General features: G+C 46.0%; 2 protein-coding genes, 7 non-coding genes and 6 pseudogenes across 9 annotated transcripts; 7 read left to right on the forward strand and 8 right to left on the reverse strand.

Moving 5' to 3' along the window:
• Window positions 1-29,162: 29,162 nt before the first annotated feature.
• On the reverse strand, window positions 29,163-35,390 carry LOC137325587 (afadin- and alpha-actinin-binding protein-like). The gene is made up of 6 exons (XM_067990852.1): window positions 35,345-35,390; window positions 34,404-34,540; window positions 33,361-33,534; window positions 32,510-32,627; window positions 30,661-30,841; window positions 29,163-29,948 (listed from the first exon to the last, which is right to left on the reverse strand). The coding sequence occupies exons 1-6, from the start codon at window positions 35,388-35,390 to the stop codon at window positions 29,738-29,740; spliced, it is 867 nt and encodes a 288-aa protein (XP_067846953.1). The 3' UTR covers window positions 29,163-29,737.
• Window positions 35,391-53,036: 17,646 nt separating this feature from the next.
• Window positions 53,037-53,200, forward strand: LOC137325663 (U1 spliceosomal RNA). Its single transcript, XR_010963909.1, has one exon. It is a non-coding gene; the product is annotated as a U1 spliceosomal RNA (small nuclear RNA).
• A 2,006-nt stretch (window positions 53,201-55,206) lies between these two features.
• Window positions 55,207-55,377, reverse strand: LOC137325808 (U2 spliceosomal RNA; annotated as a pseudogene).
• Window positions 55,378-64,307: 8,930 nt separating this feature from the next.
• LOC137326018 (U1 spliceosomal RNA) lies at window positions 64,308-64,471 on the forward strand. The gene has a single exon (XR_010964064.1). It is a non-coding gene; the product is annotated as a U1 spliceosomal RNA (small nuclear RNA).
• A 1,992-nt stretch (window positions 64,472-66,463) lies between these two features.
• On the reverse strand, window positions 66,464-66,670 carry LOC137325860 (U2 spliceosomal RNA; annotated as a pseudogene).
• A 3,665-nt stretch (window positions 66,671-70,335) lies between these two features.
• LOC137325821 (U2 spliceosomal RNA) lies at window positions 70,336-70,509 on the forward strand (annotated as a pseudogene).
• Window positions 70,510-72,563: 2,054 nt separating this feature from the next.
• LOC137325672 (U1 spliceosomal RNA) lies at window positions 72,564-72,727 on the reverse strand. The gene has a single exon (XR_010963917.1). It is a non-coding gene; the product is annotated as a U1 spliceosomal RNA (small nuclear RNA).
• A 12,144-nt stretch (window positions 72,728-84,871) lies between these two features.
• On the forward strand, window positions 84,872-93,495 carry LOC137325588 (afadin- and alpha-actinin-binding protein-like). The gene is made up of 7 exons (XM_067990853.1): window positions 84,872-84,956; window positions 87,553-87,758; window positions 90,144-90,294; window positions 91,224-91,360; window positions 92,230-92,403; window positions 93,137-93,254; window positions 93,395-93,495. Exons 1-7 carry the CDS (start codon window positions 84,872-84,874, stop codon window positions 93,493-93,495), a joined length of 972 nt encoding a protein of 323 aa, XP_067846954.1.
• A 14,776-nt stretch (window positions 93,496-108,271) lies between these two features.
• Window positions 108,272-108,435, forward strand: LOC137325665 (U1 spliceosomal RNA). The gene has a single exon (XR_010963911.1). It is a non-coding gene; the product is annotated as a U1 spliceosomal RNA (small nuclear RNA).
• A 2,045-nt stretch (window positions 108,436-110,480) lies between these two features.
• LOC137325830 (U2 spliceosomal RNA) lies at window positions 110,481-110,652 on the reverse strand (annotated as a pseudogene).
• Window positions 110,653-114,315: 3,663 nt separating this feature from the next.
• Window positions 114,316-114,539, forward strand: LOC137325959 (U2 spliceosomal RNA; annotated as a pseudogene).
• A 1,984-nt stretch (window positions 114,540-116,523) lies between these two features.
• LOC137325827 (U1 spliceosomal RNA) lies at window positions 116,524-116,687 on the reverse strand. Its single transcript, XR_010964033.1, has one exon. It is a non-coding gene; the product is annotated as a U1 spliceosomal RNA (small nuclear RNA).
• Window positions 116,688-121,968: 5,281 nt separating this feature from the next.
• LOC137325898 (U2 spliceosomal RNA) lies at window positions 121,969-122,182 on the forward strand (annotated as a pseudogene).
• Window positions 122,183-124,170: 1,988 nt separating this feature from the next.
• Window positions 124,171-124,334, reverse strand: LOC137325768 (U1 spliceosomal RNA). Its single transcript, XR_010964009.1, has one exon. It is a non-coding gene; the product is annotated as a U1 spliceosomal RNA (small nuclear RNA).
• A 5,357-nt stretch (window positions 124,335-129,691) lies between these two features.
• On the reverse strand, window positions 129,692-129,855 carry LOC137326029 (U1 spliceosomal RNA). Its single transcript, XR_010964065.1, has one exon. It is a non-coding gene; the product is annotated as a U1 spliceosomal RNA (small nuclear RNA).
• Window positions 129,856-144,179: the final 14,324 nt, after the last annotated feature.

Here is a 144,179-nt window from a genome sequence, read left to right on the forward strand (position 1 = left end):
GCACAAGGAGCTGTCCTCGACCGAGTGTTGCAGACTGGCACATTCCAAGGTCCAGGACTACGTGCTGAGGGATGCACTGAGGATGGGTGCGGCCGCCGCAAAGGCTCTGTGGGGAAAGGCAACCGTTTAGAGCCTTCCCGCCATTGTAAACCGAGGGGCTACAATCAGGGAAAAACCCCCTCGGGCAGAATGTAAAATTCAAATTGATGTAATGTAACTGTAATGAACCTGTAAAGAATCTGTAACGTACCTGTTATCAAAAATGTGTATTGAGCGTAATGCAATGAGGCACCCTCGAGTGTCATGAACTGTAATTATGTCCAATGTGTTTCATTGAACTGTACTTGATGTAACCTGCAGGTGAAACAGTGATTTCCTTGTACTTCTTTCAATTTACTATACTGTATCCGCTGCACACATGCGGTCTCCTCTGCACTGGGGAGACCAAACGCAGACTGGGTGATCGCTTTGCTGAACACCTCCGCTCTGTCCACAAGTGTGACCCTGACCTGCCGGTCACTTGCCATTTTAATTCCCCGTCCCACACCTACTCTGACCTCTCTGTCCTCGGCCTCTTACACTGTTCCAATGAAGCTCAACTGAAGCTCGAGGAACAGCTCCTCATCTTTCGTTTAGGCACTTTACAACCTTCTGGACTCAACCATGATTTCAATAACTTCAGATCATAACCACTGCTCCCATTGTATCGGACAGCGAGTGCTGGTAATCGTTCCGCTGTTACCATTTACAGCTCCTCTGGACCATCTTTTGTTTCTTTAAATTGTCCCGTTATCACCCTCCTTGCCTTGCACCATCATCTCTTTTGTCATTTAATCACTCCTGCCCACCACCCTATCACAGGCCTTTCCCTCCCTCCCCTTCCTACCGCCCATTCCCTGGCTCTGTACTTGCTTAAAAACTGTTAAATCTTTAGCTTCTTCCAGTTCTGATGAAAGGTCTTTGACCTGAAACATTAACTCTGTTTCTTTCTCCAGAGATGCTGCCTGACTTGATGAATATTTCCAGCATTTTCTCTTTTTATTTCAGATTTCCAGCATCCGCAGTATTTTCATCGAATCTTAGATTGGTTACAACACAGGAGGAGGCCATTCAGCCCATCGAGCCCGTGCTGGCTCTTTGAAAGAGCTATCCAATTAATCCCACTCCCCTGCTCTTTCCACATAGCCCTGTAACTTTTTCCCTTCAAGTATTTATCCAATTCCCTTTTGAAAGTTACTATTGAATCTGCTTCCACCGCCCTTTCAGGCAGTGTATTCCAGATCATCACAACTCACTGCGTAAAAAAAAATGTTTCCTCATGTCGCCTCTGGCTCTTTTGCCGATCAACTTAAATCTGTGTCCTCTGGTTACCGACCCTTCTGCCACTGGAAACAGTTTCTCCTTATTTACTCTATCAAAACAGTTCATGATTTTGAACACCTCTATCAAATCTCGCCTTAACCTTCTCTGCTCTAAGGAGAACAATCCCAGCTGTCCCAGTCTCTCCAAATAATTGAAGTCCCTCATCCCTGGTACCATTCCAGTAAATCTCTTCTGCACCCTCTCTAAGACCGTGACATCCTTCCCAAAGTGTGGTGCCCAGAATTGGACACAATACTCCAGCTGAGGCCTAACCAGTGTTTTATAAAGGTTTAGCATAACTTTCTTGCTTTTGTACTCTATGCCTCTATTTATATAGCTCAGGATCCCATATGCTTAATTAACAGCGTTCTCAACTTGTCCTGCTACCTTCAAAGATTTGTGTATGTGCACCCCCAAGTCTCTCTGTTCCTGTACCCCTTTAAAATTGTACCATTTTGTTTATCACCCCTCCTCATTCTTCCTACCAAAGTACATCACTTCATACTTCTCTGCGGTAAATTCCATCTGCCTTGTGTCTGCCCATTTCAACAGTCTGCCTATGTCCTCCTGAAGGCTGTTATTATCCTCCACATTTTTTACTACATTTCCAAGTTTCGTGTCATCTGCAAACTTTGAAATTATACCCTTGATACCGGAGTCCAGGTCATTAATATTTATCAAAAAGAGCAGTGGTCTTAATACTGACCCTTGGAGACCACCACTGTGTACTTCCCTCCAGTCTGAAAAACAACCGTTCACCACTACTCTCTGCTTTCTATCCCATAGCCAATTTTGTATCCACGCTACCACTGTCCCTTTAATTCCATGGGCTTCAATTTTGTTAACAAGCCTATTATGTGGTACTTTATCAAATGCCTTTTGAAAGTTCATATACACAACATCAACCGCACTACCCTCATCAACCCTCTCCGTTACTTCATCAAAGAACTCAATCAAGTTCGTCAAACTCGATTTTCCTTTAACAAATCCATGCTGACTTTCATTTATTAGCCCATACTCTTCCAAGTGCCAATTTATTTTGTCTGGATTTTTGCCTCAAAGTTTCCTCACCACCGATGTTGGGCTGACTGCCTGGAATTGCCGGGTTTATACCTCGCCCCTTTTTTGAACAGGGGTGTAACATTTGCAATCCTCCAGCACCATCCCCGTATCGAAGGAGGATTAGAAGATTGTGGCCAGAGCCTCTGTAATTTCTACCCTTACTTCCCTCAGTAACCTGGATTGCATCCCATCTGGACCAGGTGACTTTTCTACTTTGAGCCCTGCCAATCTTTTAAGTATCTCCTCTTTATCTATTTTTATCCTGTCCAACATCACTACCACCTCCTCCTTTACTGGTACAATGGCAGCATCCTCTTCTCTCGTCAAGACCGATGCAAAGTATTCATTTAGTACCTCAGCCATATCCTCTGCCTGCACAAGAAGATCTCCTTTGACTACCCTTTTACTATTCGTGAGTTTATGAAAGACTTTTGGGTTCCCTTTTATATTAGCCTCTAATCTATTCTCATCCTCTCTCTTTGCCCCTATTATTCCCTTTATTTTAAACAAGGTCTCCACTGTACTTCCATTATTCAGCCTGGTTCTCTACTGTATTATGAACCTTACATTCATCATAAGCCTCCTTTTTATGTTTCATTTTAATCTCGATATCTTTAGTCATTCAGGGAGCTCTAGCTTTGTAACGCCCTTTTCCCCTCATTGGGATGTGTCTACTCTGTACTCGAACAGACTTCTCCTTACTGGCCTCCCATCGTTCAATTACCGTTTTGCCTGCCGATTTTTGATTCCACTCCACCTGGGCATGATCTCTTTTAACTGACTGAAATTTTCACATTTGATTGTTCCTTGTCCTTTTCCATTACTATTCTAAACCTAATGATATTATGATCACTGTTCCCCAAATGCTCCCCCACTGAAACATGCTCTACCAGCCCCACTTCATTCCCCAGAACGAGGTCCAGCACTGTTTCCTTCCTGGTTGGGCTGGAAACACACTGTTCCAGAAAGCTCTCTGGAACACATTTCAGGAATTCCTCCCCCTCTTTGCCCTTTATACTGTTACTATCCCAATCTATATTAGGATAATTGAAGTCCCCCATTATTACTGCCCTATAGTTCTTGCATCTTTCTGTAATTTGCCTGCAAATGTTCTCCTCTCTCTCCTCCCCACTATTTGGTGGCCTGTAGTATACACCCAGTAACATAATAGTTCCTCGATTGTTCCTTAATTCTAACCAAATAGATTCTGTCTTTGACCCCTCAACAACATCATCCCTTTCCAGTGCTATAACAGTTTCTTTGATCAACACTGCTAGTCCCTCCTCCTTTCTATCCTTCCCTCTTTCTCCTGAATACCTTGTAGCCAGGAATATTAAGTACGTAATCCTCCCCTTCTTTGAGCCAGGTCTCTGTTATTGCCACTATATCATTGTCCCATGTGGCGACTTGAACCTGCAGCTCACCAACCTTATTTACCACACTACGTGAATTTACGCAAATGCACTCCAATCTTTTTTCTGATTCGTTCATGGAATGTGGGTGTTGCTGGTGGTGGTGAGCCGCCTTCTTGAACCGCTGCAGTCCGTGTGATGAAGGTACTCCCACAATCTCATCTTAAACTGCCTCGCATTTTCCCCCTGACTGATCCCTATTTCTGAACTATTCTTTAATCTAGTGCTATGTGTCCCTCCCAGTCCTCTGTGCATCTTGTTTCTCCTCTCAAATATTTCCTCCTGGTGTCCATTCCCCTGCCAAATTAGTTTTCACCAAAAGACCATCGAGATAGGAGCAGGAGTAGGCCATTCGGCCCCTCGTACCTACTCCACCATTTAATGAGACCATGCCTGATCTGATTTTTACCTCAACTCCACTTTCCCGCCCTTTCCCCATATCCTTTGACTCCCTTGCTGATTAAAAATTTGTCTGACTCAGCCTTGAATGTATTCAATGACTCAGCCTCCACAGCTTTTTGGGGTAAAGAATTCCAAAGATTCACGATCCTCTGGGAGAAGAAATTCCACTTCATTTCAGTCTAAACCGGTCACCCCTTATTCTGAGACTATGCCCCCTAGTTTTAGATTCCCCCATGAGGGGTAACATCCTCTCAGCATCTACCCTATCGAGTCCCCTCAGAATCTTGTATGTTTCAAGAAGATCTCCTCTCATTCTTCTGAACTCCAATGAGTATAGACCCAACCTGTTCAATTTTTCCTCATAAGACAACCCTTCCATACCCGGAATCAACCTCGTGAACCTTCTCTGAACTGCCTCCAATGCAAGTATGTCCTTCATTAAATAAGGGCACCAGAACTGTATGCAGCACTCCAGGTGTGGTCTCACCAGCACCCTGTACAGTTGTAGCATGACTTCACTGCTTTTATACTCCATCCCCCTAGAAATAAAGGCCAATAGTCCATTTGCCTTCCAGATTACCTGCTGCACCTGTATGTTGACTTTTTGTGTGTCATGTACGAGGACACCCAGATCCCACTGTACCACAGCATTTTGTAGAATCATAGAAGTTACAACATGGAAACAGGCCCTTTGGCCCAACATGTCCATGTCGCCCAGTTTATACCACTAAGCTAGTCCCAATTTCCTGCACTTGGCCCATATCCCTCTATACCCATCTTACCCATGTAACTGTCCAAATGCTTTTTAAAAGACAAAATTGTACCCGCCTCTACTACTGCCTCTGGCAGCTCGTTCCAGACACTCACCACCCTTTGAGTGAAAAAATTGCCCCTCTGGACCCTTTTGTATCTCTCCCCTCTCACCTTAAATCTACGCCCCCTCGTTATAGACTCCCCTACCTTTGGGAAAAGATTTTGACTATCTACCTTATCTATGCCCCTCATTATTTTATAGACTTCTATAAGATCACCCCTTAACCTCCTACTCTCCAGGGAAAAAAGTCCCAGTCTGTCCAACCTCTCCCTATAAGTCAAACCATCAAGTCCCGGTAGCATCCGAGTAAATCTTTTCTGCACTCTTTCTAGTTTAATAATATCCTTTCTATAATAGGGTGACCAGAACTGTACACAGTATTCCAAGTGTGGCCTTACTAATGTCCTGTACAACTTCAACAAAACATCCCAACTCCTGTATTCAATGTTCTGACCAATGAAACCAAGCATGCCGAATGCCTTCTTCACCACCCTATCCACCTGTGACTCCACTTTCAAGGAGCTATGAACCTGTACTCCTAGATCTCTTTGTTCTATAACTCTCCCCAACGCCCTACCATTAACGGAGTAGGTCCTGGCCCGATTCGATCTCCCAAAATGCATCACCTCACATTTATCTAAATTAAACTCCATCTGCCATTCATCGGCCCACTGACCCAATTTATCAAGATCCCGTTGCAATCCTAGATAACCTTCTTCACTGTCCACAATGCCACCAATCTTGGTGTCATCTGCAAACTTACTAACCATGCCTCCTAAATTCTCATCCAAATCATTAATATAAATAACAAATAACAGCGGACCCAGCACCGATCCCTGAGGCACACCGCTGGACACACGCATCCAGTTTGAAAAACAACCCTCTACAACCACCCTCTGTCTTCTGTTGTCAAGCCAATTTTGTATCCAATTGGCTACCTCACCTTGGATCCCATGAGATTTAACCTTATGCAACAACCTACCATGCGGTACCTTGTCAAAGGCTTTGCTGAAGTCCATGTAGACCACGTCCACTGCACAGCCCTCATCTATCTTCTTGGTTACCCCTTCAAAAAACTCAATCAAATTCGTGAGACATGATTTTCCTCTCACAAAACCATGCTGACTGTTCCTAATTAGTCCCTGCCTCTCCAAATGCCTGTAGATCCTGTCCCTCAGAATACCCTCTAACAACTTGCCCACTACAGATGTCAGGCTCACCGGTCTGCAGTTCCCAGGCTTTTCCCTGCCGCCCTTCTTAAACAAAGGCACAACATTTGCTACCCTCCAATCTTCAGGCACCTCACCTGTAGCGGTGGATGATTCAAATATCTCTGCTAGGGGACCCGCAATTTCCTCCCGAACCTCCCATAACATCCTGGGATACATTTCATCAGGTCCTGGAGATTTATCTACCTTGATGCGCGTTAAGACTTCCAGCACCTCCCTCTCTGTAATATGTACACTCCTCAAGACATCACTATTTCTTTCCCCAAGTTCCCTAACATCCATGCCTTTCTCAACCGTAAATACCGATGTGAAATATTCATTCAGGATCTCACCCATCTCTTGTGGTTCCGCACATAGATGACCTTGTTGATCCTTAAGAGGCCCTACTCTCTCCCTTGTTACTCTTTTGCCCTTTATGTATTTGTAGAAGCTCTTTGGATTCTCCTTTGCCTTATCTGCCAAAGCAATCTCATGTCCCCTTTTTGCCCTCCTGATTTCTCTCTTAACTCTACTCCGGCAATCTCTATACTCTTCAAGGGATCCACTTGATCCCAGCTGCCTATGCATGTCATGTGCCTCCTTCTTCTTTTTGACTCGGGCCTCAATCTCCCGAGTCATCCAAGGTTCCCTACTTCTACCAGCCTTGCCCTTCACTTTATAAGGAATGTGCTTACCCTGAACCCTGGTTAACACATTTTTGAAAGCCTCCCACTTACCAGACGTCCCTTTGCCTGCCAACAGACTCTCCCAATCAACTTCTGAAAGTTCCAGTCTAATACCATCAAAATTGGCCTTTCCCCAATTTAGAATTTTAACTTTTGGGCCAGACCTATCCTTCTCCATAGCTATCTTAAAACTAATGGAATTATGATCACTGGTCCCAAAGTGATCCCTCACTAACACTTCTGTCACCTGCCCTTCCTTATTTCCCAAGAGGAGGTCAAGTTTTGCCCCCTCTCTAGTCGGGCCATCCACATACTGATTGAGAAATTCCTCCTGAATACACTCAACAAATTTCTCTCCATCCAAGCCCCTAATGCTATGGCTGTCCCAGTCAATGTTGGGAAAGTTAAAGTCCCCGACTATTACCACCCTATTTTTCTTGCAGCTGTCTGTAATCTCCTTACATATTTGCTCCTCAATTTCCCGTTGACTATTTGGGGGTCTGTAGTACAATCCTATCAAAGTGATCTCTCCTTTCTTATTTTTCAGTTCTACCCATATAGACTCAGTGGGCGAACCCTTGGATATATCCCCTCTCACTACTGCCGTGATGTTCTCCCTTGAAGAGTATTTCTCCATTCAAATAATATTTTGCTTTTTTATTTTTCCTCCCAAAGTGGATGACTTCACATTTTCCCACATTATATTCCAATTATATTATATTAAACCTCCCCCACAGCACGAGTTAACCTCCCCATGAGGACACTGGTCCCAGTTCTGTTGAGGTGTCACCCGTCCATCTTGAACAGATCCCTCCTACAGAACTGGTCCCAATGCCCCAGGAACCTGAAGCCCTCTCTCCTGCACCATTGCTCCAGCCACGCATTAACTTGTCTTTTCCTACTATTCCTACACTCACCAGCACGAGACACTGGGAGTAATCCAGAGATTACTATCTTTGAGGTCCTGCTTTTTAACTTCCTCCCTAGTTCCTGAAACGCTGCAGAACCTCAACCCCTTTCCTTCCTATGTCATTGGTTCCCACATAGACCACGACTTCTGGCTGTTCCCCTGCCCCCCCTCAAAATGTTCCGCACCCTCTCAGTGATGTCCTTTACCCTGGCACCAGGGAGGCAACACACCATGTGGGACTCACGTCGCCGGTTGCAGAAATGCCTGTCTATCCCCCGGACTTTCGAATCCTCTATAACAGCTGCATTTCTTGTGCCCCCCCTCCCCCCGACCCTGTGCAGCCGAGTCTCCCATGGTGCCGTGGATTTGCTCCAGACTGCACTCCCCCATGGTGTCAACACCCTCACTGGGACTCAACACTGAATACCAATTTGTGAGTGCCACACTCCCAGGGGACTCCTGCACGGCCTGCCTGTTCCTTCTTGTCTGTCCGGTGGACACCCACTCCCTCTCCACCTGAACTCTCTGTAGCTGGGGGGTGACCACCTCCTGAAACGTGCGATCCACAAAACTCTCAGCTTCCCGCATTCACTGTAGTGACGCCAGCCGCCCCTCAAACTCAGAAGCCCTGAGCTTGAACTCCAGCAGATGGCGGCACTTCCTGTACATGTGGTTTTCCAGGACACAAAGTGCGTTCTGGAGTTCCCACATGGCACAGGATGTGCATGGGACGGGCCCCAGCTGTCCTGCCATGGAAACTGTTTCTTTAGCTTTAAGGCACTTTACTGTTTATCAGACAGTAAAACACGAACCAACCACTAAAAAACACTAACCAATGAACTAAATACTGACTGACCTGCCCTCGGCGCGCCTCCTTGCCTTGTTTTGATTCCTCCTGCGTCTCCCTTTATGCTCCGCTCAGTCAACATCTACAGTTCTTGGGTTTAAATCACTTAGCACCTCCTTCCCCCTCTGCACCTAATTCCCACATGCACCAAATTCCCAGTTGAATGTGTTCACTCCGTTCGAGGCTCACTCTCTGTCTTTCCCAAACTCTGTGCTCAATCTCCACACTCACATCATCAGTAAATCTCCACACTCACATCAGTGAAAATCCACATTCATCAGTAAAAATACAGAGCAAGGAGTCTCGCACACACCATCCTACAATATACTTTCATTATCTGTGCAGCGAGACCGAGATCAGAGTTTAAACACACTAATACTCACCAACCCGCCTGCAATAGCACATCCCAGGATTTTTATTGAACTCTCTTATTCTCCATTTGTACCACACAGAACAGTGCAGATCCCTTCTCCTCAGGGCACTGCATCACCTGTTATTTAAATCCTCCTGTCCTATAAGATTCTACGATTCCATCAGTCAAAATCCACACACACAACTCCGGTCAAGATCCACAGAGCAAGGAGTCTCGCACACACTCAATCACTGTTAGAGCAAGGAGTCCCGCACGCACCATCCTACAATACACTTTCATTACCTGTAACAGTGAGACAGGGACCAAGAGTTTAAACATGCTTACACTCACCAGTCCGTCTTCAATAACACATCCCAGGAGAAAGAGTGAGAGAGAGAGGGGTCAGTGCACCTACCTCCCCTGATATAACAGAAGCTTGTCAGTCAAAAGTCCTCTCCTCCCAGTCCAAAGCCCCTATCCTACCAGCTAACTGCTTTCTCTGTCTCAAACAGCCCCCTGCTGTGGAAAGGTCCAAGTTGAGTCTGTCTGTGAGGGGGGAGGGCATTTTGTCTTGGTGCAGTGACCCAGATTGTTCCTTCCCGGGGCTGTGTGAGGTGAGACCTCCTGCTGGGAGCCAGGTCGAAGGTCTGCTACCTGGAGAGGTCAGAGCTCTTTTCACCATTGTGTGCAGACAGGCAGTGAGCAAATGAACTGAACGGAGCCCTCAATCACCTGCAAAGCTCCTTTGCTCACACCTTCCTTTCATTAAACTCACCTCAATTGTCTGATTTCAAAAGTTTCCTTTCTTTTATTTTAACCTGCTACTTCTTTGTCTGTTATCCATCTGCTTTTTGATTGCTTTTTCCCTGTTCCCTATCGGTCATAGAATCAAACAGCACAGAAGGAGGCCATTGGGCTGACTCTTTGAAAGATCTATCCAATTAGTCCCACTCCCTGCTAATTCCCCGTGGCCCTGCAAATTTTTCCTTTCGAAGTCGACATCCACTTTCTGCTTTTCCCTCTGCTCTTTTTCTCCGTCTCCCCCCGTTCCCTTTATAATCACGACGTTTGCTTCCATTTCCCCCTGTGACACTGTGCAGTCCGTGTGTACAGGTCTCTGTGTCTGTGCTTCAAGCAATGTTTGTCTCTCTCACTGTCTCTGTCTGTGGTAGTCACTGTACCTCAGCCTGTTTTTACTACGTTAATTACTTTGCGTCAGTATTTACAGTAGAGGAAGAGGATAGCATGCTGGACATCCCAAGGAAACTAATTTTGAATCAGGGATGGGGACTCACTGTAATCATAAATCATCAGGTGGCACGAATGTTACGTGCTGCCTGCATCGCAAACAACAGGCGAAGGTTAATCACCGACCGCGATCCCAGCACCTGTTTTCAGGAGTTAACAAATTTAACCCAAGAGTTTAAAGATAGAGAGACACTTGCACTGTCCTACAATATACTTTCATTACTTGTACAGGCACCACTTGTCATTTAAATCTTTCTGTGCTGTAAGGTTCTATGATTCCATCAGTAAAAATCCACATTCAAAACATCAGTAAAAATCCACAGAGCAAGAGGTCTCCCACACACCATCCTCCAATACACTTTCATTACCTGTGCAGCAAGACAGAGATCAAGAGTAATACTCACCAACCTGCCTACAGTAGCACATCCCAGGAGTAAGAGAGAGAGGGGCCAGTGCATCTGCCTCCCCTGATGGAGCAGAAACTTGTCAGTCAAAAGTCTTCTCCTCCCAGTCCAAAGCCCCCAACCTACCAGGTAACTGCTTTCTCTGTCTCAAACCCAGCCCCCTTCTGTGGAAGGGTGCAAGGTGATTCTGTCTGTGAGGGGGGAGGGCCTTCTGTCCTGGTGCAGTGACCCAGGTGGTTCGTTCCTGGGCCTGTGTGAGGTGAGACCTCCTGCTGGGAGCCAGGAATAAGGCCTACTACCTGTGGAGGCCAGGGCCCTGTTAACCATTGTGCACAGAGGCAGTGAGCTGAAACTGAGGGGAGCCCTCACTCACCGACAAAGCTCCATTGCTCACTGGAGCATTAATGAAAAGAAGGATCTTCCTTTCATTACAATCACCTCAATTGTCTCATTTCAATGTTCCTTGCTTTATTTTAACCTGCTGCTTCTTTGTCTGTTACCCGTCTGCTTTTTGGTTGCTCTTTCCCTGTTCCCCATCTGTTATAGAATCAGAATCAAACAGCACAGAAGGAGCCCATTGGGCCCATCGAGCCGGTGCCGGCTCTTTGAAAGAGCTGTCCAATTAGTCCCACTCCCCAGCTAATTCACCGTAGCCAAATTTTTCCTTTGAAGTATCCATCCACTTTCTGCTTTTCCCTCTGCTCTTGTCTCTCCATCTCCCCCTGTTCCCTTTGTATTATGGTAGATACAGCACAGGAGGCGGCCATTCGGCCCCTCATGCCTGTGCTGGCTCTTTGAAAGAACTATCCAATTGATCCCACTCCCTCTGCTCTTTCCCCACAGCCCTGTAAGTTATTTCCCTTCAAGTGTTTATCTAATTCTCTGTTGAAAGTTACTGTTGAATCTGCTTCCACCACCCTTTCAGGCAGTGCATTCCAGATCATTACAACTCACTGCATTAAAAAATGTTTCCTCTCGTCACCTCTGGCTCTTCTGCTGATTCATTTTGTCCCGGATTGTTGTCCCTAAAAGTTTCCCCACCACCGACGTTCGGCTGACTGCAATTGCCGGGTTTATCCCTCTCCCCTTTTTTGAACAGGGGTATAACATTTGCAATCCTCCAGTCCTCCGGCACCATCCCCATATCTAAAGGAGGATTGGAAGATTGTGGCCAGACCCAACGCAATTTCCACCCTTACTTCCCTCAATAACCGAGGATGCATCCCATCTGGACCGGGTGACTTTTCTACTTTGAGCATCGCCAATCTTTTAAGCACCTCCTCCTCCTGTAATCCTGACATCCCCAGCCATTTCCCATTGTGACATCAATAGAACCATGGAAAAGATACAGCACAGAAGGGGCCATTCGGCCCATCGTGTCCGCACCGGCTCGAAGAACAACCAGGTGCCCATTCTAATCCCACCTTCCAGCATCCGGTCTGTCGCCCTGCAGCTTACAGCACTTTAGGTGCAGGTCCAGGTACTTTTTAAAAGAGTTGAGGGTCCCTGCCTCTACCACCAATTCGGGCAGTGAATTCCATACACCCACCACCCTCTGGGTAAAAAAGTTTTTCCTCATGTCCCCTCTAATCCTTCCGCCAATCATCTTAAATCAATGTCCTCTAGTTCTTGAACTCTCCGCTAGGGGAAACAGGTACTTCCTGTCTACTCTATCTGGGCCCCACATAATTTTGTACACCTCAATCAAGTCTCCCCTCAGCCTCCTCTGCTCCAAGGAAAACAACCCCAGCCTATCCAATCTCTCCTCATAGCTGCAATTTTCAAGCCCTGACAACATTCTTGTAATACTTCTTTGCACTCTGTCCACAGCAATTACATCCTTCCTGTAATGTGGTGACCAGAACTGCGCTCAATACTCCAGCTGTGGCCTTACCAGCATTTTATACAGTTCCATCATTCCATCCCTGCTTTTTATTCTATACCTCGGCTAATAATGGAGAGCATTCCATATGCCTTCTTCACAACCTTATCTACCTGTACTGCCACCTTCAGGGACCTGTGCACACGCACTCCAAGATCTCTCACTTCCTCGACCCCTCTCAATATATTCCCGTTTACTGCGTGTTCCCGTTTACTGTTTGCCCTCCCTAAGTGCATTACCTCACACTTCTCCGGGTTGAACTCCATTTGCCACTTTTCCGCCCACTCCACCAAACCATTGATATTTTCTTGGAGTCTACAGCTATCCTCTTCACTATCAACTGCACGGCCAATTTTTGTGTCGTCTGCAAATTTGCCAATCATGCCCCTTACATTCAAGTCCAAATCATTAATATATACCACAAACAGCAAGGGACCCAACACTGAGCCCTGTGGCACACCACTGGAAACGGATTTCCATTCACAAAGACATCTGTGTGCAGAAGTCCTCTGCACTTGAAGCATGTGCTTCAAGCATTGTTTGTCTTGCTCTCGCTGTCCGTCTGTGGGAGTCACTGTGCCTCAACCTGTTTTTACTGAACACTTTCATTTTCTACATGTATCACACAGAACAGTGCAGATCCGTTCACTGAACTGCATCACCCCTCATTTAAACAGGTGGAATGGTCAGGACCTTGATCAAACTCTTCCCTTTCTGTGTCTTTATATTTACCAATACACAACTGGATCTATCTCCCTCTGTATCACTCACACCTTTATCTATCTCTCTCTGTTGGTGTCTGTTTCAATTACTGTACTGAGTCACACCTTTATCTATCTCCCTCTATCACCTCCTGTACTCAGTCTCACCTTTATCTGTCGCCCCTCTTGGTGTCTCTGTGTATCACTCACTATACTGAGTCTCACTTTTAACTAACTCCCTCTGTTGGTTTGTCTCTATTACTCACTGTAATCAGTCACACATTATCCCTCTCTGCTGGTGTCTCTCTGTAGTACTGTACTGAGTCTCACCTTTATTTATCTCCCTCTGTCGGTGTCTATCACATGGGGACATGGAAGCTGAACGTGAAACTGTTGACCCCGGGAAACATTGAGGAACTGACGAGGGATTACAAAGGTTGGAGAACCGTAAAGCCCCTCTTTGACTCCCCAGTGCACTGGTGGGAAGCCATCAAGGCGAACATCAAGAGGTTCTTCATCCTCAAAGGTGTTCAGAAGGCGAGAGAGAGGCAGAGGGAAACGTCCCGACTCCAGAAAAGCATGCAGAATCTTCTCCTGCTGCAGTCGATGGGGATCGATGTCGGGGAGGAACTCAGAGAGGTGAAGGACCAGCAAGCCTCGCTCTTTGCCTCCGAGGCCTCCAAGATCATCTTCCGGTCCAGAGTCCGCTCCGTGGAGCAGGACGAGACTTGCTCGCGCTTCTTCTTCCAAAAGGTGCACAGAGAGAGAGCTCTGTGATCAGCAGCCTGAAGGAAGAGAACGGCTCGGTCACGTCCTCGCAGCCCGACATACTGAGGATCTGCAAATCCTTTTATGCCGGACTGTACGACGCGAAGCCCACAGACAGCGCGGCCTCCCACTCCTTCTTGTCGTCTATCACGGAGGCTCTAGACGACAGCAAGCGGGAGAGTCTAAATCACCCGCTAACTCTGGACGAACTGACAAAGGCCGTCCGATCCTTCGAGAAGAGTAAGACTCCCGGAAGCGACGGCTTACCGATGGAGTTGTACTCGGCTCTGTGGGACTGGATAGGCCCAGACCTGCTGGAAGTGTACGGGGGTATGCTTCTGGCAGGCAGCATGTCAGACTCCATGAGGAAAGGCATCATCACCCTCATCTACAAGCAGAAGGGGGAGAGGGAAGAAATCAAAAATTGGCGACCCATCTCACTACTTAACGTGGACTACAAAATTCTGTCCAAGGTCATCGCCAATCGGGTCAAGTCAGCCCTGCAGGTGGTGATCCACCCCGATCAGACCTGCGCCGTACCCGGCAGGAAGATCTCTGATAGCCTGGCGCTACTCAGGGATACGATTGCCTACGTACAGGACAGGGGGGTGAACACCTGCCTGATCAGCCTGGACCAGGAGAAGGCCTTTGACAGAATATCCCACACGTACATGATGGACGTGCTCTCCAAAATGGGGTTTGGGGAGGGAATCCGCAATTGGATCCAACTGCTCCACACAAACATCAGTAGCGCAGTTTCAATCAACGGGTGGGAATCAGAAAGCTTTCCGATCAAATCTGGAGTCAGGCAGGGCTGTCCTCTCTCCTCCGTCTTGTTCGTGTGTTGCATCGAACCCTTTGCCGAGTCCATCAGGAGGGATGCGGGCATAAGAGGGGTGACGATCCCAGGCAGCGGAGGCACTCAGGTCAAGGCCTCCCTGTACATGGATGACGTCGCCGTCTTTTGCTTGGATCAGCTGTCGGTCCGCAGACTGATGAGCATCTGCGACCAGTTCGAACTGGCCTCGGGGGCCAGGGTAAATCGTAGCAAGAGCGAGGCCATGTTCTTTGGGAACTGGACCGACCAATCCTTTGTCCCCTTCACCGTCAGGTCAGATTACCTCAAGGTGCTGGGGATCTGGTTTGGGGGGGCCGGGGCGTGCACCAAAAACTGGGAGGAGCGTATCTCCAAGGTTCAGCAGAAACTGGGACTGTGGGATCAACGATCCCTCTCGATCGTCGGCAAGAACCTGGTCATCAGGTGCGAGGTGCTCTCGGTGTTGCTGTACGTGGCGCAGGTCTGGCCCATACCTCGCTCCTGCGCCGCGACAGTCACCCGAGCCATCTTCCACTTTGTCTGGAGATCAAAAATGGACCGTGTCCGCAGGGTCACGATGTACAAATCTCCAGAGAAAGGGGGGAAAGGCGTGCCCAATGTGGCCCTCATCCTGATAGCCACCTTTGTGTGCGGCTGCATCAAGCTGTGCATAGACCCTCAGTACGCAAACACAAAGTGTCACTACGTGCTGAGGTTCTACCTGTCCCCGGTGTTGAGAAGGATGGGCCTGGCCACGCTGCCACGGAACGCTCCGTCCAGTTGGACCGTTCCGCCCCACTTGTCCTTCGTGGAAAGGTTTGTGCAGGAAAACACCTTTGACCACAAGGCGATCAGCAAGTGGTCCGCACGTAACGTCCTCGAGACCCTGCGGGAAAAGGAGATGGTGGATCCTGTCGGTTGGTTCCCCGAGCAGACTGTCAATGTCATTTGGCAGAACGCCTCATCGCCAGAGCTTTCAAACAAGCACCAAGACCTAGCTTGGCTGGTGGTGAGAAGGGCCCTTCCCGTCAGATCCTTCATGCACTCCCGGACTCAGCGCCACCGCGCGCTGTCCCAGAGGAGGCTGCGGTGGAGACGAGACCGTCACCCATCTCCTTATGGAATGTGCTTTTGCAAAGAAGGTCTGGAGAGAGATGCAGTGGTATCTGTCCAGGTTCGTCCCGAGCAGTTCCGTAACACAGGATTCTGTGCTCTATGGGCTGTTCCCGGGGACGCACACTGAGACGGACATCAGCTGCTGCTGGAAGACCATCAACTCGGTGAAAGACGCCCTTTGGTCTGCCCGAAACTTGCTGGTCTTCCAGCACAAGGAGCTGTCCTCGACCGAGTGTTGCAGACTGGCACATTCCAAGGTCCAGGACTACGTGCTGAGGGATGCACTGAGGATGGGTGCGGCCGCCGCAAAGGCTCTGTGGGGAAAGGCAACCGTTTAGAGCCTTCCCGCCATTGTAAACCGAGGGGCTGCAATCAGGGAAAAACCCCCTCGGGCAGAATGTAAAATTCAAATTGATGTAATGTAACTGTAATGAACCTGTAAAGAATCTGTAACGTACCTGTTATCAAAAATGTGTATTGAGTGCAATGCAATGAGGCACCCTCGAGTGTCATGAACTGTAATTATGTCCAATGTGTTTCATTGAACTGTACTTGATGTAACCTGCAGGTGAAACAGTGATTTCCTTGTACTTCTTTCAATTTACTATACTGTATCCGCTGCACACATGCGGTCTCCTCTACACTGGGGAGACCAAACGCAGACTGGGTGATCGCTTTGCTGAACACCTCCGCTCTGTCCACAAGTGTGACCCTGACCTGCCGGTCACTTGCCATTTTAATTCCCCGTCCCACACCTACTCTGACCTCTCTGTCCTCGGCCTCTTACACTGTTCCAATGAAGCTCAACTGAAGCTCGAGGAACAGCTCCTCATCTTTCGTTTAGGCACTTTACAACCTTCTGGACTCAACCATGATTTCAATAACTTCAGATCATAACCACTGCTCCCATTGTATCGGACAGCGAGTGCTGGTAATCGTTCCGCTGTTACCATTTACAGCTCCTCTGGACCATCTTTTGTTTCTTTCATTGTCCCGTTATCACCCTCCTTGCCTTGCACCATCATCTCTTTTGTCATTTAATCACTCCTGCCCACCACCCTATCACAGGCCTTTCCCTCCCTCCCCTTCCTACCGCCCATTCCCTGGCTCTGTACTTGCTTAAAAACGGTTAAATCTTTAGCTTCTTCCAGTTCTGATGAAAGGTCTTTGACCTGAAACATTAACTCTGTTTCTTTCTCCAGAGATGCTGCCTGACTTGATGAATATTTCCAGCATTTTCTCTTTTTATTTCAGATTTCCAGCATCCGCAGTATTTTCATCGAATCTTAGATTGGCTACAACACAGGAGGAGGCCATTCAGCCCATCGAGCCCGTGCTGGCTCTTTGAAAGAGCTATCCAATTAATCCCACTCCCCTGCTCTTTCCACATAGCCCTGTAACTTTTTCCCTTCAAGTATTTATCCAATTCCCTTTTGAAAGTTACTATTGAATCTGCTTCCACCGCCCTTTCAGGCAGTGTATTCCAGATCATCACAACTCACTGCGTAAAAAAAAATGTTTCCTCATGTCGCCTCTGGCTCTTTTGCCGATCAACTTAAATCTGTGTCCTCTGGTTACCGACCCTTCTGCCACTGGAAACAGTTTCTCCTTATTTACTCTATCAAAACAGTTCATGATTTTGAACACCTCTATCAAATCTCGCCTTAACCTTCTCTGCTCTAAGGAGAACAATCCCAGCTGTCCCAGTCTCTCCAAATAATTGAAGTCCCTCATCCCTGGTACCATTCCAGTAAATCTCTTCTGCACCCTCTCTCAGACCGTGACATCCTTCCCAAAGTGTGGTGCCCAGAATTGGACACAATACTCCAGCTGAGGCCTAACCAGTGTTTTATAAAGGTTTAGCATAACTTTCTTGCTTTTGTACTCTATGCCTCTATTTATATAGCTCAGGATCCCATATGCTTAATTAACAGCGTTCTCAACTTGTCCTGCTACCTTCAAAGATTTGTGTATGTGCACCCCCAAGTCTCTCTGTTCCTGTACCCCTTTAAAATTGTACCATTTTGTTTATCACCCCTCCTCATTCTTCCTACCAAAGTACATCACTTCATACTTCTCTGCGGTAAATTCCATCTGCCTTGTGTCTGCCCATTTCAACAGTCTGCCTATGTCCTCCTGAAGGCTGTTATTATCCTCCACATTTTTTACTACATTTCCAAGTTTCGTGTCATCTGCAAACTTTGAAATTATACCCTTGATACCGGAGTCCAGGTCATTAATATTTATCAAAAAGAGCAGTGGTCTTAATACTGACCCTTGGAGACCACCACTGTGTACTTCCCTCCAGTCTGAAAAACAACCGTTCACCACTACTCTATGCTTTCTATCCCATAGCCAATTTTGTATCCACGCTACCACTGTCCCTTTAATTCCATGGGCTTCAATTTTGTTAACAAGCCTATTATGTGGTACTTTATCAAATGCCTTTTGAAAGTTCATATACACAACATCAACCGCACTACCCTCATCAACCCTCTCCGTTACTTCATCAAAGAACTCAATCAAGTTCGTCAAACTCGATTTTCCTTTAACAAATCCATGCTGACTTTCATTTATTAGCCCATACTCTTCCAAGTGCCAATTTATTTTGTCTGGATTTTTGCCTCAAAGTTTCCTCACCACCGATGTTGGGCTGACTGCCTGGAATTGCCGGGTTTATACCTCGCCCCTTTTTTGAACAGGGGTGTAACATTTGCAATCCTCCAGCACCATCCCCGTATCGAAGGAGGATTAGAAGATTGTGGCCAGAGCCTCTGTAATTTCTACCCTTACTTCCCTCAGTAACCTGGATTGCATCCCATCTGGACCAGGTGACTTTTCTACTTTGAGCCCTGCCAATCTTTTAAGTATCTCCTCTTTATCTATTTTTATCCTGTCCAACATCACTACCACCTCCTCCTTTACTGGTACAATGGCAGCATCCTCTTCTCTCGTCAAGACCGATGCAAAGTATTCATTTAGTACCTCAGCCATATCCTCTGCCTGCACAAGAAGATCTCCTTTGACTACCCTTTTACTATTCGTGTGTTTATGAAAGACTTTTGGGTTCCCTTTTATATTAGCCTCTAATCTATTCTCATCCTCTCTCTTTGCCCCTATTATTCCCTTTATTTTAAACAAGGTCTCCACTGTACTTCCATTATTCAGCCTGGTTCTCTACTGTATTATGAACCTTACATTCATCATAAGCCTCCTTTTTATGTTTCATTTTAATCTCAATATCTTTAGTCATTCAGGGAGCTCTAGCTTTGTAACGCCCTTTTCCCCTCATTGGGATGTGTCTACTCTGTACTCGAACAGACTTCTCCTTACTGGCCTCCCATCGTTCAATTACCGTTTTGCCTGCCGATTTTTGATTCCACTCCACCTGGGCATGATCTCTTTTAACTGACTGAAATTTTCACATTTGATTGTTCCTTGTCCTTTTCCATTACTATTCTAAACCTAATGATATTATGATCACTGTTCCCCAAATGCTCCCCCACTGAAACATGCTCTACCAGCCCCACTTCATTCCCCAGAACGAGGTCCAGCACTGTTTCCTTCCTGGTTGGGCTGGAAACACACTGTTCCAGAAAGCTCTCTGGAACACATTTCAGGAATTCCTCCCCCTCTTTGCCCTTTATACTGTTACTATCCCAATCTATATTAGGATAATTGAAGTCCCCCATTATTACTGCCCTATAGTTCTTGCATCTTTCTGTAATTTGCCTGCAAATGTTCTCCTCTCTCTCCTCCCCACTATTTGGTGGCCTGTAGTATACACCCAGTAACATAATAGTTCCTCGATTGTTCCTTAATTCTAACCAAATAGATTCTGTCTTTGACCCCTCAACAACATCATCCCTTTCCAGTGCTATAACAGTTTCTTTGATCAACACTGCTAGTCCCTCCTCCTTTCTATCCTTCCCTCTTTCTCCTGAATACCTTGTAGCCAGGAATATTAAGTACGTAATCCTCCCCTTCTTTGAGCCAGGTCTCTGTTATTGCCACTATATCATTGTCCCATGTGGCGACTTGAACCTGCAGCTCACCAACCTTATTTACCACACTACGTGAATTTACGCAAATGCACTCCAATCTTTTTTCTGATTCGTTCATGGAATGTGGGTGTTGCTGGTGGTGGTGAGCCGCCTTCTTGAACCGCTGCAGTCCGTGTGATGAAGGTACTCCCACAATCTCATCTTAAACTGCCTCGCATTTTCCCCCTGACTGATCCCTATTTCTGAACTATTCTTTAATCTAGTGCTATGTGTCCCTCCCAGTCCTCTGTGCATCTTGTTTCTCCTCTCAAATATTTCCTCCTGGTGTCCATTCCCCTGCCAAATTAGTTTTCACCAAAAGACCATCGAGATAGGAGCAGGAGTAGGCCATTCGGCCCCTCGTACCTACTCCACCATTTAATGAGACCATGCCTGATCTGATTTTTACCTCAACTCCACTTTCCCGCCCTTTCCCCATATCCTTTGACTCCCTTGCTGATTAAAAATTTGTCTGACTCAGCCTTGAATGTATTCAATGACTCAGCCTCCACAGCTTTTTGGGGTAAAGAATTCCAAAGATTCACGATCCTCTGGGAGAAGAAATTCCACTTCATTTCAGTCTAAACCGGTCACCCCTTATTCTGAGACTATGCCCCCTAGTTTTAGATTCCCCCATGAGGGGTAACATCCTCTCAGCATCTACCCTATCGAGTCCCCTCAGAATCTTGTATGTTTCAAGAAGATCTCCTCTCATTCTTCTGAACTCCAATGAGTATAGACCCAACCTGTTCAATTTTTCCTCATAAGACAACCCTTCCATACCCGGAATCAACCTCGTGAACCTTCTCTGAACTGCCTCCAATGCAAGTATGTCCTTCATTAAATAAGGGCACCAGAACTGTATGCAGCACTCCAGGTGTGGTCTCACCAGCACCCTGTACAGTTGTAGCATGACTTCACTGCTTTTATACTCCATCCCCCTAGAAATAAAGGCCAATAGTCCATTTGCCTTCCAGATTACCTGCTGCACCTGTATGTTGACTTTTTGTGTGTCATGTACGAGGACACCCAGATCCCACTGTACCACAGCATTTTGTAGAATCATAGAAGTTACAACATGGAAACAGGCCCTTTGGCCCAACATGTCCATGTCGCCCAGTTTATACCACTAAGCTAGTCCCAATTTCCTGCACTTGGCCCATATCCCTCTATACCCATCTTACCCATGTAACTGTCCAAATGCTTTTTAAAAGACAAAATTGTACCCGCCTCTACTACTGCCTCTGGCAGCTCGTTCCAGACACTCACCACCCTTTGAGTGAAAAAATTGCCCCTCTGGACCCTTTTGTATCTCTCCCCTCTCACCTTAAATCTACGCCCCCTCGTTATAGACTCCCCTACCTTTGGGAAAAGATTTTGACTATCTACCTTATCTATGCCCCTCATTATTTTATAGACTTCTATAAGATCACCCCTTAACCTCCTACTCTCCAGGGAAAAAAGTCCCAGTCTGTCCAACCTCTCCCTATAAGTCAAACCATCAAGTCCCGGTAGCATCCTAGTAAATCTTTTCTGCACTCTTTCTAGTTTAATAATATCCTTTCTATAATAGGGTGACCAGAACTGTACACAGTATTCCAAGTGTGGCCTTACTAATGTCCTGTACAACTTCAACAAAACATCCCAACTCCTGTATTCAATGTTCTGACCAATGAAACCAAGCATGCCGAATGCCTTCTTCACCACCCTATCCACCTGTGACTCCACTTTCAAGGAGCTATGAACCTGTACTCCTAGATCTCTTTGTTCTATAACTCTCCCCAACGCCCTACCATTAACGGAGTAGGTCCTGGCCCGATTCGATCTCCCAAAATGCATCACCTCACATTTATCTAAATTAAACTCCATCTGCCATTCATCGGCCCACTGACCCAATTTATCAAGATCCCGTTGCAATCCTAGATAACCTTCTTCACTGTCCACAATGCCACCAATCTTGGTGTCATCTGCAAACTTACTAACCATGCCTCCTAAATTCTCATCCAAATCATTAATATAAATAACAAATAACAGCGGACCCAGCACCGATCCCTGAGGCACACCGCTGGACACACGCATCCAGTTTGAAAAACAACCCTCTACAACCACCCTCTGTCTTCTGTTGTCAAGCCAATTTTGTATCCAATTGGCTACCTCACCTTGGATCCCATGAGATTTAACCTTATGCAACAACCTACCATGCGGTACCTTGTCAAAGGCTTTGCTGAAGTCCATGTAGACCACGTCCACTGCACAGCCCTCATCTATCTTCTTGGTTACCCCTTCAAAAAACTCAATCAAATTCGTGAGACATGATTTTCCTCTCACAAAACCATGCTGACTGTTCCTAATTAGTCCCTGCCTCTCCAAATGCCTGTAGATCCTGTCCCTCAGAATACCCTCTAACAACTTACCCACTACAGATGTCAGGCTCACCGGTCTGCAGTTCCCAGGCTTTTCCCTGCCGCCCTTCTTAAACAAAGGCACAACATTTGCTACCCTCCAATCTTCAGGCACCTCACCTGTAGCGGTGGATGATTCAAATATCTCTGCTAGGGGACCCGCAATTTCCTCCCGAACCTCCCATAACATCCTGGGATACATTTCATCAGGTCCTGGAGATTTATCTACCTTGATGCGCGTTAAGACTTCCAGCACCTCCCTCTCTGTAATATGTACACTCCTCAAGACATCACTATTTCTTTCCCCAAGTTCCCTAACATCCATGCCTTTCTCAACCGTAAATACCGATGTGAAATATTCATTCAGGATCTCACCCATCTCTTGTGGTTCCGCACATAGATGACCTTGTTGATCCTTAAGAGGCCCTACTCTCTCCCTTGTTACTCTTTTGCCCTTTATGTATTTGTAGAAGCTCTTTGGATTCTCCTTTGCCTTATCTGCCAAAGCAATCTCATGTCCCCTTTTTGCCCTCCTGATTTCTCTCTTAACTCTACTCCGGCAATCTCTATACTCTTCAAGGGATCCACTTGATCCCAGCTGCCTATGCATGTCATGTGCCTCCTTCTTCTTTTTGACTAGGGCCTCAATCTCCCGAGTCATCCAAGGTTCCCTACTTCTACCAGCCTTGCCCTTCACTTTATAAGGAATGTGCTTACCCTGAACCCTGGTTAACACATTTTTGAAAGCCTCCCACTTACCAGACGTCCCTTTGCCTGCCAACAGACTCTCCCAATCAACTTCTGAAAGTTCCAGTCTAATACCATCAAAATTGGCCTTTCCCCAATTTAGAATTTTAACTTTTGGGCCAGACCTATCCTTCTCCATAGCTATCTTAAAACTAATGGAATTATGATCACTGGTCCAAAAGTGATCCCTCACTAACACTTCTGTCACCTGCCCTTCCTTATTTCCCAAGAGGAGGTCAAGTTTTGCCCCCTCTCTAGTCGGGCCATCCACATACTGATTGAGAAATTCCTCCTGAATACACTCAACAAATTTCTCTCCATCCAAGCCCCTAATGCTATGGCTGTCCCAGTCAATGTTGGGAAAGTTAAAGTCCCCGACTATTACCACCCTATTTTTCTTGCAGCTGTCTGTAATCTCCTTACATATTTGCTCCTCAATTTCCCGTTGACTATTTGGGGGTCTGTAGTACAATCCTATCAAAGTGATCTCTCCTTTCTTATTTTTCAGTTCTACCCATATAGACTCAGTGGGCGAACCCTTGGATATATCCCCTCTCACTACTGCCGTGATGTTCTCCCTTGAAGAGTATTTCTCCATTCAAATAATATTTTGCTTTTTTATTTTTCCTCCCAAAGTGGATGACTTCACATTTTCCCACATTATATTCCAATTATATTATATTAAACCTCCCCCACAGCACGAGTTAACCTCCCCATGAGGACACTGGTCCCAGTTCTGTTGAGGTGTCACCCGTCCATCTTGAACAGATCCCTCCTACAGAACTGGTCCCAATGCCCCAGGAACCTGAAGCCCTCTCTCCTGAACCATTGCTCCAGCTACGCATTAACTTGTCTTATCCTACTATTCCTACACTCACCAGCACGAGACACTGGGAGTAATCCAGAGATTACTATCTTTGAGGTCCTGCTTTTTAACTTCCTCCCTAGTTCCTGAAACGCTGCAGAACCTCAACCCCTTTCCTTCCTATGTCATTGGTTCCCACATAGACCACGACTTCTGGCTGTTCCCCTGCCCCCCCTCAAAATGTTCCGCACCCTCTCAGTGATGTCCTTTACCCTGGCACCAGGGAGGCAACACACCATGTGGGACTCACGTCGCCGGTTGCAGAAATGCCTGTCTATCCCCCGGACTTTCGAATCCTCTATAACAGCTGCATTTCTTGTGCCCCCCCCTCCCCCGGACCCTGTGCAGCCGAGTCTCCCACGGTGCCGTGGATTTGCTCCAGACTGCACTCCCCCATGGTGTCAACACCCTCACTGGGACTCAACACTGAATACCAATTTGTGAGTGCCACACTCCCAGGGGACTCCTGCACGGCCTGCCTGTTCCTTCTTGTCTGTCCGGTGGACACCCACTCCCTCTCCACCTGAACTCTCAGTAGCTGGGGGGTGACCACCTCCTGAAACGTGCGATCCACAAAACTCTCAGCTTCCCGCATTCACTGTAGTGACGCCAGCCGCCCCTCAAACTCAGAAGCCCTGAGCTTGAACTCCAGCAGATGGCGGCACTTCCTGTACATGTGGTTTTCCAGGACACAAAGTGCGTTCTGGAGTTCCCACATGGCACAGGATGTGCATGGGACGGGCCCCAGCTGTCCTGCCATGGAAACTGTTTCTTTAGCTTTAAGGCACTTTACTGTTTATCTGACAGTAAAACACGAACCAACCACTAAAAAACACTAACCAATGAACTAAATACTGACTGACCTGCCCTCGGCGCGCCTCCTTGCCTTGTTTTGATTTCTCCTGCGTCTCCCTTTATGCTCCGCTCAGTCTAAGTCTATAGTTCTTGGGTTTAAATCACTTAGCACCTCCTTCCCCCTCTGCACCCAATTCCCACATGCACCAAATTCCCAGTTGAATGTGTTCACTCCGTTCGAGGCTCACTCTCTGCCTTTCCCAAACTCTGTGCTCAATCTCCACACTCACATCATCAGTAAATCTCCACACTCACATCAGTGAAAATCCACATTCATCAGTAAAAATACAGAGCAAGGAGTCTCGCACACACCATCCTACAATATACTTTCATTATCTGTGCAGCGAGACCGAGATCAGAGTTTAAACACACTAATACTCACCAACCCGCCTGCAATAGCACATCCCAGGATTTTTATTGAACTCTCTTATTCTCCATTTGTACCACACAGAACAGTGCAGATCCCTTCTCCTCAGGGCACTGCATCACCTGTTATTTAAATCCTCCTGTCCTATAAGATTCTACGATTCCATCAGTCAAAATCCACACACACAACTCCGGTCAAGATCCACAGAGCAAGGAGTCTCGCACACACTCAATCACTGTTAGAGCAAGGAGTCCCGCACGCACCATCCTACAATACACTTTCATTACCTGTACAGTGAGACAGAGACCAAGAGTTTAAACATGCTTACACTCACCAGTCCGTCTTTAATAACACATCCCAGGAGAAAGAGCGAGAGAGAGAGGGGTCAGTGCACCTACCTGCCCTGATATAACAGAAGCTTGTCAGTCAAAAGTCCTCTCCTCCCAGTCCAAAGCCCCTATCCGACCAGCTAACTGCTTTCTCTGTCTCAAACAGCCCCCTGCTGTGGAAAGGTCCAAGTTGAGTCCGTCTGTGAGGGGGGAGGGCATTTTGTCTTGGTGCAGTGACCCAGATTGTTCCTTCCCGGGGCTGTGTGAGGTGAGACCTCCTGCTGGGAGCCTGGTCTAAGGTCTGCTACCTGGAGAGGACAGAGCTCTTTTCACCATTGTGTGCAGACAGGCAGTGAGCAAATGAACTGAACGGAGCCCTCAATCACCTGCAAAGCTCCTTTGCTCACACCTTCCTTTCATTAAACTCACCTCAATTGTCTGATTTCAAAAGTTTCCTTTCTTTTATTTTAACCTGCTACTTCTTTGTCTGTTATCCATCTGCTTTTTGATTGCTTTTTCCCTGTTCCCTATCGGTCATAGAATCAAACAGCACAGAAGGAGGCCATTGGGCTGACTCTTTGAAAGATCTATCCAATTAGTCCCACTCCCTGCTAATTCCCTGTAGCCCTGCAAATTTTTCCTTTTGAAGTCTACATCCACCTTCTGCTTTTCCCTCTGCTCCTTTTCTCCGTCTCCCCCCGTTCCCTTTATAATCACGACGTTTGCTTCCATTTCCCCCTGTGACACTGTGCAGTCCGTGTGTACAGGTCTCTGTGTCTGTGCTTCAAGCAATGTTTGTCTCTCTCACTGTCTCTGTCTGTGGTAGTCACTGTACCTCAGCCTGTTTTTACTACGTTAATTACTTTGCGTCAGTATTTACAGTAGAGGAAGAGGATAGCATGCTGGACATCCCAAGGAAACTAAATTTAATCAGGGATGGGGACTCACTGTAATCATAAATCATCAGGTGGCACGAATGTTACGTGCTGCCTGCATCGCAAACAACAGGCGAAGGTTAATCACCGACCGCGATCCCAGCATCTGTTTTCAGGAGTTAACAAATTTAACCCAAGAGTTTAAAGATAGAGAGACACTTGCACTGTCCTACAATATACTTTCATTACTTGTACAGGCATCACTTGTCATTTAAATCTTTCTGTGCTGTAAGGTTCTATGATTCCATCAGTAAAAATCCACATTCAAAACATCAGTAAAAATCCACAGAGCAAGAGGTCTCCCACACACCATCCTCCAATACACTTTCATTACCTGTGCAGCAAGACAGAGATCAAGAGTAATACTCACCAACCTGCCTACAGTAGCACATCCCAGGAGTAAGAGAGAGAGGGGCCAGTGCATCTGCCTCCCCTGATGGAGCAGAAACTTGTCAGTCAAAAGTCTTCTCCTCCCAGTCCAAAGCCCCCAACCTACCAGGTAACTGCTTTCTCTGTCTCAAACCCAGCCCCCTTCTGTGGAAGGGTCCAAGGTGAGTCTGTCTGTGAGGGGGGAGGGCCTTCTGTCCTGGTGCAGTGACCCAGGTGGTTCCTTCCTGGGCCTGTGTGAGGTGAGACCTCCTGCTGGGAGCCAGGAATAAGGCCTACTACCTGTGGAAGCCAGGGCCCTGTTAACCATTGTGCACAGAGTCAGTGAGCTGAAACTGAGGGGAGCCCTCACTCACCTCCAAAGCTCCATTGCTCACTGGAGCATTAATGAAAAGAAGGATCTTCCTTTCATTACAATCACCTCAATTGTCTCATTTCAATGTTCCTTGCTTTATTTTAACCTGCTGCTTCTTTGTCTGTTACCCGTCTGCTTTGTGGTTGCTCTTTCCCTGTTCCCCATCTGTTATAGAATCAGAATCAAACAGCACAGAAGGAGCCCATTGGGCCCATCGAGCCGGTGCCGGCTCTTTGAAAGAGCTGTCCAATTAGTCCCACTCCCCAGCTAATTCACCGTAGACAAATTTTTCCTTTGAAGTATCCATCCACTTTCTGCTTTTCCCTCTGCTCTTGTCTCTCCATCTCCCCCTGTTCCCTTTGTATTATAGTAGATACAGCACAGGAGGTGGCCATTCGGCCCCTCATGCCTGTGCTGGCTCTTTGAAAGAACTATCCAATTAATCCCACTCCCTCTGCTCTTTCCCCATAGCCCTGTAAGTTATTTCCCTTCAAGTATTTATCTAATTCTCTGTTGAAGGTTACTATTGAATCTGCTTCCACCACCCTTTCAGGCAGTGCATTCCAGATCATTACAACTCACTGCATTAAAAAATGTTTCCTCTCGTCACCTCTGGCTCTTCTGCTGATTCATTTTGTCCCGGATTGTTGTCTCTAAAAGTTTCCCCACCACCGACGTTAGGCTGACTGCAATTGCCGGGTTTATCCCTCTCCCTTTTTTGAACAGGGGTATAACATTTGCAATCCTCCAGTCCTCCGGCACCATCCCCATATCTAAAGGAGGATTGGAAGATTGTGGCCAGACCCAACGCAATTTCCACCCTTACTTCCCTCAATAACCGAGGATGCATCCCATCTGGACCGGGTGACTTTTCTACTTTGAGCATCACCAATCTTTTAAGCACCTCCTCCTCCTGTAATCCTGACATCCCCAGCCATTTCCCATTGTGACATCAATAGAACCATGGAAAAGATACAGCACAGAAGGGGCCATTCGGCCCATCGTGTCCGCACCGGCTCGAAGAACAACCAGGTGCCCATTCTAATCCCACCTTCCAGCATCCGGTCTGTCGCCCTGCAGCTTACAGCACTTTAGGTGCAGGTCCAGGTACTTTTTAAAAGAGTTGAGGGTCCCTGCCTCTACCACCAATTCGGGCAGTGAATTCCATACACCCACCACCCTCTGGGTTAAAAAGTTTTTCCTCATGTTCCTTCTAATCCTTCCGCCAATCAGCTTAAATCTATGTCCTCTAGTTCTTGAATTCTCCACTCGTGGAAACAGGCATCTCCACATTATCACTCACTGTACTGAGTCTCACTTTTAACTAACTCCCTCTGTTGGATTCTCTTTGTATCACTCACTGTACTGAGTCTCACTTTTAACTAACTCCCTCTGTTGGTTTGTCTCTGTTACTCACTGTACTCAGTCACACATTATCCCCCTCTGCTGGTGTCTCTCTATTGTACTGTACTGAGTCTCACCTTTATTTATCTCCCTCTGTCGGTGTCTATTACTGTTCCAGAGCAACTTTCTAACAAATCCCTCTGTCTGAAGGCCACACAATTAACCAGATGTGTGCACCAAGTCATGAAAACAGCAGTTTTAAAAATACTGCAAAAGCTTGACATGAAGAACCAGGAATTCTTTAACCACATGAATCGATTATGACAATCAAAAATCTCAATGAACAAGCACAGAACCATCAAATGTTTTCTTAACCCCACAAATACCCTCTTGGCCAGTCACCAGTAAACCTCTCCAGCAGTGGTTTCATCAGAGCAGGGTCTTTAGTTGCAAATTCTTGAATAAAGTTGTTGTGGCAGATCTGCTGTGAACACACATTTTATTAAGATCCCATCTTTCAGGGACAAAAAAAAATCATGTGTTACATTTAAAGCAGCACCTAGTCTTTTTTTAAAAAAATGTCAAATTAAAATTCTATCAGAACACCTTACAAGGATTTGATTTGAGTTTAACAACAGTTGTCTGTAGTGACGATTTGACACGTGCATGACTTTTTCCCCACCATCACCACCATAACCATGTCAAAAGGTTTAAAAGCAAAAGAATTTCAGATGTTACAGTACTTCACATAACCTACATAAACAAAGATTCAAAAATCATTGCAATATTTTAAAATTAAAAACTTCACAAAAAAGTTTGCACCTACTCCTTTCATAATCAATAGCAAAAGAGAAAGACAAAAAGAGCTCACGTTTAAAATGCGATTCTTCAGACCCATTTACACGTAAACATAGTGCAGCTCCGGCAAACCAAAAATCATCCAGGCGTCGTAGTCACAACTGTCACCAGTTTCCACTCGACATACAAAGTGCTGCCTGAAGTGATCTTCAGTTCACAATGTCACCATAACATGTGCATTATTTCAATGGAACACTACATTCCAAGGACCCTAGACAGTTCACAGAATCTGAAGTTGTAGTTTCTGCCTTGTGCACAATCATTTGAGATTAGGCTCATTTGTAGATTGTAGAGAATTTCCACTCGAGTCCTCCTCCTGCGAATCGTTCCAAAGTGTAGAACACCCGTTATAATATCTGTGATCGGGGGCTGGCTTTGCAGTGCTCCTCCATTTCTCATGAGGTCTTCCATTACTGTTTCTTTTCACATCGTAACTGCCCCCGTTTCCTCTTTTTGGTATAGGTCTCGAGCTGCAATGAAAATCAATGAACAAAATCATTACACTTTAATCTGGAATGCATGCCCCGAGATTTAGCACAAAGATCTCCTATCTGGTTAAAAAAACCACACAACTGAACCTAATCAGATCTTTGTATTTCTACATCACAACAGCAATTATACTTCAAGTACTTCATAAAGTGCTTTGGGACCTCCTGAGATGGTGAAAGGCTCTATATAAATGCAACTTCTTTCTCACTCTACTGTGCATATTTTCAGCAACGAGCATCATTCCTCAAAAGTTTACCAAATGTCAGTTTTTTTCAAATGGTTGCTACTAGAATACCTTAAGCAGACCCATACCATTTGAGATCGATTAATTACCTGGAGCTAACTGGCAAAACTCCTTCATGTTCGGCCCCACATCCACTCTTTCATTCCTCCAAAATGAACATGGAATTCTTATAGTATTGAAAGCATGATTCATCAACTAGAGGTGTTCAGTACCAAACAATTTATCTTCATTTTAATTTGTAATTTGCAGAAAAATTGTAACAGGAATATACTGGTCTGACTTCAAGGACTGAAGCTTCAAGATTCTTGCTGCTGGTTGCAATTTCCTGTAAAGTATTTTTTCCTAAAATAACCTGGTGACCCACTCCAGTCCCAAAACTCCTATTCCTACTATCACCTGGTCTATTAAAAAAACCCCACACAAAATGCACAAGAGATTCGTGAACACACCTAGTTCCTGGATTGAGGCGCACTGTTCGACCAGATTCTGTGGACACGGGCGTGGCACTATTTATTGGAGGAAATTTGGTATTTGTTGAGGGTTCAGGTGCAGCTACTGGAGCTGTATTAGGTCGGAGGTAAGGAGACATATTTGGCTGTGACTGTATCTTGTGCTTCTCCTGCTCTGGACCTAGAAGATATTTATGGTATATATAAACCAAGTTAATCAAATAAATAGAAGTAGCTCTAAGTAGTTGATCTACTCCTGAAAGTTCAAGCAACCACAGTGGGAACAAAGAAAAAATAAAAGGCACACACCATGTTCACACTTGATGAAGGGACTGTATTTGAAGTTGCTGTGCTTATTTGTAATGTTGTTGGGAGGATGTTCAATCATGGGCATCGTAACAGAACCGAATCATACCCGGTTAATGGTAAGGACCAATAGATGGCAATAAGGAATAGGAAACCTGGCCGGTTTTAACTCCCCCACCGAGCCCGAGCTGCTGAAATCAACACTACTTCACCATTAGCACTCGAGCTGAAATCAGCTCATTCAGCATAGACAGGGATCAAATCCCTGGTCTTCCTGAATACTGGACCATATTTGGTTCATTTAACTGCTGAGTAATTGGGGAGCTCAAAACCTTCTTCCAGGTTTACTGATGTGACATTTTAATAACAACCCCTCCCCAGCACTAGAGAAATGCTTCTTTCATTTTTAATATAGATCTCACGCAATCAGCAAAATCTCAATAAATCTTTATAACAAGTCCATTCAAAATAAATCAGATCATTGCTTTTCATCTCACAAAGGAAGTGGACCCAAATCACAGTGTCAAAATACTATGCGAGTCATGTTGGCCTAACTGAACAGCACAATAAATTCTATATTCGTTCATTCAATGGGTTGCCATCAAACACTCTTTATCTTACAAGTTCATTTAATACACGATGCGAGAGCACTCGATTCTAGCCTGGAATGTGAATTGAAAGAGCACCGTAATATCTCCCATGTATTTCTGTGAATCTCATTCATCTCCGCCCCACTTTGAAAATCCCAGCAGGATGTTTTGAAAAGGACCACAAGTGCCCTGGAACATGAACACATGGAAGGATGAAAAATGTTGTCCCTCCATTTCCACTCAGTTCCCAATGTCCACTCCGTGCAGTTGGTGTCGCTAAGAACCCATGCCCCCCAGGGGTGGGTGAAAGAATCAAGGAAGGTTGAATGGGATTTCCTGTTGGGCCACACTTCTCCTTGGCCATAGTGGTGGAGGTGGAGGAGGTGGTGGGGGAGAAACAGCGTGAAGGAGAGAGAGCGCAGAAGAAAGAGAGAGAAATAAATCACCCAGAAGTTAACTTACACGCTTGAGGATGCACCTAACTATAAATTTTAATAACCAGTCACGGAATCAGTTTGTATTTCGTGCTCCCTGACCATGTGGCTCTCATAATACTAAAGGAGCAAATATTAGTGTCAACCGTTAGCTTCCAACAACAGGACCACCGCACAAGTTCTCTCTCAAACTGCCGATTTGAAATGTTCATATTTATGGTGCAAAAAAAATTGCAGTGGATTGCTTACTGAGGAACATAGGAGCAGGAGGAGGCGATTTATCCTCTCAAACCTGTTACTAAGTCTTGGTATTTGTAAATTTTGGAGCATTGACTGAGGTTGGTCAGTTGAGGCAGCACACTAGAGAAAGAAAATGAATCTAACAAGAAAACACACGAAAAATGTATGAATCTAAACATGAGCTGCTTCAAAGGCATCGGAGGACAGTAACACAAGTGGGCAAGGTATCACTTTCCATTGAATGTTCAGTTTTTTTGTACATTTGATTGTAAAACTCACTAATGGAAAAGGCACTTTGTGGCTTCATTATTTTGGGATTCTTGCGCTCCATAAAGGGAGTCATGTTCAAAAACTGCTGCTTCAACCATGTGGCTCGATCTTCCTCAAAAACCTTCCTCTGCGGATAGAAATGGGCAAAGTCAAAAAATGTCACTTCTGGATCCATCAACGCATTCCTCCCACAACCGTTGTAACATCAGAATGTACATGTAAATTCTGTGTGTAATAGCTTCATGAATGTGAAATGCACTTTATTGAGAATCAAGATATAAAAATCAAAAAAAATATCTACTTCCAAGACTGGAGTAAAGTTTATGCCAACTTTATCTCATGGATTGGTTTTGTGAAGAAGTATTCTATAATATCTGGGAGTGCCAGTGCTGTGGACTCTGTTCTGTTTATAATACAGGGTGAACTGTACAGCTCTGCAGAACCTCCACATACAGTTGTTTACAAGTTGCAATTTATAATTTTCATACCCGCTGGAAATTATGTCATTAGAGCTGACTGCAAATTATGGAGTCTGTACAATCTTTCTGCAGGTCACAAAACAATTAATCTCATACTGTATTGATCTTTTGCACCACAATACTTAAAGGCCAGATGTTCATACAAAATGAATTTCTTTTTCCCAAATGATTAAGATAACTGCTCACCATTTCATAGTAACAAATCAGAGATCTCAATCAACTGTGACAAGCATGACCATTTCACAGCAAAAATAACAGCTTTCACAGCAATTCCAAATTTAGCATTAAGGGACAGGTTCGTCTGCAGAAGGTTTATAAAATGATGGGGCTAATTCCATTCTACGTGGAGACCAACAAACGTAAAATAACCAAAAGTGCTACCTCGTGCCCCAGTCTGATAGCTGCTTCTGTCAAGTTTCTTCTCTCCCTTTCAAAGTTTTTCTTCTGATCATTAAATAGTCTCCACTCTTCTTTCAATCGTTCCTTCTCTTCCAGTAAGTAGCAGTCTCGCAGTAGTATGGCTGTTTCGTCATCGCACTGGGCATTAATCTGTTGCTTTGGAAAGAAAAGGTAACACTAACCTTCACATTTCAAAAATGATAAAGTAGGCATTTTTTGACTTTATATATAAAAGAAATTCAATACCTAACACCTTAAAAATTGATTAAAATCAATCAGCTCCATTTGCAATTCCTCAGATAATGAAGCAGTCCTGGACAACATCCAGGCTTGGGCTGATAAGTTGCAAGTAACATTTGCACCACACTAGAGCCAGGCAATGACCATCTCCAACAAGGAAGAGAGAGAGTCTAACCACCTCCCCTTGACATTCAATGGCATAGCCAACACTGAATCCCCCACCATCAACATTCTGGGGGTGGCCATTGACCAGAAACACAACTGGACCAGTCACATAAATGCTGTGGCTACTAGAGCAGGTTAAAGGCTGGGTATTCTGCAGCAAGTGGCTCACCACCTCACTCCCCAGAGCATCTCCACCACCTAAAAGGCTCAAGACAGGAGTGTGATGGAACATTCTCCACTTGCCTGTATTGGTGCAGTTACAACAAAACTCAAAGCTCGACATCATCCAGGACAAAGCAACCGGCTTGATCGGCAGTCCATCTCCCACCTCCACCACTAGTGCACCATGTCTGCAATGTGTACGATCTACAGGATGCACTGCAGCAACTCGCCAAGGCTTCTTCCACAGCATCTCCCAAGCCCATGACCTCCACCAACTAGAAGGACAAGGGAAGCAGGTGCATGGGAACACATCCCATGTCCCCCCATACCCTATACTGACTGCAATAATTGGCCACCGCTCGCTGTTCAAATCAGCAGCCGGCTTTACAGCTACAAAGTTGCTTTCACAGTGCAGACTTGACACATCGGAGGCATTTATTTTAAAATATAAACCATACCTGTAACAGCTGTTGCTGGGCTTTGATCACATCCCTGCACTGCTGGATTTCCACTTTTAGTTTCTCAATCTCTTGCTCATGATCTTCTCTGCTGATTATATCATCATCCTCCAGAAAACCAGACTTCACCAAGGATGCTGCAATAAGTGAAACTTAGCCCATCAACACTAACAATCGGATGTATTTAAAATAAACTATACATCTGCAAGTATTTTAAATATAATTACAGTAAAGCTTTGCACTTTCCAGCTACATTTAAAATAAAATCAGGGCTTCAAAATGGCAAAATTTGAGGAGATTCCTACTTTCTATTTAACCTTTCCCCATACATTACACAAGTCACAGTAAACTGTGGAAGCCCAGCACCAAATATAGATGGCCCATCCTTCCAGTCTGTCTCATCAGAAAACTAGCTCAAACTGGCCAAGTGAGGAGGTTTTTGCAGGGGAGGGAGACACTTACCTTATAATCAGACCAGAGTTCAGAATTGTAGGTATTTTGGAATGCCAATTACATGGGGATAAATCGCCTTTGTATAACAGGAGGCATAAATAGTTTCCTCGAGTCACCTTTTCCTTTAACCTAGGATTTCTTTTGGTAATAGTAGAGTTAATGCTTTTCTGAATAGACGCATTTTTGAGACAATTCGTGAACACCTTTTCCTGTATTTGTTCTGAAATATTTCCCAGTTTCAGTCGTCAAGATCTAATTCGCCGTCCTCAAAACTACTGAAGAAATGAAAAGTGCGATATAGTACAATGGAATTTCTTATTTTCCACACTCCACTGTTGTAAAGCAGAGGGTGTTTAAACAATGGACCCGGAGCCACACATGGACCACAAACCCAGGTAATCCAGCACACAAAGCTCAGGCAACTCATTTCCATTTGCACTTTTATTTCTTGCTCCATGTGAATTTTGTGGGCCTGGAGGTTCACAAACAGTTGCTATTGGCACTTTCTTTATGGCCCATGGAATTCCAGGGCATTCACCCAAGTGACCCACAAAAAGACCAAGATTGGGCAGTGCTGCCCTAAACTATTCAATTCGACACAAGCCCATCATATCTTGAGAGTCTAGTTTCTCGACATGGTTTTTCAGGATTCTCCATTGTTGTCGAATGCTGTTGGTGAGCTGCTCTCTGACTGTATCACACGAAAGCTCCAAGCTACGTTCTTTGTTTTGTTCACCAGAATCCTCTTCATTGTCCGACCCAGCCTGGGAAATCAAAAAAACTAGCAAACTTCTTCTTGGATGACAGAATAAAGTGCTGAGAAGTGGCCAAACAGCTGCTTCATTTATAAAAAAAAACTCTCCATTCCCCAACACGAAATCAACAATTCCACTTTTCAAAAAAAGGAAAAAATATGTTGTTAAACTAAATTAGTAATATTCAAAACACCCTGTGAAAGAGCAACACCAGGGTTATGAGTAGCATAATATTTTGAGGTGGCAGTTTTACTGGACTCATTTACCGCTATGTGTGGTGAGCCTTTTGCAGTAAAATAATCCTCCGGAGACTGAATCAGTCTATTTCACCAATAGATGAGAGAGAACCAGTTGTTGCACATACACTGCTGGCAGTTGGGTTTAATCCTATCCAGGAGGTCTTTGGCGGCAGAGGGGGGATACGTTCGGGACAACTTTGGGACTTTAGTTATTTCACAGAATAAAAGGATCCAGATACACATCACTGCATCAAACTGGAAATATGCTTGATTTGTAATTATAAATCTTACGAACAGAAGAATTGTGGCCCGTTCCAATCTCCGGCCTAGTCGGCCCTGAAGACCACACTCTGTGTCCTGTTCAATAGCTGGGAAGTCAGTATTGGGATGACCTGGGTTACATATCTGAATGGTGCCTGCTCTAATGACAAAGGGGCCTACTTTTCCAGTATGGGGAAAAAGATACATCACCTGGAGAGCAAGGAGGTCAGAGTTCTAAAGGTTTCTGAAGCTAGTTTCGTCATATCTGGAACACTTTGTTCTGCTGGTCCTAATTTTCAGTGTAACTTTGGGAATCAGAGGGGGAAAAAATAGAAACTCCAAACTCAGAATCTGTTGCAGGTTCTTCCTGGAGTCAGACACGTTCACCTGTGGAAGCCTCCACTGCCATAACATCTTTCGAGGTTACTCCTGCCTGCTCACTGACAGGTTTGGATCGTCCTTCTGCTGATGTGGCCTAAATGCTCGACCCTTACCATAAGTGAGGCCGAATGTCTCCTGCACTGGCATCTAATCTCTAGCGCATCTTGGGACTAATCCTCGAAGATTCCAATTGCAGCGGCACTTATGAAGCTGAATTGCTGTAAATTTTTAAATGGCAAAAAGCAGAACCAGCTGTTTGCCGGGCATTTAAATATTCTTAATTTTGGTTCATGAAGTACTGCCAAGAGTTAAGGCATCACCCAAAAGGTACAGTTTTAAATCCAAAATTCATTTGAAAATCACTTTCACTGTGCTGGTTGATAGAAATTTGCTGTGTTCCTGAACCATGAAAGGGAAAGTGAATTTAAGGGATGGAGAAAGAGGATGATTACGCATTGTGATGTTGCTTATGTTTTGCAACAAGTTGACTTGTGCATTATCCAATCATGTCCGAAAGTTGTATGAACGCCAGCTCCTTATCGAGAAATGTCAGCGTTTGTATTTGGTTTAGTTATTCACAGAAGTGAAAGCAGAAGTACTCAACACTCGTTTGTGCGCTATGTTACATTGAAAAGATGAACTGCGGCCCCACGAATCACCATATCACATAGATGCAGTGCTATTTGAAACAGTATAAAGTACAATCATCTGAACAAATTTATGCAATTCAATAAAATATCTCGCCATAACCAAAGCTTGTATTTTATGATAGAGATCCACCAACAATCACATTTTACACATGGTTGCGGGGGGGTTAAATCTACAAGAATGCAGAAAACGATCCAGATGTGAACAGTTCTGGTCTCCGTATTATAGAAAGGATATAGAGGCACTGGAGAAGGTGAAAAAAAGATTTACTAGGATGATACCGGAACTGAGGTTATCCCTATCAGGAAAGATTGAACAGGGTCGGGCTCTCGTCTCTGGAAAAAAGACTGAGGGGTGACCTGAAAGATGTCTTCAAGGTTATGAAAGGGTTTGATAGGGTAGACGTAGAGAAGATGTTTCCACTTGCAGGGGAGACCAGAACTAGGGGCCATAAATATAAGATAGTCACTAATAAATCCGTTTCAGTTCAATATTTTCCACCATTAGTTCTTCATGATGCCATTCATAGATGTTTATGAGGTTAGAATGTGAAACTTACCACCATTAGGAGTAGTTGAGGAGAATAACAGATACATTTAAGGGGAAGCTAGATAAACACATGAGAGAGGAAGGAATAGAAGGATGTGCTGATTGGGTTAGATGAAGTAGGAATGGAGTAGGCTCGTGTGGACCATAAACACCAGCATGGACCAGTTGGGCCGAATGGCCTGTTTATTCTGTATATTCTATGTAATTCTATGTTATGATTTTTGTAAGCATGATAGTTCAATGGAATAAAATGTTACAGTTTCATAATAAAAACTGAAAGCACATATTAATAGAAACAGTATTGTGAAACTCACTATACCGCTGCTATCTTCCACATTCTCTTTTGGCCTCTGCTTTTTACGACTAAGTATGGACATCATATCTTTCTTCATTTGCTGCAGAACTTGTTTCAGTTCAATATCTTCCACCATTAGCTCTTTATGATGCCATTCATAGTTCGAGCGAGTGGGCGAGCGAGGAGAGGGGAAGAACTTGCATTTATATATAATTTTATTATATCCTCAGGATGTTCCAAAGTGCTTCAAAACCAATGGATTGTTTTTACAGCGCAGTCACGGTTGTACAGGCAAACACAGTAACCAGTTTGTGCACAGCACAGCAAGGTCCCACAAACAGCAAGTGATAAAATGAGCAGATAATCTGTTCTTGATAAGAGAATGCTGGCCAGGAGACTGGGAGAATTCCTTGTCCTTCTTCAAATAGCGACATGGGAATCTTTTACATCCACATGTGCAGGCAGATTGGGCCTCATTTTATCAGCTCACCCGAAAGATGGCACCTCTGACATGGCAGCACTTGCTCAATAATGCAATGCACTGAAGTGTCTGTTAAATCATGCGCTCAAGGAAATTGAAACTATTAGAACAGGCAGTCCAGTTTCCACAATGGTAATATTACGAGCAGGATTTACACTACCATCTGCACATCTTAGTGGCCTCCATCCTGATAAGGATATAGTTCTGTTGAATAAATGGGGGGGGCGGGATGTGTACACTATTGGTTCTAAACTCGTTAAAGAAATTTTTTAAAAATGGGACCAGCTCAAAATGGATTTTTACCACTTAAGTCAATTTTTCACAGCAATATTGATGTCTCGTAAAGTATTCCATCTTACCCATTCCCCAAAATAAAATGTCGAATTCTTCCTTGTACACTAACAATATTTATGAAGAACATATCAATTAAAAAAAGTGAGTCAGATCAGCTGATAAGAATTGATTTTCTCCATTTGAACTGAGGTATGTCCTGTCCATAAAAAGCAGGCAATCCGGCCAATTATCGCCCCATCAGTCTACTCTCAATCATCAGCAAAGTGATGGAAGGTGTCGTCGACAGTGCTATCACACGGATATGGGGCTAAGGCGGTTATATGGAGTTAGGTCATTGAATGATCTCATTGAATGGCGTAACAGGCTCGAGGGGCTAAATGGTTTACTCCTGTTCCTGTGCTATAGAATCATAGAAAGGTTACAGCACGGAAGGAGGCCATTCAGCCCATCGAGTCCGTGCCGGCTCTGTGCAAGAGCAATCCAGCTAATCCCACTCCCCCGCTCTTTCCCCGTAGCCCTGCAATTTTTTCCCTTCAAGTACTTATCCAGTTCCCTTTTGAAGGCCATGATTGAATCTGCCTCCACCTCCCCCTCGGGCAGTGTATTCCAGATCATAACCACTCGCTGTGTAAAAAAGTTTTTCCTCACGTCACCTTTGGTTCTTTTGCCAATCACCTTAAATCTATGCCCTCTGGTTCTTGACCCTTCTGCCAATGGGAACAGTTTCTCTCTATCTACTCTGTCTAGACCCTTCATGATTTTGAATACCTCTATCAAATCTCCTCGCAACCATCTCTGCTCCAAGGAGAACAACCTCAGCTTCTCCAGTCTATCCATGTAACAAAAGTCCCTCATCCCTGGAATCCTTCCAGTAAATCTCTCTGCATCCTCTCTAAGGCCTTCACATCTTTCCTGAAGTGTGGTGCCCGGAACTGGACACAATACTCCAGTTGTGGCCGAACCAGAGTTTTATAAAGGTTCATCATGCCTTCCTTACTTTTGTACTCTATGCCTTGATTTATAAAGCCCAGAACCCCGTATGCTTTTTAACCACTTTCTCAACCTGCCCTGCCACGTTCAACGATTTGTGCACATATACCCCCAGAACTCTCTGTTCCTGTACCCCTTTTAGAGTTGTGCCCTCTAGTTTATATTGCCTCTCCTCGTTCTTCCTATCGAAATGTATCATTTAGCATTTTTCTGTGTTAAATTTGATCTGCCACATGTCCGCCCATTCCACCAGCTGGTCTATATCCTCTTGAAGTCTATCACTATCCTCCTCACTATTCACTAGACTTCCAAGTTTTGTGTCACCTTCAAATTTGGAAATTGTGCCCTGTACACCCAAGTCCAAGTCATTTATATATATCAAGAAAAGCAGTGGTCCCAGCACTGACCTCTGGGGAACACCACTGTACACCTCCCTCCAATCCGAAAAACAACCGTTCACCACTACTCTCTGTTTCTCGTCCCTTAGCCAATTCTGTATCCATGTTGCTAGTGCCCCCTTTGTTCCATGGGCTGTAATCTTGATGGTCAGCCTACTGTGCGGCACTTTATCAAATGCCTTTTGAAAGTCCATAGACACCACATCAACTGCATTGCCCTCATCTACCCTCTGTGTTACCTCATCAAAAAACTCTATCAAGTTAGTTAAATATGGTTTGCCTTTAACAAATCCATGCTGGCTTTCCCGAATCAATCCACCCTCGTCCAAGCGACTGTTAATTCTGTCCCGGATTATCGTTTCTAAAAGTTTCCCCACCACTGAGGTTAAACTGACTGGCCTATAGTTGCTGGGTTTATCCTTGCACCCTTTTTTGAACAAGGGTGTAACATTTGCAATTCTCCAGTTCTCTGGCACCACCCCCGTATCTACGGATGTTTGGAAGATTATGGCCAGTACCTCCGCAATTTGCACCCTTACTTCCCTCAGCAACCCAGGATGCATCCCATCCGGACCGGATGGGAACTTATCTACTTTGAGTACAGCGAGCATTTCAAGTAACTCTTCTTTATCAATTTTTAGCCTTTCCAGTATCTCACCTATATCTTCCATTACTGAGCCTCTGGCAGCATCTTCTTCCTTGGTAAAAACAGATGCAAAGTACTCATTTGGTACCTCAGCCATCCCCTCTGCCTCCATGAATAGATCTCACCTAATCGGTCCCACCCCTCCTCTTACTACCCGTTTACTGATTATATACCTGTGGAAGACTTTTGGATTCCCTTTTATGTTGGCCGCCAGCTATTCTCATACTCTTTGCCCCTCTTATTTCCTTTCTCACTTCCTCTCTGAACTTTCTATATTCTGCCTGGTTCTCACTTGTGTTACCAACCTGACATCTGTCATTTGCCCCTTTTTTCATTTCATCTTACTCACTATCTCTTTTGTCATCCAGGGAGCTCTGGCTTTAGTTGCCTTACCTTTCTGCCTCGTGGGAACGTGCCTAGACTGTACCCGAACCATCTCCTCCTTAAAGGCCGCCCACTGTTCAATTACAGTTTTGCTTGCCAATCTTTGATTCCAATTTACCCGGGCCAGATCTGTTCTCATCCCATTGAAATTGGCCCTCCTCCGATTGAGTATTTTTACTTCAGAGTGGTCCGTGTCCTTTTCCATAGCTATTCTAAAACTTATGATACTATGATCGCTGCTCCCTAAATGCTCTCCCACTGACACTTGCTCCACTTGGCCCACCTCATTCCCTAGAACCAAGTCCAGAAATGCCTCCTTCCTTGTTAGGCAGAAATGTATTGGTTAAGAAAGTTATCCAAGACACACTTCAAAAATTCCTGCCCCACTGTGCCCCTTATTATTGTTATCTCAGTCGATATTAGTTGAATTCCCCAGTTATCACTACTCTATAGCTTATGCACCTCTGTAATTTCCTTGCAAATTTGCTCCTCTATATCCTTCCCACTAGTTGGTGACCTATAGAATACACCCAGTAGTGTAATGGCACCTCTTTTATTTCTTAACTCTAACCAAATAGATTCTGTCCTTGACCCCTCCAGGACACCCTCTCTCTCCAGTAGTGCAATATTCTCCTTAATCAATACTGCCACCCCCACCTCTTTCTTTCCTTCCTTATCTTTCCTGAACAGCTTGTATCCAGGATTATCTAGTACCCAATCCTGCCCTTTTTTGAGCCAGGTCTCCATTATCACCACGACATCGTATTCCCATGTAGCTATTTGCGCCTGCAGCTCACCAATCTTGTTCCTACTGATTATCTTGCCTTTTGAGAATAATACAATGTATGGCCTAATACAGCTTTCCTTATCACTCGTATGGAGATGTTTATCATTATAATGGGCCAGTGAAGTAGCCCTGCATCAAACATGTGTATGGATACCGGCGGGAACAGGAGTCGGCCATTCAGCCCCTTGAACCTGTTCTGCATTGAATTAGAAAATGGTTGATCTGTATCTCAACTCCATTTACCCGCCTTTGTTCCATATCCCTTGATACCCTGACATAACAAGGATCTAGCGATTTTAGTCTTGAATATTTCAATTGATTCAACATCGAACTGGGCAGCAAGTACCAGCTTTCCACCACCCTTTGTATGAAAAAGTGCTAATTGATTTCACTTGTAAACGGCCTAACTCTAATTTTAAGATATGCCCTCTTGTTCTGGATTCCCCCACCAGAGGAAATAGCTTCTCTGTATCCTTTAATTGTAAACACCTTGATTAGATGACTCCTCAATCTCCTATACTCGAGTGAATACAAACCAAGTTTATGCAGTCTGTTCTCGAAATTTAACTCTTTCAGCCCTGGTGTCATTCTGGTGAATCTGTGCTGTACACATTCCAAGACCAATATATCGTTCCTGAGTTTGGTGCCCAAAACTGAACTGAACTGAACCCAACTCCAGATGGAGTCCGACGAAGGCTCTGTACAACTGAAGCATAACTTCCTCACTTTTGAATTCCAACCCCCTTGAGATAAAGGCCAACAATCCATTAGCCTTTTTGATTACTTTTTGTACCTGTGCAGTAAGTTATAGTGATTTGTGGACACGGACACGTAAATCTATTTGTTCCCCACAGCTCCTGGTCTTTCACCATTAAGAAAATATTCTGACTTGTCTTTCTCAGATCCCCACATTGAACTCCATCTGCCATAGTTTTGCCCACTCACTTAGTCTGTCTATGTCCATTCCAGCTCCCATCCACACAACTTATTGTGCTTCCTAACTTGATGTTATCTGCAAACTTGGAGATACAATTCTCTATTCCTTCATCCAAGCCGCTAATACATATGGTTAAAAGCTGAAGGCCCAGTACAGATACCTGGGCAGAACACTACTTGTTTCATCCCGCCAATCGGAGAATATGGCCCATATTCTTGATGCAATAAGTTGTGAATAGTTTGTACCTATAACCATGTTGTTCCACTGATCATCATTATTCCAGTTCCTTTGAGGCCACATGAAATCTCAAGCACCTATTAGACATCCCTCCATGAAGATATGTGGTGAAACATAGTCTAAACTTGTGCAAGGACATTGCTCTCGAGCCCTTCTCCTGTGCGATCTAAAACAATCCCGTCACATTCTTAATTATTTCAGAACTTGCTTCTATGTATTCATGTACATAATTAATGAGTTATACTATGTCTTTGTAACCCATAGAGACAACATTATCTTCACTGCCTTGTGCTTAACTGTGTATTAAATATGTATTATGATTTGACTGAATAATTAAACTCTCAAAATTAAAATGCAGTCTACTTCGAACTCTATGTCGGTCATTGTAGACGGTTGAATGACAAGCAGGACTTACTGCAAGACAGGATACATGCAGCAGAGTTTTGGACATGTTTGAATTTATGGAGGGTGGAAAGAGGTCAGCAAAGAGAGCACTGAAGTAATGTTTGGAGGTGACTTGAGGTTATGCATGAGGATACTGGCTGTGAAGGGGTTAAGGTCGGGGCAGAGGCATGTGTTGTTGTGGAAGTAAGTGCTTTTAGTGATGGAAAGAATACGGAGTCTGAAACTAAGCTCAGTTGAGCAGGATGCCAAGGCTGCAAACAGTCTGGTTGAGCCTGAGATAGCGGCGAGGGAGAGGGATGGAATCAGTGACAATGGAGCAGAGTTTGTGGTGGGGGCTGAAGACAACCATTTCAATCTTCCTGGTATTGAGCTGGAAGGAGCTGTGGCTCATCCAAGACTAGATGTCTTTACGAGTAGTCTGATAGCACAGAGACAGTTGAGGGAGGTAGCAGGGAGATAGAATTGGGAGTCATTGGCATATATGTGGAATCTGACTGCTTACCTGTGAATGATGCCACCACATAGATGATGCTCTCCGTTATTAGCCGAGGTATAGAATACAAAAGCAGGCATGTAATGATGGAACTGTATAAAACGCTGGTAAGGCCACAGCTGGAGTATTGTGCGCAGTTCTGATCACCACATTACAGGAAGGACGTAATTGCTGTGGAGAGAGCGCAGAGAAGATTTACAAGAATGTTGCCAGGGCTTGAAAATTGCAGCTACGAGGAGAGATTGGATAGGCTGGGGTTGTTTTCCTTGGAGCAGAGGAGGCTGAGGGGAGACTTGTTTGAGGTGTACAAAATTATGAGGGGCCGAGATGGAGGAGACAGGAAGTACCTGTTTCCCCTAGTGGAGAGTTCAAGAACGAGAGGACATTGATTTAAGCTGATTGGTGGAAGGATGAGAAGGAACATGAGGAAAAACTTTTTAACCCAGAGGGTGGTGGGTGTTTGGAATTCGCTGCCCGAATTGGTGGTAGAGGCAGGGACCCTCAACTCTTTTAAAAAGTACCTGGACCTGCACCTAAAGTGCTGTAAGCTGCAGGGCTACGGACCGGATGCTGGAAGGTGGGATTAGAATGGGCACCTGGTTGTTCTTCGAGCCGGTGCGGACACGATGGGCCGAATGGCCCCTTCTGTGCTGTATCTTTTCCATGGTTCTATTGATGTCACAATGGGAAATGGCTGGGGATGTCAGGATTACAGGAGGAGGAGGTGCTTAAAAGATTGGCAATGCTCAAAGTAGAAAAGTCACCCGGTCCAGATGGGATGCATCCTCGGTTATTGAGGGAAGTAAGGGTGGAAATTGCGTTGGGTCTGGCCACAATCTTCCAATCCTCCTTTAGATATGGGGATGGTGCCGGAGGACTGGAGGATTGCAAATGTTATACCCCTGTTCAAAAAAGGGAGAGGGATAAACCCGGCAATTGCAGTCAGCCTAACGTCGGTGGTGGGGAAACTTTTAGGGACAACAATCCGGGACAAAATGAATCAGCAGAAGAGCCAGAGGTGACGAGAGGAAACATTTTTTAATGCAGTGAGTTGTAATGATCTGGAATGCACTGCCTGAAAGGGTGGTGGAAGCAGATTCAATAGTAACTTTCAACAGAGAATTAGATAAACACTTGAAGGGAAATAACTTACAGGGCTGTGGGGAAAGAGCAGAGGGAGTGGGATTAATTGGATAGTTCTTTCAAAGAGCCAGCACAGTCATGAGGGGCCGAATGGCCGCCTCCTGTGCTGTATCTACTATAATACAAAGGGAACAGGGGGAGATGGAGAGACAAGAGCAGAGGGAAAAGCAGAAAGTGGATGGATACTTCAAAGGAAAAATTTGGCGACAGTGAATTAGCTGGGGAGTGGGACTAATTGGACAGCTCTTTCAAAGAGCCGGCACCGGCTCGATGGGCCAATGGGCTCCTTCTGTGCTGTTTGATTCTGGTTCTATAACAGATGGGGAACAGGGAAAGAGCAACCAAAAAGCAGACGGGTAACAGACAAAGAAGCAGCAGGTTAAAATAAAGCAAGGAACATTGAAATGAGACAATTGAGGTGATTGTAATGAAAGGAAGATCCTTCTTTTCATTAATGCTCCAGTGAGCAATGGAGCTTTGGAGGTGAGTGAGGGCTCCCCTCAGTTTCAGCTCACTGACTCTGTGCACAATGGTTAACAGGGCCCTGGCCTCCACAGGTAGTAGGCCTTATTCCTGGCTCCCAGCAGGAGGTCTGACCTCAGACAGGCCCAGGAAGGAACCACCTGGGTCACTGCACCAGGACAGAAGGCCCTCCCCCCTCACAGACAGACTCACCTTGGACCCTTCCACAGAAGGGGGCTGGGTTTGAGACAGAGAAAGCAGTTACCTGGTAGGTTGGGGGCTTTGGACTGGGAGGAGAAGACTTTTGACTGACAAGCTTCTGCTCCATCAGGGGAGGCAGATGCACTGGCCCCTCTCTCTCTTACTCCTGGGATGTGCTACTGTTGGCAGGTTGGTGAGTATTACTCTTGATCTCTGTCTTGCTGCACAGGTAATGAAAGTGTATTGGAGGATGGTGTGTGGGAGACCTCTTGCTCTGTGGATTTTTAGTGATGTTTTGAATGTGGATTTTTACTGATGGAATCAGAGAACCTTACAGCACAGAAAGATTTAAATGACAAGTGGTGCCTGTACAAGTAATGAAAGTAGATTGTAGGACAGTGCAAGTTTCTCTCTATCTTTAAACTCTTGGGTTAAATTTGTTAACTCCTGAAAACAGGTGCTGGGATCGCGGTCGGTGATTAACCTTCGCCTGTTGTTTGCGATGCAGGCAGCACGTAACATTCGTGCCACCTGATGATTTATGATTACAGTGAGTCCCCATCCCTGATTCAAAATTAGTTTCCTTGGGATGTCCAGCATGCTATCCTCTTCCTCTACTGTAAATACTGACGCAAAGTAATTAACGTAGTAAAAACAGGCTGAGGTACAGTGACTACCACAGACAGAGACAGTGAGAGAGACAAACATTGCTTGAAGCACAGACACAGAGACCTGTACACACGGACTGCACAGTGTCACAGGGGGAAATGGAAGCAAATGTTGTGATTATAAAGGGAACGGGGGGAGACGGAGAAAAAGAGCAGAGGGAAAAGCAGAAAGTGGATGTATACTTCGAAAGGAAAAATTTGCAGGGCGACGGGGAATTAGCAGGGAGTGGGACTAATTGGATAGATCTTTCAAAGAGTCAGCCCAATGGCCTCCTTCTGTGCTGTTTGATTCTATGACCGATAGGGAAGAGGGAAAAAGCAATCAAAAAGCAGATGGATAACAGACAAAGAAGTAGCAGGTTAAAATAAAAGAAAGGAAACTTTTGAAATCAGACAATTGAGGTGAGTTTAATGAAAGGAAGGTGTGAGCAAAGGAGCTTTGCAGGTGATTGAGGGCTCCGTTCAGTTCATTTGCTCACTGCCTGTCTGCACACAATGGTGAAAAGAGCTCTGTCCTCTCCAGGTAGCAGACCTTAGACCTGGCTCCCAGCAGGAGGTCTCACCTCACACAGCCCCGGGAAGGAACAATCTGGGTCACTGCACCAAGACAAAATGCCCTCCCCCCTCACAGACAGACTCAACTTGGACCTTTCCACAGCAGGGGGCTGTTTGAGACAGAGAAAGCAGTTAGCTGGTCGGATAGGGGCTTTGGACTGGGAGGAGAGGACTTTTGACTGACAAGCTTCTGTTATATCAGGGCAGGTAGGTGCACTGACCCCTCTCTCTCTCACTCTTTCTCCTGGGATGTGTTATTGAAGACGGACTGGTGAGTGTAAGCATGTTTAAACTCTTGGTCTCTGTCTCACTGTACAGGTAATGAAAGTGTATTGTAGGATGGTGCGTGCGGGACTCCTTGCTCTAACAGTGATTGAGTGTGTGCGAGACTCCTTGCTCTGTGGATCTTGACCGGAGTTGTGTGTGTGGATTTTGACTGATGGAATCGTAGAATCTTATAGGACAGGAGGATTTAAATAACAGGTGATGCAGTGCCCTGAGGAGAAGGGATCTGCACTGTTCTGTGTGGTACAAATGGAGAATAAGAGAGTTCAATAAAAATCCTGGGATGTGCTATTGCAGGCGGGTTGGTGAGTATTAGTGTGTTTAAACTCTGATCTCGGTCTCGCTGCACAGATAATGAAAGTATATTGTAGGATGGTGTGTGCGAGACTCCTTGCTCTGTATTTTTACTGATGAATGCGGATTTTCACTGATGTGAGTGTGGAGATTTACTGATGATGTGAGTGTGGAGATTGAGCACAGAGTTTGGGAAAGACAGAGAGTGAGCCTCGAACGGAGTGAACACATTCAACTGGGAATTTGGTGCATGTGGGAATTAGGTGCAGAGGGGGAAGGAGGTGCTAAGTGATTTAAACCCAAGAACTGTAGACTTAGACTGAGCGGAGCATAAAGGGAGACGCAGGAGGAATCAAAACAAGGCAAGGAGGCGCGCCGAGGGCAGGTCAGTCAGTATTTAGTTCATTGGTTAGTGTTTTTTAGTGGTTGGTTCGTGTTTTACTGTCTGATAAACAGTAAAGTGCCTTAAAGCTAAAGAAACAGTTTCCATGGCAGGACAGCTGGGGCCCGTCCCATGCACATCCTGTGCCATGTGGGAACTCCAGAACGCACTTTGTGTCCTGGAAAACCACATGTACAGGAAGTGCCGCCATCTGCTGGAGTTCAAGCTCAGGGCTTCTGAGTTTGAGGGGCGGCTGGCGTCACTACAGTGAATGCGGGAAGCTGAGAGTTTTGTGGATCGCACGTTTCAGGAGGTGGTCACCCCCCAGCTGCAGAGAGTTCAGGTGGAGAGGGAGTGGGTGTCCACCGGACAGACAAGAAGGAACAGGCAGGCCGTGCAGGAGTCCCCTGGGAGTGTGGCACTCACAAATTGGTATTCAGTGTTGAGTCCCAGTGAGGGTGTTGACACCATGGGGGAGTGCAGTCTGGAGCAAATCCACGGCACCATGGGAGACTCGGCTGCACAGGGTCCGGGGGAGGGGGGGCACAAGAAATGCAGCTGTTATAGAGGATTCGAAAGTCCGGGGGATAGACAGGCATTTCTGCAACCGGCGACGTGAGTCCCACATGGTGTGTTGCCTCCCTGGTGCCAGGGTAAAGGACATCACTGAGAGGGTGCGGAACATTTTGAGGGGGGGCAGGGGAACAGCCAGAAGTCGTGGTCTATGTGGGAACCAATGACATAGGAAGGAAAGGGGTTGAGGTTCTGCAGCGTTTCAGGAGCTAGGGAGGAAGTTAAAAAGCAGGACCTCAAAGATAGTAATCTCTGGATTACTCCCAGTGTCTCGTGCTGGTGAGTGTAGGAATAGTAGGATAAGACAAGTTAATGCGTGGCTGGAGCAATGGTGCAGGAGAGAGGGCTTCAGGTTCCTGGGGCATTGGGACCAGTTCTGTAGGAGGGATCTGTTCAAGATGGACGGGTGACACCTCAACAGAACTGGGACCAGTGTCCTCATGGGGAGCTTAACTCGTGCTGTGGGGGAGGGTTAATATAATATAATTGGAATATAATGTGGGAAAATGTGAAGTCATCCACTTTGGGAGGAAAAATAAAAAAGCAAAATATTATTTGCATGGAGAAATACTACAAAATGCTGTGGTACAGTGGGATCTGGGTGTCCTCGTACATGACACACAAAAAGTCAACATACAGGTGCAGCAGGTAATCCGGAAGGCAAACGGACTATTGGCCTTTATTTCTCGGGGGATGGAGTATAAAAGCAGGGAAGTCATGCTACAACTGTACAGGGTGCTGATGAGACCACACCTGGAGTACTGCGTACAGTTCTGGTGCCCTTATTTAAGGAAGGACATACTTGCATTGGAGGCAGTTCAGAGAAGGTTCACGAGGTTGATTCCGGGTATGGAAGGGTTGTCTTATGAGGAAAGATTGAACAGGTTGGGTCTATACTCATTGGAGTTCAGAAGAATGAGAGGAGATCTTCTTGAAACATACAAGATTCTGAGGGGACTCGATAGGGTAGATGCTGAGAGGATGTTACCCCTCATGGGGGAATCTAAAACCAGGGGGCATAGTCTCAGAATAAGGGGTGACCGGTTTAGACTGAAATGAAGTGGAATTTCTTCTCCCAGAGGATCGTGAATCTTTGGAATTCTTTACCCCAAAAAGCTGTGGAGGCTGAGTCATTGAATACATTCAAGGCTGAGTCAGACAAATTTTTAATCAGCAAGGGAGTCAAAGGATATGGGGAAAGGGCGGGAAAGTGGAGTTGAGGTAAAAATCAGATCAGGCATGGTCTCATTAAATGGTGGAGTCGGCTCGAGGGGCCGAATGGCCTACTCCTGCTCCTATCTCGATGGTCTTATGGTGAAAACTAATTTGGCTGGGGAATGGGCACCAGGAGGAAATATTTGAGAGGAGAAACAAGATGCACAGAGGACTGGGAGGGACAAGTAGCACTCGATTAAAGAATAGTTCAGAAATAGGGATCAGTCAGGGGGAAAATGCGAGGCAGTTTAAGATGAGATTGTGGGAGTACCTTCATCACACGGACTGCAGCGGTTCAAGAAGGCGGCTCACCACCACCAGCAACACCCACATTCCATGAACGAATCAGAAAAAAGATTGGAGTGCATTTGCGTAAATTCACGTAGTGTGGTAAATAAGGTTGGTGAGCTGCAGGCTCAAGTCGCCACATGGGACAATGATATAGTGGCAATAACAGAGACCTGGCTCAAAGAAGGGGAGGATTACGTACTTAATATTCCTGGCTACAAGGTATTCAGGAGAAAGAGGGAAGGATAGAAAGGAGGAGGGACGAGCAGTGTTGATCAAAGAAACTGTTATAGCACTGGAAAGGGATGATGTTGTTGAGGGGTCAAAGACAGAATCTATTTGGTTAGAATTAAGGGACAATAGAGGAACTATTATGTTACTGGGTGTATACTACAGGCCACCAAATAGTGGGGAGGAGAGAGAGGAGAACATTTGCAGGCAAATTACAGAAAGATGCAAGAACTATAGGGCAGTAATAATGGGGGACTTCAATTATCCTAATATAGATTGGGATAGTAACAGTATAAAGGGCAAAGAGGGGGAGGAATTCCTGAAATGTGTTCCAGAGAGCTTTCTGGAACAGTGTGTTTCCAGCCCAACCAGGAAGGAAACAGTGCTGGACCTAGTTCTGGGGAATGAAGTGGGGCAGGTAGAGCATGTTTCAGTGGGGGAGCATTTGGGGAACAGTGATCATAATGTCATTAGGTTTAGAATAGTAATGGAAAAGGACAAGGAACAATCAAATGTGAAAATGCTTAACTGGAGAAGGGCAAATTTCAGTCAGTTAAAAGAGATCATGCCCAGGTGGAGTGGAATCAAAAATCGGCAGGCAAAACGGTAATTGAACGATGGGAGGCCAGTAAGGAGAAGTCTGTTCGAGTGCAGAGTAGACACATCCCAATGAGGGGAAAAGGGCGTTACAAAGCTAGAGCTCCCTGAATGACTAAAGATATCGAGATTAAAATGAAACATAAAAAGGAGGCTTATGATGAATGTAAGGTTCATAATACAGTTGAGAACCAGGCTGAATAATGGAAGTACAGTGGAGACCTTGTTTAAAATAAAGGGAATAATAGGGGCAAAGAGAGATGATGAGAATAGATTAGAGGCTAATATAAAAGGGAACCCAAAAGTCTTTCATAAACACACGAATAGTAAAAGGGTAGTCAAAGGAGATCTTCTTGTGCAGGCAGAGGATATGGCTGAGGTACTAAATGAATACTTTGCATCGGTCTTCACTAGAGAAGAGGATGCTGCCATTGTACCAGTAAAGGAGGAGGTGGTAGTGATGTTGGACAGGATAAAAATAGATAAAGAGGAGATACTTAAAAGATTGGCAGGGCTCAAAGTAGAAAAGTCACCTGGTCCAGATGGGATGCAATCCAGGTTACTGAGGGAAGTAAGGGTAGAAATTACAGAGGCTCTGGCCACAATCTTCTAATCCTCCTTCGATACGGGGATGGTGCTGGAGGATTGCAAATGTTACACCCCTGTTCAAAAAAGGGGCGAGGTATAAACCCGGCAATTCCAGGCAGTCAGCCCAACATCGGTGGTGAGGAAACTTTGAGGCAAAAATCCAGACAAAATAAATTGGCACTTGGAAGAGTATGGGCTAATAAATGAAAGTCAGCATGGATTTGTTAAAGGAAAATCGTGTTTGACTAACTTGATTGAGTTCTTTGATGAAGTAACGGAGAGGGTTGATATTGTGTTTATGGACTTTAAAAGGCAATTGATAAAGTACCGCATAGTAGACTTGTTAGCAAAATTAAAGCCCATGCGATTAAAACGATTGTGGCAGCATGGATATAAACTTGGCTATGGGATAGAAAGCAGAGAGTACTGGTGACCGGTTATTTTTCAGACTGGAGGGAAGTATAGAGTGGTGTTCCCCAGGGGTCAGTATTAGGACCACTGCTATTTTTAATATATATTAGTGACCTGGACTTGGATCTGGAGGGTATAATTTCAAAGTTTGCAGATGACACAAAACTCGGAAAAGTAGTAAACAATGTGGAGGATAGTAACAGACTTCAGGGAGACGTAGACAGACTGGTGAAATGGGCAGACACATGGCAGTGAAATTTACTGCAGAGAAGTGTGAAGTGATGCATTTTGGTAAGAAGAATAAGGAGAGGCAATATAAACTAAATGGTACAATTTTAAAGGGGGTGCAGGAACAGAGAGAACTGGGGGTGTATATACATTAACCTTTGAAGGTGACAGGACAAGTTGAGAAGGCTCTTAATCAAGTCCAGGATCCCATATGCTTTATTAAGAGCATAGAGTACAAAAGCAAGGAAGTTAAGTTAAACCTTTATAAAACACTGGTTAGGCCTCAACTGGAGTATTGTGTTCAATTCTGGGCACCGCACTTCAGGAAGGATGGAAAGGCCTTAGGGTTCAAAAGAGATTTACTAGAATGGAACCAGGGATGAGGGACTTCAGTGATGTGGAGAGACTGAAGAAGCTTGGGTTGTTCTCCTTGGAGCAGAGAAGGCGAAGGGGAGATTTGTTAGAGGTGCTCAATATCATGAACGGTTTTGACAGAGTAAATATGAGAAACTGTTTCCAGAGGCAGAAGGGTCAGTCACGAGTGGGTACAGAGATAAAATGATTGGCAAAAGAACCAGAGGCGACATGAGGAAACATTTTTTTATGCAGCCAGTTGTAATGATCTGGAATACACTGCCTGAAAGGGTGGATGAAGCAGATTCAATTGTAACTTTCAAAAGGGAATTGGATAAATACTTGACTTGGAAAAAAATTGACAGGGCCATGGGGAAAGACCACTGCATCGCTGCAGTATTTTCTCTGAGTATGTTATCGGATACATGTTACAATACAGGAGCAAAATTAATCTCTGAGCATTAGCACATTGTGAGTGAAGAGGTAGTGAATGCTGTCAAGTGGCACTGTGTGGAGACATAAGGCATACTTACCTGGCAGGGGAGAATCTGTGATCCTGAAGGTGGATCTCCCAGGATGAGGCTAGCCCATTGCACGCGGGGTGCGCTGACGCCTGCGATGTCCCCAAATGCGGGATACTTAACTGCAAAATTTGTGGTAGTGGGGGACTGCGTTCGGGCTCTCCCCTGCATTGAAACTAAAAGTTTGATTTTCGATCCAGTCGTCCACCAATCGGATGGGAGGCGGTGTTGTGTGTGTGTGTGTGTGTGTGTGTGTGTGTGCACGTTGTGTCAGTCAGTGAGTCTCTCTCTCTCTCTCTCTCTCTCTCTCACTCAGAGGCTGCTGTGGAAGGAAAGCTTTTTAAAAGGAACTTGCAGATTGAAAGAAAGATGTGTCTCAAGCTGCTGGGCCCTGTCCATTGTCACGTTAATGGCAGGGCGGGGCAGGACTGCTTTGACCAGGAGACCTGTTTTCTGGGTCGGAGGTGTGACATTCCACTGATTTCCCACCCTCCCTCCCGTCCTTCTGAACACCTTTGCCGTTTAATCGAGGGCCAAAAGCCTGTGAAAGGGAAGGACCGGACGGACAGCTCCCTGCTGGTCGGTGCTGCCAGTGGGGCCGGCGTGCATGTTCTCAGCCTCATGTGCAGGTTCCTCAGGGAGGTTGAGGCAGGTCTAGTGGTTAGGACTGTAGGGTGCTTTGGGGTTGTTCTCACCCTATTGATCGGTGCAGATATCTGGTCCCCGGTCTAGCCAAGGAACACTTATACCTCACGGACCGGGGGTTCAGGAAGACAGGACTTTTGCTAACGCACCCGGTGATGGATCACGTAGCCGAATAGCACAGAGAACACACAAACTCGGTGTTTGAATTTAATTGGAATGTTGCTTTTATTATTCCATCAACACGAAGAAAATAACGATAAAAACGGTCCTGCACAGTACATTGAGTTACACACACCCACTACAGTACCTTATCCCGCTAAACTAAGAGGCTGGTGGGGACCCTGGAGACACCTATCACACACACACACGTATGGTTGGGGCTCACCATTCCTTTACACTCTTCGGTCTGGCTGACCGGTTCTCTCACATTGGTTTCGTTGGAAGCTGCTCTCCTCCCTGGAGAGCTCGGGTGAAAAAAAAAGAGCGAGCAGGAACTAAGAGAGAGAGAGAAAGAGCTGGAAAAGAGATAAGAGCAAAGAAGCACGAGAGCAAGAACCAGAGACAGCAAACAAGAGCAAAAAACAAGAGACCAAACGCAAGAGAGCAAACAAGAGAGAGAGGGGTTTCGAGCTTCCACTTATATACCCCTCTCTTACAATAGTTTTCGTTGTTAAATGAGGCGCTCCATGTCTGTTTAACAGTTCTTACAAAGTTGTTAAGAGTCTTTAATGGCTTTTGATGGTCTCTCATCATGTTGCAATTGCTTCTCTCGATGGGCCATTGTTCTTCGAATTCATTCCGATCGTCGAGCACTTGCCACACAAGGCTCCCTTTTCACCCCACGTCCTCGCTGTCGATTGGTTTTGCATCAGAACCGAGGCATGGCTCCGCCATGTCTGGAGCAGTTGCCTCTCTCAATGACCGACTGCCTCTCGAATTAGTGCTGATCATTGACCACCTGCTGTAGGTTTTGCATTGAAACAGAGACTGGTGACGTCTCACCTATCCTTCCATCTTAGGATTTTGGTCAATGGCCACAGTTTTACATACTCGGAAAAGGAGGAATTCCCAGAATTCTGACAGGACGCAACCTTTCAAACTCGTTGAGACCTGGGTTCGAATCCCGGTCGGGGGGAGCGACTTTCTGGTGCGGATTAATTGGCACCATCAAAGAAAGTCTCCTTTCCTGAGCGCGATGCTCCACCCTCACCACCACCGCCTTTTCCTCTCCTTGACAGACAGACAGACAGAGAGTTCAGGAGCACGCACACTTTAATCTCGCAGTTTTCATTTGTACGCACAAAGACACGCAGACCCTGCTCGTTTAAAGTCAACGACGTCAAGGTATTTTGCAGTTTGAATTATATCGCTGCGAGGGAGCGAGGGGCACTCAGCCCAGGAGAAGAAAAGAATAGCAATGAGCTGAGAAAGTAAGTGCAATATATCAGCTTTATTCTGAGTAATAATCCATACTCACGTAGAGAGACACTGGGAAAGAGCTGTTTTTTCCTTTTGAATATCTCCCCAGAGGGAGGTGCACCGTTCCCAGAGACACTGCAATACTGGGTCGATGCGTGGAGTGGACGGAGCAAGCCCCTGTTCCATCTCCCTGTTCCAAAAATCAATTTAATATATGGTCCCCAGATAGGGGACGTATCAGATATTAAACTGATAAGAACAGATTTTTTTTCAAAAAATATACTTTATTCATAAAATTTGCAGCAGTACATACAAAACAGTTGTCATATCACATTCCAAACGTACACAATACAGATTATACAATTTGCAGGTTACGTCAAGTACAGTTCAATGAACACATTGGACATAATTACAGTTCATGACACTCCAGGGTGTCTCATTGCATCATACTCAACACAGATTATTGATTTCAGATTCATTTCAGATTCATTGCAGGTATATTACAGCAATTTGAATTTTACATTCTGCCCGAGGGGGTTTTTCCCTGATTGCAGCCCCTCGGTTTACAATGGCGGGAAGGCTCTAAACGGTTGCCTTTCCCCACAGGGCCTTTGCGGCGGCCGCACCCATCCTCAGTGCGTCCCTCAGCACGTAGTCCTGGACCTTGGAATGTGCCAGTCTGCAACACTCGGTCGAGGACAGCTCCTTGTGCTGGAAGACCAGCAAGTTTCGGGCAGACCAAAGGGCGTCTTTCACCGAGTTGATGGTCTTCCAGCAGCAGCTGATGTCCGTCTCAGTGTGCGTCCCCGGGAACAGCCGGTAGCGCACAGAAACCTGTGTTACGGAACTGCTCGGGACGAACCTGGACAGATACCACTGCATCTCTCTCCAGCCCCTCTTTGCAAAGGCACATTCCAGAAGGAGATGGGTGACGGTCTCGTCTCCACCGCAGCCTCCTCTGGGACAGCGCACGGTGGCGCTGAGTCCGGGAGTGCATGAAGGATCTGACGGGAAGGGCCCTTCTCACCACCAGCCAAGCTAGGTCTTGGTGCTTGTTTGAAAGCTCTGGCGATGAGGCGTTCTGCCAAATGACATTGGCAGTCTGCTCGGGGAACCAACCGACAGGATCCACCATCTCCTTTTCCCGCAGGGTCTCGAGGACGTTACGTGCGGACCACTTGCTGATCGCCTTGTGGTCAAAGGTGTTTTCCTGCACAAACCTTTCCACGAAGGACAGGTGGGGCGGAACGGTCCAACTGGACGGAGCATTCCGTGGCAGCGTGGCCAGGCCCATCCTTCTCAACACCGGGGACAGGTAGAACCTCAGCACGTAGTGACACTTTGTGTTTGCGTACCGAGGGTCTATGCACAGCTTGATGCAGCCGCACACAAAGGTGGCCATCAGGATGAGGGCCACTTTGGGCACGCCTTTCCCCCCTTTCTCTGGAGATTTGTACATCGTGACCCTGCGGACACAAAGGGAACGGGGGGAGATGGAGAGACAAGAGCAGAGGGAAAAGCAGAAAGTGGATGTTTTCTTCAAAAGGAAAAATTTGGCTACGGGGGATTAGCTGGGGAGTGGGACTAATTGGACAGCTCTTTCAAAGAGCCGGCACAGGCACGATGGGCCCAATGGGCTCCTTCTGTGCTGTTTGATTCTGATTCTATAACAGATGGGGAACAGGGAAAGAGCAACCAAAAAGCAGACAGGTAACAGACAAAGAAGCAGCAGGTTAAAATAAAGCAAGGAACATTGAAATGAGACAATTGAGGTGATTGTAATGAAAGGAAGATCCTTCTTTTCATTAATGCTCCAGTGAGCAATGGAGCTTTGGAGGTGAGTGAGGGCTCCCCTCAGTTTCAGCTCACTTACTCTGTGCACAATGGTTAACAGGGCCCTGGCTTCCACAGGTAGTAGGCCTTATTCCTGGCTCCCAGCAGGAGGTCTGACCTCAGACAGGCCCAGGAAGGAACCACCTGGGTCACTGTACCAAGACAGAAGGCCCTCCCCCCTCACAGACAGATTTATCTTGGACCCTTCCACAGAAGGGGGCTGGGTTTGAGACAGAGAAAGCAGTTACCTGGTAGGTTGGGGGCTTTGGACTGGGAGGAGAGGACTTTTGACTGACAAGCTTCTGCTGCATCAGGGGAGGCAGATGCACTGGCCCCTCTCTCTCTTACTCCTGGGATGTGCTACTGTCGGCAGGTTGGTGAGTATTACTCTTGATCTCTGTCTTGCTGCACAGGTAATGAAAGTGTATTGGAGGATGGTGTGTGGGAGACCTCTTGCTCTGTGGATTTTTACTGATGTTTTGAATGTGGATTTTTGCTGATGGAATCATAGAACCTTACAGCACAGAAGGATTTAAATGACAAGTGATGCCTGTACAAGCAATGAAAGTATATTGTAGGACAGTGCAAGTGTCTCTCTATCTTTAAACTCTTGGGTTAAATTTGTTAACTCCTGAAAACAGGTGCTGGGATCGCAGTAGGTGATTAACCTTCGCCTGTTGTTTGCGATGCAGGCAGCACGTAACATTCGTGCCACCTGATGATTTATGATTACAGTGAGTCCCCATCCCTGATTCAAAATTAGTTTCCTTGGGATGTCCAGCATGCTATCCTCTTCCTCTACTGTAAATACTGACGCAAAGTAATTAACGTAGTAAAAACAGGCTGAGGTACAGTGACTACCACAGACAGAGACAGTGAGAGAGACAAACATTGCTTGAAGCACAGACACAGAGACCTGTACACACGGACTGCACAGTGTCACAGGGGGAAATGGAAGCAAACGTCGTGATTATAAAGGGAACGGGGGGAGACGGAGAAAAAGAGCAGAGGGAAAAGCAGAAAGTGGATGTCGACTTCGAAAGGAAAAATTTGCAGGGCTACAGGGAATTAGCAGGGAGTGGGACTAATTGGATAGATCTTTCAAAGAGTCAGCCCAATGGCCTCCTTCTGTGCTGTTTGATTCTATGACCGATAGGGAACAGGGAAAAAGCAATCAAAAAGCAGATGGATAACAGACAAAGAAGTAGCAGGTTAAAATAAAAGAAAGGAAACTTTTGAAATCAGACAATTGAGGTGAGTTTAATGAAAGGAAGGTGTGAGCAAAGGAGCTTTGCAGGTGATTGAGGGCTCCGTTCAGTTCATTTGCTCACTGCCTGTCTGCACACAATGGTGAAAAGAGCTCTGTCCTCTCCAGGTAGCAGACCTTGGACCTGGCTCCCAGCAGGAGGTCTCACCTCACACAGCCCCGGGAAGGAACAATCTGGGTCACTGCACCAAGACAAAATGCCCTCCCCCCTCACAGACAGACTCAACTTGGACCTTTCCACAGCAGGGGGCTGTTTGAGACAGAGAAAGCAGTTAGCTGGTCGGATAGGGGCTTTGGACTGGGAGGAGAGGACTTTTGACTGACAAGCTTCTGTTATATCAGGGCAGGTAGGTGCACTGACCCCTCTCTCTCTCACTCTTTCTCCTGGGATGTGTTATTGAAGACGGACTGGTGAGTGTAAGCATGTTTAAACTCTTGGTCTCTGTCTCACTGTACAGGTAATGAAAGTGTATTGTAGGATGGTGCGTGCGGGACTCCTTGCTCTAACAGTGATTGAGTGTGTGCGAGACTCCTTGCTCTGTGGATCTTGACCGGAGATGTGTGTGTGGATTTTGACTGATGGAATCGTAGAATCTTATAGGACAGGAGGATTTAAATAACAGGTGATGCAGTGCCCTGAGGAGAAGGGATCTGCACTGTTCTGTGTGGTACAAATGGAGAATAAGAGAGTTCAATAAAAATCCTGGGATGTGCTATTGCAGGCGGGTTGGTGAGTATTAGTGTGTTTAAACTCTGATCTTGGTCTCGCTGCACAGATAATGAAAGTATATTGTAGGATGGTGTGTGCGAGACTCCTTGCTCTGTATTTTTACTGATGAATGTGGATTTTCACTGATGTGAGTGTGGAGATTTACTGATGATGTGAGTGTGGAGATTGAGCACAGAGTTTGGGAAAGACAGAGAGTGAGCCTCGAACGGAGTGAACACATTCAACTGGGAATTTGGTGCATGTGGGAATTAGGTGCAGAGGGGGAAGGAGGTGCTAAGTGATTTAAACCCAAGAACTGTAGACTTAGACTGAGCGGAGCATAAAGGGAGACACAGGAGGAATCAAATCAAGGCAAGGAGGCGCGCCGAGGGCAGGTCAGTAAGTATTTAGTTCATTGGTTAGTGTTTTTTAGTGGTTGGTTCGTGTTTTACTGTCAAATAAACAGTAAAGTGCCTTAAAGCTAAAGAAACAGTTTCCATGGCAGGACAGCTGGGGCCCGTCCCATGCACATCCTGTGCCATGTGGGAACTCCAGAACGCACTTTGTGTCCTGGAAAACCACATGTACAGGAAGTGCCGCCATCTGCTGGAGTTCAAGCTCAGGGCTTCTGAGTTTGAGGGGCGGCTGGCGTCACTACAGTGAATGCGGGAAGCTGAGAGTTTTGTGGATAGCACGTTTCAGGAGGTGGTCACCCCCCAGCTGCAGAGAGTTCAGGTGGAGAGGGAGTGGGTGTCCACCGGACAGACAAGAAGGAACAGGCAGGCCGTGCAGGAGTCCCCTGGGAGTGTGGCACTCACAAATTGGTATTCAGTGTTGAGTCCCAGTGAGTGTGTTGACACCATGGGGGAGTGCAGTCTGGAGCAAATCCACGGCACCATGGGAGACTCGGCTGCACAGGGTCGGGGGGAGGGGGGGCACAAGAAATGCAGCTGTTATAGAGGATTCGAAAGTCCGGGGGATAGACAGGCATTTCTGCAACCGGCGACGTGAGTCCCACATGGTGTGTTGCCTCCCTGGTGCCAGGGTAAAGGACATCACTGAGAGGGTGCGGAACATTTTGAGGGGGGGCAGGGGAACAGCCAGAAGTCGTGGTCTATGTGGGAACCAATGACATAGGAAGGAAAGGGTTTGAGGTTCTGCAGCGTTTCAGGAGCTAGGCAGGAAGTTAAAAAGCAGGACCTCAAAGATAGTAATCTCTGGATTACTCCCAGTGTCTCGTGCTGGTGAGTGTAGGAATAGTAGGAAAAGACAAGTTAATGCGTGGCTGGAGCAATGGTGCAGGAGAGAGGGCTTCAGGTTCCTGGGGCATTGGGACCAGTTCTGTCGGAGGGATCTGTTCAAGATGGACGGGTGACACCTCAACAAAACTGGGACCAGTGTCCTCATGGGGAGGGTAACTCGTGCTGTGGGGGAGGGTTAATATAATATAATTGGAATATAATGTGGGAAAATGTGAAGTCATCCACTTTGGGAGGAAAAATAAAAAAGCAAAATATTATTTGAATGGAGAAATACTACAAAATGCTGTGGTACAGTGGGATCTGGGTGTCCTCGTACATGACACACAAAAAGTCAACATACAGGTGCAGCAGGTAATCCGGAAGGCAAACGGACTATTGGCCTTTATTTCTCGGGGGATGGAGTATAAAAGCAGGGAAGTCATGCTACAACTGTACAGGGTGCTGATGAGACCACACCTGGAGTACTGCGTACAGTTCTGGTGCCCTTATTTAAGGAAGGACATACTTGCATTGGAGGCAGTTCAGAGAAGGTTCACGAGGTTGATTCCGGGTATGGAAGGGTTGTCTTATGAGGAAAAATTGAACAGGTTGGGTCTATACTCATTGGAATTCAGAAGAATGTGAGGAGATCTTCTTGAAACAGACAAGATTCTGAGGGGACTCGATAGGGTAGATGCTGAGAGGATGTTACCCCTCATGGGGGAATCTAAAACCAGGGGGCATAGTCTCAGAATAAGGGGTGACCGGTTTAGACTGAAATGAAGTGGAATTTCTTCTCCCAGAGGATCGTGAATCTTTGGAATTCTTTACCCCAAAAAGCTGTGGAGGCTGAGTCATTGAATACATTCAAGGCTGAGTCAGACAAATTTTTAATCAGCAAGGGAGTCAAAGGATATGGGGAAAGGGCGGGAAAGTGGAGTTGAGGTAAAAATCAGATCAGGCATGGTCTCATTAAATGGTGGAGTCGGCTCGAGGGGCCGAATGGCCTACTCCTGCTCCTATCTCGATGGTCTTATGGTGAAAACTAATTTGGCAGGGGAATGGGCACCAGGAGGAAATATTTGAGAGGAGAAACAAGATGCACAGAGGACTGGGAGGGACAAGTAGCACTCGATTAAAGAATTGTTCAGAAATAGGGATCAGTCAGGGGGAAAATGCGAGGCAGTTTAAGATGAGATTGTGGGAGTACCTTCATCACACGGACTGCAGCGGTTCAAGAAGGCGGCTCACCACCACCAGCAACACCCACATTCCATGAACGAATCAGAAAAAAGATTGGAGTGCATTTGCGTAAATGCACGTAGTGTGGTAAATAAGGTTGGTGAGCTGCAGGCTCAAGTCGCCACATGGGACAATGATATAGTGGCAATAACAGAGACCTGGCTCAAAGAAGGGGAGGATTATGTACTTAATATTCCTGGCTACAAGGTATTCAGGAGAAAGAGGGAAGGATAGAAAGGAGGGGGGACTAGCAGTGTTGATCAAAGAAACTGTTATAGCACTGGAAAGGGATGATGTTGTTGAGGGGTCAAAGACAGAATCTATTTGGTTCGAATTAAGGGACAATAGAGGAACTATTATGTTACTGGGTGTACACTACAGGCCACCAAATAGTGGGGAGGAGAGAGAGGAGAACATTTGCAGGCAAATTACAGAAAGATGCAAGAACTATAGGGCAGTAATAATGGGGGACTTCAATTATCCTAATATAGATTGGGATAGTAACAGTATAAAGGGCAAAGAGGGGGAGGAATTCCTGAAATGTGTTCCAGAGAGCTTTCTGGAACAGTGTGTTTCCAGCCCAACCAGGATGGAAACAGTGCTGGACCTAGTTCTGGGGAATGAAGTGGGGCAGGTAGAGCATGTTTCAGTGGGGGAGCATTTGGGGAACAGTGATCATAATATCATTAGGTTTAGAATAGTAATGGAAAAGGACAAGGAACAATCAAATGTGAAAATGCTTAACTGGAGAAGGGCAAATTTCAGTCAGTTAAAAGAGATCATGCCCAGGTGGAGTGGAATCAAAAATCGGCAGGCAAAACGGTAATTGAACGATGGGAGGCCAGTAAGGAGAAGTCTGTTTGAGTGCAGAGTAGACACATCCCAATGAGGGGAAAAGGGCGTTACAAAGCTAGAGCTCCCTGAATGACTAAAGATATCGAGATTAAAATGAAACATAAAAAGGAGGCTTATGATGAATGTAAGGTTCATAATACAGTAGAGAACCAGGCTGAATAATGGAAGTACAGTGGAGACCTTGTTTAAAATAAAGGGAATAATAGGGGCAAAGAGAGAGGATGAGAATAGATTAGAGGCTAATATAAAAGGGAACCCAAAAGTCTTTCATAAACACACGAATAGTAAAAGGGTAGTCAAAGGAGATCTTCTTGTGCAGGCAGAGGATATGGCTGAGGTACTAAATGAATACTTTGCATCGGTCTTCACTAGAGAAGAGGATGCTGCCATTGTACCAGTAAAGGAGGAGGTGGTAGTGATGTTGGACAGGATAAAAATAGATAAAGAGGAGATACTTAAAAGATTGGCAGGGCTCAAAGTAGAAAAGTCACCTGGTCCAGATGGGATGCAATCCAGGTTACTGAGGGAAGTAAGGGTAGAAATTACAGAGGCTCTGGCCACAATCTTCTAATCCTCCTTCGATACGGGGATGGTGCTGGAGGATTGCAAATGTTACACCCCTGTTCAAAAAAGGGGCGAGGTATAAACCCGGCAATTCCAGGCAGTCAGCCCAACATCGGTGGTGAGGAAACTTTGAGGCAAAAATCCAGACAAAATAAATTGGCACTTGGAAGAGTATGGGCTAATAAATGAAAGTCAGCATGGATTTGTTAAAGGAAAATCGTGTTTGACTAGCTTGATTGAGTTCTTTGATGAAGTAACGGAGAGGATTGATATTGTGTTTATGGACTTTAAAAGGCAATTGATAAAGTACCGCATAATAGACTTGTTAGCAAAATTAAAGCCCATGCGATTAAAACGACAGTGGCAGCATGGATATAAACTTGGCTATGGGATAGAAAGCAGAGAGTACTGGTGACCGGTTATTTTTCAGACTGGAGGGAAGTATAGAGTGGTGTTCCCCAGGGGTCAGTATTCGGACCACTGCTATTTTTAATATATATTAGTGACCTGGACTTGGATCTGGAGGGTATAATTTCAAAGTTTGCAGATGACACAAAACTCGGAAAAGTAGTAAACAATGTGGAGGATAGTAACAGACTTCAGGGGGACGTAGACAGACTGGTGAAATGGGCAGACACATGGCAGTGAAATTTACTGCAGAAAAGTGTGAAGTGATGCATTTTGGTAAGAAGAATAAGGAGAGGCAATATAAACTAAATGGTACAATTTTAAAGGGGGTGCAGGAACAGAGAGCACTGGGGGTGTATATACATTAACCTTTGAAGGTGACAGGACAAGTTGAGAAGGCTCTTAATCAAGTCCAGGATCCCATATGCTTTATTAAGAGCATAGAGTACAAAAGCAAGGAAGTTAAGTTAAACCTTTATAAAACACTGGTTAGGCCTCAACTGGAGTATTGTGTTCAATTCTGGGCACCGCACTTCAGGAAGGATGGAAAGGCCTTAGGGTTCAAAAGAGATTTACTAGAATGGAACCAGGGATGAGGGACTTCAGTGATGTGGAGAGACTGAAGAAGCTTGGGTTGTTCTCCTTGGAGCAGAGAAGGCGAAGGGGAGATTTGTTAGAGGTGCTCAATATCATGAATGGTTTTGACAGAATAAATATGAGAAACTGTTTCCAGAGGCAGAAGGGTCAGTAACAAGTGGGTACAGAGATAAAATGATTGGCAAAAGAACCAGAGGCGACATGAAGAAACATTTTTTTATGCAGCCAGTTGTAATGATCTGGAATACACTGCCTGAAAGGGTGGATGAAGCAGATTCAATTGTAACTTTCAAAAGGGAATTGGATAAATACTTGACTTGGAAAAAAATTGACAGGGCCATGGGGAAAGACCACTGCATCGCTGCAGTATTTTCTCTGAGTATGTTATCGGATACATGTTACAATACAGGAGCAAAATTAATCTCTGAGCATTAGCACATTGTGAGTGAAGAGGTAGTGAATGCTGTCAAGTGGCACTGTGTGGAGACATAAGGCATACTTACCTGGCAGGGGAGAATCTGTGATCCTGAAGGTGGATCTCCCAGGATGAGGCTAGCCCATTGCACGCGGGGTGCGCTGACGCCTGCGATGTCCCCAAATGCGGGATACTTAACTGCAAAATTTGTGGTAGTGGGGGACTGCGTTCGCGCTCTCCCCTGCATTGAAACTAAAAGTTTGATTTTCGATCCAGTAGTCCACCAATCGGATGGGAGGTGTTGTTTGTGTGTGTGTGTGTGTGTGTGTGTACGTTGTGTCAGTCAGTGAGTCTCTCTCTCTCTCTCTCTCTCTCACTCAGAGGCTGCTGTGGAGGGAAAGCTTTTTAAAAAGAACTTTCATATTGAAAGAAAGATATGTCTCAAGCTGCTGGGCCCTGTCCATTGTCACATTAATGGCAGGGCGGGGCAGGACTGCTTTGACCAGGAGACCTGTTTTCTGGGTCGGAGGTGTGACATTCCAGTGGACCTGCTTTGTGCTGATTTCCCTCCCTCCCGTCCTTCTGAACACCTTTGCCGTTTTATCGAGGGCCAAAAGCCTGTGAAAGGGAAGGACCGGCCGGCCGTTTCCCTGCTGGTCGGTGCTGCCATTGGGGCCGGCGTGCATGTTCTCAGCCTCATGTACAGGTTCCTCAGGGAGGTTGAGGCAGGTCTAGTGGTTAGGACTGTCGGGTGCTTTGGGGTTGTTCTCACCCTATTGATCGGTGCAGATATCTGGTCCCCGGTCTAGCCAAGGAACACTTATACCTCACGGACCGGGGGTTCAGGAAGACAGGACTTTTGCTAACGCACCCGGTGATGGATCACGTAGCCGAATAGCACAGAGAACACACAAACTCGGTGTTTGAATTTAATTGGAATGTTGCTTTTATTATTCCATCAACACGAAGAAAATAACGATAAAAACGGTCCTGCACAGTACATTGAGTTACACACACCCACTACAGTACCTTATCCCGCTAAACTAAGAGGCTGGTGGGGACCCTGGAGACACCTATCACACACACACACGTATGGTTGGGGCTCACCATTCCTTTACACTCTTCGGTCTGGCTGACCGGTTCTCTCACATTGGTTTCGTTGGAAGCTGCTCTCCTCCCTGGAGAGCTCGGGTGAAAAAAAAAAGCGAGCAGGAACTAAGAGAGAGAGAGAAAGAGCTGGAAAAGAGATAAGAGCAAAGAAGCACGAGAGCAAGAACCAGAGACAGCAAACAAGCGCAAAAAACAAGAGACCAAAAGCAAGAGAGCAAACAAGAGAGAGAGGGGTTTCGAGCTTCCACTTATATACTCCTCTCTTACAATAGTTTTCGTTGTTAAATGAGGCGCTCCATGTCTGTTTAACAGTTCTTACAAAGTTGTTAAGAGTCTTTAATGGCTTTTGATGGTCTCTCATCATGTTGCAATTGCTTCTCTCGATGGGCCATTGTTCTTCGAATTCATTCCGATCGTCGAGCACTTGCCACACAAGGCTCCCTTTTCACCCCACGTCCTCGCTGTCGATTGGTTTTGCATCAGAACCGAGGCCATGTCTGGAGCAGTTGCCTCTCTCAATGACCGACTGCCTCTCGAATTAGTGCTGATCATTGACCACCTGCTGTAGGTTTTGCATTGAAACAGAGACTGGTGACGTCTCACCTATCCTTCCATCTTAGGATTTTGGTCAATGGCCAAAGTTTTCCAAACTCGGAAGAGGAGGAATTCCCAGAATTCTTACAGGACGCAACCTTTCAAACTCGTTGAGACCTGGGTTCGAATCCCGGTCGGGGGGAGCGACTTTCTGGTGCAGATTAATTGGCAGCATCAAAGAAAGTCTCCTTTCCTGAGCGCGATGCTCCACCCTCACCACCACCGCCTTTTCCTCTCCTTGACAGACAGACAGAGAGTTCAGGAGCACGCACACTTTAATCTCGCAGTTTTCATTTGTACGCACAAAGACACGCAGACCCTGCTCGTTTAAAGTCAACGACGTCAAGGTATTTTGCAGTTTGAATTATATCGCTGCGAGGGAGCGAGGGGCACTCAGCCCAGGAGAAGAAAAGAATAGCAATGAGCTGAGAAAGTAAGTGCAATATATCAGCTTTATTCTGAGTAATAATCCATACACACGTAGAGAGACACTGGGAAAGAGCTGTTTTTTCCTTTTGAATATCTCCCCAGAGGGAGGTGCACCGTTCCCAGAGACACTGCAATACTGGGTCGATGCGTGGAGTGGACGGAGCAAGCCCCTATTCCATCTCCCTGTTCCAAAAATCAATTTAATATATGGTCCCCAGATAGGGGACGTATCAGATATTAAACTGATAAGAACAGATTTTTTTTTTTTTTTTTTTTCTGACACTCTGGGGTGCCTTATTGCCTTACAGATTCATTCCAGATTCCTTGCAGTGACATTACATCAAGCCAAAGCTCTACAAGCCAAAGCTCTACACTCTGCCCGAGGGGATTTCTCCCTGACTGCATCCCCCCGGCATACAATGGCAGGAAGGCTCCAAATGGTTGCCTTCCCCCACTTGACCACTTGATCTTAGCCAAAAGGCCGAGAAGCGATAACGCGCTCGATGTGAATTGATCTTGGGTCCTGTCTGCCCTCCCTCCTTTGACTCTGGCTGAATGTGTCTAAAGCAGTCTAGAACCACTGCCGTTCTCTCCCGCTCTGGGCACAATTTTGCCACCATTTCTAATTGCAACAGTGGATCGGCTTAAAGAAGTTGCCGTTTTTACCTTTCTCGCTCGGATTGCTTGAGAGATTTGTAAATTTGCCAGTAGTCCACCAATCAGATGGGAGAGGGTTGTGTCTCAACGGACCTCCGTCAGTCAGTCTCAGTCACTAACTAACTGCCGTGGAAGGAAACCTCTTTAGAGAAAACTAGTGACGTGATGTGACGTGTCTGAGTGAGATTACAACAGGCCAATTGAGAAAGAGGTGAGGTGCTGACAATCAGCAGCTTGTGTTTAAACATTCGTTCCACAGCAGGCAAGACCAATCAAAAGAAAATACTGCAGATGCCGGCTTGGCTGGCTGGCTGGGTGGAAATGGGAAATAAAAACTGAGTACAACAGAGCACCGGGTGAGACAGCTGAGAGTTTGGTGAGTGTGGGAGTTTGGTGAAGTGGGGGAAGGAGGTGCTGCTTTGTCTTGCTTTTCCTAACTTTTTCCGCAGAGCGGCGGCGGACCTGAGCAGCAGAAGACTGAGAGTGGGGAATAAAAGCAGCAGCAGACCTGCAACAAGAGAAAACTACTGTGCAACGTCACAGGTGAGGCAGGAGAGTCCGAGAGGTGAGCACAGTGTAAAAGGAGACAGAGAGCGGGAGGAGAGTCTGAGAGGTGAACGCAGTGTAAATCTAAGGCAAGTTATGGCAGCACAGCTCGCACCCGTGATATGTTCCTCCTGCCCCATATGGGAAGCCATGGACACTACCAGGGTCCCTGGCGACCATGTGTGCAGGAAGTGTGTCCAGCTGCAGCTACTGGCTAACCGCATTTCGGAGCTGGAGCTGCGGGTGGATTCACTGTGGAGCATCCATGATGCTGAGACTATTGTGGATAGCACGATCAGTGAGGTGGTCACACCGCAGGTAAAGATTACGCAGGCAGAAAGGAAATGGGTGACCGCCAGGCAGAATAAAAGGACTAGGCAGGTAGAGCAGGAGTCCCCTGGGGCCATCTCCCTCTCAAACAGATATACAGCTTTGGATACTGTTGGGGGAGATGGCTTATCAGGGGAAAGCAGCAAGAGCCAATTTCGTGGCACCACGGGTGGCTCTGCTGCACAGGAGGCGAGGAAGAAGAGTGGCAGGGCTATAGTGATAGGGGATCCAATTGTAAGGGGAACAGATAGGCGTTTCTGCGGCCGCAATCGTGACTCCAGGATGGTATGTTGCCTCCCTGATGCTAGGGTCAAGGAAGGCAGATCGAATCGGGCCAGGACCTACTCCGTTAATGGTAGGGCGTTGGGGAGAGTTATAGAACAAAGAGATCTAGGAGTACAGGTTCATAGCTCCTTGAAAGTGGAGTCACAGGTGGATAGGGTGGTGAAGAAGGCATTCGGCATGCTTGGTTTCATTGGTCAGAACATTGAATACAGGAGTTGGGATGTTTTGTTGAAGTTGTACAGGACATTAGTAAGGCCACACTTGGAATACTGTGTACAGTTCTGGTCACCCTATTATAGAAAGGATATTATTAAACTAGAAAGAGTGCAGAAAAGATTTACTAGGATGCTACCGAGACTTGATGGTTTGACTTATAGGGAGAGGTTGGATAGACTGGGACTTTTTTCCCTGGAGAGTAGGAGGTTAAGGGGTGATCTTATAGAAGTCTATAAAATAATGAGGGGCATAGATAAGGTAGATAGTCAAAATCTTTTCCCAAAGGTAGGGGAGTCTATAACGAGGGGACATAGATTTAAGGTGAGAGGGGAGAGATACAAAAAGGTCCAGAGGGGCAATTTTTTCACTCAAAGGGTGGTGAGTGTCTGGAACGAGCTGCCAGAGGCAGTAGTAGAGGCGGGTACAATTTTGTCTTTTAAAACGCATTTGGACAGTTACATGGGTAAGATGGGTAGAGAGGGATATGGGCCAAGTGCAGGCAATTGGGACTAGCTTAGTGGTATCAACTGGGCGACATGGACATGTTGGGCCGAAGGGCCTGTTTCCATGTTGTAAACTTCTATGACTCTAGATCCCTCTCGATCGTGGGCAAGAACCTGGTCATCAGGTGCGAGGTGCTCTCGGTGTTGCTGTACGTGGCGCAGGTCTGGCCCATACCTCGCTCCTGCGCCGCGACAGTCACCCGAGCCATCTTCCACTTTGTCTGGAGATCAAAAATGGACCGTGTCCGCAGGGTCACGATGTACAAATCTCCAGAGAAAGGGGGGAAAGGCGTGCCCAACGTGGCCCTCATCCTGATGGCCACCTTTGTGTGCGGCTGCATCAAGCTGTGCATAGACCCTCAGTACGCAAACACAAAGTGTCACTATGTGCTGAGGTTCTACCTGTCCCCGGTGTTGAGAAGGATGGGCCTGGCCACGCTGCCACGGAACGCTCCGTCCAGTTGGACCGTTCCGCCCCACCTGTCCTGCGTGGAAAGGTTTGTGCAGGAAAACACCTTTGACCACAAGGCAATCAGCAAGTGGTCCGCACGGAACGTCCTCGAGACCCTGCGGGAAAAGGAGATGGTGGATCCTGTCGGTTGGTTCCCCGAGCAGACTGTCAATGTCATTTGGCAGAACGCCTCATCGCCAGAGCTTTCAAACAAGCACCAAGACCTAGCTTGACTGGTGGTGAGAAGGGCCCTTCCCGTCAGATCCTTCATGCACTCCCGGACTCTCAGCGCCACCGCGCGCTGTCCCAGAGGAGGCTGCGGTGGAGACGAGACCGTCACCCATCTCCTTCTGGAATGTGCCTTTGCAAAGAGGGGCTGGAGAGAGATGCAGTGGTATCTGTCCAGGTTCGTCCCGAGCAGTTCCGTAACACAGGTTTCTGTGCTCTATGGGCTGTTCCCGGGGACGCACACTGAGACGGACATCAGCTGCTGCTGGAAGACCATCAACTCGGTGAAAGACGCCCTTTGGTCTGCCCGAAACTTGCTGGTCTTCCAGCACAAGGAGCTGTCCTCGACCGAGTGTTGCAGACTGGCACATTCCAAGGTCCAGGACTACGTGCTGAGGGACGCACTGAGGATGGGTGCGGCCGCCGCAAAGGCCCTGTGGGGAAAGGCAACCGTTTAGAGCCTTCCCGCCATTGTAAACCGAGGGGCTACAATCAGGGAAAAACCCCCTCGGGCAGAATGTAAAATTCAAATTGCTGTAATATACCTGCAATGAATCTGAAATGAATCTGCAAGCAATAATCTGTGTTGAGTATGATGCAATGAGACACCCTAGAGTGTCATGAACTGTAATAATGTCCAATGTGTTCATTGAACTGTACTTGACGTAACCTGCAAATTGTATAATCTGTATTGTGTACGTTTGGAAAGTGATATGACAACTGTATTGTATGTACTGCTGCAAATTTTATGAATAAAGTATATTTTTGGAAAAAAAAAAATCTGTTCTTATCAGTTTAATATCTGATACGTCCCCTATCTGGGGACCATATATTAAATTGATTTTTGGAACAGGGAGATGGAATAGGGGCTTGCTCCGTCCACTCCACGCATCGACCCAGTATTGCAGTGTCTCTGGGAACGGTGCACCTCCCTGTGGGGAGATATTCAAAAGGAAAAAACAGCTCTTTCCCAGCGTCTCTCTACGTGTGTATGGATTATTACTCAGAATAAAGCTGATATATTGCACTTACTTTCTCAGCTCATTGCTATTCTTTTCTTCTCCTGGGCTGAGTGCCCCTCGCTCCCTCGCAGCGATATAATTCAAACTGCAAAATACCTTGACGTCGTTGACTTTAAACGAGCAGGGTCTGCGTGTCTTTGTGCGTACAAATGAAAACTGCGAGATTAAAGTGTGCGTGCTCCTGAACTCTCTGTCTGTCTGTCAAGGAGAGGAAAAGGCGGTGGTGGTGAGGGTGGAGCATCGCGCTCAGGAAAGGAGACTTTCTTTGATGGTGCCAATTAATCTGCACCAGAAAGTCGCTCCCCCCGACGGGGATTCGAACCCAGGTCTCAACGAGTTTGAAAGGTTGCCTCCTATAAGAATTCTGGGAATTCCTCCTCTTCCGAGTTTGGAAAACTTTGGCCATTGACCAAAATCCTAAGATGGAAGGATAGGTGAGACGTCACCAGTCTCTGTTTCAATGCAAAACCTACAGCAGGTGGTCAACGATCAGCACTAATTCGAGAGGCAGTCGGTCATTGAGAGAGGCAACTGCTCCAGACATGACCTCGATTCTGATGCAAAACCAAATCGACAGCGAGGACGTGGGGTGAAAAGGGAGCCTTGTGTGGCAAGTGCTCGACGATCGGAATGAATTCGAAGAACAATGGCCCATCGAGAGAAGCAATTGCAACATGATGAGAGACCATCAAAAGCCATTAAAGACTCTTAACAACTTTGTAAGAACTGTTAAACAGACATGGAGCGCCTCATTTAACAACGAAAACTATTGTAAGAGAAGGGTCTTTTAGTGGAAGTTCGAAACCTCTCTCTCTCTTGTTTGCTCTCTTGCTTTTGGTCTCTTGATTTATGCTCTTGTTTGCTGTCTCTGGTTCTTGCTCTCTTGCTTCTTAGCTCTTATCCCTTTTCCAGCTCTTTCTCTCTCTCTCTCTTAGTTCCTGCTCGCTCTTTTTTTTCACCTGAGCTCTCCAGGGAGGAGAGCAGCTTCCAACGAAACCAATGTGAGAGAACCGGTCAGCCAGACCGAAGAGTGCAAAGGAATGGTGAGCCCCAACCATACGTGTGTGTGTGTGTGTGTGTGTGATAGGTGTCTCCAGGGTCCCCACCAGCCTCTCTCTCACTCAGAGGCTGCTGTGGAGGGAAAGCTTTTTAAAAAGAACTTTCATATTGTTCAGCGGGATAAGGTCCTGTAGTGGGTGTGTGTAACTCAATGTACTGTGTAGGACCGTTTTTATCGTTATTTTCTTCGTGTTGATGGAATAATAAAACCAACATTCCGATTAAATTCAAACACCGAGTTTGTGTGTTCTCTGTGCTATTCGGCTACGTGATCCATCACCGGGTGCGTTAGCAAAAGTCCTGTCTTCCTGAACCCCCGGTCCGTGAGGTATAAGTGTTCCTTGGCTAGACCGGGGACCAGATATCTGCACCGATCAACAGGGTGAGAACAACCCCAAAGCACCCTACAGTCCTAACCACTAGACCTGCCTCAACCTCCCTGAGGAACCTGTACATGAGGCTGAGAACATGCACGCCGGCCCCAATGGCAGCACCGACCAGCAGGGAGCTGTCCGTCCGGTCCTTCCCTTTCACAGGCTTTTGGCCCTCGATAAAACGGCAAAGGTGTTCAGAAGGACGGGAGGGAGGGAAATCAGCACAAAGCAGGTCCACTGGAATGTCACAACTCCGACCCAGAAAACAGGTCTCCTGGTCAAAGCAGTCCTGCCCCGCCCTGCCATTAATGTGACAATGGACAGGGCCCAGCAGCTTGAGACACATCTTTCTTTCAATATGAAAGTTCTTTTTAAAAAGCTTTCCCTCCACAGCAGCCTCTGAGTGAGAGAGAGACTCACTGACTGACACAACGTGCACACACACACACACACAAACACACACACACACAAACAACACCTCCCATCCGATTGGTGGACAACTGGATCGAAAATCAAACTTTTAGTTTCAATGCAGGGGAGAGCCCGAACGCAGTCCCCCACTACCACAAATTTTGCAGTTAAGTATCCCGCATTTGGGGACATCGCAGGCGTCAGCGCACCCCGCGTGCAATGGGCTGGCCTCATCCTGGGAGATCCACCTTCAGGATCACAGATTCTCCCCTGCCAGGTAAGTATGCCTTATGTCTCCACACAGTGCCACTTGACAGCATTCACTACCTCTTCACTCACAATGTGCTAATGCTCAGAGATTAATTTTGCTCCTGTATTGTAACATGTATCCGATAACATACTCAGAGAAAATACTGCAGCGATGCAGTGGTCTTTCCCCATGGCCCTGTCAATTTTTTTCCAAGTCAAGTATTTATCCAATTCCCTTTTGAAAGTTACAATTGAATCTGCTTCATCCACCCTTTCAGGCAGTGTATTCCAGATCATTACAACTGGCTGCATAAAAAAATGTTTCCTCATGTCGCCTCTGGTTCTTTTGCCAATCATTTTATCTCTGTACCCACTCGTGACTGACCCTTCTGCCTCTGGAAACAGTTTCTCATATTTACTCTGTCAAAACCGTTCATGATATTGAGCACCTCTAACAAATCTCCCCTTCGCCTTCTCTGCTCCAAGGAGAACAACCCAAGCTTCTTCAGTCTCTCCACATCACTGAAGTCCCTCATCCCTGGTTCCATTCTAGTAAATCTCTTTTGAACCCTAAGGCCTTTCCATCCTTCCTGAAGTGCGGTGCCCAGAATTGAACACAATACTCCAGTTGAGGCCTAACCAGTGTTTTATAAAGTTTTAACTTAACTTCCTTGCTTTTGTACTCTATGCTCTTAATAAAGCATATGGGATCCTGGACTTGATTAAGAGCCTTCTCAACTTGTCCTGTCACCTTCAAAGGTTAATGTATATACACCCCCAGTTCTCTCTGTTCCTGCACCCCCTTTAAAATTGTACCATTTAGTTTATATTGCCTCTCCTTATTCTTCTTACCAAAATGCATCACTTCACACTTCTCTGCAGTAAATTTCACTGCCATGTGTCTGCCCATTTCACCAGTCTGTCTACGTCCCCCTGAAGTCTGTTACTATCCTCCACATTGTTTACTACTTTTCCGAGTTTTGTGTCATCTGCAAACTTTGAAATTATACCCTCTAGATCCAAGTCCAGGTCACTAATATATATTAAAAATAGCAGTGGTCCTAATACTGACCCCTGGGGAACACCACTCTATACTTCCCTCCAGTCTGAAAAATAACCGGTCACCAGTACTCTCTGCTTTCTATCCCATAGCCAAGTTTATATCCATGCTGCCACTGTCTTTTTAATCGCATGGGCTTTAATTTTGCGAACAAGTCTATTATGCGGTACTTTATCAATTGCCTTTTAAAGTCCATAAACACAATATCAACCCTCTCCGTTACTTCATCAAAGAACTCAATCAAGTTAGTCAAACTCGATTTTCCTTTAACAAATCCACGCTGACTTTCATTTATTAGCCCATACTCTTCCAAGTGCCAATTAATTTTGTCTGGATTTTTGCCTCAAAGTTTCCTCACCACCGATGTTGGGCTGACTGCCTGGAATTGCCGGGTTTATACCTTGCCCCTTTTTTGAACAGGGGTGTAACATTTGCAATCCTCCAGCACCATCCCCGTATCGAAGGAGGATTAGAAGATTGTGGCCAGAGCCTCTGTAATTTCTACCCTTACTTCCCTCAGTAACTTGGATTGCATCCCATCTGGACCAGGTGACTTTTCTACTTTGAGCCCTGCCAATCTTTTAAGTATCTCCTCTTTATCTATTTTTATCCTGTCCAACATCACTACCACCTCCTCCTTTACTGGTACAATGGCAGCATCCTCTTCTCCAGTGAAGACCGATGCAAAGTATTCATTTAGTACCTCAGCCATATCCTCTGCCTGCACAAGAAGATCTCCTTTGACTACCCTTTTACTATTCGTGTGTTTATGAAAGACTTTTGGGTTCCCTTTTATATTAGCCTCTAATCTATTCTCATCCTCTCTCTTTGCCCCTATTATTTCCTTTATTTTAAACAAGGTCTCCACTGTACTTCCATTATTCAGCCTGGTTCTCTACTGTATTATGAACCTTACATTCATCATAAGCCTCCTTTTTATGTTTCATTTTAATCTCGATATCTTTAGTCATTCAGGGAGCTCTAGCTTTGTAACGCCCTTTTCCCCTCATTGGGATGTGTCGACTCTGCACTCGAACAGACTTCTCCTTACTGGCCTCCCATCGTTCAATTACCGTTTTGCCTGCCGATTTTTGATTCCACTCCACCTGGGCATGATCTCTTTTAACTGACTGAAATTTGCCCTTCTCCAGTTAAGCATTTTCACATTTGATTGTTCCTTGTCCTTTTCCATTACTATTCTAAACCTAATGACATTATGATCACTGTTCCCCAAATGCTCCCCCACTGAAACATGCTCTACCTGCCCCACTTCATTCCCCAGAACTAGGTCCAGCACTGTTTCCTTCCTGGTTGGGCTGGAAACACACTGTTCCAGAAAGCTCTCTGGAACACATTTCAGGAATTCCTCCCCCTCTTTGCCCTTTATACTGTTACTATCCCAATCTATATTAGGATAATTGAAGTCCCCCATTATTACTGCCCTATAGTTCTTGCATCTTTCTGTAATTTGCCTGCAAATGTTCTCCTCTCTCTCCTCCCCACTATTTGGTGGCCTGTAGTATACACCCAGTAACATAATAGTTCCTCTATTGTCCCTTAATTCGAACCAAATAGATTCTGTCTTTGACCCCTCAACAACATCATCCCTTTCCAGTGCTATAACAGTTTCTTTGATCAACACTGCTAGTCCCCCCTCCTTTCTATCCTTCCCTCTTTCTCCTGAATACCTTGTAGCCAGGAATATTAAGTACGTAATCCTCCCCTTCTTTGAGCCAGGTCTCTGTTATTGCCACGATATCATTGTCCCATGTGGCGACTTGAGCCTGCAGCTCACCAACCTTATTTACCACACTACGTGCATTTACGCAAATGCACTCCAATCTTTTTTCTGATTCGTTCATGGAATGTGGGTGTTGCTGGTGGTGGTGAGCCGCCTTCTTGAACCGCTGCAGTCCGTGTGATGAAGGTACTCCCACAATCTCATCTTAAACTGCCTCGCATTTTCCCCCTGACTGATCCCTATTTCTGAACTATTCTTTAATCGAGTGCTACTTGTCCCTCCCAGTCCTCTGTGCATCTTGTTTCTCCTCTCAAATATTTCCTCCTGGTGCCCATTCCCCTGCCAAATTAGTTTTCACCATAAGACCATCGAGATAGGAGCAGGAGTAGGCCATTCGGCCCCTCGAGCCGACTCCACCATTTAATGAGACCATGCCTGATCTGATTTTTACCTCAACTCCACTTTCCCGCCCTTTCCCCATATCCTTTGACTCCCTTGCTGATTAAAAATTTGTCTGACTCAGCCTTGAATGTATTCAATGACTCAGCCTCCACAGCTTTTTGGGGTAAAGAATTCCAAAGATTCACGATCCTCTGGGAGAAGAAATTCCACTTCATTTCAGTCTAAACCGGTCACCCCTTATTCTGAGACTATGCCCCCTGGTTTTAGATTCCCCCATGAGGGGTAACATCCTCTCAGCATCTACCCTATCGAGTCCCCTCAGAATCTTGTATGTTTCAAGAAGATCTCCTCTCATTCTTCTGAATTCCAATGAGTATAGACCCAACCTGTTCAAGTTTTCCTCATAAGACAACCCTTCCATACCCGGAATCAACCTCGTGAACCTTCTCTGAACTGCCTCCAATGCAAGTATGTCCTTCCTTAAATAAGGGCACCAGAACTGTACGCAGTACTCCAGGTGTGGTCTCACCAGCACCCTGTACAGTTGTAGCATGACTTCCCTGCTTTTATACTCCATCCCCCGAGAAATAAAGGCCAATAGTCCGTTTGCCTTCCGGATTACCTGCTGCACCTGTATGTTGACTTTTTGTGTGTCATGTACGAGGACACCCAGATCCCACTGTACCACAGCATTTTGTAGTATTTCTCCATTCAAATAATATTTTGCTTTTTTATTTTTCCTCCCAAAGTGGATGACTTCACATTTTCCCACATTATATTCCAATTATATTATATTAACCCTCCCCCACAGCATGAGTTCAGCTCCCCATGAGGACACTGGTCCCAGTTCTGTTGAGGTGTCACCCGTCCATCTTGAACAGATCCCTCCGACAGAACTGGTCCCAATGCCCCAGGAACCTGAAGCCCTCTCTCCTGCACCATTGCTCCAGCCACGCATTAACTTGTCTTTTCCTACTATTCCTGCACTCACCAGCACGAGACACTGGGAGTAATCCAGAGATTACTATCTTTGAGGTCCTGCTTTTTAACTTCCTCCCTAGCTCCTGAAACGCTGCAGAACCTCAACCCCTTTCCTTCCTATGTCATTGGTTCCCACATAGACCACGACTTCTGGCTGTTCCCCTGCCCCCCCTCAAAATGTTCCGCACCCTCTCAGTGATGTCCTTTACCCTGGCACCAGGGAGGCAACACACCATGTGGGACTCACGTCGCCGGTTGCAGAAATGCCTGTCCATCCCCCGGACTTTCGAATCCTCTATAACAGCTGCATTTCTTGTGCCCCCCCTCCCCCCGACCCTGTGCAGCCGAGTCTCCCACGGTGCCGTGGATTTGCTCCAGACTGCACTCCCCCATGGTGTCAACACCCTCACTGGGACTCAACACTGAATACCAATTTGTGAGTGCCACACTCCCAGGGGACTCCTGCACGGCCTGCCTGTTCCTTCTTGTCTGTCCGGTGGACACCCACTCCCTCTCCACCTGAACTCTCTGCAGCTGGGGGGTGACCACCTCCTGAAACGTGCGATCCACAAAACTCTCAGCTTCCCGCATTCACTGTAGTGACGCCAGCCGCCCCTCAAACTCAGAAGCCCTGAGCTTGAACTCCAGCAGATGGCGGCACTTCCTGTACATGTGGTTTTCCAGGACACAAAGTGCGTTCTGGAGTTCCCACATGGCACAGGATGTGCATGGGACGGGCCCCAGCTGTCCTGCCATGGAAACTGTTTCTTTAGCTTTAAGGCACTTTACTGTTTATCTGACAGTAAAACACTAACCAACCACTAAAAAACACTAACCAATGAACTAAATACTGACTGACCTGCCCTCGGCGCGCCTCCTTGCCTTGTTTTGATTCCTCCTGCGTCTCCCTTTATGCTCCGCTCAGTCAACGTCTGCAGTTCTTGGGTTTAAATCACTTAGCACCTCCTTCCCCCTCTGCACCCAATTCCCACATGCACCAAATTCCCAGTTGAATGTGTTCACTCCGTTCGAGGCTCACTCTCTGCCTTTCCCAAACTCTGTGCTCAATCTCCACACTCACATCATCAGTAAATCTCCACACTCACATCAGTGAAAATCCGCATTCATCAGTAAAAATACAGAGCAAGGAGTCTCGCACACACCATCCTACAATATACTTTCATTATCTGTGCAGCGAGACCGAGATCAGAGTTTAAACACACTAATACTCACCAACCCGCCTGCAATAGCACATCCCAGGATTTTTATTGAACTCTCTTATTCTCCATTTGTACCACACAGAAGTGCAGATCCCTTCTCCTCAGGGCACTGCATCACCTGTTATTTAAATCCTCCTGTCCTATAAGATTCTACGATTCCATCAGTCAAAATCCACACACACAACTCCGGTCAAGATCCACAGAGCAAGGAGTCTCGCACACACTCAATCACTGTTAGAGCAAGGAGTCCCGCACGCACCATCCTACAATACACTTTCATTACCTGTACAGTGAGACAGAGACCAAGAGTTTAAACATGCTTACACTCACCAGTCCGTCTTTAATAACACATCCCAGGAGAAAGAGCGAGAGAGAGAGGGGTCAGTGCACCTACCTGCCCTGATATAACAGAAGCTTGTCAGTCAAAAGTCCTCTCCTCCCAGTCCAAAGCCCCTATCCTACCAGCTAACTGCTTTCTCTGTCTCAAACAGCCCCCTGCTGTGGAAAGTTCCAAGTTGAGTCCGTCTGTGAGGGGGGAGGGCATTTTGTCTTGGTGCAGTGACCCAGATTGTTCCTTCCCGGGGCTGTGTGAGGTGAGACCTCCTGCTGGGAGCCTGGTCTAAGGTCTGCTACCTGGAGAGGTCAGAGCTCTTTTCACCATTGTGTGCAGACAGGCAGTGAGCAAATGAACTGAACGGAGCCCTCAATCACCTGCAAAGCTCCTTTGCTCACACCTTCCTTTCATTAAACTCACCTCAATTGTCTGATTTCAAAAGTTTCCTTTCTTTTATTTTAACCTGCTACTTCTTTGTCTGTTATCCATCTGCTTTTTGATTGCTTTTTCCCTGTTCCCTATCGGTCATAGAATCAAACAGCACAGAAGGAGGCCATTGGGCTGACTCTTTGAAAGATCTATCCAATTAGTCCCACTCCCTGCTAATTCCCCGTAGCCCTGCAAATTTTTCCTTTCGAAGTATACATCCACCTTCTGCTTTTCCCTCTGCTCTTTTTCTCCGTCTCCCCCCGTTCCCTTTATAATCACGACGTTTGCTTCCATTTCCCCCTGTGACACTGTGCAGTCCGTGTGTACAGGTCTCTGTGTCTGTGCTTCAAGCAATGTTTGTCTCTCTCACTGTCTCTGTCTGTGGTAGTCACTGTACCTCAGCCTGTTTTTACTACATTAATTACTTTGCGTCAGTATTTACAGTAGAGGAAGAGGATAGCATGCTGGACATCCCAAGGAAACTAATTTTGAATCAGGGATGGGGACTCACTGTAATCATAAATCATCAGGTGGCACGAATGTTACGTGCTGCCTGCATCGCAAACAACAGGCGAAGGTTAATCACCGACCGCGATCCCAGCACCTGTTTTCAGGAGTTAACAAATTTAACCCAAGAGTTTAAAGATAGAGAGACACTTGCACTGTCCTACAATATACTTTCATTACTTGTACAGGCATCACTTGTCATTTAAATCTTTCTGTGCTGTAAGGTTCTATGATTCCATCAGTAAAAATCCACATTCAAAACATCAGTAAAAATCCACAGAGCAAGAGGTCTCCCACACACCATCCTCCAATACACTTTCATTACCTGTGCAGCAAGACAGAGATCAAGAGTAATACTCACCAACCTGCCTACAGTAGCACATCCCAGGAGTAAGAGAGAGAGGGGCCAGTGCATCTGCCTCCCCTGATGGAGCAGAAGCTTGTCAGTCAAAAGTCCTCTCCTCCCAGTCCAAAGCCCCCAACCTACCAGGTAACTGCTTTCTGTCTCAAACCCAGCCCCCTTCTGTGGAAGAGTCCAAGGTGAGTCTGTCTGTGAGGGGGGAGGGCCTTCTGTCTTGGTGCAGTGACCCAGGTGGTTCCTTCCTGGGCCTGTCTGAGGTCAGACCTCCTGCTGGGAGCCAGGAATAAGGCCTACTACCTGTGGAGGCCAGGGCCCTGTTAACCATTGTGCACAGAGTCAGTGAGCTGAAACTGAGGGGAGCCCTCACTCACCTCCAAAGCTCCATTGCTCACTGGAGCATTAATGAAAAGAAGGATCTTCCTTTCATTACAATCACCTTAATTGTCTCATTTCAATGTTCCTTGCTTTATTTTAACCTGCTGCTTCTTTGTCTGTTACCCGTCTGCTTTTTGGTTGCTCTTTCCCTGTTCCCCATCTGTTATAGAATCAGAATCAAACAGCACAGAAGGAGCCCATTGGGCCCATCGAGCCGGTGCCGGCTCTTTGAAAGAGCTGTCCAATTAGTCCCACTCCCCAGCTAATTCACCGTAGACAAATTTTTCCTTTGAAGTATCCATCCACTTTCTGCTTTTCCCTCTGCTCTTGTCTCTCCATCTCCCCCTGTTCCCTTTGTATTATAGTAGATACAGCACAGGAGGTGGCCATTCGGCCCCTCGTGCCTGTGCTGGCTCTTTGAAAGAACTATCCAATTAATCCCACTCCCTCTGCTCTTTCCCCACAGCCCTGTAAGTTATTTCCCTTCAAGTATTTATCTAATTCTCTGTTGAAAGTTACTGTTGAATCTGCTTCCACCACCCTTTCAGGCAGTGCATTCCAGATCATTACAACTCACTGCATTAAAAAATGTTTCCTCTCGTCACCTCTGGCTCTTCTGCTGATTCATTTTGTCCCGGATTATTGTCTCTAAAAGTTTCCCCACCACCGACGTTAGGCTGATTGCAATTGCCGGGTTTATCCCTCTCCCCTTTTTTGAACAGGGGTATAACATTTGCAATCCTCCAGTCCTCCGGCACCATCCCCATATCTAAAGGAGGATTGGAAGATTGTGGCCAGACCCAACGCAATTTCCACCCTTACTTCCCTCAATAACCGAGGATGTATCCCATCTGGACCGGGTGACTTTTCTGCTTTGAGCATCACCAATCTTTTAAGCACCTCCTCCTCCTGTAATCCTGACATCCCCAGCCATTTCCCATTGTGACATCAATAGAACCATGGAAAAGATACAGCACAGAAGGGGCCATTCGGCCCATCGTGTTCGCACCGGCTCGAAGAACAACCAGGTGCCCATTCTAATCCCACCTTCCAGCATCCGGTCTGTAGCCCTGCAGCTTACAGCACTTTAGGTGCGGGTCCAGGTACTTTTTAAAAGAGTTGAGGGTCCCTGCCTCTACCACCAATTCGGGCAGTGAATTCCATACACCCACCACCCTCTGGGTAAAAAAGTTTTTCCTCCTGTTCCCTCTAATCCTTCCGCCAATCATCTTAAATCTATGTCCTCTAGTTCTTGAACTCTCCGCTAGGGGAAACAGGTACTTCCTGTCTCCTCCATCTCGGCCCCTCATAATTTTGTGCACCTCAATCAAGTCTCTCCTTAGCCTCCTCTGCTCCAAGGAAAACAACCCCAGCCTATCCAATCTCTCCTCGTAGCTGCAATTTTCAAGCCCTGGCAACATTCTTGTAAATCTTCTCTGCGCTCTCTCCAGAGCAATTACGTCCTTCCTGTAATGTGGTGATCAGAACTGCGCACAATACTCCAGCTGTGGCCTTACCAGCTTTTTATACAGTTCCATCATTACATGCCTGCTTTTGTATTCTATACCTCGGCTAATAACGGAGAGCATCATCTATGTGGTGGCATCATTCACAGGTAAGCAGTCAGATTCCACATATATGCCAATGACTCCCAATTCTATCTCCCTGCGACCTCCCTCAACTGTCTCTGTGCTATCAGACTACTTGTAAAGACATCTAGTCTTGGATGAGCCACAGCTCCTTCCAGCTCAATACCAGGAAGATTGAAATGGTTGTCTTCAGCCCCCACCACAAACTCTGCTCCATTGTCACTGATTCCAACCTTCTCCCTCGCCGCTATCTCAGGCTCAACCAGACTGTTTGCAGCCTTGGCATCCTGCTCAACTGAGCTTAGTTTCAGACTCCATATTCTTTCCATCACTAAAAGCACTTACTTCCACAACAACACATGCCTCTGCCCCGACCTTAACCCCTTCACAGCCAGTATCCTCATGCATAACCTCAAGTCACCTCCAAACATTACTTCAGTGCTCTCTTTGCTGACCTCTTTCCACCCTCCATAAACTCAAACATGTCCAAAACTCTGCTGCATGCATCCTGTCTTGCAGTAAGTCCTGCTCGTCATTCACCCGTCTTCAATGACCGACATAGAGTTCGAAGTAGACTGCATTTTAATTTTGAGAGTTTAATTATTCAGTCAAATCATAATACATATTTAATACACAGTTAAGCACAAGGCAGTGAAGATAAGGTTGTCTCTATGGGTTACAAAGACATGGTATAACTCATTAATTATGTACATGAATACATGGAATCAAGTTCTGAAATAATTAAGAATGTGACGGGATTGTTTTAGATCGCACAGGAGAAGGGCTCGAGAGCAACGTCCTTGCACAAGTTTAGACTATGTTTCACCACATATCTTCATGGAGGGATGTCTAATAGGTGCTTGAGATTTCATGTGGCCTCAAAGGAACTGGAATAATGATGATCAGTGGAACAACATGGTTATAGGTACAAACTATTCACAACTTATTGCATCAAGAATATGGGCCATATTCTCCGATTGGCGGGATGAAACAAGTAGTGTTCTCCCCAGTTATCTGTACTGGGCCTTCAGCTTTTAACCATATATATTAGCGACTTGGATGAAGGAATAGAGAATTGTATCTCCAAGTTTGCAGATAACATCAAGTTGGGAAGCACAATAAGTTGTGTGGATGGGAGCTGGAATGGACATAGACAGACTGAGTGAGCGGGCAAAACTATGGCAGATGGAGTTCAATGTGGGGATCTGAGAAAGACAAGTCAGAATATTTTCTTAATGGTGAAAGACCAGGAGCTGTGGGGAACAAATAGATTTACGTGTCCGTGTCCACAAATCACTATAACTTACTGCACAGGTACAAAAAGTAATCAAAAAGGCTAATGGATTGTTGGCCTTTATCTCAAGGGGGTTGGAATTCAAAAGTGAGGAAGTTATGCTTCAGTTGTACAGAGCCTTCGTCGGACTCCATCTGGAGTTGGGTTTAGTTCAGTTCAGTTTTGGGCACCAAACTCAGGAACGATATATTGGTCTTGGAATGTGTACAGCACAGATTCACCAGAATGACACCAGGGCTGAAAGAGTTAAATTTCGAGAACAGACTGCATAAACTTGGTTTGTATTCACTCGAGTATAGGAGATTGAGGAGTCATCTAATCAAGGTGTTTACAATTAAAGGATACAGAGAAGCTATTTCCTCTGGTGGGGGAATCCAGAACAAGAGGGCATATCTTAAAATTAGAGTTAGGCCGTTTACAAATGAAATCAATTCGCACTTTTTCATACAAAGGGTGGTGGAAAGCTGGTACTTGCTGCCCAGTTAGATGCTGAATCAATTGAAATATTCAAGACTAAAATCGCTAGATCCTTGTTATGTCAGGGTATCAAGGGATATGGAACAAAGGCGGGTAAATGGAGTTGAGATGCAGATCAACCATTTTCTAATTCAATGCAGAACAGGTTCAAGGGGCTGAATGGCCGACTCCTGTTCCCACCGGTATCCATACACATGTTTGATGCAGGGCTACTTCACTGGCCCATTATAATGATAAACATCTCCATACGAGTGATAAGGAAAGCTGTATTAGGCCATACATTGTATTATTCTCAAAAGGCAAGATAATCAGTAGGAACAAGATTGGTGAGCTGCAGGCGCAAATAGCTACATGGGAATACGATGTCGTGGTGATAATGGAGACCTGGCTCAAAAAAGGGCAGGATTGGGTACTAGATAATCCTGGATACAAGCTGTTCAGGAAAGATAAGGAAGGAAAGAAAGAGGTGGGGGTGGCAGTATTGATTAAGGAGAATATTGCACTACTGGAGAGAGAGGGTGTCCTGGAGGGGTCAAGGACAGAATCTATTTGGTTAGAGTTAAGAAATAAAAGAGGTGCCATTACACTACTGGGTGTATTCTATAGGTCACCAACTAGTGGGAAGGATATAGAGGAGCAAATTTGCAAGGAAATTACAGAGGTGCATAAGCTATGGAGTAGTGATAACTGGGGAATTCAACTAATATAGACTGAGATAACAATAATAAGGGGCACAGTGGGGCAGGAATTTTTGAAGTGTGTCTTGGATAACTTTCTTAACCAATACATTTCTGCCTAACAAGGAAGGAGGCATTTCTGAACTTGGTTCTAGGGAATGAGGTGGGCCAAGTGGAGCAAGTGTCAGTGGGAGAGCATTTAGGGAGCAGCGATCATAGTATCATAAGTTTTAGAATAGCTATGGAAAAGGACACGGACCACTCTGAAGTAAAAATACTCAATCGGAGGAGGGCCAATTTCAATGGGATGAGAACAGATCTGGCCCGGGTAAATTGGAATCAAAGATTGGCAGGCAAAACTGTAATTGAACAGTGGGCGGCCTTTAAGGAGGAGATGGTTCGGGTACAGTCTAGGCACGTTCCCACGAGGCAGAAAGGTAAGGCAACTAAAGCCAGAGCTCCCTGGATGACAAAAGAGATAGTGAGTAAGATGAAATGAAAAAAGGGGCAAATGACAGATGTCAGGTTGGTAACACAAGTGAGAACCAGGCAGAATATAGAAAGTTCAGAGAGGAAGTGAGAAAGGAAATAAGAGGGGCAAAGAGTATGAGAATAGCTGGCGGCCAACATAAAAGGGAATCCAAAAGTCTTCCACAGGTATATAATCAGTAAACGGGTAGTAAGAGGAGGGGTGGGACCGATTAGGTGAGATCTATTCATGGAGGCAGAGGGGATGGCTGAGGTACCAAATGAGTACTTTGCATCTGTTTTTACCAAGGAAGAAGATGCTGCCAGAGGCTCAGTAATGGAAGATATAGGTGAGATACTGGAAAGGCTAAAAATTGATAAAGAAGAGTTACTTGAAATGCTCGCTGTACTCAAAGTAGATAAGTTCCCATCCGGTCCGGATGGGATGCATCCTGGGTTGCTGAGGGAAGTAAGGGTGCAAATTGCGGAGGTACTGGCCATAATCTTCCAAACATCCGTAGATACGGGGGTGGTGCCAGAGAACTGGAGAATTGCAAATGTTACACCCTTGTTCAAAAAAGGGTGCAAGGATAAACCCAGCAACTATAGGCCAGTCAGTTTAACCTCAGTGGTGGGGAAACTTTTAGAAACGATAATCCGGGACAGAATTAACAGTCGCTTGGACGAGGGTGGATTGATTCGGGAAAGCCAGCATGGATTTGTTAAAGGCAAACCATATTTAACTAACTTGATAGAGTTTTTTGATGAGTTAACACAGAGGGCAGATGAAGGCAATGCAGTTGATGTGGTGTCTATGGACTTTCAAAAGGCATTTGATAAAGTGCCGCACAGTAGGCTGACCATCAAGATTACAGCCCATGGAACAAAGGGGGCACTAGCAACATGGATACAGAATTGGCTAAGGGACGAGAAACAGAGAGTAGTGGTGAAAGGTTGTTTTTCGGACTGGAAGGAGGTGTACAGTGGTGTTCCCCAGAGGTCAGTGCTGGGACCACTGCTTTTCTTGATACATATAAATGACTTGGACTTGGGTGTACAGGGCACAATTTCCAAATTTGAAGGTGACACAAAACTTGGAAGTCTAGTGAATAGTGAGGAGGATAGTGATAGACTTCAAGAGGATATAGACCAGCTGGTGGAATGGGCGGACATGTGGCAGATCAAATTTAACACAGAAAAATGCTAAATGATACATTTCGATAGGAAGAACGAGGAGAGGCAATATAAACTAGAGGGCACAACTCTAAAAGGGGTACAGGAACAGAGAGTTCTGGGGGTATATGTGCACAAATCGTTGAAGGTGGCAGGGCAGGTTGAGAAAGTGGTTAAAAAGCATACGGGGTTCTGGGCTTTATAAATCAAGGCATAGAGTACAAAAGTAAGGAAGGCATGATGAACCTTTATAAAACTCTGGTTCGGCCACAACTGGAGTATTGTGTCCAGTTCTGGGCACCACACTTCAGGAAAGATGTGAAGGCCTTAGAGAGGATGCAGAGAGATTTACTGGAAGGATTCCAGGGATGAGGGACTTTTGTTACATGGATAGACTGGAGAAGCTGAGGTTGTTCTCCTTGGAGCAGAGATGGTTGCGAGGAGATTTGATAGAGGTATTCAAAATCATGAAGGGTCTAGACAGAGTAGATAGAGAGAAACTGTTCCCATTGGCAGAAGGGTCAAGAACCAGGGGACATAGATTTAAGGTGATTGGCAAAAGAACCAAAGGTGACGTGAGGAAAAACTTTTTTACACAGCGAGTGGTTATGATTTGGAATACACTGCCCGAGGGGGAGGTGGAGGCAGATTCAATCATGGCCTTCAAAAGGGAACTGGATCAGTACTTGAAGGGAAAAAATTGCAGGGCTACGGGGAAAGAGCAGGGGAGTGGGATTAGCTGGATTGCTCTTGCACAGAGCCGGCACGGACTCGATGGGCTGAATGGCCTCCTTCCGTGCTGTAACCTTTCTATGATTCCATAGCACAGGAACAGGAGTAAACCATTTAGCCCCTCGAGCCTGTTACGCCATTCAATGAGATCATTCAATGACCTAACTCCATATAACCGCCTTAGCCCCATATCCGTGTGATAGCACTGTCGACGACACCTTCCATCACTTTGCTGATGATTGAGAGTAGACTGATGGGGCGATAATTGGCCGGATTGCCTGCTTTTTGTGGACAGGACATACCTCAGTTCAAATGGAGAAAATCAATTCTTATCAGCTGATCTGATTCACTTTTTTTAATTGATATGTTCTTCATAAATATTGTTAGTGTACAAGGAAGAATTCGACATTTTATTTTGGGGAATGGGTAAGATGGAATACTTTACTAGACATCAATATTGCTGTGAAAAATTGACTTAAGTGGTAAAAATCCATTTTGAGCTGGTCCCATTTTTTTAAAATGTCTTTAACGAGTTTAGAACCAATAGTGTACACATCCCGCCCCCCCCATTTATTCTACAGAACTATATCCTTATCAGGATGGAGGCCACTAAGATGTGCAGATGGTAGTGTAAATCCTGCTCGTAATATTACCATTGTGGAAACTGGACTGCCTGTTCTAATAGTTTCAATTTCCTTGAGCGCATGATTTAACAGACACTTCAGTGCATTGCATTATTGAGCAAGTGCTGCCATGTCAGAGGTGCCATCTTTCGGGTGAGCTGATAAAATGAGGCCCAATCTGCCTGCACACGTGGATGTAAAAGATTCCCATGTCGCTATTTGAAGAAGGACAAGGAATTCTCCCAGTCTCCTGGCCAGCGTTCTCTTATCAAGAACAGATTATCTGCTCATTTTATCACTTGCTGTTTGTGGGACCTTGCTGTGCTGTGCACAAACTGGTTACTGTGTTTGCCTGTACAACCGTGACTGCGCTGTAAAAACAATCCATTGGTTTTGAAGCACTTTGGAACATCCTGAGGATATAATAAAATTATATATAAATGCAAGTTCTTCCCCTCTCCTCGCTCGCCCACTCGCTCGAACTATGAATGGCATCATAAAGAGCTAATGGTGGAAAATATTGAACTGAAACAAGTTCTGCAGCAAATGAAGAAAGATATGATGTCCATACTTAGTCGTAAAAAGCAGAGGCCAAAAGAGAATGTGGAAGATAGCAGCGGTATAGTGAGTTTCACAATACTGTTTCTATTAATATGTGCTTTCAGTTTTTATTATGAAACTGTAACATTTTATTCCATTGAACTATCATGCTTACAAAAATCATAACATAGAATTACATAGAATATACAGAATAAACAGGCCATTCGGCCCAACTGGTCCATGCTGGTGTTTATGGTCCACACGAGCCTACTCCATTCCTACTTCATCTAACCCAATCAGCACATCCTTCTATTCCTTCCTCTCTCATGTGTTTATCTAGCTTCCCCTTAAATGTATCTGTTATTCGCCTCAACTACTCCTAATGGTGGTAAGTTTCACATTCTAACCTCATAACCATCTATGAATGGCATCATGAAGAACTAATGGTGGAAAATATTGAACTGAACCAGATTTATTAGTGACTATCTTATATTTATGGCCCCTAGTTCTGGTCTCCCCTGCAAGTGGAAACATCTTCTCTACGTCTACCCTATCAAACCCTTTCATAACCTTGAAGACATCTTTCAGGTCACCCCTCAGTCTTTTTTCCAGAGATGAGAGCCCTACCCTGTTCAATCTTTCCTGATAGGGATAACCTCAGTTCCGGTATCATCCTAGTAAATCTTTTTTTCACCTTCTCCAGTGCCTCTATATCCTTTCTATAATATGGAGACCAGAACTGTTCACATCTGGATCGTTTTCTGCATTCTTGTAGATTTAACCCCCCCGCAACCATGTGTAAAATGTGATTGTTGGTGGATCTCTATCATAAAATACAAGCTTTGGTTATGGCTAGTTATTTTTTATTGAATTGCATAAATTTGTTCAGATGATTGTACTTTATACTGTTTCAAATAGCACTGCATCTATGTGATATGGTGATTCGTGGGGCCGCAGTTCATCTTTTCAATGTAACATAGCGCACAAACGAGTGTTGAGTACCTCTGCTTTCACTTCTGTGAATAACTAAACCAAATACAAACGCTGACATTTCTCGATAAGGAGCTGGCGTTCATACAACTTTTGGACATGATTGGATAATGCACAAGTCAACTTGTTGCAAAACATAAGCAACATCACAATGCGTAATCATCCTCTTTCTCCATCCCTTAAATTCACTTTCCCTTTCATGGTTCAGGAACACAGCAAATTTCTACCAACCAGCACAGTGAAAGTGATTTTCAAATGAATTTTGGATTTAAAACTGTACCTTTTGGGTGATGCCTTAACTCTTGGCAGTACTTCATGAACCAAAATTAAGAATATTTAAATGCCCGGCAAACAGCTGGTTCTGCTTTTTGCCATTTAAAAATTTACAGCAATTCAGCTTCATAAGTGCCGCTGCAATTGGAATCTTCGAGGATTAGTCCCAAGATGCGCTAGAGATAAGATGCCAGTGCAGGAGACATACGGCCTCACTTATGGTAAGGGTCTAGCATTTAGGCCACATCAGCAGAAGTACGATCCAAACCTCTCAGTGAGCAGGCAGGAGTAACCTCGAAAGATGTTATGGCAGTGGAGGCTTCCACAGGTGAACGTGTCTGACTCCAGGAAGAACCTGCAACAGATTCTGAGTTTGGAGTTTCTATTTTTTCCCCCTCTGATTCCCAAAGTTACACTGAAAATTAGGACCAGCAGAACAAAGTGTTCCAGATATGACGAAACTAGCTTCAGAAACCTTTAGTACTCTGACCTCCTTGCTCTCCGGGTGATGTATCTTTTTCCCCATACTGGAAAAGTAGGCCCCTTTGTCATTAGAGCAGGCACCATTCAGATATGTAACCCAGGTCACCCCAATACTGACTTCCCAGCTATTGAACAGGACACAGAGTGTGGTCTTCAGGGCCGACAAGGCCGGAGATTGGAACGGGCCACAATTCTTCTGTTCGTAAGATTTATAATTACAAATCAAGCATATTTCCAGTTTGATGCAGTGATGTGTATCTGGATCCTTTTATTCTGTGAAATAACTAAAGTCCCAAAGTTGTCCCGAACGTATCCCCCCTCTGCCGCCAAAGACCTCCTGGATAGGATTAAACCCAACTGCCAGCAGTGTATGTGCAACAACTGGTTCTCTCTCATCTATTGGTGAAATAGACTTATTCAGTCTCCGGAGGATTATTTTACTGCAAAAGGCTCACCACACATAGCGGTAAATGAGTCCAGTAAAACTGCCACCTCAAAATATTATGCCACTCATAACCCTGGTGTTGCTCTTTCACAGGGTGTTTTGAATATTACCAATTTAGTTTAACAACATATTTTTTCCTTTTTTTGAAAAGTGGAATTGTTGATTTCGTGTTGGGGAATGGAGAGTTTTTTTTTATAAATGAAGCAGCTGTTTGGCCACTTCTCAGCACTTTATTCTGTCATCCAAGAAGAAGTTTGCTAGTTTTTTTGATTTCCCAGGCTGGGTCGGACAATGAAGAGGATTCTGGTGAACAAAACAAAGAACGTAGCTTGGAGCTTTCATGTGATACAGTCAGAGAGCAGCTCACCAACAGCATTCGACAACAATGGAGAATACTGAAAAACCATGTCGAGAAACTAGACTCTCAAGGTATGATGGGCTTGTGTCGAATTGAATAGTTTAGGGCAGCACTGCCCAATCTTGGTCTTTTTGTGGGTCACTTGGGTGAATGCCCTGGAATTCCATGGGCCATAAAGAAAGTGCCAATAGCAACTGTTTGTGAACCTCCAGGCCCACAAAATTCACATGGAGCAAGAAATAAAAGTGCAAATGGAAATGAGTTGCCTGAGCTTTGTGTGCTGGATTACCTGGGTTTGTGGTCCATGTGTGGCTCCAGGTCCATTGTTTAAACACCCTCTGCTTTACAACAGTGGAGTGTGGAAAATAAGAAATTCCATTGTACTATATCGCACTTTTCATTTCTTCAGTAGTTTTGAGGACGGCGGATTAGATCTTGACGACTGAAACTGGGAAATATTTCAGAACAAATACAGGAAAAGGTGTTCACGAATTGTTTCAAAAATGCGTCTATTCAGAAAAGCATTAACTCTACTATTACCAAAAGAAATCCTAGGTTAAAGGAAAAGGTGACTCGAGGAAACTATTTATGCCTCCTGTTATACAAAGGCGATTTATCCCCATGTAATTGGCATTCCAAAATACCTACAATTCTGAACTCTGGTCTGATTATAAGGTAAGTGTCTCCCTCCCCTGCAAAAACCTCCTCACTTGGCCAGTTTGAGCTAGTTTTCTGATGAGACAGACTGGAAGGATGGGCCATCTATATTTGGTGCTGGGCTTCCACAGTTTACTGTGACTTGTGTAATGTATGGGGAAAGGTTAAATAGAAAGTAGGAATCTCCTCAAATTTTGCCATTTTGAAGCCCTGATTTTATTTTAAATGTAGCTGGAAAGTGCAAAGCTTTACTGTAATTATATTTAAAATACTTGCAGATGTATGGTTTATTTTAAATACATCCGATTGTTAGTGTTGATGGGCTAAGTTTCACTTATTGCAGCATCCTTGGTGAAGTCTGGTTTTCTGGAGGATGATGATATAATCAGCAGAGAAGATCATGAGCAAGAGATTGAGAAACTAAAAGTGGAAATCCAGCAGTGCAGGGATGTGATCAAAGCCCAGCAACAGCTGTTACAGGTATGGTTTATATTTTAAAATAAATGCCTCCAATGTGTCAAGTCTGCACTGTGAAAGCAACTTTGTAGCTGTAAAGCCGGCTGCTGATTTGAACAGCGAGCGGTGGCCAATTATTGCAGTCAGTATAGGGTATGGGGGGACATGGGATGTGTTCCCATGCACCTGCTTCCCTTGTCCTTCTAGTTGGTGGAGGTCATGGGCTTGGGAGATGCTGTGGAAGAAGCCTTGGCGAGTTGCTGCAGTGCATCCTGTAGATCGTACACATTGCAGACATGGTGCACTAGTGGTGGAGGTGGGAGATGGACTGCCGATCAAGCCGGTTGCTTTGTCCTGGATGATGTCGAGCTTTGAGTTTTGTTGTAACTGCACCAATACAGGCAAGTGGAGAATGTTCCATCACACTCCTGTCTTGAGCCTTTTAGGTGGTGGAGATGCTCTGGGGAGTGAGGTGGTGAGCCACTTGCTGCAGAATACCCAGCCTTTAACCTGCTCTAGTAGCCACAGCATTTATGTGACTGGTCCAGTTGTGTTTCTGGTCAATGGCCACCCCCAGGATGTTGATGGTGGGGGATTCAGTGTTGGCTATGCCATTGAATGTCAAGGGGAGGTGGTTAGACTCTCTCTCTTCCTTGTTGGAGATGGTCATTGCCTGGCTCTAGTGTGGTGCAAATGTTACTTGCAACTTATCAGCCCAAGCCTGGATGTTGTCCAGGACTGCTTCATTATCTGAGGAATTGCAAATGGAGCTGATTGATTTTAATCCTTTTTTAAGGTGTTAGGTATTGAATTTCTTTTATATATAAAGTCAAAAAATGCCTACTTTATCATTTTTGAAATGTGAAGGTTAGTGTTACCTTTTCTTTCCAAAGCAACAGATTAATGCCCAGTGCGATGACGAAACAGCCATACTACTGCGAGACTGCTACTTACTGGAAGAGAAGGAACGATTGAAAGAAGAGTGGAGACTATTTAATGATCAGAAGAAAAACTTTGAAAGGGAGAGAAGAAACTTGACAGAAGCAGCTATCAGACTGGGGCACGAGGTAGCACTTTTGGTTATTTTACGTTTGTTGGTCTCCACGTAGAATGGAATTAGCCCCATCATTTTATAAACCTTCTGCAGACGAACCTGTCCCTTAATGCTAAATTTGGAATTGCTGTGAAAGCTGTTATTTTTGCTGTGAAATGGTCATGCTTGTCACAGTTGATTGAGATCTCTGATTTGTTACTATGAAATGGTGAGCAGTTATCTTAATCATTTGGGAAAAAGAAATTCATTTTGTATGAACATCTGGCCTTTAAGTATTGTGGTGCAAAAGATCAATACAGTATGAGATTAATTGTTTTGTGACCTGCAGAAAGATTGTACAGACTCCATAATTTGCAGTCAGCTCTAATGACATAATTTCCAGCGGGTATGAAAATTATAAATTGCAACTTGTAAACAACTGTATGTGGAGGTTCTGCAGAGCTGTACAGTTCACCCTGTATTATAAACAGAACAGAGTCCACAGCACTGGCACTCCCAGATATTATAGAATACTTCTTCACAAAACCAATCCATGAGATAAAGTTGGCATAAACTTTACTCCAGTCTTGGAAGTATATATTTTTTTTGATTTTTATATCTTGATTCTCAATAAAGTGCATTTCACATTCATGAAGCTGTTACACACAGAATTTACATGTACATTCTGATGTTACAACGGTTGTGGGAGGAATGCGTTGATGGATCCAGAAGTGACATTTTTTGACTTTGCCCATTTCTATCCGCAGAGGAAGGTTTTTGAGGAAGATCGAGCCACATGGTTGAAGCCGCAGTTTTTGAACATGACTCCCTTTATGGAGCTCAAGAATCCCAAAATAATGAAGCCACAAAGTGCCTTTTCCATTAGTGAGTTTTACAATCAAATGTACAAAAAAACTGAACATTCAATGGAAAGTGATACCTTGCCCACTTGTGTTACTGTCCTCCGATGCCTTTGAAGCAGCTCATGTTTAGATTCATACATTTTTCGTGTGTTTTCTTGTTAGATTCATTTTCTTTCTCTAGTGTGCTGCCTCAACTGACCAACCTCAGTCAATGCTCCAAAATTTACAAATACCAAGACTTAGTAACAGGTTTGAGAGGATAAATCGCCTCCTCCTGCTCCTATGTTCCTCAGTAAGCAATCCACTGCAATTTTTTTTGCACCATAAATATGAACATTTTAAATCGGCAGTTTGAGAGAGAACTTGTGCGGTGGTCCTGTTGTTGGAAGCTAACGGTTGACACTAATATTTGCTCCTTTAGTATTATGAGAGCCACATGGTCAGGGAGCACGAAATACAAACTGATTCCGTGACTGGTTATTAAAATTTATAGTTAGGTGCATCCTCAAGCGTGTAAGTTAACTTCTGGGTGATTTATTTCTCTCTTTTTCTTCTGCGCTCTCTCTCCTTCACGCTGTTTCTCCCCCACCACCTCCTCCACCTCCACCACTATGGCCAAGGAGAAGTGTGGCCCAACAGGAAATCCCATTCAACCTTCCTTGATTCTTTCACCCACCCCTGGGGGGCATGGGTTCTTAGCGACACCAACTGCACGGAGTGGACATTGGGAACTGAGTGGAAATGGAGGGACAACATTTTTCATCCTTCCATGTGTTCATGTTCCAGGGCACTTGTGGTCCTTTTCAAAACATCCTGCTGGGATTTTCAAAGTGGGGCGGAGATGAATGAGATTCACAGAAATACATGGGAGATATTACGGTGCTCTTTCAATTCACATTCCAGGCTAGAATCGAGTGCTCTCGCATCGTGTATTAAATGAACTTGTAAGATAAAGAGTGTTTGATGGCAACCCATTGAATGAACGAATATAGAATTTATTGTGCTGTTCAGTTAGGCCAACATGACTCGCATAGTATTTTGACACTGTGATTTGGGTCCACTTCCTTTGTGAGATGAAAAGCAATGATCTGATTTATTTTGAATGGACTTGTTATAAAGATTTATTGAGATTTTGCTGATTGCGTGAGATCTATATTAAAAATGAAAGAAGCATTTCTCTAGTGCTGGGGAGGGGTTGTTATTAAAATGTCACATCAGTAAACCTGGAAGAAGGTTTTGAGCTCCCCAATTACTCAGCAGTTAAATGAACCAAATATGGTCCAGTATTCAGGAAGACCAGGGATTTGATCCCTGTCTATGCTGAATGAGCTGATTTCAGCTCGAGTGCTAATGGTGAAGTAGTGTTGATTTCAGCAGCTCGGGCTCGGTGGGGGAGTTAAAACCGGCCAGGTTTCCTATTCCTTATTCCCATCTATTGGTCCTTACCATTAACCGGGTATGATTCGGTTCTGTTACGATGCCCATGATTGAACATCCTCCCAACAACATTTACAAATAAGCACAGCAACTTCAAATACAGTCCCTTCATCAAGTGTGAACATGGTGTGTGCCTTTTATTTTTTCTTTGTTCCCACTGTGGTTGCTTGAACTTTCAGGAGTAGATCAACTACTTAGAGCTACTTCTATTTATTTGATTAACTTGGTTTATATATACCATAAATATCTTCTAGGTCCAGAGCAGGAGAAGCACAAGATACAGTCACAGCCAAATATGTCTACTTACCTCCGACCTAATACAGCTCCAGTAGCTGCACCTGAACTCTCAACAAATACCAAATTTCCTCCAATAAATAGTGCCACGCCCGTGTCCACAGAATCTGGTCGAACAGTGCGCCTCAATCCAGGAACTAGGTGTGTTCACGAATCTCTTGTGCATTTTGTGTGGGTTTTTTTTAATAGACCAGGTGATAGTAGGAATAGGAGTTTTGGGACTGGAGTGGGTCACCAGGTTATTTTAGGAAAAAATACTTTACAGGAAATTGCAACCAGCAGCAAGAATCTTGAAGCTTCAGTCCTTGAAGTCAGACCAGTATATTCCTGTTACAATTTTTCTGCAAATTATAAATTAAAATGAAGATAAATTGTTTGGTACTGAACACCTCTAGTTGATGAATCATGCTTTCAATACTATAAGAATTCCATGTTCATTTTGGAGGAATGAAAGAGTGGATGTGGGGCCGAACATGAAGGAGTTTTGCCAGTTAGCTCCAGGTAATTAATCGATCTCAAATGGTATGGGTCTGCTTAAGGTATTCTAGTAGCAACCATCTGAAAAAAACTGACATTTGGTAAACTTTTGAGGAATGATGCTCGTTGCTGAAAATATGCACAGTAGAGTGAGAAAGAAGTTGCATTTATATAGAGCCTTTCACCATCTCAGGAGGTCCCAAAGCACTTTATGAAGTACTTGAAGTATAATTGCTGTTGTGATGTAGAAATACAAAGATCTGATTAGGTTCAGTTGTGTGGTTTTTTAACCAGATAGGAGATCTTTGTGCTAAATCTCGGGGCATGCATTCCAGATTAAAGTGTAATGATTTTGTTCATTGATTTTCATTGCAGCTCGAGACCTATACCAAAAAGAGGAAACGGGGGCAGTTACGATGTGAAAAGAAACAGTAATGGAAGACCTCATGAGAAATGGAGGAGCACTGCAAAGCCAGCCCCCGATCACAGATATTATAACGGGTGTTCTACACTTTGGAACGATTCGCAGGAGGAGGACTCGAGTGGAAATTCTCTACAATCTACAAATGAGCCTAATCTCAAATGATTGTGCACAAGGCAGAAACTACAACTTCAGATTCTGTGAACTGTCTGGGGTCCTTGGAATGTAGTGTTCCATTGAAATAATGCACATGTTATGGTGACATTGTGAACTGAAGATCACTTCAGGCAGCACTTTGTATGTCGAGTGGAAACTGGTGACAGTTGTGACTACGACGCCTGGATGATTTTTGGTTTGCCGGAGCTGCACTATGTTTACGTGTAAATGGGTCTGAAGAATCGCATTTTAAACGTGAGCTCTTTTTGTCTTTCTCTTTTGCTATTGATTATGAAAGGAGTAGGTGCAAACTTTTTTGTGAAGTTTTTAATTTTAAAATATTGCAATGATTTTTGAATCTTTGTTTATGTAGGTTATGTGAAGTACTGTAACATCTGAAATTATTTTGCTTTTAAACCTTTTGACATGGTTATGGTGGTGATGGTGGGGAAAAAGTCATGCACGTGTCAAATCGTCACTACAGACAACTGTTGTTAAACTCAAATCAAATCCTTGTAAGGTGTTCTGATAGAATTTTAATTTGACATTTTTTTAAAAAAAGACTAGGTGCTGCTTTAAATGTAACACATGAATTTTTTTTGTCCCTGAAAGATGGGATCTTAATAAAATGTGTGTTCACAGCAGATCTGCCACAACAACTTTATTCAAGAATTTGCAACTAAAGACCCTGCTCTGATGAAACCACTGCTGGAGAGGTTTACTGGTGACTGGCCAAGAGGGTATTTGTGGGGTTAAGGAAACATTTGATGGTTCTGTGCTTGTTCATTGAGATTTTTGATTGTCATAATCGATTCATGTGGTTAAAGAATTCCTGGTTCTTCATGTCAAGCTTTTGCAGTATTTTTAAAACTGCTGTTTTCATGACTTGGTGCACACATCTGGTTAATTGTGTGGCCTTCAGACAGAGGGATCTGTTAGAAAGTTGCTCTGGAACAGTGATAGACACCGACAGAGGGAGATAAATAAAGGTGAGACTCAGTACAGTACAATAGAGAGACACCAGCAGAGGGGGATAATGTGTGACTGAGTACAGTGAGTAACAGAGACAAACCAACAGAGGGAGTTAGTTAAAAGTGAGACTCAGTACAGTGAGTGACACAAAGAGAATCCAACAGAGGGAGTGAGTTAAAAGTGAGACTCAGTGCAGTGAGTGATACAAAGAGAATCCAACAGAGGGAGTTAGTTAAAAGTGAGACTCAGTACAGTGAGTGATAATGTGGAGATGCCTGTTTCCACGAGTGGAGAATTCAAGAACTAGAGGACATTGATTTAAGATGATTGGCGGAAGGATTAGAGGGGACATGAGGAAAAACTTTTTTACCCAGAGGGTAGTGGGTGTATGGAATTCACTGCCCGAATTGGTGGTAGAGGCAGGGACCCTCAACTCTTTTAAAAAGTACCTGGACCTGCACCTAAAGTGCTGTAAGCTGCAGGGCTACAGACCGGATGCTGGAAGGTGGGATTAGAATGGGCACCTGGTTGTTCTTCGAGCCGGTGCGGACACGATGGGCCGAATGGCCCCTTCTGTGCTGTATCTTTTCCATGGTTCTATTGATGTCACAATGGGAAATGGCTGGGGATGTCAGGATTACAGGAGGAGGAGGTGCTTAAAAGATTGGTGATGCTCAAAGTAGAAAAGTCACCCGGTCCAGATGGGATGCATCCTCGGTTATTGAGGGAAGTAAGGGTGGAAATTGCGTTGGGTCTGGCCACAATCTTCCAATCCTCCTTTAGATATGGGGATGGTGCCGGAGGACTGGAGGATTGCAAATGTTATACCCCCTGTTCAAAAAAGGGAGAGGGATAAACCCGGCAATTGCAGTCAGCCTAACGTCGGTGGTGGGGAAACTTTTAGGGACAACAATCCGGGACAAAATGAATCAGCAGAAGAGCCAGAGGTGACGAGAGGAAACATTTTTTAATGCAGTGAGTTGTAATGATCTGGAATGCACTGCCTGAAAGGGTGGTGGAAGCAGATTCAATAGTAACTTTCAACAGAGAATTAGATAAATACTTGAAGGGAAATAACTTACAGGGCTGTGGGGAAAGAGCAGAGGGAGTGGGATTAATTGGATAGTTCTTTCAAAGAGCCAGCACAGGCACGAGGGGCTGAATGGCCACCTCCTGTGCTGTATCTACTATAATACAAAGGGAACAGGGGGAGATGGAGAGACAAGAGCAGAGGGAAAAGCAGAAAGTGGATGGATACTTCAAAGGAAAAATTTGGCTACGGTGAATTAGCTGGGGAGTGGGACTAATTGGACAGCTCTTTCAAAGAGCCGGCACCGGCTCGATGGGCCCAATGGGCTCCTTCTGTGCTGTTTGATTCTGATTCTATAACAGATGGGGAACAGGGAAAGAGCAACCAAAAAGCAGACGGGTAACAGACAAAGAAGCAGCAGGTTAAAATAAAGCAAGGAACATTGAAATGAGACAATTGAGGTGATTGTAACGAAAGGAAGATCCTTCTTTTCATTAATGCTCCAGTGAGCAATGGAGCTTTGGAGGTGAGTGAGGGCTCCCCTCAGTTTCAGCTCACTGACTCTGTGCACAATGGTTAACAGGGCCCTGGCCTCCACAGGTAGTAGGCCTTATTCCTGGCTCCCAGCAGGAGGTCTGACCTCACACAGGCCCAGGAAGGAACCACCTGGGTCACTGCAGACAGAAGGCCCTCCCCCCTCACAGACAGACTCACCTTGGACCCTTCCACAGAAGGGGGCTGGGTTTGAGACAGAGAAAGCAGTTACCTGGTAGGTTGGGGGCTTTGGACTGGGAGGAGAAGACTTTTGACTGACAAGTTTCTGCTCCATCAGGGGAGGCAGATGCACTGGCCCCTCTCTCTCTTACTCCTGGGATGTGCTACTGTAGGCAGGTTGGTGAGTATTACTCTTGATCTCTGTCTTGCTGCACAGGTAATGAAAGTGTATTGGAGGATGGTGTGTGGGAGACCTCTTGCTCTGTGGATTTTTACTGATGTTTTGAATGTGGATTTTTACTGATGGAATCATAGAATCTTACAGCACAGAAAGATTTAAATGACAAGTGATGCCTGTACAAGTAATGAAAGTATATTGTAGGACAGTGCAAGTGTCTCTCTATCTTTAAACTCTTGGGTTAAATTTGTTAACTCCTGAAAACAGGTGCTGGGATCGCGGTCGGTGATTAACCTTCGCCTGTTGTTTGCGATGCAGGCAGCACGTAACATTCGTGCCACCTGATGATTTATGATTACAGTGAGTCCCCATCCCTGATTCAAAATTAGTTTCCTTGGGATGTCCAGCATGCTATCCTCTTCCTCTACTGTAAATACTGACGCAAAGTAATTAATGTAGTAAAAACAGGCTGAGGTACAGTGACTACCACAGACAGAGACAGTGAGAGAGACAAACATTGCTTGAAGCACAGACACAGAGACCTGTGCACACGGACTGCACAGTGTCACAGGGGGAAATGGAAGCAAACGTCGTGATTATAAAGGGAACGGGGGGAGACGGAGAAAAAGAGCAGAGGGAAAAGCAGAAAGTGGATGTATACTTCAAAAGGAAAAATTTGCAGGGCCACGGGGAATTAGCAGGGAGTGGGACCAATTGGATAGATCTTTCAAAGAGTCAGCCCAATGGCCTCCTTCTGTGCTGTTTCATTCTATGACCGATAGGGAACAGGGAAAAAGCAATCAAAAAGCAGATGAATAACAGACAAAGAAGTAGCAGGTTAAAATAAAAGAAAGGAAACTTTTGAAATCAGACAATTGAGGTGAGTTTAATGAAAGGAAGGTGTGAGCAAAGGAGCTTTGCAGGTGATTGAGGGCTCCGTTCAGTTCATTTGCTCACTGCCTGTCTGCACACAATGGTGAAAAGAGCTCTGACCTCTCCAGGGAGCAGACCTTAGACCAGGCTCCCAGCAGGAGGTCTCACCTCACACAGCCCCGGGAAGGAACAATCTGGGTCACTGCACCAAGACAAAATGCCCTCCCCCCTCACAGACGGACTCAACTTGGACCTTTCCACAGCAGGGGGCTGTTTGAGACAGAGAAAGCAGTTAGCTGGTCGGAGAGGGGCTTTGGACTGGGAGGAGAGGACTTTTGACTGACAAGCTTTTGTTATATCAGGGCAGGTAGGTGCACTGACCCCTCTCTCTCTCACTCTTTCTCCTGGGATGTGTTATTGAAGACGGACTGGTGAGTGTAAGCATGTTTAAACTCTTGGTCCCTGTCTCACTGTACAGGTAATGAAAGTGTATTGTAGGATGGTGCGTGCGGGACTCCTTGCTCTAACAGTGATTGAGTGTGTGCGAGACTCCTTGCTCTGTGGATCTTGACCGGAGATGTGTGTGTGGATTTTGACTGATGGAATCGTAGAATCTTATTGGACAGGAGGATTTAAATAACAGGTGATGCAGTGCCCTGAGGAGAAGGGATCTGCACTGTTCTGTGTGGTACAAATGGAGAATAAGAGAGTTCAATAAAAATCCTGGGATGTGCTATTGCAGGCGGGTTGGTGAGTATTAGTGTGTTTAAACTCTGATCTCGGTCTCGCTGCACAGATAATGAAAGTATATTGTAGGATGGTGTGTGCGAGACTCCTTGCTCTGTATTTTTACTGATGAATGTGGATTTTCACTGATGTGAGTGTGGAGATTTACTGATGATGTGAGTGTGGAGATTGAGCACAGAGTTTGGGAAAGACAGAGAGTGAGCCTCGAACGGAGTGAACACATTCAACTGGGAATTTGGTGCATGTGGGAATTGGGTGCAGAGGGGGAAGGAGGTGCTAAGTGATTTAAACCCAAGAACTGCAGATGTTGACTGAGCGGAGCATAAAGGGAGACGCAGGAGGAATCAAAACAAGGCAAGGAGGCGCGCCGAGGGCAGGTCAGTAAGTATTTAGTTCATTGGTTAGTGTTTTTTAGTGGTTGGTTAGTGTTTTACTGTCAGATAAAAAGTAAAGTGCCTTAAAGCTAAAGAAACAGTTTACGTGGCAGGACAGCTGGGGCCCGTCCCATGCACATCCTGTGCCATGTGGGAACTCCAGAACGCACTTTGTGTCCTGGAAAACCACATGTACAGGAAGTGCCGCCATCTGCTGGAGTTCAAGCTCAGGGCTTCTGAGTTTGAGGGGCGGCTGGCGTCCGGGGGATAGACAGGCATTTCTGCAACCGGCGACGTGAGTCCCACATGGTGTGTTGCCTCCCTGGTGCCAGGGTAAAGGACATCACTGAGAGGGTGGGGAACATTTTGAGGGGGGGCAGGGGAACAGCCAGAAGTCGTGGTCTATGTGGGAACCAATGACATAGGAAGGAAAGGGGTTGAGGTTCTGCAGCGTTTCAGGAGCGAGGGAGGAAGTTAAAAAGCAGGACCTCAAAGATAGTAATCTCTGGATTACTCCCAGTGTCTCGTGCTGGTGAGTGTAGGAATAGTAGGAAAAGACAAGTTAATGCGTGGCTGGAGCAATGGTGCAGGAGAGAGGGCTTCAGGTTCCTGGGGCATTGGGACCAGTTCTGTAGGAGGGATCTGTTCAAGATGGACGGGTGACACCTCAACAGAACTGGGACCAGTGTCCTCATGGGGAGGTTAACTCGTGCTGTGGGGGAGGTTTAATATAATATAATTGGAATATAATGTGGGAAAATGTGAAGTCATCCACTTTGGGAGGAAAAATAAAAAAGCAAAATATTATTTGAATGGAGAAATACTCTTCAAGGGAGAACATCACGGCAGTAGTGAGAGGGGATATATCCGAGGGTTCGCCCACTGAGTCTATATGGGTAGAACTGATAAATAAGAAAGGAGAGATCACTTTGATAGGATTGTACTACAGACCCCCAAATAGTCAACGGGAAATTGAGGAGCAAATATGTAAGAAGATTACAGACAGCTGCAAGAAAAATAGGGTGGTAATAGTCGGGGACTTTAACTTTCCCAACATTGACTGGGACAGCCATAGCATTAGGGGCTTGGATGGAGAGAAATTTGTTGAGTGTATTCAGGAGGAATTTCTCAATCAGTATGTGGATGGCCCGACAAGAGAGGGGGCAAAACTTGACCTCCTCTTGGGAAATAAGGAAGGGCAGGTGACAGAAGTGTTAGTGAGGGATCACTTTGGGACCAGTGATCATAATTCCATTAGTTTTAAGATAGCTATGGAGAAGGATAGGTCTGGCCCAAAAGTTAAAATTCTAAATTGGGGAAAGGCCAATTTTGATGGTATTAGACTGGAACTTTCAGAAGTTGATTGGGAGAGTCTGTTGGCAGGCAAAGGGACGTCTGGTAAGTGGGAGGCTTTCAAAAGTGTGTTAACCAGGGTTCAGGGTAAGCACATTCCTTATAAAGTGAAGGGCAAGGCTGGTAGAAGTAGGGAACCTTGGATGACTCGGGGGATTGAGGCCCTAGTCAAAAAGAAGAAGGAGGCATATGACATGCATAGGCAGCTGGGATCAAGTGGATCCCTTGAAGAGTACAGAGATTGCTGGAGTAGAGTTAAGAGAGAAATCAGGAGGGCAAAAAGGGGACATGAGATTGCTTTGGCAGATAAGGCAAAGGAGAATCCAAAGAGCTTCTACAAATACATAAAGGGCAAAAGAGTAACTAGGGAGAGAGTAGGGCCTCTTAAGGATCAACAAGGTCATCTATGTGCGGAACCACAAGAGATGGGTGAGATCCTGAATGAATATTTCACATCGGTATTTACGGTTGAGAAAGGCATGGATGTTAGGGAACTTGGGGAAAGAAATAGTGATGTCTTGAGGAGTGTACATATTACAGAGAGGGAGGTGCTGGAAGTCTTAACTCGCATCAAGGTAGATAAATCTCCGGGACCTGATGAAATGTATCCCAGGACGTTATGGGAGGTTCGGGAGGAAATTGCGGGTCCCCTAGCAGAGATATTTGAATCATCCACCGCTACAGGTGAGGTGCCTGAAGATTGGAGGGTAGCAAATGTTGTGCCTTTGTTTAAGAAGGGCGGCAGGGAAAAGCCTGGGAACTACAGACCAGTGAGCCTGACATCTGTAGTGGGCAAGTTGTTAGAGGGTATTCTGAGGGACAGGATCTACAGGCATTTGGAGAGGCAGGGACTAATTAGGAACAGTCAGCATGGTTTTGTGAGAGGAAAATCATGTCTCACGAATTTGAATGAGTTTTTTGAAGGGGTAACCAAGAAGATAGATGAGGGCTGTGCAGTGGACGTGGTCTACATGGACTTCAGCAAAGCCTTTGACAAGGTACCGCATGGTAGGTTGTTGCATAAGGTTAAATCTCATGGGATCCAAGGTGAGGTAGCCAATTGGATACAAAATTGGCTTGACGACAGAAGACAGAGGGTGGTTGTAGAGGGTTGTTTTTCAAACTGGATGCCTGTGTCCAGCGGTGTGCCTCAGGGATCGGTGCTGGGTCCGCTGTTATTTGTTATTTATATTAATGATTTGGATGAGAATTTAGGAGGCATGGTTAGTAAGTTTGCAGATGACACCAAGATTGGTGGCATTGTGGACAGTGAAGAAGGTTATCTAGGATTGCAACGGGATCTTGATAAATTGGGTCAGTGGGCCGATGAATGGCAGATGGAGTTTAATTTAGATAAATGTGAGGTGATGCATTTTGGGAGATCGAATCGGGCCAGGACCTACTCCGTTAATGGTAGGGCGTTGGGGAGAGTTATAGAACAAAGAGATCTAGGAGTACAGGTTCATAGCTCCTTGAAAGTGGAGTCACAGGTGGATGGGGTGGTGAAGAAGGCATTCGGCATGCTTGGTTTCATTGGTCAGAACATTGAATGCAGGAGTTGGGATGTATCGTTGAAGTTGTACAGGGCATTGGTGAGGCCACACTTGGAGTACTGTGTACAGTTCTGGTCACCCTATTATAGAAAGGATATTATTAAACTAGAAAGAGTGCAGAAAAGATTTACTAGGATGCTACCGGGACTTGATGGTTTGACTTATAGGGAGAGGTTGGACAGACTGGGACTTTTTTCCCTGGAGAGTAGGAGGTTAAGGGGTGATCTTATAGAAGTCTATAAAATAATGAGGGGCATAGATAAGGTAGATAGTCAAAATCTTTTCCCAAAGGTAGGGGAGTCTATAACGAGGGGGCATAGATTTAAGGTGAGAGGGGAGAGATACAAAAGGGTCCAGAGGGGCAATTTTTTCTCTCAAAGGGTGGTGAGTGTCTGGAACGAGCTGCCAGTGGCAGTAGTAGAGGCGGGTACAATTTTGTCTTTTAAAAAGCATTTGGACAGTTACATGGGTAAGATGGGTAGAGAGGGATATGGGCCAAGTGCAGGAAATTGGGACAAGCTTCGTGGTATAAACTGGGCGACATGGACATGTTGGGCCAAAGGGCCTGTTTCCATGTTGTAACTTCTATGATTCTATAAAATGCTGTGTTACAGTGGGATCTGTGTGTCCTCGTACATGACACACAAAAAGTCAACATACAGGTGCAGCAGGTAATCTGGAAGGCAAACGGACTATTGGCCTTTATTTCTAGGGGGATGGAGTATAAAAGCAGTGAAGTCATGCTACAACTGTACAGGGTGCTGGTGAGACCACACTTGGAGTACTGCATACAGTTCTGGTGCCCTTATTTAATGAAGGACATACTTGCATTGGAGGCAGTTCAGAGAAGGTTCACGAGGTTGATTCCAGGTATGGAAGGGTTGTCTTATGAGGAAAACTTGAACAGGTTGGGTCTAAACTCATTGGAATTCAGAAGAATGAGAGGAGATCTTCTTGAAACATACAAGATTCTGAGGGGACTCGATAGGGTAGATGCTGAGAGGATGTTACCCCTCATGGGGGAATCTAAAACCAGGGGGCATAGTCTCAGAATAAGGGGTGACCGGTTTAGACTGAAATGAAGTGGAATTTCTTCTCCCAGAGGATCGTGAATCTTTGGAATTCTTTACCCCAAAAAGCTGTGGAGGCTGAGTCATTGAATACATTCAAGGCTGAGTCAGACAAATTTTTAATCAGCAAGGGAGTCAAAGGATATGGGGAAAGGGCGGGAAAGTGGAGTTGAGGTAAAAATCAGATCAGGCATGGTCTCATTAAATGGTGGAGTAGGCACGAGGGGCCGAATGGCCTACTCCTGCTCCTATCTCGATGGTCTTATGGTGAAAACTAATTTGGCAGGGGAATGGACACCAGGAGGAAATATTTGAGAGGAGAAACAAGATGCACAGAGGACTGGAAGGGACAAGTAGCACTCGATTAAAGAATAGTTCAGAAATAGGGATCAATCAGGGGGAAAATGCGAGGCAGTTTAAGATGAGATTGTGGGAGTACCTTCATCACACGGACTGCAGCGGTTCAAGAAGGCGGCTCACCACCACCAGCAACACCCACATTCCATGAACGAATCAGAAAAAAGATTGGAGTGCATTTGCGTAAATTCACGTAGTGTGGTAAATAAGGTTGGTGAGCTGCAGGTTCAAGTCGCCACATGGGACAATGATATAGTGGCAATAACAGAGACCTGGCTCAAAGAAGGGGAGGATTACGTACTTAATATTCCTGGCTACAAGGTATTCAGGAGAAAGAGGGAAGGATAGAAAGGAGGGGGGACTAGCAGTGTTGATCAAATAAACTGTTATAGCACTGGAAAGGGATGATGTTGTTGAGGGGTCAAAGACAGAATCTATTTGGTTCGAATTAAGGGACAATAGAGGAACTATTATGTTACTGGGTGTACACTGCAGGCCACCAAATAGTGGGGAGGAGAGAGAGGAGAACATTTGCAGGCAAATTACAGAAAGATGCAAGAACTATAGGGCAGTAATAATGGGGGACTTCAATTATCCTAATATAGATTGGGATAGTAACAGTATAAAGGGCAAAGAGGGGGAGGAATTCCTGAAATGTGTTCCAGAGAGCTTTCTGGAACAGTGTGTTTCCAGCCCAACCAGGAAGGAAACAGTGCTGGACCTAGTTCTGGGGAATGAAGTGGGGCAGGTAGAGCATGTTTCAGTGGGGGAGCATTTGGGGAACAGTGATCATAATATCATTAGGTTTAGAATAGTAATGGAAAAGGACAAGGAACAATCAAATGTGAAAATGCTTAACTGGAGAAGGGCAAATTTCAGTCAGTTAAAAGAGATCATGCCCAGGTGGAGTGGAATCAAAAATCGGCAGGCAAAACGGTAATTGAACGATGGGAGGCCAGTAAGGAGAAGTCTGTTTGAGTGCAGAGTGGACACATCCCAATGAGGGGAAAAGGGCGTTACAAAGCTAGAGCTCCCTGAATGACTAAAGATATCGAGATTAAAATGAAACATAAAAAGGAGGCTTATGATGAATGTAAGGTTCATAATACAGTAGAGAACCAGGCTGAATAATGGAAGTACAGTGGAGACCTTGTTTAAAATAAAGGGAATAATAGGGGCAAAGAGAGATGATGAGAATAGATTAGAGGCTAATATAAAAGGGAACCCAAAAGTCTTTCATAAACACACGAATAGTAAAAGGGTAGTCAAAGGAGATCTTCTTGTGCAGGCAGAGGATATGGCTGAGGTACTAAATGAATACTTTGCATCGGTCTTCACTAGAGAAGAGGATGCTGCCATTGTACCAGTAAAGGAGGAGGTGGTAGTGATGTTGGACAGGATAAAAATAGATAAAGAGGAGATACTTAAAAGATTGGCAGGGCTCAAAGTAGAAAAGTCACCTGGTCCAGATGGGATGCAATCCAGGTTACTGAGGGAAGTAAGGGTAGAAATTACAGAGGCTCTGGCCACAATCTTCTAATCCTCCTTCGATACGGGGATGGTGCTGGAGGATTGCAAATGTTACACCCCTGTTCAAAAAAGGGGCGAGGTATAAACCCGGCAATTCCAGGCAGTCAGCCCAACATCAGTGGTGAGGAAACTTTGAGGCAAAAATCCAGACAAAATAAATTGGCACTTGGAAGAGTCTGGGCTAATAAATGAAAGTCAGCATGGATTTGTTAAAGGAAAATCGAGTTTGACTAACTTGATTGAGTTCTTTGATGAAGTAACGGAGAGGGTTGATATTGTGTTTATGGACTTTAAAAGGCAATTGATAAAGTACCGCATAGTAGACTTGTTAGCAAAATTAAAGCCCATGCGATTAAAACGATTGTGGCAGCATGGATATAAACTTGGCTATGGGATAGAAAGCAGAGAGTACTGGTGACCGGTTATTTTTCAGACTGGAGGGAAGTATAGAGTGGTGTTCCCCAGGGGTCAGTATTAGGACCACTGCTATTTTTAATATATATTAGTGACCTGGACTTGGATCTGGAGGGTATAATTTCAAAGTTTGCAGATGACACAAAACTCGGAAAAGTAGTAAACAATGTGGAGGATAGTAACAGACTTCAGGGGGACGTAGACAGACTGGTGAAATGGGCAGACACATGGCAGTGAAATTTACTGCAGAGAAGTGTGAAGTGATGCATTTTGGTAAGAAGAATAAGGAGAGGCAATATAAACTAAATGGTACAATTTTAAAGGGGGTGCAGGAACAGAGAGAACTGGGGGTGTATATACATTAACCTTTGAAGGTGACAGGACAAGTTGAGAAGGCTCTTAATCAAGTCCAGGATCCCATATGCTTTATTAAGAGCATAGAGTACAAAAGCAAGGAAGTTAAGTTAAACCTTTATAAAACACTGGTTAGGCCTCAACTGGAGTATTGTGTTCAATTCTGGGCACCGCACTTCAGGAAGGATGGAAAGGCCTTAGGGTTCAAAAGAGATTTACTAGAATGGAACCAGGGATGAGGGACTTCAGTGATGTGGAGAGACTGAAGAAGCTTGGGTTGTTCTCCTTGGAGCAGAGAAGGCGAAGGGGAGATTTGTTAGAGGTGCTCAATATCATGAACGGTTTTGACAGAGTAAATATGAGAAACTGTTTCCAGAGGCAGAAGGGTCAGTCACGAGTGGGTACAGAGATAAAATGATTGGCAAAAGAACCAGAGGCGACATGAGTAAACATTTTTTTATGCAGCCAGTTGTAATGATCTGGAATACACTGCCTGAAAGGGTGGATGAAGCAGATTCAATTGTAACTTTCAAAAGGGAATTGGATAAATACTTGACTTGGAAAAAAATTGACAGGGCCATGGGGAAAGACCACTGCATCGCTGCAGTATTTTCTCTGAGTATGTTATCGGATACATGTTACAATACAGGAGCAAAATTAATCTCTGAGCATTAGCACATTGTGAGTGAAGAGGTAGTGAATGCTGTCAAGTGGCACTGTGTGGAGACATAAGGCATACTTACCTGGCAGGGGAGAATCTGTGATCCTGAAGGTGGATCTCCCAGGATGAGGCTAGCCCATTGCACGCGGGGTGCGCTGACGCCTGCGATGTCCCCAAATGCGGGATACTTAACTGCAAAATTTGTGGTAGTGGGGGACTGCGTTCGGGCTCTCCCCTGCATTGAAACTAAAAGTTTGATTTTCGATCCAGTCGTCCACCAATCGGATGGGAGGTGTTGTTTGTGTGTGTGTGTGTGTGTGTGTACGTTGTGTCAGTCAGTGAGTCTCTCTCTCACTCAGAGGCTGCTGTGGAGGGAAAGCTTTTTAAAAAGAACTTTCATATTGAAAGAAAGATATGTCTCAAGCTGCTGGGCCCTGTCCATTGTCACATTAATGGCAGGGCGGGGCAGGACTGCTTTGACCAGGAGACCTGTTTTCTGGGTCGGAGTTGTGACATTCCAGTGGACCTGCTTTGTGCTGATTTCCCTCCCTCCCGTCCTTCTGAACACCTTTGCCGTTTTATCGAGGGCCAAAAGCCTGTGAAAGGGAAGGACCGGACGGACAGCTCCCTGCTGGTCGGTGCTGCCATTGGGGCCGGCGTGCATGTTCTCAGCCTCATGTACAGGTTCCTCAGGGAGGTTGAGGCAGGTCTAGTGGTTAGGACTGTAGGGTGCTTTGGGGTTGTTCTCACCCTATTGATCGGTGCAGATATCTGGTCCCCGGTCTAGCCAAGGAACACTTATACCTCACGGACCGGGGGTTCAGGAAGACAGGACTTTTGCTAACGCACCCGGTGATGGATCACGTAGCCGAATAGCACAGAGAACACACAAACTCGGTGTTTGAATTTAATCGGAATGTTGGTTTTATTATTCCATCAACACGAAGAAAATAACGATAAAAACGGTCCTACACAGTACATTGAGTTACACACACCCACTACAGTACCTTATCCCGCTGAACAATATGAAAGTTCTTTTTAAAAAGCTTTCCCTCCACAGCAGCCTCTGAGTGAGAGAGAGGCTGGTGGGGACCCTGGAGACACCTATCACACACACACACACACACACACACGTATGGTTGGGGCTCACCATTCCTTTGCACTCTTCGGTCTGGCTGACCGGTTCTCTCACATTGGTTTCGTTGGAAGCTGCTCTCCTCCCTGGAGAGCTCAGGTGAAAAAAAAGAGCGAGCAGGAACTAAGAGAGAGAGAGAGAGAAAGAGCTGGAAAAGGGATAAGAGCTAAGAAGCAAGAGAGCAAGAACCAGAGACAGCAAACAAGAGCATAAATCAAGAGACCAAAAGCAAGAGAGCAAACAAGAGAGAGAGAGGTTTCGAACTTCCACTAAAAGACCCTTCTCTTACAATAGTTTTCGTTGTTAAATGAGGCGCTCCATGTCTGTTTAACAGTTCTTACAAAGTTGTTAAGAGTCTTTAATGGCTTTTGATGGTCTCTCATCATGTTGCAATTGCTTCTCTCGATGGGCCATTGTTCTTCGAATTCATTCCGATCGTCGAGCACTTGCCACACAAGGCTCCCTTTTCACCCCACGTCCTCGCTGTCGATTGGTTTTGCATCAGAATCGAGGCCATGTCTGGAGCAGTTGCCTCTCTCAATGACCGACTGCCTCTCGAATTAGTGCTGATCGTTGACCACCTGCTGTAGGTTTTGCATTGAAACAGAGACTGGTGACGTCTCACCTATCCTTCCATCTTAGGATTTTGGTCAATGGCCAAAGTTTTACAAACTCGGAAGAGGAGGAATTCCCAGAATTCTTATAGGAGGCAACCTTTCAAACTCGTTGAGACCTGGGTTCGAATCCCCGTCGGGGGGAGCGACTTTCTGGTGCAGATTAATTGGCACCATCAAAGAAAGTCTCCTTTCCTGAGCGCGATGCTCCACCCTCACCACCACCGCCTTTTCCTCTCCTTGACAGACAGACAGAGAGTTCAGGAGCACGCACACTTTAATCTCGCAGTTTTCACTTGTACGCACAAAGACACGCAGACCCTGCTCGTTTAAAGTCAACGACGTCAAGGTATTTTGCAGTTTGAATTATATCGCTGCGAGGGAGCGAGGGGCACTCAGCCCAGGAGAAGAAAAGAATAGCAATGAGCTGAGAAAGTAAGTGCAATATATCAGCTTTATTCTGAGTAATAATCCATACACACGTAGAGAGACACTGGGAAAGAGCTGTTTTTTCCTTTTGAATATCTCCCCAGAGGGAGGTGCACTGTTCCCAGAGACACTGCAATACTGGGTCGATGCGTGGAGTGGACGGAGCAAGCCCCTATTCCATCTCCCTGTTCCAAAAATCAATTTAATATATGGTCCCCAGATAGGGGACGTATCAGATATTAAACTGATAAGAACAGATTTTTTTTTCCAAAAATATACTTTATTCATAAAATTTGCAGCAATACATATAAAACAGTTGTCATATCACTTTCCAAACGTACACAATACAGATTATACAATTTGCAGGTTACGTCAAGTACAGTTCAATGAACACATTGGACATAATTACAGTTCATGACACTCTCGGGTGTCTCATTGCATCATACTCAACACAGATTATTGCTTGCAGATTCATTTCAGATTCATTGCAGGTATATTACAGCAATTTGAATTTTACATTCTGCCCGAGGGGGTTTTTCCCTGATTGCAGCCCCTCGGTTTACAATGGCGGGAAGGCTCTAAACGGTTGCCTTTCCCCACAGGGCCTTTGCGGCGGCCGCACCCATCCTCAGTGCGTCCCTCAGCACGTAGTCCTGGACCTTGGAATGTGCCAGTCTGCAACACTCGGTCGAGGACAGCTCCTTGTGCTGGAAGACCAGCAAGTTTCGGGCAGACCAAAGGGCGTCTTTCACCGAGTTGATGGTCTTCCAGCAGCAGCTGATGTCCGTCTCAGTGTGCGTCCCAAGGAACAGCCCGTAGAGCACAGAAACCTGTGTTACGGAACTGCTCGGGACGAACCTGGACAGATACCACTGCATCTCTCTCCAGCCCCTCTTTGCAAAGGCACATTCCAGAAGGAGATGGGTGACGGTCTCGTCTCCACCGCAGCCTCCTCTGGGACAGCGCGCGGTGGCGCTGAGTCCGGGAGTGCATGAAGGATCTGACGGGAAGGGCCCTTCTCACCACCAGTCAAGCTAGGTCTTGGTGCTTGTTTGAAAGCTCTGGCGATGAGGCGTTCTGCCAAATGACATTGACAGTCTGCTCGGGGAACCAACCGACAGGATCCACCATCTCCTTTTCCCACAGGGTCTCGAGGACGTTCCGTGCGGACCACTTGCTGATCGCCTTGTGGTCAAAGGTGTTTTCCTGCACAAACCTTTCCACGCAGGACAGGTGGGGCGGAACGGTCCAACTGGACGGAGCGTTCCGTGGCAGCGTGGCCAGGCCCATCCTTCTCAACACCGGGGACAGGTAGAACCTCAGCACGTAGTGACACTTTGTGTTTGCGTACTGAGGGTCTATGCACAGCTTGATGCAGCCGCACACAAAGGTGGCCATCAGGATGAGGGCCACGTTGGGCACGCCTTTCCCCCCTTTCTCTGGAGATTTGTACATCGTGACCCTGCGAACACGGTCCATTTTTGATCTCCAGACAAAGTGGAAGATGGCTCGGGTGACTGTTGCGGCGCAGGAGCGAGGTATGGGCCAGACCTGCGCCACGTACAGCAACACCGAGAGCACCTCGCACCTGATGACCAGGTTCTTGCCCACGATCGAGAGGGATCTAGAGTCATAGAAGTTTACAACATGGAAACAGGCCCTTCGGCCCAACATGTCCATGTCGCCCAGTTGATACCACTAAGCTAGTCCCAAATGCCTGCACTTGGCCCATATCCCTCTCTACCCATCTTACCCATGTAACTGTCCAAATGCGTTTTAAAAGACAAAATTGTACCCGCCTCTACTACTGCCTCTGGCAGCTCGTTCCAGACACTCACCACCCTTTGAGTGAAAAAATTGCCCCTCTGGACCTTTTTGTATCTCTCCCCTCTCACCTTAAATCTATGTCCCCTCGTTATAGACTCCCCTACCTTTGGGAAAAGATTTTGACTATCTACCTTATCTATGCCCCTCATTATTTTATAGACTTCTATAAGATCACCCCTTAACCTCCTACTCTCCAGGGAAAAAAGTCCCAGTCTATCCAACCTCTCCCTATAAGTCAAACCATCAAGTCTCGGTAGCATCCTAGTAAATCTTTTCTGCACTCTTTCTAGTTTAATAATATCCTTTCTATAATAGGGTGACCAGAACTGTACACAGTATTCCAAGTGTGGCCTTACTAATGTCCTGTACAACTTCAACAAAACATCCCAACTCCTGTATTCAATGTTCTGACCAATGAAACCAAGCATGCCAAATGCCTTCTTCACCACCCTATCCACCTGTGACTCCACTTTCAAGGAGCTATGAACCTGTACTCCTAGATCTCTTTGTTCTATAACTCTCCCCAACGCCCTACCATTAACGGAGTAGGTCCTGGCCCGATTCGATCTACCTTCCTTGACCCTAGCATCAGGGAGGCAACATACCATCCTGGAGTCACGATTGCGGCCGCAGAAACGCCTATCTGTTCCCCTTACAATTGGATCCCCTATCACTATAGCCCTGCCACTCTTCTTCCTCCCCTCCTGTGCAGCAGAGCCACCCGTGGTGCCACGAAATTGGCTCTTGCTGCTTTCCCCTGATAAGCCATCTCCCCCAACAGTATCCAAAGCTGTATATCTGTTTGAGAGGGAGATGGCCCCAGGGGACTCCTGCTCTACCTGCCTAGTCCTTTTATTCTGCCTGGCGGTCACCCATTTCCTTTCTGCCTGCGTAATCTTTACCTGCGGTGTGACCACCTCACTGATCGTGCTATCCACAATAGTCTCAGCATCATGGATGCTCCACAGTGAATCCACCCGCAGCTCCAGCTCCGAAATGCGGTTAGCCAGTAGCTGCAGCTGGACACACTTCCTGCACACATGGTCGCCAGGGACCCTGGTAGTGTCCATGGCTTCCCGTATGGGGCAGGAGGAACATATCACGGGTGCGAGCTGTGCTGCCATAACTTGCCTTAGATTTACACTGCGTTCACCTCTCAGACTCTCCTCCCGCTCTCTGTCTCCTTTTACACTGTGCTCACCTCTCGGACTCTCCTGCCTCACCTGTGACGTTGCACAGTAGTTTTCTCTTGTTGCAGGTCTGCTGCTGCTTTTATTCCCCACTCTCAGTCTTCTGCTGCTCAGGTCCGCCGCCGCTCTGCGGAAAAAGTTAGGAAAAGCAAGACAAAGCAGCACCTCCTTCCCCCACTTCACCAAACTCCCACACTCACCAAACTCTCAGCTGTCTCACTCGGTGCTCTGTTGTACTCAGTTTTTATTTCCCATTTCCACCCAGCCAGCCAGCCAAGCCGGCATCTGCAGTATTTTCTTTTGATTGGTCTTGCCTGCTGTGGAACGAATGTTTAAACACAAGCTGCTGATTGTCAGCACCTCACCTCTTTCTCAATTGGCCTGTTGTAATCTCACTCAGACACGTCACATCACGTCACTAGTTTTCTCTAAAGAGGTTTCCTTCCACGGCAGTTAGTTAGTGACTGAGACTGACTGACGGAGGTCCGTTGAGACACAACCCTCTCCCATCTGATTGGTGGACTACTGGCAAATTTACAAATCTCTCAAGCAATCCGAGCGAGAAAGGTAAAAACGGCAACTTCTTTAAGCCGATCCACTGTTGCAATTAGAAATGGTGGCAAAATTGTGCCGAGAGCGGGAGAGAACGGCAGTGGTTCTAGACTGCTTTAGACACATTCAGCCAGAGTCAAAGGAGGGAGGGCAGACAGGACCCAAGATCAATTCACATCGAGCGCGTTATCGCTTCTCGGCCTTTTGGCTAAGATCAAGTGGTCAAGTGGGGGAAGGCAACCATTTGGAGCCTTCCTGCCATTGTATGCCGGGGGGATGCAGTCAGGGAGAAATCCCCTCGGGCAGAGTGTAGAGCTTTGGCTTGTAGAGCTTTGGCTTGATGTAATGTCACTGCAAGGAATCTGGAATGAATCTGTAAGGCAATAAGGCACCCCAGAGTGTCAGAAAAAAAAAAAAAAAAAAAAAAAAAAAAAAAAAAAAATCTGTTCTTATCAGTTTAATATCTGATACGTCCCCTATCTGGGGACCATATATTAAATTGATTTTTGGAACAGGGAGATGGAACAGGGGCTTGCTCCGTCCACTCCACGCATCGACCCAGTATTGCAGTGTCTCTGGGAACGGTGCACCTCCCTGTGGGGAGATATTCAAAAGGAAAAAACAGCTCTTTCCCAGTGTCTCTCTACGTGTGTATGGATTATTACTCAGAATAAAGCTGATATATTGCACTTACTTTCTCAGCTCATTGCTATTCTTTTCTTCTCCTGGGCTGAGTGCCCCTCGCTCCCTCGCAGCGATATAATTCAAACTGCAAAATACCTTGACGTCGTTGACTTTAAACGAGCAGGGTCTGCGTGTCTTTGTGCGTACAAATGAAAACTGCGAGATTAAAGTGTGCGTGCTCCTGAACTCTCTGTCTGTCTGTCAAGGAGAGGAAAAGGCGGTGGTGGTGAGGGTGGAGCATCGCGCTCAGGAAAGGAGACTTTCTTTGATGCTGCCAATTAATCTGCACCAGAAAGTCATCCCCCCGACCGGGATTCGAACCCAGGTCTCAACGAGTTTGAAAGGTTGCGTCCTGTAAGAATTCTGGGAATTCCTCCTCTTCCGAGTTTGGAAAACTTTGGCCATTGACCAAAATCCTAAGATGGAAGGATAGGTGAGACGTCACCAGTCTCTGTTTCAATGCAAAACCTACAGCAGGTGGTCAATGATCAGCACTAATTCGAGAGGCAGTCGGTCATTGAGAGAGGCAACTGCTCCAGACATGGCGGAGCCATGCCTCGGTTCTGATGCAAAACCAATCGACAGCGAGGACGTGGGGTGAAAAGGGAGCCTTGTGTGGCAAGTGCTCGACGATCGGAATGAATTCGAAGAACAATGGCCCATCGAGAGAAGCAATTGCAACATGATGAGAGACCATCAAAAGCCATTAAAGACTCTTAACAACTTTGTAAGAACTGTTAAACAGACATGGAGCGCCTCATTTAACAACGAAAACTATTGTAAGAGAGGAGTATATAAGTGGAAGCTCGAAACCCCTCTCTCTCTTGTTTGCTCTCTTGCTTTTGGTCTCTTGTTTTTTGCGCTTGTTTGCTGTCTCTGGTTCTTGCTCTCTTGCTTCTTTGCTCTTATCTCTTTTCCAGCTCTTTCTCTCTCTCTCTTAGTTCCTGCTCGCTCTTTTTTTTTCACCCGAGCTCTCCAGGGAGGAGAGCAGCTTCCAACGAAACCAATGTGAGAGAACCGGTCAGCCAGACCGAAGAGTGTAAAGGAATGGTGAGCCCCAACCATACGTGTGTGTGTGTGATAGGTGTCTCCAGGGTCCCCACCAGCCTCTTAGTTTAGCGGGATAAGGTACTGTAGTGGGTGTGTGTAACTCAATGTACTGTGCAGGACCGTTTTTATCGTTATTTTCTTCGTGTTGATGGAATAATAAAAGCAACATTCCAATTAAATTCAAACACCGAGTTTGTGTGTTCTCTGTGCCATTCGGCTATGTGATCCATCACCGGGTGCGTTAGCATAAGTCCTGTCTTCCTGAACTCCCGGTCCGTGAGGTATAAGTGTTCCTTGGCTAGACCGGGGACCAGATATCTGCACCGATCAATAGGGTGAGAACAACCCCAAAGCACCCTACAGTCCTAACCACTAGACCACCAGGGGAGCTGCCTCAACCTCCCTGAGGAACCTGGACATGAGGCTGAGAACACGCACACCGGCCCCACTGGCAGCACCGACCAGCAGGGGGCCGGCCGGCTGGTCCTTCCCTTTCACAGGCTTTTGGCCCTCGATTAAACGGCAAAGGTGTTCAGAAGGAAGGACGGGAGGGTGGGAAATCAGTGGAATGTCACACCTCCGACCCAGAAAACAGGTCTCCTGGTCAAAGCAGTCCTGCCCCGCCCTGCCATTAATGTGACAATGGACAGGGCCCAGCAGCTTCAGACACATCTTTCTTTCAATATGCAAGTTCTTTTTAAAAACCTTTCCTTCCACAGCAGCCTCTGAGTGAGAGAGAGAGAGAGAGACTGACTGACTGACATAACGTACACACACACACAAAACAACGCCTCCCATCCGATTGGTGGACTACTGGATCGAAAATCTAACTTTTAGTTTCAATGCAGGGGAGAGCGCGAACGCAGTCCCCCACTACCACAAATTTTGCAGTCGAGTATCCCGCATTTGGGGACATCGCAGGTGTCAGCACACCCCGTGTGCAATGGGTTAGCCTCGTCCTGGGAGATCCACCTTCGGGATCACAGATTCTTCCCTGCCAGGTAAGTATGCCTTATGTCGCCACACAGTGCCACTTGACAGCATTCACTGCCTCTTACGGTTGCAACGGCAGGTTTTAAAAATCAAAATGTCGCTTCGCTCGCAACGTGCTGATGCTCTGAGAGATTAATTCTGCTCAAATATTGGACCCTATATCCGATGCATTACTCTCGGAGAAAATACTGCAGCGATGCGGTGCCGGCGATCGTTGTTTGCGTGTCGCCCTTCGAGGGAAATGTCCCGCCTCCAGCTGCAAGTTGTCGCTATAGTAGTAGTTTCGAATCAGCACAAAGCAGGTGCCTCCCTGGAATGTCACACGTGGGTGGCAGGTCCCTCCCTGACCTGGCCTGGAATGTCACGCCTGCGTCCCAGAAAACAGATCTCCTGGTCAAAGCAGTCCCGCCCCGCCCTGCCCTTGGATTAACATGACAATGGACAGGGCCTAGTCAGGAGCAGCTTGACACACAACTCACAATATGCACTTCTGAAACATTAACGTCGTTCAACAGTTTAACCAGCCTTTAACACGTCTTGTGTTTAGGAACATAGGAACAGGAGGAGGCCATTCAGCCCTCGTGCCTGCTCCGCCATTTGATAAGATCATGGCTGATCTGTGATCTAACTCCATATACCTGCCTTTGGCCCACATCCCTTAATATCTTTGGTTGCCAAAAAGCTGTCTATCTCAGATTTAAATTTAGCAATTGAGCTAGTATCAATTGCCGTTTGGGGAAGTGAGTTCCAAATGTTTTCTAATCTCACTCCTGAAAGGTCTGGCTCTAATTTTTAGACTGTGCCCCCTACTCCTACAATCCCCAACCAGCGGAAATAGTTTCTCTCTATCCACCCTATCTGTTCCCTTTAATATCTTATAAACTTTGATCAGATCACCCCTTAACCTTCGAAACTCCAGAGAATACAACCCCAAATTGTGTAATCTCTCCTCGTAACTTAACCCTTGAAGTCCAGGTATCATTCTAGTAAACCTACGCTGCACTCCCTCCAAGGCCATTGTGTCCTTCCGAAGGTGCGGTGCCCAGAACTGCTCACAGTACTCCAGGTGCGGTCTTACCAGGGTTTTGTATAGCTGCAGCATAACTTCTGCCCCCTTGTACTCCAGTCCTCTAGATATAAAGGCCAGCATTCCATTAGCCTTATTGATTATTTTCTGCACCTGTTCATGACACTTCAATGATCTATGTACCTGGACCCCTCAATCCCTTTGGACATCCACTGTTTTTAACTTTTTACCATTTAGAAAGTATCCTGTTCTATCCTTTTTTGATCCAAAGTGGATGACCTCACATTTGTCTACATTGAATTCCATTTGCCACAGTTTTGCCCATTCACCTAATCGATCAATATCGCTTTGTAATTTTATGTTTTCATCTACACTGTTGACAATGCCACCAATCTTTGTGTCATCGGCAAACTTAGATATGAGACTTTCTATGCCTTCATCTAAGTCGTTAATAAACATTGTGAATAATTGAGGCCCCAAGACAGATCCCTGCGGGACTCCACTAATCACACCCTGCCAATGTGAGTACCTTCCCATTATCCATACTCACTGTCGCCTTTCGCTCAGCCAACTTCCTAACCAAGTCCGTACTTTTCCCTCGATTCCATGGGCTTCTATCTTAGCTAACAGTCTCTTCTGTGAGACCTTATCAAATGCCTTCTGGAAGTCCATATAAATAACATCCACTGACATTCCCCTATCCACTACTTTAGTCACCTCTTCAAAAAATTCATTCAGGTTTGTCAAGCACGACCTACCTTTCACAAATCCATGCTGGCTCTCTCTGATTAACTGAAAATTCTCGAGGTAGAAAACTATCCCGGACACACTCAAGAAATTCACTACCTTTCTGACAGTTGCTGGTCTGCTTTTCCCAATCTATGTGAAGGTTGAAGTTCCCCCATTAAGACCACTATGCCTTTGTTACACGCTTGTCTAATTCTGCATTTATACAATCTAGCACTTCAGAGCTGCTGCCAGGGGTCCTATATGCAACTCCCACATAGTCTTAGATCCTTTCCTATTTCTCAATTCAACCCATAAGGTCTCTGTTGGCTGCTTACCTCTCGTTATATCCTCCTTTATCATTGAAGTGATTTCATCTCTAATCACGAAGGATACTCCTCCCCCTCTTCCATTTTACCTATCTCTCCTGTAGACTTTATAACCTGGTATATTTAGTTCCCAATCCTGACCATCCTGCAGCCATGTCTCAGTAATAGCTATCATGTCATACCTTCCAATTTGAATTTGAACCTGTAGTTCATTTAATATATCCCTTATACTCTGTGCATTTGTATATAGATCTCTTAGTTGGGCCACACACCCTAGCCTGACCTTCAGCTTTGGTGCTGGGTTAATCTCCTTACGTCTTCTAGTTTTCACTTTATCTGTAGTTCCTAATGTACACTTTGTTTCTGCTGCTATACGCTTTTCCCTTTCACTTGTTCTTGAACAACTGTTTGTACTATTTGTATTGTAAATTTCCCCTGGGTCTTCCCCTCTCATGCTGCTCTCAACTTTACTCCCTTCTGACTCCCCGCTCAGGTTCCCATCCCCCTGCCATTCTAGTTTAAACCTTCCCCAACAGCATTCGCAAACACCCCCGCGAGGACATTGGTCCCGGACCTGCTCGGGTGTAACCCGTCCCGCTTGTACGGGTCCCACCTTTCCCAGAACTAGGAATCGAAATCCCTCCCTCCTACACCATCCCTGCAGCCACGCATTCATCCGGTCTATTCTCTTGTTCCTATAAATAGTAGCACATGGCACTGGTAGTAATCCTGAGATCACTACCTTTGAAGTCCTGCTTTTTAAATTTATCTCCTAACTCCTTAAATTCACATTGCAGGACCTCATCCCTTTTTTTACCTATGTCATTGGTACCAATATGGATCACGACTACTGGCTGTTCACCCTCCCCCTCCAGAATGTCCTGGAGCTGCTCCGCGACATAGAGTCATAGAAGTTTACAACATGGAAACAGGCCCTTCGGCCCAACATGTCCATGTCGCCCAGTTGATACCACTAAGCTAGTCCCAATTGCCTGCACTTGGCCCATATCCCTCTCTACCCATCTTACCCATGTAACTGTCCAAATGCGTTTTAAAAGACAAAATTGTACCCGCCTCTACTACTGCCTCTGGCAGCTCGTTCCAGACACTCACCACCCTTTGAGTGAAAAAATTGCCCCTCTGGACCTTTTTGTATCTCTCCCCTCTCACCTTAAATCTATGTCCCCTCGTTATAGACTCCCCTACCTTTGGGAAAAGATTTTGACTATCTACCTTATCTATGCCCCTCATTATTTTATAGACTTCTATAAGATCACCCCTTAACCTCCTACTCTCCAGGGAAAAAAGTCCCAGTCTATCCAACCTCTCCCTATAAGTCAAACCATCAAGTCTCGGTAGCATCCTAGTAAATCTTTTCTGCACTCTTTCTAGTTTAATAATATCCTTTCTATAATAGGGTGACCAGAACTGTACACAGTATTCCAAGTGTGGCCTTACTAATGTCCTGTACAACTTCAACAAAACATCCCAACTCCTGTATTCAATGTTCTGACCAATGAAACCAAGCATGCCAAATGCCTTCTTCACCACCCTATCCACCTGTGACTCCACTTTCAAGGAGCTATGAACCTGTACTCCTAGATCTCTTTGTTCTATAACTCTCCCCAATGCCCTACCATTAACGGAGTAGGTCCTGGCCCGATTCGATCTACCTTCCTTGACCCTAGCATCAGGGAGGCAACATACCATCCTGGAGTCACGATTGCGGCCGCAGAAACGCCTATCTGTTCCCCTTACAATTGGATCCCCTATCACTATAGCCCTGCCACTCTTCTTCCTCCCCTCCTGTGCAGCAGAGCCACCCGTGGTGCCACGAAATTGGCTCTTGCTGCTTTCCCCTGATAAGCCATCTCCCCCAACAGTATCCAAAGCTGTATATCTGTTTGAGAGGGAGATGGCCCCAGGGGACTCCTGCTCTACCTGCCTAGTCCTTTTATTCTGCCTGGCGGTCACCCATTTCCTTTCTGCCTGCGTAATCTTTACCTGCGGTGTGACCACCTCACTGATCGTGCTATCCACAATAGTCTCAGCATCATGGATGCTCCACAGTGAATCCACCCGCAGCTCCAGCTCCGAAATGCGGTTAGCCAGTAGCTGCAGCTGGACACACTTCCTGCACACATGGTCGCCAGGGACCCTGGTAGTGTCCATGGCTTCCCGTATGGGGCAGGAGGAACATATCACGGGTGCGAGCTGTGCTGCCATAACTTGCCTTAGATTTACACTGCGTTCACCTCTCAGACTCTCCTCCCGCTCTCTGTCTCCTTTTACACTGTGCTCACCTCTCGGACTCTCCTGCCTCACCTGTGACGTTGCACAGTAGTTTTCTCTTGTTGCAGGTCTGCTGCTGCTTTTATTCCCCACTCTCAGTCTTCTGCTGCTCAGGTCCGCCGCCGCTCTGCGGAAAAAGTTAGGAAAAGCAAGACAAAGCAGCACCTCCTTCCCCCACTTCACCAAACTCCCACACTCACCAAACTCTCAGCTGTCTCACTCGGTGCTCTGTTGTACTCAGTTTTTATTTCCCATTTCCACCCAGCCAGCCAGCCAAGCCGGCATCTGCAGTATTTTCTTTTGATTGGTCTTGCCTGCTGTGGAACGAATGTTTAAACACAAGCTGCTGATTGTCAGCACCTCACCTCTTTCTCAATTGGCCTGTTGTAATCTCACTCAGACACGTCACATCACGTCACTAGTTTTCTCTAAAGAGGTTTCCTTCCACGGCAGTTAGTTAGTGACTGAGACTGACTGACGGAGGTCCGTTGAGACACAACCCTCTCCCATCTGATTGGTGGACTACTGGCAAATTTACAAATCTCTCAAGCAATCCGAGCGAGAAAGGTAAAAACGGCAACTTCTTTAAGCCGATCCACTGTTGCAATTAGAAATGGTGGCAAAATTGTGCCGAGAGCGGGAGAGAACGGCAGTGGTTCTAGACTGCTTTAGACACATTCAGCCAGAGTCAAAGGAGGGAGGGCAGACAGGACCCAAGATCAATTCACATCGAGCGCGTTATCGCTTCTCGGCCTTTTGGCTAAGATCAAGTGGTCAAGTGGGGGAAGGCAACCATTTGGAGCCTTCCTGCCATTGTATGCTGGGGGGATGCAGTCAGGGAGAAATCCCCTCGGGCAGAGTGTAGAGCTTTGGCTTGTAGAGCTTTGGCTTGATGTAATGTCACTGCAAGGAATCTGGAATGAATCTGTAAGGCAATAAGGCACCCCAGAGTGTCAGAAAAAAAAAAAAAAAAAAAAAAAAAAATCTGTTCTTATCAGTTTAATATCTGATACGTCCCCTATCTGGGGACCATATATTAAATTGATTTTTGGAACAGGGAGATGGAACAGGGGCTTGCTCCGTCCACTCCACGCATCGACCCAGTATTGCAGTGTCTCTGGGAACGGTGCACCTCCCTCTGGGGAGATATTCAAAAGGAAAAAACAGCTCTTTCCCAGTGTCTCTCTACGTGTGTATGGATTATTACTCAGAATAAAGCTGATATATTGCACTTACTTTCTCAGCTCATTGCTATTCTTTTCTTCTCCTGGGCTGAGTGCCCCTCGCTCCCTCGCAGCGATATAATTCAAACTGCAAAATACCTTGACGTCGTTGACTTTAAACGAGCAGGGTCTGCGTGTCTTTGTGCGTACAAATGAAAACTGCGAGATTAAAGTGTGCGTGCTCCTGAACTCTCTGTCTGTCTGTCAAGGAGAGGAAAAGGCGGTGGTGGTGAGGGTGGAGCATCGCGCTCAGGAAAGGAGACTTTCTTTGATGCTGCCAATTAATCTGCACCAGAAAGTCGCTCCCCGCGACCGGGATTCGAACCCAGGTCTCAACGAGTTTGAAAGGTTGCGTCCTGTAAGAATTCTGGGAATTCCTCCTCTTCCGAGTTTGGAAAACTTTGGCCATTGACCAAAATCCTAAGATGGAAGGATAGGTGAGACGTCACCAGTCTCTGTTTCAATGCAAAACCTACAGCAGGTGGTCAATGATCAGCACTAATTCAAGAGGCAGTCGGTCATTGAGAGAGGCAACTGCTCCAGACATGGCGGAGCCATGCCTCGGTTCTGATGCAAAACCAATCGACAGCGAGGACGTGGGGTGAAAAGGGAGCCTTGTGTGGCAAGTGCTCGACGATCGGAATGAATTCGAAGAACAATGGCCCATCGAGAGAAGCAATTGCAACATGATGAGAGACCATCAAAAGCCATTAAAGACTCTTAACAACTTTGTAAGAACTGTTAAACAGACATGGAAGTGCCTCATTTAACAACGAAAACTATTGTAAGAGAGGAGTATATAAGTGGAAGCTCGAAACCCCTCTCTCTCTTGTTTGCTCTCTTGCTTTTGGTCTCTTGTTTTTTGCGCTTGTTTGCTGTCTCTGGTTCTTGCTCTCTTGCTTCTTTGCTCTTATCTCTTTTCCAGCTCTTTCTCTCTCTCTCTTAGTTCCTGCTCGCTCTTTTTTTTTCACCCGAGCTCTCCAGGGAGGAGAGCAGCTTCCAACGAAACCAATGTGAGAGAACCGGTCAGCCAGACCGAAGAGTGTAAAGGAATGGTGAGCCCCAACCATACGTGTGTGTGTGTGATAGGTGTCTCCAGGGTCCCCACCAGCCTCTTAGTTTAGCGGGATAAGGTACTGTAGTGGGTGTGTGTAACTCAATGTACTGTGCAGGACCGTTTTTATCGTTATTTTCTTCGTGTTGATGGAATAATAAAAGCAACATTCCAATTAAATTCAAACACCGAGTTTGTGTGTTCTCTGTGCCATTCGGCTATGTGATCCATCACCGGGTGCGTTAGCAAAAGTCCTGTCTTCCTGAACCCCCGGTCCGTGAGGTATAAGTGTTCCTTGGCTAGACCGGGGACCAGATATCTGCACCGATCAATAGGGTGAGAACAACCCCAAAGCACCCTACAGTCCTAACCACTAGACCACCAGGGGAGCTGCCTCAACCTCCCTGAGGAACCTGGACATGAGGCTGAGAACACGCACACCGGCCCCACTGGCAGCACCGACCAGCAGGGGGCCGGCCGGCTGGTCCTTCCCTTTCACAGGCTTTTGGCCCTCGATTAAACGGCAAAGGTGTTCAGAAGGAAGGACGGGAGGGTGGGAAATCAGTGGAATGTCACACCTCCGACCCAGAAAACAGGTCTCCTGGTCAAAGCAGTCCTGCCCCGCCCTGCCATTAATGTGACAATGGACAGGGCCCAGCAGCTTCAGACACATCTTTCTTTCAATATGCAAGTTCTTTTTAAAAACCTTTCCTTCCACAGCAGCCTCTGAGTGAGAGAGAGAGAGAGAGACTGACTGACTGACATAACGTACACACACACACACAAAACAACGCCTCCCATCCGATTGGTGGACTACTGGATCGAAAATCTAACTTTTAGTTTCAATGCAGGGGAGAGCGCGAACGCAGTCCCCCACTACCACAAATTTTGCAGTCGAGTATCCCGCATTTGGGGACATCGCAGGTGTCAGCACACCCCGTGTGCAATGGGCTAGCCTCGTCCTGGGAGATCCACCCTCGGGATCACAGATTCTCCCCTGCCAGGTAAGTATGCCTTATGTCGCCACACAGTGCCACTTGACAGCATTCACTGCCTCTTACGGTTGCAACGGCAGGTTTTAAAAATCAGAATGTCCCTTCGCTCGCAACGTGCTGATGCTCTGAGAGATTAATTCTGCTCAAATATTGGACCCTATATCCGATGATATACTCTCGGAGAAAATACTGCAGCGATGCGGTGCCGGCGATGGTTGTTTGCGTGTCGCCCTTCGAGGGAAATGTCCCGCCTCCAGTTGTTGTTGTTGTAATATATACACGCGCGCTGTTGTAGGAATATTGAACTGCAAGTTGTCGCTATAGTAGTAGTTTCGAATCAGCACAAAGCAGGTGCCTCCCTGGAATGTCACACGTGGGTGGCAGGTCCCTCCCTGACCTGGCCTGGAATATCACGCCTGCGTCCAAGAAAACAGGTCTCCTGGTCAAAGCAGTCCCGCCCCGCCCTGCCCTGGGATTAACATGACAATGGACAGGGCCTAGTCAGGAGCAGCTTGACACACAACTCACAATATGCACTTCTGAAACATTAACGTCGTTCGACAGTTTAACCAGCCTTTAACACGTCTTGTGTTTTAGGAACATAGGAACAGGAGGAGGCCATTCAGCCCTCGTGCCTGCTCCGCCATTTGATAAGATCATGGCTGATCTGTGATCTAACTCCATATACCTGCCTTTGGCCCATATCCCTTAATATCTTTGGTTGCCAAAAAGCTGTCTATCTCAGATTTCAATTTAGCAATTGAGCTAGTATCAATTGCCGTTTGGGGAAGTGAGTTCCAAATGTTTTCTAATCTCACTCCTGAAAGGTCTGGCTCTAATTTTTAAGACTGTGCCCCCTACTCCTACAATCCCCAACCAGCGGAAATAGTTTCTCTCTATCCACCCTATCTGTTCCCCTTAATATCTTATAAACTTCGATCAGATCACCCCTTAACCTTCGAAACTCTAGAGAATACAACCCCAATTTGTGTAATCTCTCCTCGTAACTTAACGCTTGAAGTCCGGGTATCATTCTAGTAAACCTACGCTGCACTCCCTCCAAGGCCAATATGTCCTTCCGAAGGTGCGGTGCCCAGAACTGCTCACAGTACTCCAGGTGCGGTCTAACCAGGGTTTTGGAAGCCTGCTGCCCTTACCCGGTCTGGCCTATATGTGACTCCAGACCCACAGCAATGTGGTTGATTCTTAATTGCCCTCTGAAATGGCCTAGCAAGCCACTCAGTTGTAAAATCTCGCTACGAAAAGTCATAATAAGAATAAAACCGGACGGACCACCCGGCATCGGACCACTAGGCACCGGACACGACAACGGCAAAACACCAAGCCCAGTCGACCCTGCAAGGTCCTCCTTACTAACATCTGGGGACTTGTGCCAAAATTGGGAGAGCTGTCCCACAGACTAGTCAAGCAACAGCCTGACATAGCCATACTCACAGAATCATATCTTTCAGCCAACGTCCCAGACTCTTCCATCACCATCCCTGGGTATGTCCTGTCCCACCGGCAGGACAGACCCACCAGAGGTGGCGGTACAGTGATATACAGTCAGGAGGGAGTGGCCCTGGGAGTCCTCAACATTGACTCTGGACCCCATGAAATCTCATGGCATCAGGTCAAACATGGGCAAGGAAACCTCCTGCTGATTACCACCTACCGTCCTCCCTCAGCTGATGAATCAGTCCTCCTCCATGTTGAGCACCACTTGGAGGAAGCACTGAGGGTAGCAAGGGCACAAAATGTACTCTGGGTGGGGGACTTCAATGTCCATCACCAAGAGTGGCTCGGTAGCACCACTACTGACCGAGCTGGCCGAGTCCTGAAGGACATAGCTGCCAGACTGGGCCTGCGGCAGGTGGTGAGCGAACCAACACGAGGGAAAAACTTACTTGACCTCGTCCTCACCAATCTACCTGTCGCAAATGCATCTGTCCATGACAGTATTGGTAGGAGTGACCACCGCACAGTCCTCGTGGAGATGAAGTCCCGTCTTCGCAATGAGGACACCATCCAACGTGTTGTGTGGCACTACCACCGTGCTAAATGGGATAGATTCAGAACAGATCTAGCAGCTCAAAACTGGGCATCCATGAGGCGCTGTGGGCCATCAGCAGCAGCAGAATTGTATTCCAGCACAATCTGTAACCTCATGGCCCGGCATATTCCTCACTCTACAATTACCAACAAGCCAGGGGATCAACCCTGGTTCAATGAGGAGTGTAGAAGAGCATGCCAGGAGCAGCACCAGGCGTACCTAAAAATGAGGTGCCAACCTGGTGAAGCTACAACTCAGGACTACATGCATGCTAAACAGCGGAAGCAACATGCTATAGACAGAGCTAAGCGATTCCACAACCAACGGATCAGATCAAAGCTCTGCAGTCCTGCCACATCCAATCGTGAATGGTGGTGGACAATTAAACAACTAACGGGAGGAGGAGGCTCTGCAAACATCCCCATTCTCAATGATGGCGGAGTCCAGCACGTGAGTGCAAAAGACAAGGCTGAAGCGTTTGCAACCATCTTCAGCCAGAAGTTGTAACTTCTATGATTCTGTTGTAACTTCTATGATTCTATTTTGGACAGTTACATGGGTAAGATGGGTATAGAGGGATATGGGCCAAGTGCAGGCAATTGGGACTAGCTTAGTGGTATAAACTGGGCGACATGGACATGTTGGGCCGAAGGGCCTGTTTCCATGTTGTAACTTCTATGATTCTTCTATGATTCTAAGTGCCGAGTGGATGATCCATCTCAGCCTCCTCCCGATATCCCCACCATCACGAAACCCAGTCATCGGCCAATTCGATTCACTCCACGTGATGTCAAGAAACGGCTGAGTGCACTGGATACAGCAAAGGCTATGGGCCCCGACAACATCCCAGCTGTCGTGCTGAAGACTTGTGCTCCAGAACTAGCTGCGCCTCTAGCCAAGCTGTTCCAGTACAGCTGCAACACTGGCATCTACCCGACAATGTGGAAAATTGCCCAGGTATGTCCTGTCCACAAAAAGCAGGACAAATCCAATCCGGCCAATTACCGCCCCATCAGTCTACTCTCAATCATCAGCAAAGTGATGGAAGGTGTCGTCGACAGTGCTATCAAGCGGCACTTACTCACCAATAACCTGCTCACCGATGCTCAGTTTGGGTTCCGCCAGGACCACTCGGCTCCAGACCTCATTACAGCCTTGGTCCAAACATGGACAAAAGAGCTGAATTCCAGAGGTGAGGTGAGTGTGACTGCCCTTGACATCAAGGCAGCATTTGACCGAGTGTGGCACCAAGGAGCCCGAGTAAAATTGAAGTCAATGGGAATCAGGGGGAAAACTCTCCAGTGGCTGGAGTCATACCTAGCACAAAGGAAGATGGTAGTGGTTGTTGGAGGCCAATCATCTCAGCCCCAGGGCATTGCTGCAGGAGTTCCTCAGGGCAGTGTCCTAGGCCCAACCATCTTCAGCTGCTTCATCAATGACCTTCCCTCCATCATAAGGTCAGAAATGGGGATGTTCGCTGATGACTGCACAGTGTTCAGTTCCATTCGCAACCCCTCAAATAATGAAGCAGTCCGAGCCTGCATGCAGCAAGACCTGGACAACATCCAGGCTTGGGCTCATAAGTGGCAAGTAACATCGCGCTCAGGAAAGGAGACTTTCTTTGATGGTGCCAATTAATCTGCACCAGAAAGTCGCTCCCCCCGACGGGGATTCGAACCCAGGTCTCAACGAGTTTGAAAGGTTGCCTCCTATTAGAATTCTGAGAATTCCTCCTCTTCCGAGTTTGTAAAACTTTGGCCATTGACCAAAATCCTAAGATGGAAGGATAGGTGAGACGTCACCAGTCTCTGTTTCAATGCAAAACCTACAGCAGGTGGTCAACGATCAGCACTAATTCGAGAGGCAGTCGGTCATTGAGAGAGGCAACTGCTCCAGACATGGCCTCGGTTCTGATGCAAAACCAAATCGACAGCGAGGACGTGGGGTGAAAAGGGAGCCTTGTGTGGCAAGTGCTCGACGATCGGAATGAATTCGAAGAACAATGGCCCATCGAGAGAAGCAATTGCAACATGATGAGAGACCATCAAAAACCATTAAAGACTCTTAACGACTTTGTAAGAACTGTTAAACAGACATGGAGCGCCTCATTTAACAACGAAAACTATTGTAAGAGAAGGGTCTTTTAGTGGAAGTTCGAAACCTCTCTCTCTCTTGTTTGCACTCTTACTTTTGGTCTCTTGATTTATGCTCTTGTTTGCTGTCTCTGGTTCTTGCTCTCTTGCTTCTTAGCTCTTATCCCTTTTCCAGCTCTTTCTCTCTCTCTCTCTTCGTTCCTGCTCGCTCTTTTTTTTCACCTGAGCTCTCCAGGGAGGGGAGCAGCTTCCAACGAAACCAATGTGAGAGAACCGGTCAGCCAGACCGAAGAGTGCAAAGGAATGGTGAGCCCCAACCATACGTGTGTGTGTGTGTGTGTGTGTGATAGGTGTCTCCAGGGTCCCCACCAGCCTCTCTCTCACTCAAAGGCTGCTGTGGAGGGAAAGCTTTTTAAAAAGAACTTTCATATTGTTCAGCGGGATAAGGTACTGTAGTGGGTGTGTGTAACTCAATGTACTGTGCAGGACCGTTTTTATCGTTATTTTCTTCGTGTAGATGGAATAATAAAACCAACATTCCAATTAAATTCAACACCGAGTTTGTGTGTTCTCTGTGCTATTCGGCTACGTGATCCATCACCGGGTGCGTTAGCAAAAGTCCTGTCTTCCTGAACCCCCGGTCCATGAGGGAGAAGTGTTCCTTGGCTAGACCGGGGACCAGATATCTGCACCGATCAATAGGGTGAGAACAACCCCAAAGCACCCTACAGTCCTAACCACTAGACCTGCCTCAACCTCCCTGAGGAACCTGTACATGAGGCTGAGAACATGCACGCCGGCCCCAATGGCAGCACCGACCAGCAGGGAAACGGCCGGCTGGTCCTTCCCTTTCACAGGCTTTTGGCCCTCGATAAAACGGCAAAGGTGTTCAGAAGGACGGGAGGGAGGGAAATCAGCACAAAGCAGGTCCACTGGAATGTCACACCTCCGACCCAGAAAACAGGTCTCCTGGTCAAAGCAGTCCTGCCCCGCCCTGCCATTAATGTGACAATGGACAGGGCCCAGCAGCTTGAGACATATCTTTCTTTCAATATGAAAGTTCTTTTTAAAAAGCTTTCCCTCCACAGCAGCCTCTGAGTGAGAGAGAGACTCACTGACTGACACAACGTACACACACACACACACACACACACACAACACACACACACAACACCTCCCATCCGATTGGTGGACGACTGGATCGAAAATCAAACTTTTAGTTTCAATGCAGGGGAGAGCGCGAACGCAGTCCCCCACTACCACAAATTTTGCAGTTAAGTATCCCGCATTTGGGGACATCGCAGGCGTCAGCGCACCCCGCGTGCAATGGGCTAGCCTCATCCTGGGAGATCCACCTTCAGGATCACAGATTCTCCCCTGCCAGGTAAGTATGCCTTATGTCTCCACACAGTGCCACTTGACAGCATTCACTACCTCTTCACTCACAATGTGCTAATGCTCAGAGATTAATTTTGCTCCTGTATTGTAACATGTATCCGATAACATACTCAGAGAAAATACTGCAGCGATGCAGTGGTCTTTCCCCATGGCCCTGTCAATTTTTTTCCAAGTCAAGTATTTATCCAATTCCCTTTTGAAAGTTACAATTGAATCTGCTTCATCCACCCTTTCAGGCAGTGTATTCCAGATCATTACAACTGGCTGCATAAAAAAATGTTTCCTCATGTCGCCTCTGGTTCTTTTGCCAATCATTTTATCTCTGTACCCACTCGTGACTGACCCTTCTGCCTCTGGAAACAGTTTCTCATATTTACTCTGTCAAAACCGTTCATGATATTGAGCACCTCTAACAAATCTCCCCTTCGCCTTCTCTGCTCCAAGGAGAACAACCCAAGCTTCTTCAGTCTCTCCACATCACTGAAGTCCCTCATCCCTGGTTCCATTCTAGTAAATCTCTTTTGAACCCTAAGGCCTTTCCATCCTTCCTGAAGTGCGGTGCCCAGAATTGAACACAATACTCCAGTTGAGGCCTAACCAGTGTTTTATAAAGGTTTAACTTAACTTCCTTGCTTTTGTACTCTATGCTCTTAATAAAGCATATGGGATCCTGGACTTGATTAAGAGCCTTCTCAACTTGTCCTGTCACCTTCAAAGGTTAATGTATATACACCCCCAGTTCTCTCTGTTCCTGCACCCCCTTTAAAATTGTACCATTTAGTTTATATTGCCTCTCCTTATTCTTCTTACCAAAATGCATCACTTCACACTTCTCTGCAGTAAATTTCACTGCCATGTGTCTGCCCATTTCACCAGTCTGTCTACGTCCCCCTGAAGTCTGTTACTATCCTCCACATTGTTTACTACTTTTCCGAGTTTTGTGTCATCTGCAAACTTTGAAATTATACCCTCTAGATCCAAGTCCAGGTCACTAATATATATTAAAAATAGCAGTGGTCCGAATACTGACCCCTGGGGAACACCACTCTATACTTCCCTCCAGTCTGAAAAATAACCGGTCACCAGTACTCTCTGCTTTCTATCCCATAGCCAAGTTTATATCCATGCTGCCACTGTCGTTTTAATCGCATGGGCTTTAATTTTGCTAACAAGTCTATTATGCGGTACTTTATCAATTGCCTTTTAAAGTCCATAAACACAATATCAACCCTCTCCGTTACTTCATCAAAGAACTCAATCAAGTTAGTCAAACACGATTTTCCTTTAACAAATCCACGCTGACTTTCATTTATTAGCCCATACTCTTCCAAGTGCCAATTTATTTTGTCTGGATTTTTGCCTCAAAGTTTCCTCACCACCGATGTTGGGCTGACTGCCTGGAATTGCCGGGTTTATACCTCGCCCCTTTTTTGAACAGGGGTGTAACATTTGCAATCCTCCAGCACCATCCCCGTATCGAAGGAGGATTAGAAGATTGTGGCCAGAGCCTCTGTAATTTCTACCCTTACTTCCCTCAGTAACCTGGATTGCATCCCATCTGGACCAGGTGACTTTTCTCCTTTGAGCCCTGCCAATCTTTTAAGTATCTCCTCTTTATCTATTTTTATCCTGTCCAACATCACTACCACCTCCTCCTTTACTGGTACAATGGCAGCATCCTCTTCTCTAGTGAAGACCGATGCAAAGTATTCATTTAGTACCTCAGCCATATCCTCTGCCTGCACAAGAAGATCTCCTTTGACTACCCTTTTACTATTCGTGTGTTTATGAAAGACTTTTGGGTTCCCTTTTATATTAGCCTCTAATCTATTCTCATCCTCTCTCTTTGCCCCTATTATTCCCTTTATTTTAAACAAGGTCTCCACTGTACTTCCATTATTCAGCCTGGTTCTCTACTGTATTATGAACCTTACATTCATCATAAGCCTCCTTTTTATGTTTCATTTTAATCTCGATATCTTTAGTCATTCAGGGAGCTCTAGCTTTGTAACGCCCTTTTCCCCTCATTGGGATGTGTCTACTCTGCACTCAAACAGACTTCTCCTTACAGGCCTCCCATCGTTCAATTACCGTTTTGCCTGCCGATTTTTGATTCCACTCCACCTGGGCATGATCTCTTTTAACTGACTGAAATTTGCCCTTCTCCAGTTAAGCATTTTCACATTTGATTGTTCCTTGTCCTTTTCCATTACTATTCTAAACCTAATGATATTATGATCACTGTTCCCCAAATGCTCCCCCACTGAAACATGCTCTACCTGCCCCACTTCATTCCCCAGAACTAGGTCCAGCACTGTTTCCATCCTGGTTGGGCTGGAAACACACTGTTCCAGAAAGCTCTCTGGAACACATTTCAGGAATTCCTCCCCCTCTTTGCCCTTTATACTGTTACTATCCCAATCTATATTAGGATAATTGAAGTCCCCCATTATTACTGCCCTATAGTTCTTGCATCTTTCTGTAATTTGCCTGCAAATGTTCTCCTCTCTCTCCTCCCCACTATTTGGTGGCCTGTAGTGTACACCCAGTAACATAATAGTTCCTCTATTGTTCCTTAATTCCAACCAAATAGATTCTGTCTTTGACCCCTCAACAACATCATCCCTTTCCAGTGCTATAACAGTTTCTTTGTTCAACACTGCTAGTCCCTCCTCCTTTCTATCCTTCCCTCTTTCTCCTGAATACCTTGTAGCCAGGAATATTAAGTACGTAATCCTCCCCTTCTTTGAGCCAGGTCTCTGTTATTGCCACTATATCATTGTCCCATGTGGCGACTTGAGCCTGCAGCTCACCAACCTTATTTACCACACTACGTGCATTTACGCAAATGCACTCCAATCTTTTTTCTGATTCGTTCATGGAATGTGGGTGTTGCTGGTGGTGGTGAGCCGCCTTCTTGAACCGCTGCAGTCCGTGTGATGAAGGTACTCCCACAATCTCATCTTAAACTGCCTCGCATTTTCCCCCTGACTGATCCCTATTTCTGAACTATTCTTTAATCGAGTGCTACTTGTCCCTCCCAGTCCTCTGTGCATCTTGTTTCTCCTCTCAAATATTTCCTCCTGGTGTCCATTCCCCTGCCAAATTAGTTTTCACCATTAGACCATCGAGATAGGAGCAGGAGTAGGCCATTCGGCCCCTCGTGCCTACTCCACCATTTAATGAGACCATGCCTGATCTGATTTTTACCTCAACTCCACTTTCCCGCCCTTTCCCCATATCCTTTGACTCCCTTGCTGATTAAAAATTTGTCTGACTCAGCCTTGAATGTATTCAATGACTCAGCCTCCACAGCTTTTTGGGGTAAAGAATTCCAAAGATTCACGATCCTCTGGGAGAAGAAATTCCACTTCATTTCAGTCTAAACCGGTCACCCCTTATTCTGAGACTATGCCCCCTAGTTTTAGATTCCCCCATGAGGGGTAACATCCTCTCAGCATCTACCCTATCGAGTCCCCTCAGAATCTTGTATCTTTCAAGAAGATCTCCTCTCATTCTTCTGAACTCCAATGAGTATAGACCCAACCTGTTCAATCTTTCCTCATAAGACAACCCTTCCATACCCGGAATCAACCTCGTGAACCTTCTCTGAGCTGCCTCCAATGCAAGTATGTCCTTCATTAAATAAGGGCACCAGAACTGTATGCAGTACTCCAGGTGTGGTCTCACCAGCACCCTGTACAGTTGTAGCATGACTTCACTGTTTTTATACTCCATCCCCCTAGAAATAAAGGCCAATAGTCCGTTTGCCTTCCAGATTACCTGCTGCACCTGTATGTTGACTTTTTGTGTGTCATGTATGAGGACACCCAGATCCCACTGTACCACAGCATTTTATAGAATCACAGAAGTTACAACATGGAAACAGGCCCTTTGGCCCAACATGTCCATGTCGCCCAGTTTGTACCACTAAGCTAGTCCCAATTTCCTGCACTTGGCCCATATCCCTGTATACCCATCTTACCCATGTAACTGTCCACATGCTTTTTAAAAGACAAAATTGTACCCGCCTCTACTACTGCCTCTGGCAGCTCGTTCCAGACACTCACCACCCTTTGAGTGAAAAAATTGCCACTCTGGACCCTTTTGTATCTCTCCCCTCTCACCTTAAATCTGTGCCCCCTCGTTATGGACTCCCACCCTTGCTGATTAATTCAGAGGAACATCATACACCCAAATCATTTTAGAATTTAGTGGCAATATAACTGACAATCTAAATTGAGTCCATTTAGCTATTGCGCCAATAGATTGGACATTTATTCTCTGTCATACTGAAATCTATGCCCCCTCGTTATAGACTCCCCTACCTTTGGGAAAAGATTTTGACTATCTACCTTATCTATGCCCCTCATTATTTTATAGACTTCTATAAGATCACCCCTTAACCTCCTACTCTCCAGGGAAAAAAGTCCCAGTCTGTCCAACCTCTCCCTATAAGTCAAACCATCAAGTCCCGGTAGCATCCTAGTAAATCTTTTCTGCACTCTTTCTAGTTTAATAATATCCTTTCTGTAATAGGGTGACCAGAACTGCACACAGTACTCCAAGTGTGGCCTCACCAATGCCCTGTACAACTTCAACAATACATCCCAACTCCTGCATTCAATGTTCTGACCAATGAAACCAAGCATGCCAAATGCCTTCTTCACCACCCTATCCACCTGTGACTCCACTTTCAAGGAGCTATGAACCTGTACTCCTCGATCTCTTTGTTCTATAACTCTCCCCAACGCCCTACCATTAACGGAGTAGGTCCTGGCCCGATTCGATCTCCCAAAATGCATCACCTCACATTTATCTAAATTAAACTCCATCTGCCATTCATCGGCCCACTGACCCAATTGATCAAGATCCCGTTGCAATCCTGGATAACCTTCTTCACTGTCCACAATGCCACCAATCTTGGTGTCATCTGCAAACTTACTAACCATGCCTCCTAAATTCTCATCCAAATCATTAATATAAATAACAAATAACAGCGGACCCAGCACCGATCCCTGAGGCACACCGCTGGACACAGGCATCCAGTTTGAAAAACAACCCTCTACAACCACCCTCTGTCTTCTGTCGTCAAGCCAATTTTGTATCCAATTGGCTACCTCACCTTGGATCCCGTGAGATTTAACCTTATGCAACAACCTACCATGCGGTACCTTGTCAAAGGCTTTGCTGAAGTCCATGTAGACCACGTCCACTGCACAGCCCTCATCTATCTTCTTGGTTACCCCTTCAAAAAACTCAATCAAATTCGTGAGACATGATTTTCCTCTCACAAAACCATGCTGACTGTTCCTAATTAGTCCCTGCCTCTCCAAATGCCTGTAGATCCTGTCCCTCAGAATACCCTCCAACAACTTGCCCACTACAGATGTCAGGCTCACCGGTCTGCAGTTCCCAGGCTTTTCCCTGCCGCCCTTCTTAAACAAAGGCACAACATTTGCTACCCTCCAATCTTCAGGCACCTCACCTGTAGCGGTGGATGATTCAAATATCTCTGCTAGGGGACCCGCAATTTCCTCCCGAACCTCCCATAACGTCCTGGGATACATTTCATCAGGTCCCGGAGATTTATCTACCTTGATGCGAGTTAAGACTTCCAGCACCTCCCTCTCTGTAATATGTACACTCCTCAAGACATCACTATTTCTTTCCCCAAGTTCCCTAACATCCATGCCTTTCTCAACCGTAAATACCGATGTGAAATATTCATTCAGGATCTCACCCATCTCTTGTGGTTCCGCACATAGATGACCTTGTTGATCCTTAAGAGGCCCTACTCTCTCCCTAGTTACTCTTTTGCCCTTTATGTATTTGTAGAAGCTCTTTGGATTCTCCTTTGCCTTATCTGCCAAAGCAATCTCATGTCCCCTTTTTGCCCTCCTGATTTCTCTCTTAACTCTACTCCGGCAATCTCTATACTCTTCAAGGGATCAACTTGATCCTAGCTGCCTATGCATGTCATGTGCCTCCTTCTTCTTTTTGACTAGGGCCTCAATCTCCCGAGTCATCCAAGGTTCCCTACTTCTACCAGCCTTGCCCTTCACTTTATAAGGAATGTGCTTACCCTGAACCCTGGTTAACACACTTTTGAAAGCCTCCCACTTACCAGACGTCCCTTTGCCTGCCAACAGACTCTCCCAATCAACTTCTGAAAGTTCCAGTCTAATACCATCAAAATTGGCCTTTCCCCAATTTAGAATTTTAACATTTGGGCCAGACCTATCCTTCTCCATAGCTATCTTAAAACTAATGGAATTATGATCACTGGTCCCAAAGTGATCCCTCACTAACACTTCTGTCACCTGCCCTTCCTTATTTCCCAAGAGGAGGTCAAGTTTTGCCCCCTCTCTAGTCGGGCCATCCACATACTGATTGAGAAATTCCTCCTGAATACACTCAACAAATTTCTCTTCATCCAAGCCCCTAATGCTATGGCTGTCCCAGTCAATGTTGGGAAAGTTAAAGTCCCCGACTATTACCACCCTATTTTTCTTGCAGCTGTCTGTAATCTCCTTACATATTTGCTCCTCAATTTCCCGTTGACTATTTGGGGGTCTGTAGTACAATCCTATCAAAGTGATCTCTCCTTTCTTATTTTTCAGTTCTACCCATATAGACTCAGTGGGCGAACCCTCGGATATATCCCCTCTCACTACTGCCGTGATGTTCTCCCTTGAAGAGTATTTCTCCATTCAAATAATATTTTGCTTTTTTATTTTTCCTCCCAAAGTGGATGACTTCACATTTTCCCACATTATATTCCAATTATATTATATTAAACCTCCCCCACAGCACGAGTTAACCTCCCCATGAGGACACTGGTCCCAGTTCTGTTGAGGTGTCACCCGTCCATCTTGAACAGATCCCTCCTACAGAACTGGTCCCAATGCCCCAGGAACCTGAAGCCCTCTCTCCTGCACCATTGCTCCAGCCACGCATTAACTTGTCTTATCCTACTATTCCTACACTCATCAGCACGAGACACTGGGAGTAATCCAGAGATTACTATCTTTGAGGTCCTGCTTTTTAACTTCCTCCCTAGCTCCTGAAACGCTGCAGAACCTCAACCCCTTTCCTTCCTATGTCATTGGTTCCCACATAGACCACGACTTCTGGCTGTTGCCCTGCCCCCCCTCAAAATGTTCCGCACCCTCTCAGTGATGTCCTTTACCCTGGCACCAGGGAGGCAACACACCATGTGGGACTCACGTCGCCGGTTGCAGAAATGCCTGTCTATCCCCCGGACTTTCGAATCCTCTATAACAGCTGCATTTCTTGTGCCCCCCCTCCCCCCGACCCTGTGCAGCCGAGTCTCCCACGGTGCCGTGGATTTGCTCCAGACTGCACTCCCCCATGGTGTCAACACCCTCACTGGGACTCAACACTGAATACCAATTTGTGAGTGCCACACTCCCAGGGGACTCCTGCACGGCCTGCCTGTTCCTTCTTGTCTGTCCGGTGGTCACCCACTCCCTCTCCACCTGAACTCTCAGTAGCTGGGGGGTGACCACCTCCTGAAACGTGCTATCCACAAAACTCTCAGCTTCCCGCATTCACTGTAGTGACGCCAGCCGCCCCTCAAACTCAGAAGCCCTGAGCTTGAACTCCAGCAGATGGCGGCACTTCCTGTACATGTGGTTTTCCAGGACACAAAGTGCGTTCTGGAGTTCCCACATGGCACAGGATGTGCATGGGACGGGCCCCAGCTGTCCTGCCATGGAAACTGTTTCTTTAGCTTTAAGGCACTTTACTGTTTATCTGACAGTAAAACACGAACCAACCACTAAAAAACACTAACCAATGAACTAAATACTGACTGACCTGCCCTCGGCGCGCCTCCTTGCCTTGTTTTGATTCCTCCTGCGTCTCCCTTTATGCTCCGCTCAGTCTAAGTCTACAGTTCTTGGGTTTAAATCACTTAGCACCTCCTTCCCCCTCTGCACCTAATTCCCACATGCACCAAATTCCCAGTTGAATGTGTTCACTCCGTTCGAGGCTCACTCTCTGTCTTTCCCAAACTCTGTGCTCAATCTCCACACTCACATCATCAGTAAATCTCCACACTCACATCAGTGAAAATCCACATTCATCAGTAAAAATACAGAGCAAGGAGTCTCGCACACACCATCCTACAATATACTTTCATTATCTGTGCAGCGAGACCAAGATCAGAGTTTAAACACACTAATACTCACCAACCCGCCTGCAATAGCACATCCCAGGATTTTTATTGAACTCTCTTATTCTCCATTTGTACCACACAGAACAGTGCAGATCCCTTCTCCTCAGGGCACTGCATCACCTGTTATTTAAATCCTCCTGTCCAATAAGATTCTACGATTCCATCAGTCAAAATCCACACACACAACTCCGGTCAAGATCCACAGAGCAAGGAGTCTCGCACACACTCAATCACTGTAAGAGCAAGGAGTCCCGCACGCACCATCCTACAATACACTTTCATTACCTGTACAGTGAGACAGGGACCAAGAGTTTAAACATGCTTACACTCACCAGTCCGTCTTCAATAACACATCCCAGGAGAAAGAGCGAGAGAGAGAGGGGTCAGTGCACCTACCTGCCCTGATATAACAGAAGCTTGTCAGTCAAAAGTCCTCTCCTCCCAGTCCAAAGCCCCTATCCTACCAGCTAACTGCTTTCTCTGTCTCAAACAGCCCCCTGCTGTGGAAAGGTCCAAGTTGAGTCCGTCTGTGAGGGGGGAGGGCATTTTGTCTTGGTGCAGTGACCCAGATTGTTCCTTCCCGGGGCTGTGTGAGGTGAGACCTCCTGCTGGGAGCCAGGTCTAAGGTCTGCTACCTGGAGAGGACAGAGCTCTTTTCACCATTGTGTGCAGACAGGCAGTGAGCAAATGAACTGAACGGAGCCCTCAATCACCTGCAAAGCTCCTTTGCTCACACCTTCCTTTCATTAAACTCACCTCAATTGTCTGATTTCAAAAGTTTCCTTTCTTTTATTTTAACCTGCTACTTCTTTGTCTGTTATCCATCTGCTTTTTGATTGCTTTTTCCCTCTTCCCTATCGGTCATAGAATCAAACAGCACAGAAGGAGGCCATTGGGCTGACTCTTTGAAAGATCTATCCAATTAATCCCACTCCCTGCTAATTCCCCGTAGCCCTGCAAATTTTTCCTTTCGAAGTCGACATCCACTTTCTGCTTTTCCCTCTGCTCTTTTTCTCCGTCTCCCCCCGTTCCCTTTATAATCACGACGTTTGCTTCCATTTCCCCCTGTGACACTGTGCAGTCCGTGTGTACAGGTCTCTGTGTCTGTGCTTCAAGCAATGTTTGTCTCTCTCACTGTCTCTGTCTGTGGTAGTCACTGTACCTCAGCCTGTTTTTACTACGTTAATTACTTTGCGTCAGTATTTACAGTAGAGGAAGAGGATAGCATGCTGGACATCCCAAGGAAACTAATTTTGAATCAGGGATGGGGACTCACTGTAATCATAAATCATCAGGTGGCACGAATGTTACGTGCTGCCTGCATCGCAAACAACAGGCGAAGGTTAATCACCGACCGCGATCCCAGCACCTGTTTTCAGGAGTTAACAAATTTAACCCAAGAGTTTAAAGATAGAGAGACACTTGCACTGTCCTACAATATACTTTCACTACTTGTACAGGCATCACTTGTCATTTAAATCTTTCTGTGCTGTAAGGTTCTATGATTCCATCAGTAAAAATCCACATTCAAAACATCAGTAAAAATCCACAGAGCAAGAGGTCTCCCACACACCATCCTCCAATACACTTTCATTACCTGTGCAGCGAGACAGAGATCAAGAGTAATACTCACCAACCTGCCTACAGTAGCACATCCCAGGAGTAAGAGAGAGAGGGGCCAGTGCATCTGCCTCCCCTGATGGAGCAGAAGCTTGTCAGTCAAAAGTCTTCTCCTCCCAGTCCAAAGCCCCCAACCTACCAGGTAACTGCTTTCTCTGTCTCAAACCCAGCCCCCTTCTGTGGAAGAGTCCAAGGTGAGTCTGTCTGTGAGGGGGGAGGGCCTTCTGTCCTGGTGCAGTGACCCAGGTGGTTCCTTCCTGGGCCTGTGTGAGGTGAGACCTCCTGCTGGGAGCCAGGAATAAGGCCTACTACCTGTGGAAGCCAGGGCCCTGTTAACCATTGTGCACAGAGTCAGTGAGCTGAAACTGAGGGGAGCCCTCACTCACCTCCAAAGCTCCATTGCTCACTGGAGCATTAATGAAAAGAAGGATCTTCCTTTCATTACAATCACCTCAATTGTCTCATTTCAATGTTCCTTGCTTTATTTTAACCTGCTGCTTCTTTGTCTGTTACCAGTCTGCTTTTTGGTTGCTCTTTCCCTGTTCCCCATCTGTTATAGAATCAGAATCAAACAGCACAGAAGGAGCCCATTGGGCCCATCGAGCCGGTGCTGGCTCTTTGAAAGAGCTGTCCAATTAGTCCCACTCCCCAGCTAATTCACCGTAGCCAAATTTTTCCTTTGAAGTATCCATCCACTTTCTGCTTTTCCCTCTGCTCTTGTCTCTCCATCTCCCCCTGTTCCCTTTGTATTATAGTAGATACAGCACAGGAGGTGGCCATTCAGCGCCTCGTGCCTGTGCTGGCTCTTTGAAAGAACTATCCAATTAATCCCACTCCCTCTGCTCTTTCCCCACAGCCCTGTAAGTTATTTCCCTTCAAGTGTTTATCTAATTCTCTGTTGAAAGTTACTATTGAATCTGCTTCCACCACCCTTTTAGGCAGTGCATTCCAGATCATTACAACTCACTGCATTAAAAAATGTTTCCTCTCGTCACCTCTGGCTCTTCTGCTGATTCATTTTGTCCCGGATTGTTGTCCCTAAAAGTTTCCCCACCACCGACCTTAGGCTGACTGCAATTGCTGGGTTTATCCCTCTCCCCTTTTTTGAACAGGGGTATAACATTTGCAATCCTCCAGTCCTCCGGCACCATCCCCATATCTAAAGGAGGATTGGAAGATTGTGGCCAGACCCAACGCAATTTCCACCCTTACTTCCCTCAATAACCGAGGATGCATCCCATCTGGACCGGGTGACTTTTCTACTTTGAGCATTGCCAATCTTTTAAGCACCTCCTCCTCCTGTAATCCTGACATCCCCAGCCATTTCCCATTGTGACATCAATAGAACCATGGAAAAGATACAGCACAGAAGGGGCCATTCGGCCCATCGTGTCCGCACCGGCTCGAAGAACAACCAGGTGCCCATTCTAATCCCACCTTCCAGCATCCGGTCTGTAGCCCTGCAGCTTACAGCACTTTAGGTGCAGGTCCAGGTACTTTTTAAAAGAGTTGAGGGTCCCTGCCTCTACCACCAATTCGGGCAGTGAATTCCATACACCCACCACCCTCTGGGTAAAAACATTTTTCCTCATGTCCCCTCTAATCCTTCCGCCAATCATCTTAAATCAATGTCCTCTCGTTCTTGAACTCTCCGCTAGGGGAAACAGGTACTTCCTGTCTACTCTATCTAGGCCCCACATAATTTTGTACACCTCAATCAAGTCTCCCCTCAGCCTCCTCTGCTCCAAGGAAAACAACCCCAGCCTATCCAATCTCTCCTCATAGCTGCAATTTTCAAGCCCTGACAACATTCTTGTAATACTTCTTTGCACTCTCTCCACAGCAATTACATCCTTCCTGTAATGTGGTGACCAGAACTGCGCTCAATACTCCAGCTGTGGCCTTACCAGCATTTTATACAGTTCCATCATTACATCCCTGCTTTTTATTCTATACCTCGGCTAATAATGGAGAGCATTCCATATGCCTTCTTCACAACCTTATCTACCTGTACTGCCACCTTCAGGGACCTGTGCACACGCACTCCAAGATCTCTCACTTCCTCTCCCCCTCTCAATATATTCCCGTTTACTGCGTGTTCCCGTTTACTGTTTGCCCTCCCTAAGTGCATTACCTCACACTTCTCCGGGTTGAACTCCATTTGCCACTTTTCCGCCCATTCCACCAAACCATTGATATTTTCTTGGAGTCTACAGCTATCCTCTTCACTATCAACTACACGGCCAATTTTTGTGTCGTCTGCAAATTTGCCAATCATGCCCCTTACATTCAAGTCCAAATCATTAATATATACCACAAACAGCAAGGGACCCAACACTGAGCCCTGTGGCACACCACTGGAAACGGATTTCCATTCACAAAGACATCTGTGTGCAGAAGTCCTCTGCACTGGAAGCATGTGCTTCAAGCATTGTTTGTCTCGCTCTCGCTGTCCGTCTGTGGGAGTCACTGTGCCTCAACCTGTTTTTACTGAACACTTTCATTTTCTACATGTATCACACAGAACAGTGCAGATCCGTTCACTGCACTGCATCACCCCTCATTTAAACAGGTGGAATGGTCAGGACCTTGATCAAACTCTTCCCTTTCTGTGTCTTTATATTTACCAATACACAACTGGATCTATCTCCCTCTGTATCACTCACACCTTTATCTATCTCTCTCTGTTGGTGTCTGTTTCAATTACTGTACTGAGTCACACCTTTATCTATCTCCCTCTATCACCTCCTGCACTCAGTCTCACCGTGATCTGTCGCCCCTCTTGGTGTCTCCATGTATCACTCACTGTACTGAGTCTCACTTTTAACTACCTCCCTCTGTTGGATTCTCTTTGTATCACTCACTATACTGAGTCTCACTTTGAACTAACTCCCTCTGTTGGTTTGTCTCTATTACTCACTGTACTCAGTCACACGTTATCCCCCTCTGCTGGTGTCTCTCTGTAGTACTGTACTGAGTCTCACCTTGATTGATCTCCCTCTGTCAGTGTCTATCACATGGGGACATGGAAGCTGAACGTGAAACTGTTGACCCCGGGAAACATTGAGGAACTGACGAGGGATTACAAAGGTTGGAGAACCGTAAAGCCCCTCTTTGACTCCCCAGTGCACTGGTGGGAAGCCATCAAGGCGAACATCAAGAGGTTCTTCATCCTCAAAGGTGTTCAGAAGGCGAGAGAGAGGCAGAGGGAAACGTCCCGACTCCAGAAAAGCATGCAGAATCTTCTGCTGCAGTCGATGGGGATCGATGTCGGGGAGGAACTCAGAGAGGTGAAGGACCAGCAAGCCTCGCTCTTTGCCTCCGAGGCCTCCAAGATCATCTTCCGGTCCAGAGTCCGCTCCGTGGAGCAGGACGAGACTTGCTCGCGCTTCTTCTTCCAAAAGGTGCACAGAGAGAGCTCTGTGATCAGCAGCCTGAAGGAAGAGAACGGCTCAGTCACGTCCTCGCAGCCCGACATACTGAGGATCTGCAAATCCTTTTATGCCGGACTGTACAACGCGAAGCCCACAGACAGCGCGGCCTCCCACTCCTTCTTGTCGTCTATCACGGAGGTTCTAGACGACAGCAAGCGGGAGAGTCTGGATCACCCGCTAACTCTGGACGAACTGACAAAGGCCGTCCGTTCCTTCGCGAAGAGTAAGACTCCCGGAAGCGACGGCTTACCGATGGAGTTGTACTCAGCTCTGTGGGACTGGATAGGCCCAGACCTGCTGGAAGTGTACGGGGGTATGCTCCTGGCAGGCAGCATGTCAGACTCCATGAGGAAAGGCATCATCACCCTCATCTACAAGCAGAAGGGGGAGAGGGAAGAAATCAAAAATTGGCGACCCATCTCACTACTTAACGTGGACTACAAAATTCTGTCCAAGGTCATCGCCAATCGGGTCAAGTCAGCCCTGGAGGTGGTGATCCACCCCGATCAGACCTGCGCCGTACCCGGCAGGAAGATCTCTGATAGCCTGGCGCTACTCAGGGATACGATTGCCTACGTACAGGACAGGGGGGTGAACACCTGCCTGATCAGCCTGGACCAGGAGAAGGCCTTTGACAGAATATCCCACACGTAGGACCAAGAGAAGGACGACGTAGACATAGAAATACGGCAGGGGGACTGTGATATACTCGAACATATTAACATCGAGCGGGAGGAGGTATTGGCGGTTTTAGCAGGCCTAAAAATGGATAAATCCCCAGGCCCTGACGAAATGTATCCCAGGCTACTGTGTGAGGCAAAGGAGGAGATTGCGGGGGCTCTAACACATATATTCAGAACCTCTCTGGCCACAGGGGATGTGCCAGAGGACTGGAGAACCGCTAATGTAGTACCATTATTCAAGAAGGGGAGTAGGGAAAAACCGGGGAACTACAGGCCAGTGAGCCTAACATCAGTGGTAGGAAAATTATTGGAAAAAATTCTGAAGGACAAAATTAGTCTCCACTTGGAGAAGCAAGGATTAATCAGGGATCGTCAACA

Source organism: Heptranchias perlo, chromosome 9, assembly GCF_035084215.1.
Source record: "Heptranchias perlo isolate sHepPer1 chromosome 9, sHepPer1.hap1, whole genome shotgun sequence".
NCBI classification, from domain to species: Eukaryota; Metazoa; Chordata; class Chondrichthyes; order Hexanchiformes; family Hexanchidae; genus Heptranchias; species Heptranchias perlo.

Coding starts and splice junctions, on each gene's coding strand:
- LOC137325587 (XM_067990852.1), bottom strand. CDS start 35,390: ATGCCCTGGAATTCCATGGGCCATAAAGAAAGTGCCAATAGCAACT. Junction 30,842..32,509: donor ACAAAGTGCCTTTTCCATTA/GTGAGTTTTACA, acceptor AATATCTTCTAG/GTCCAGAGCAGGAGAAGCAC. Junction 29,949..30,660: donor CGCCTCAATCCAGGAACTAG/GTGTGTTCACGA, acceptor TTTTCATTGCAG/CTCGAGACCTATACCAAAAA.
- LOC137325588 (XM_067990853.1), top strand. CDS start 84,872: ATGGCTGAGGTACCAAATGAGTACTTTGCATCTGTTTTTACCAAGGAA. Junction 87,759..90,143: donor TGGAAGATAGCAGCGGTATA/GTGAGTTTCACA, acceptor TTGATTTCCCAG/GCTGGGTCGGACAATGAAGA. Junction 90,295..91,223: donor CGAGAAACTAGACTCTCAAG/GTATGATGGGCT, acceptor CACTTATTGCAG/CATCCTTGGTGAAGTCTGGT.